The sequence below is a fragment of the Panulirus ornatus genome, chromosome 38, assembly GCF_036320965.1.
Source record: "Panulirus ornatus isolate Po-2019 chromosome 38, ASM3632096v1, whole genome shotgun sequence".
Classification (NCBI taxonomy): domain Eukaryota; kingdom Metazoa; phylum Arthropoda; class Malacostraca; order Decapoda; family Palinuridae; genus Panulirus; species Panulirus ornatus.
Genome location: NC_092261.1, coordinates 3,211,696 through 3,355,874, shown reverse-complemented (window position 1 = coordinate 3,355,874; position 144,179 = coordinate 3,211,696). Strand labels below are relative to the sequence as shown.

General features: G+C 45.3%; 1 protein-coding gene across 5 annotated transcripts; it reads left to right on the top strand.

The window, feature by feature from the left end:
* Nucleotides 1–35,406: 35,406 nt before the first annotated feature.
* LOC139760800 (patched domain-containing protein 3-like) lies at nucleotides 35,407–133,216 on the top strand. Of its 5 annotated transcripts, none has more exons than XM_071684413.1 (11): nucleotides 67,104–67,135; nucleotides 74,284–74,693; nucleotides 99,017–99,778; nucleotides 100,414–100,745; nucleotides 124,325–124,525; nucleotides 124,895–125,026; nucleotides 127,374–127,520; nucleotides 127,670–127,836; nucleotides 128,116–128,328; nucleotides 129,913–130,125; nucleotides 130,233–133,216. In XM_071684413.1, the coding sequence occupies exons 2-11, from the start codon at nucleotides 74,518–74,520 to the stop codon at nucleotides 131,289–131,291; spliced, it is 3,402 nt and encodes a 1,133-aa protein (XP_071540514.1). In that variant the 5' UTR covers nucleotides 67,104–67,135; nucleotides 74,284–74,517; the 3' UTR covers nucleotides 131,292–133,216. The 5 variants fall into 5 exon arrangements, with proteins under 5 accessions (XP_071540517.1, XP_071540514.1, XP_071540513.1 ...); XM_071684412.1 differs by having other exon boundaries at nucleotides 74,250–74,693; XM_071684416.1 differs by lacking the exons at nucleotides 67,104–67,135; nucleotides 74,284–74,693 and adding an exon at nucleotides 35,407–35,907.
* Nucleotides 133,217–144,179: the final 10,963 nt, after the last annotated feature.

Below are 144,179 nucleotides of genomic sequence, written 5' to 3'. Positions count from 1 at the left end.
GTCATGCGTTGCAGGGTTAGGTTATACGTACGATCCACAACGTGTAAATGACCTCCTCCCGTGTTGATGCAACTTGAGGTTGTTGTGCAAGAGGAGTGGAAATGAATGATCAAAGTAATTGATGTCATCAGTGGGTAATCTCGTACTCAGGGAAAAACAGAATGGCAACACCTCACAAATTATAGTCCACGAAAGAAACCAGAAATGACGACATAATCCCCATATTGTGCAAGGTTGGAGTCGGACTTCCTTTGCGGGAACCCTAAACCTTTTTTTTTTTTTTAAAGGGGGGGGCATGGTTCCCCTGTGCCCCCTTAATTAATCCGCCTAATTTTGTTGCACCTTAAAACCATGGCCTCCTTACGGACGCTCTGTCTAGCTCCATTGGGCCAGCTGAGCCAACCCGGAACATTACAGGCTAGCTGCCATGATGATTATCATTTTCATCCGATGTTTTTCTGCCTTTTGCTAAAATAATTTGATTCCTTTGTATGGTAACAGGGTTTGTAAATATTCTCTTATTCTTGTCATCATTGGTCATTTCTGTGACACCGTTTGCCTAAAAGACAGCAGCAGAATTATAGTTGAATACAATATCTGGGTCTGATGCAACGACTTTTTATATTCTTGCTTCAGCTTCGCCCGCGTGACGAAAATTTTATGTTTTTGTCCGTCCACAAAAGTGCGCGAATTAGTTCGACGGAACTGTTCGCAAAAAAAAAAGGTAAAGAATTAGAATATAAAAAAGTAATATCATCAGATTAAGAAAAAAAATATATAGTAATGACCACTTGATCCGGGTTGAACGCGTTTCGGTATTTTCTTTCGAGGGGGAAAAAATTTCTTTGGGTCATCGTGACCTGCAGATGGAGCTTAAGATAGGCTTTACAAGCCTTGTCTAAATCCACCACTCGAGACGTAGGTGGGAGCTTGGGATTTTATTATTATTATTATTATTATTATTATTATTATTATTATTATTATTATTATTATTATGCATTTAGCGGGGGTGTCGATCTGTTCTTGATACTGATTAACGGAGAACCTCATCCATGGTGGGTCCTCGTCAACCACACACAAGCTGGTCATGTCAACAGCACTGGACTATGACTGGCGTCGCGTCGGTCAGGTAATGATGTAAACTCTTGCGGTGGTTCGTGTCCCTGGGCCTTCATCTCGTCACTTCCATCATTATTCGCAGAGCTTTTCAAGGTGACCTGGGAAGCTAAGGGTTGACGCGTAGTCCTTCTTGAAATGGCCACTTGATGTGATCTACGTATATTGGTGATATCAAGTGCACCGCGCTTGTCATTGAGGAGTCAAAGATGTGAAAAATTTAGCCAATGAGAGGTGAAGTGGGCGCTGAAAAGTTAGGCGCGCCAACTCCTGTAGAAGTGGCGAGCGGGCGTAGCACCCTCCTGCAGAAGTAGTGACCGAGCTATCCTCGTTAAGGTGTTGTATGCTTTGCCCTTGTCAGATTAAACGCATAAATCTAATATCTCTTTAGTCACAAAGGGTGTACGAGGTCATGTCACTCGATGTGAAAGGTTGTGGTCTGAGAACAGAATAAGACTTTCACCTCACCTTCCAAGCAAGAAAACATTGAAAGATAAGTATACAGGTGCGGGCGACGCCTGTAACGGTCAGATTGCTGTCACGCCTGCTGAGGACCCTACGGCATAAGTAATAGATTGTTTCCTGTATGATTGATAGATGGAGACACAGTGTTGAGGAGGTCTCGTTAAGATAACTTGACTTCATGTACGTTTGGTGAGAAGAAACACATCGATGATAGACAAGACTGTTAAGTCCTGCTGACCAACGATAGAAACGGGGTCAGTGGATTTTTGTTTTCATTTTTCCTTAGGGCATATATATATATATATATATATATATATATATATATATATATATATATATATATATATATATATAGGAAAGGATCACAGTTTAGCGCTTGATCAAGTATATTCCTATGCGTCCACGGGGAAATAACTGAGAAAGAAGTAACTAAAGCTTTCGTAAGCCATTAGCAAAAACTTTTAAGAAGATATGTACACAAGGCAACTTGAGATCGGTAGGCTGGCTCTTCGTTAACTGTCTTTTCTCTCTAATCTGGAGAGTCAAGATGAATACGGGGGAAGTAGAGGCATTGACTCCCTGGTGAGGTATGTCAAGTGACCTGACCCTTTGGCCTACCGCGTTGCCGCGCGTGCTTGGGTGGACTTTTAGTGACTTGTTCGTCAAAATTCTCCACCAGTAAAGTGGATCAAGAATTCATGTACATCTTTATCCACCTTCCTTCTTCTTGTCCTCCTCTCCCCCTTTACATCTCAGTCCAACATTCTCTTCCTCCTCAGTTTCTTAGTGTCATCTTTCCATCCATGTATTCGTATTTCTAGTCATCTGTCTTTTCCCTTACCAGGGCCGTAGATGCTGTGGGAACGTGTATGGTCGTAAAATCATTTTGAACTCTTGAAGAAAGTGATCAGGTCTTTTATTGATTGTTGGTTATTACGAGACCGCCTTAATGACCTTGAAAGTCCGTAGACCTAAGACCCAAATAACCAACCAACCATCACTGCTTGTATTAAAGTCATGCACCGACGTCTGGCGACCTGACCGAAATACGATGATGCAGCAACTGTACGATGAACATGAATTAAACAACTCTCACTGTGGACACGTTTGAAAATTCTCACAATGAAAACGTCAAATGATCATAAATACAGTCTACACGTACGGAAAAATTACGAAATTCCTGTAGCATCATTCATTAGTGGGCTGGCGGTGACATAATTGGTTGGTTCGTATGTGTGTGTGGATGATGACGGTCCAGCAGCTGGCGGTTACTGCCCGAGGTACGATAATGATCATGCGCGTGCCGTTGTGTTAGGAATGTTATTGTAACACTGAGATAGGCCTATTACGTCTACCCTGGTAAAGACATTGGCAGTGATTTTTCGCTTTCGGTTCTTTCATTCTTTCTCCCCTTCAAACTACTGATAACAGATGCGGTTCATGTTTCATTCCTGGAATAATATTACTTTCGTCCATATTTACTCTCTCTCTCTCTCTCTCTCTCTCTCTCTCTCTCTCTCTCTCTCTCTCTCTCTCTCTCTCTCTCTCTCTCTCTCTCTGGGTACTGGCATTCAGGCCACAAACTCGCAGTCTTTCCATCTGACAAATAACATTTGACGGTATGTAACTCGCACGACTCGTTCTTTGTAACTGTATTTTTTTTTTTCCCTCTGGTGAGCGCGCTGAGCGTTAGCCCTGCCCTTTGGCAGATTCTCGTTGTAGGCACTGATCATTTTATACTCTTATATATATATATATATATATATATATATATATATATATATATATATATATATATATATATATATATAAATGGAATACAGGGTCTGGCATATGTTTTGGTTAGTATGTTATATTTTATATTGTTATGTTCGTTAAAAGTTCCAGACAGGCGCTAATTACACCGTACCCAAAGCTTCCTCTCGTCTCCCTAATTACCCTTGACCTCCTCCACTAGGCGAAAGGCCAGCAAAGCCTCATGTATGGTGAGTGCGAGGTCGGACCCCCGTGCTCTCGGTGTACTGAGCTCAACGCTGCTGCAGGAGACCGACCCGGGCATTTCCCTCCCGCTACTCACCTCCGTTCTTCTGTCATTCCTTAAGTCGTTACATTTGCGAGCACTTCCAGGAGGAAGCCATTAACATTATGAAATAACAGGTTTGGTTATAGTTCACTGGATTGGTATGTAGTGAAAGTATGTGTGTGTGTGTGTGTGTGTGTGTTTGTGTGTGTGTGTGTGTGTGTGTGTGTGTGGGCTTGTGTATAGCCTCACAGGCGTACATGAATGTGAGTGTGGGAGTGGTTAGACTCACAAGCCCGCGTGAAAGTGTTGCTGTGGTCGTGGGTAGCCTCACAAGCGCACGTGAAAGTGATTGAGTGTGTGTGTGTGTGTGTGTGTGTGTGTGTAGCCCCACAAGCCCACGCGAAGGTGAGTATGGGGACTGAGCCACCTCTGTCACCCACATGAGTGTGAATGTGTTCCATGGGCCACTTACTACAGTGTTACCTCACGAAGTACCAAGAACTGAAAATGGCACCAGCGAAATAGGTCGATGGTGGTGTCGGCGAAGTAGCCGTTGTCTGCTTGCTCTGCCGCCACAGGTAAACCTGTTCACGAGGTAGATTTGCCACACGCCCTCACTTGCTTTGTGGCAGCGTCGTCATGGCTGAGATGAAGGTAGAGGACATAGGGGGGAAAAAAAGGTCAGATTTAGATATCTATCCCCAACCTAACACGTAACCTAACTTTATATTGTGTCTTTGAATATCATATTACTTCATTTTCGCTTAATGAAGACGTCTCGATTCTCGTACATGAAGATACGTAAACAGTTCTCGTGCGATGTTTAGAATGGTGTAGCCACGTAGTTGTGTTGGCTGTACCTTTCTTGGCTGTACCGTTGCCCCCGTGTCCTTATATGCTGCCCAGCTCCACGTAAATGTAGTCTGTGCACAGCACATCATACATATCTACTTGAAATACAGGGTAATTTGGACCTCATTATTTGAGCATAATGATTGTTCAAACCCAAAGTAATTTGCAGCGGATCATATCTGACATCATGCCGCAGAGGCGCGCTTGATCCAGCGCTGGGGCTCTCTGTTGGTTGTGGTGGCTGCTCCTCCTCCTCCTCCTCCTCCTCTTCCATGGCTCTTCATCACAGGTCTGGTTCCTCAGGGCGTCCGTTGGGCATCCTTTTGGCCAGCCATCTGACCTCCATCGTTACAAGATAGGGCATCATTATGACCCGTTATTGCGAAAGCAAATAATTCGCGTGCGAGCCATGAATGCTGCGTGTTAGGTCATGTGTTGTAAGCGGTGTTTCGCTCAGTACAGTAGCGCCATCACATCACATACTTTTCATTCGTGGAGTGAGAGGACTTTGACCTGGCCACATGTATTGTGTCAAGCTTAGTATAGCAGGTTAGGGCGTGACCTCATGTACTGCACCCGCAGGCCAATTAGATAGTAGTGTGTGTGTGTGTGTGTGTGTGTGTGTGTGTGTGTGTGTGTGCCGGGAGCGGGGAAGCCTAGCATTATTTACCACTGTCAGTATTTGCCCGGAGCAGCTGACTTGCTGGGCATCTGTCCACCGCCTGGTTGGGGATCTACGTCGACAGTAGCGTAAGATACAACCTATGTAGTTGACGTATTGACAGCGAGTAACATCAGGTCTGAGTCCAGGTTTAAAAGTCTTTTGTCCTTCACTAATGATCCTGCATTACGTAGCAGGGGCAATCTTTCTTTTCACGGCGATTCATGCCTTACGTCATCGACTTTAAAAGTCCCTGATCTGATAAATTAGCGGTTACTGTGTCTTGCTTTTAAACTCGGTCAGTAGCATGACCACCCTCTGGTCTGCAGTCATGCCGCGTCCCTCCGCCTCCTGCTGTTGCAATACTAACGTGCCGTAGACACTGGTTTCCTTGTTTGTGTAGTCATGCGAGACGCTGGGTCGCCGGCCGCAATCAGTGGCTAGTGTGTCCCACACAAGGGTAACATCGTACACCAACTTCATGAAGAATAAGATAAAAACTTCAGTAAGAAAAAGAAAGATTCTTTTCCAGAATTATTATCGGTCATGTATAAGTTATCAGTGGAAGATGACATGATCGCGCCGTAACCCACACATCTCGTTGTGGTTTATTCGTCAATTCTCCAGGACTGAGATGTCCCTGAAACGTATAACGTTAGCGATAACACAGGCGTGCCACGAACTGACTCCTGTGCATTGTGGAGCAATTGTAAAACCTGCGGGTCGGCTAAGTTTTCATTGCCACACGTCTAGCTTCAAGAATAAGAAATATCCAGAACACATTTTGATGGACGCGCTCTAACTTAAACACAGATAACCAGCCTGTAATTTAGTCTGGATGATAACGTCGAGAAGCAGAGTCTCGAACTGCTCTTCAGAGGGGTTGCGCTTTAGAATATAAACTGCTTGAGAAGATCACGACGTGACGGTCCACATGCCCTGCACTTCACGTTGTGATCCATGGCGGCCTGGTACCAGTTCGGGGAGCCTAGCTTCGTAATGGTTACCGGCTGTGCCGTGTGGTTCAAACCTTCACCAACATGGTAAGCGTAAGCCCATTGTTGCCACCTCCACGGCAAGCCGCTGTACAAGGCACTGGCTGCATAAGCCCAGCAAGATGTTGTCAGCAAGGCAAGATCAGCTGGCTACTGCCACCACACCTCGGCAGCCTAACCCACTTCGTAACACGTTGTTGAGGGCATTGCACTGCCCAGCATCACAAGCTAGCTAGCCGCCCCCCGCTAGCAAAGGGGGGGGGGGGGGACCTAGTATCACAAGCTAGTTACTACGAGCATAGGGGGGGGGGGAAGGGGGGGTATGAACCTAGTCATTACTCTTCACTAGCTAGCCGTCTCCATCACAGGAAACCTAACCGTTACTTAGGCCGTATACCGTAAAAATCGCCCAACGTAACGGTTCAGTTCAGCCAAGTGCTCGTTAGATGGCTGACCATTGACGGTGTCTTGCGATAGGCTTCTCTGTCTTTTGACCAGTTCCAACTCTGTGGACGGAAGGGAATCATAGACCGGTGACTGGTTTTTTTTTTTTTTTCTTCCACGGATTAATTATAGCATTCGTTCTATTCTTACGTATTTCCTCAAACCCTGCAATCTATCTTTGGTTGCTAGGTAAGTCTGTCATCATTCGAAGAACTAATAATACTTTTCAACATTTTTCATAACGGACCTGATTTTCATGTTATTATTCACACACACACACACACACACACACACACACACACACACACACGCACGCACACACACACACACACGCACACACACACCCTGTAGTTCTGCACTCACTGCACGGTGGCAGCCAACACACACGTTGATAGACCCGTTGGCACTGGTGCCAACGAGGTCAGCTTGGGTATACATCCCGGACTCCATCGCCTCTTGACCTTACCTGGTGGCAGTCACAGGTCACGGTGACCCAGGACGACCTGCTGATAGCGGATGGCATCACTGCCGTTGGCCATTGACATCAGCAACTGATTAACAGTTTATGTGAAAACGATCTGGGGGAACTTCCTGGTGAGGGGTGTCCTGCGATGCCAGCACAAGATGGTGTTTGAATGGACAGAGGCGAAGTTTTGAGACTTCTGTGCTGACATGGGCTCAGCGATGGTGATGCTACTAAGAGAATTGTTAAAAAAAAATAATACTGTAGAGACAGCATTGCGCCATCTAGGTCACTTTAAATGGTTGGCCACTAATCCAATCAAAGAGACGCGGAAGGAAACGTATTAGAAGTGTCCTCCGGTAACGAGGAAAGAAAACGTCTTGCTGACGTGAAGGTGGTGACACGACCTCACGCGTAGTTTGCGCGACTTTTACCGTTGTTGACATGACCATCCGACTCGTGATGACGTGACTGCCATCGCCGGTATGACGGCTCTTTGGTTATTGAGATCCACAGACACAACTGACAGGATCTCTGGCATCGCCAGCACTTCACAATTATTGTCATAATCTTCACCACTTCCTGAAGACGTTTGTCTGTATAACACTGAAGGCAGCTGGTCCTCCTCACGCTGTGACTGCCTTCAGGTAACACACACAGCATGTAGACCATCTCCTGGACGGGTGGGTTCTCGAGTGTGTATGATCGGGTGTGTGTGTGTGTGTGTGTGTGTGTGTCGTGTGATCATCGCGCGCGCGCTCCTGTAGTACATGAATTTCTTGAGGACTGACGAACGTCCAGAGATAATGGAGCTGTTGGTTGCCCCAATATCTTGGCAGCCTGCCAGTGAGCGTCCTACTTGAGGGGAGGGGGGGGGGGGGAGGTCATCGCCCCTGTTGGCAACAGTGCAGAGTGTTATGTCAGATGTTAACCTCTTTAATGTTGCATCAACTGCTTGCGCTAAGGCAACGCCATCTTGTCAGAGTGAAGATGTAAAGTGTTTCATTCATAGCCATTGTTGTACGATGTGGGTATGACATTCAAGTTTTAGACCGTAATAAGACATGTTCTCCGTTACGTAATGGTACAATTAGTTGATATTTTTTGCTTTATGTGTAGTTGGGATGAACAGCCGGTGCTTGCTGAATGCTCCTGATGTCCGATGATATAACGTATACAAAATTCATGTATATAGGAACAAGAACTTCTCGGTTTTCTCCACCAGTATAACAGTGCGCAAGTTATTAGTCGTTCAAAAAATACAATGTGCATCTCTTGATATGTCTCGGGAAACCCCAGTCAAGTGTTAACTCCGCCAAGTCTCACTTTCATCTCGGCGTTCGTAGAAATCGAAAGTAAAATCCTGTTTTCTTCGCAACTCACGATTTTATTGGTAGACGGAGCCATTTGCACACAGGTTCCCGCCCATGTGGACAAGTTGATTGGTGAGCATAATTTAGCCTCGGTCAGGTTACTTGCTCCTAGGTTGGGTGGTAGTCGTACTAGTTCTTCTAAGGAGTGTATGTGGTCCTGGGGTTGTCTTCGACTCCTGAAGGTGTTGAGAGATTCTTCGGTTGGTGGATGTAGGCACCTTGCCGTTGACGGCCTTAATGATCCTGGTCCTTGATGTTCCCAAGTCCAAACAACCAACCAACCATGTGAGTGCATGGGGGAGACGGGAGGTAGGGTGATAAAGATAAGAACACATGTTAAGGAGACTCCTACACTTGCGATAGGGTGTTAAAAGATAAGGGCACCTGCTAAGGAAAATCCTAACAAAATGCTTTAACGTTCCAGCGTGAACAAGGCAGGCATGACGAGACTGGGTGTGAGGGTTGGGTAACACGCAGTGTCGGGAAGGGAGTGTGACCTGATGTGTGTGTGTGTGGTGACTGACTAACCCGGTGTGGCAGACGCCCATAAGTTCATCTGGGTGTGGACCCTCTCACTGGATGCTGGTATTGTGAGAGCCACTGATAATATAACACACCTCAGCCCTAACTGCCTACCACCTTCTCCTCCATCAACCTCCCCGCCGCACAGACCAACCTAACCTCCCTACTGGGGTTGAGGTTGTATGGTTGATTGACTGGTTGCCTGCGCTGTAGGCCTATCGACCGCCAGAGTCATAAAAGCCGGGCAAAATCAAGTTGCCTACATCCACCAAAGCGAAAAATCTCGAGACTGAAACCTTCTTAAGGTGCTCAAGATCATTCTTAAGCTATACACGCCCCCAGTGCGTGTGAGGCAACCATCCTTTACCCACATAACCTGTACTCAACCCCGTCTGGTTGCGGGGTCACTTGAAGCAAACGATGTCAGCGGGCGCCTCTCTCTCTCTCTCTCTCTCTCTCTCTCTCTCTCTCTCTCTCTCTCTCTCTCTCTCTCTCTCTCTCTCTCTCTCTCTCTCTCTCAGCCCCGACTGTGTACGCAAAATTATCTTTTTAGCTAAGGTCAGGTGACCCACGTGACTCGGAACAGGACCCAAGTTGGAGCAGCTTTCTTAGAGTGACTCGAAGAAACGATAGTTGACCTAACTTAACAAGAAACGAAAAGCTCCATCTGAGTCCGCTGGAAACGTTCCATCTTATCTCTCCTCATTTACCACCAGCGAATTGTGGATGGCAGCAGCAGTCGGAAATAAGACCTGGTTGTTAGTGAGAAGCTTCAAAATTGTGAGGAGGGAGAAACTATTTGAGATCTTTGAAGCAAATAGGCTACTGCAAATAGACATGTGTGGAAACACATTTTATCACAGGGAAATATGTAATGATAAACATGTATATGGAGAAAGTAATGAGATGAATAAACTACATGATACCAATTGCAAGACTTAGGTTATGCTGTATCTAGGTCCAGCTTGTAAAGTTTGTGGCCAGAGATTTGGACAAAACTAGACCTCTATGTCTTAGACTGAAAAAAAAAAGGGGGTTTATCAGGGATCGATTAAACAGACCCTGTCAGAATTGTCACAACATTTCATTGTTGATAACAGGATACTTGAGATTCTAGGACTGCATCCTTGTTGCATATGCGTAAATCACAAATAATCTTCAGTTGTTAGACAGTAAGAGATTTCTGAGTGTAATGAGGCAGATACGAATGTAATGTTGGTTGTCTTGGTTCTGTAACTTCCGAGTTCCCTCAAGCCTTCGTACCCTGGCCAGTCCTACCTCCTCACAGCCCATGGAATCGTAGGTTACCTCCCTCCCTTGTTTGCCAACAGATTCAGGTCATCGTCCCTTACCAGGAACCATGGCACGCTGCTCCCCCCGCTGGACCCTCGGCTCTTCTTGTCTTCTGTTTGTAATCGCAACACGCCCTGTGGTCTCCAAGGCCCCTCCATTCTGTACCAAGTTTGAGAAGCGAGTCTTTTATTTACAGCAGTTTGTTTCATATTTCATACTCGCGGTGTGTGGGTTCCCGTCCTCATGAGGCAAGAGAGCATATGCCCCATTACCAGAAGTCATGTACGTGGCGGTGGCAGCGGGTTGGCTGGACACCAACACCTTTCACTTTAGCTCCCTCTAGTTACAACAGCCGTAGGTGAAATGAGGTCAATGTCACCTGGCAGCACACCTGGTCTCCTCTTCCCTCTAACCTCCAGTCTCGTGCATGCAGAGTTCTCTCTTCCCAGCAGAGATGTTTTGCTCCCCCTCCCGTCACTCCCGGCGCCTCGGTACCTCCCGTCACTCCCGGCGCCTCGGTACCTCCATACGGTGAAACATCGCACGAATTCTTTATCCTTGGTAAAGTCTCGTCGTAAAATCCCTTCCATCCTGTGTGGGTGTGTCGTGTGTCCCTCACCAGGCGTGGCGCGTCCTCACCGCTGGGGTCCTGACGCACATAGTGCGTCTGTTCATCTTGGTACAGACGACTCTTCCATTCCAGGCCAGGCATTGAAGAGTTAATTATTGAAGGAAAAAGGTGATGTGAAACCTCTGCGATTGGGTGGAAAAGTGCGTTCTGAAACAGGGACTGATCATAGCTCCAAGGGGACATCACAATTCACGAGGGGGAAAAAAGGATGGTGGTATGAGGATAAGAACCAGCGTGGAGGACAGGTGAATGGAGCGTGCTGGGAAGACCTCGACACTGGCCCGGTAGCATAGTTTGATTATACAGAAAGTAAGGCCAGCAGCTCTTGACACGGGGCGCTTGCGAGGGTCCTTCAGGCCATTACGTCAGCACTGTGGCTCCATAGCTTCCTCCGATACTGATTGCTGCCACAGGGTTAAAAAAGATACTTGCCATTGGATAACTGTTACCACTGGGTAGAGCAAGTAACTGTTACCGCTGGGTAGAACAAATAACTTATTCCACTGGAGAGAACAGTGTTGCTACTGGGGAGAGAAACATGTTACCAGCACTGGTCATCTGTAAACGTACTACATGTAACTGGTTGCTGTGTACTGTACAACCTCTTCAAAAGTCATCGTATCATTGGCATTAAGACGAAAAATTCTCTCTCTCTCTCTCTCTCTCTCTCTCTCTCTCTCTCTCTCTCTCTCTCTCTCTCTGTATGTTTACACGACCCACTCCTGTCCGCATGTGGCAAGCGAGCTATCTCCCTGTAATGACCTGTCTGTATTGGACGAGGAGGGAGTTTTGAAACTACACTCGTGGGGGGGGGCCCCACCCTCCCTCGGACATTCTCTGCAGTACAATTTTTTTTTACCTTTTTATATCCTGTGTTGTGATCACAGTTGCCTTCAGTGTATTGCAAACATGCTATCTTGTCTACCTCAGTACCAGGAGTCCTGTGGGTTAGTCACAAGCGCAGGCTAGTGTACGACCCCGGGAGCATTAATAAGAAAACAGATGTCGTTTACATGCGCCTCGCAACCATATCCCAGACCCGGTGACCCTGGAATAATGGTACCGCCGTGTGCGTTTTTATCGTGCGCCTGGTCGCCGAGACTGCTGGACGCTGCCGTCCCTCGGGGGTGTGTGGAAAACTCTCGTACTGTATGTACTCTACGGATTCGAGAATCATAGTTTAACTTGGAGATGTCAGGTGGACATTTGTTTGACACACACACACACACACACACACACACACACCAATCATGAAAATCAGTGAAGTTTTTACCGAAATGGGGCAATATGGTTTTTTTTTATTCCCTTATTATCTCACCCTGATAACACATGATAGACCAATTTCTCTGTTTTTTTTTGTGAGCGCTAAGGTTACCTTTGTTTAATGGCCAAATCTTGTCATAGGTACTCTCTCTCTCTCTCTCTCTCTCTCTCTCTCTCTCTCTCTCTCTCTCTCTCTCTCTCTCTCTCTCTCTCTCTCTGCTCGAGGGCTGGTCACAGGAACTAAGCGAGTGTGGGGAATGAGGAACTTCATGTTGCTGAATATCTTGCACCAGCGCAGGTTTGAGCACCTGTCTGAGTGACGGACGGGGAAAGATCTACCGTCAATAATGCTACACGTGTGGACGAGAGAGATCAGCTATTCACGATATATTGAAGAGTTAAGTTTTGTCAGGTCGTTAAACAATATAAGATCGTTGCATCTGTTGTCCAGAGATGTTTAAATAAGTGTGATGGAAATACTAACATGTTAAGATAAATGTTGTTAACGTTCTAACATTGGGTTGGTGTTGAGGGCCGCGTATTGTGACGTCCCGTTTTCTGTCATGATGCCGTTGTGCTCTCGGGAGTACAGATGGCTGTTATCTGCTGTTGTCGCCACAGACGGTGTGGCCCTGCACCAGAGCCTGTCTCCTGACCCGTGAGAATCAAGTCAGAGGCCAGCTAAGATATGGCACGTGCTAATGATGGGACACATAATAAGGGCGTCACATGCATGAAGGAAAGATCGGAGCTTCCCACACCTTCCCTCGTGTGTGTGTGTGTGTGTGTGTGTGTGGTCAGAATTCCTGTATTTGAGGGAAGTGTGAGTGGGTGTGTTCCTCTTCGTGTGGCAGACATTTTGGTTGGTCGGCTGGTTAAGCGAGCTCGTTCTAGGCCTACCAGATGTCAGGGGTCATTTAAAGGCCATCGACATCAAGTCATAACCTAACCCTATGAAGGATCCTGAACACATGCTGAAGATGTTGTAAGATGATTGTAATGCGTTGCACACGCTCTCTCTCTCTCTCTCTCTCTCTCTCTCTCTCTCTCTCTCTCTCTCTCTCTCTCTCTCTCTCTTGCTAAACAAGAGGTGTCTGTGTGAGTCCAACACCGATGTGTTTGGCTGACTCTGAGACGAGGCTTCGCGCGCGTGTGCCTCACTAGGAGGCTGAGGGCCGGTGACCCCCTCGTAGCCGACCGCCCAGCCCGGCCCGGCCCGGCCCAGCTAGTAGGCAGGTCCTATTCTGCTCATATCCCCCGCACGCTCCCCGTCACCTGGAGAGGGTCCTTGACCCGATGTAGATCACTGTCCTCGAGACAGTTTAATGGAGCGGTACAGACTACCGACGGCGATGCGCAGGACGAAGGAGGAGGCGTGTGTGTGTCCCTCCCCCCTGCTCCAGAAGGTCCGCAGAAGTGAGCGGGGGTCTGTCGCTCCCCACTCCACCCGCTCAAGACCATCGTCACTGAGTACATGTCTACCGTTGGATCATACGCTGAGTCTATTCCCCACATCTTTCGCTCGTCTCTTACACTAACATTAGTCTTGAAAAAAAAAAAAAAAAAAGCGTCCTTTTGGTTTCGCAAGACGAGCGCCTCTCTCTCTCTCTCTCTCTCTCTCTCTCTCTCTCTCTCTCTCTCTCTCTCTCTCTCTCTCTCTCTCTCTCTCGGCCAACCAGTTTGTGAGCTAGCGTCCGCGGCCTGACCCGCCATTGTAGGGCTTCCTTACCCAGGGTCAGTCAACCCCTTCGTCGTGTCGGATGGCATCCTCCTCACGCTAAGGAAACTGTTGTTCACGCTGGGTTGGGGAGGCTTGCGGGACGTGCTTCAGCTGTAGTTCGGGAGGGCCTGGGCCTTAGCAACAGCACCTTCCACCCCTTTTCCTGTTGTTGTATCAGATTTCCTGCGCTCTCGTCTGCCATGGATAGGGATTTTGATTGTATCATGTTGCTGTCCTCTCTCTCTCTCTCTCTCTCTCTCTCTCTCTCTCTCTCTCTCTCTCTCTCTCTCTCTCTCTCTCTCTCTCTCTCTGTTTCCCAAGATTTTTATACCAGTTCTTTCACAACTCATAGATTTTCATTTTTATGCAAGAGTTTTTCGATTAAATTTATCTGTTCTATATATATATATATATATATATATATATATATATATATATATATATATATATATAGTTGTAATTCTATTTACTTCCATCCTCGTGATATATGGGACGCCATAGACTATGATGTAATTCTTCCTCCTCTGCTCGGTGTATATCACAACTTACATCACCACTGAAGAATCGACATTTGATAGGGAATGGTAAATATGTTCTACATATATACAGTATCACTGAGGATGGTCTGTTACAAAAACATTTTCGTCTTTTAGATTTTTCTTTTCATTATCGATAGATTTCCAGATTTTATTTATTTTTTTATCAGAAGTTTGCCTTTTTCACACTCAATGTGGCATCATTGATTGCCCTTACGTCATTCTGCTTGTTGTCCTCTGCTCACAACCACCTCACCCGCCATCTTTGTTGTAATAGTTACAAGTTTTAGCACAATCTTCACCTCGTTGGTTTGTGTCCACCGTCGCAAAGTACCTACACTCCCTGTATTGCTCCTGTCTCATTGATCTTTCCCTTTCCTTTTCTTTTAGCGTTTTTTTTTTTTTTCTCCAGTGCTAAAACATCATCTTAACTCCTTAACAGTGTACTCGTGTGTTCACGTGTGATCAGCTGTTGACGTCAGGGTAGCAAGCGGTTCCATTGAGGCGAATTGAGATCGAGTTAACAGAATTGATTTTTAGTTTCCTAGACCTTTTGGTAAGCGAGGCTTGACCGGCTGACTGTGCGGGCCTCGCCCTACCGTGCAGGAGTGGTTGAGGAGCTGCCGACCAGACTTGATGACGACCCGAGATAGGTTTTCCCAAACCACACCCGTTGTGGGTCAGGACAGACAGACAGACCACCACCTCCCCCTACCACAGGAGAGGGGCCGTGCCCCCGGCCCCAGCCACGCGGCCACACCTGCCCCTTTCCCCGCTAGTCCTGCCCTGCTCTCGTGTTGTCTGCGGTTTGCGGCAGTGGTCGACATCTGGCCTCTCGCTCGTCGTACCGCTTGAACCCGTCCCTCCGGCCTGCCCGACGCTGGTGATGATGATGACCTGCTCCACGGGGCGTCACACTGGTGCTGGCTTCATAGTGATGACCTGTGGGCGTAGGCGAGCGAGGAAGAGGAGGGAGGGTTAGGGGGAGGTTAGGAAAAGCCCACCACCCTGGGCTGAGACACCCAGAGGGCGGGCGGGAAGAGTTCACGAGAGAGCTTCCACACGCCTTCCTCTCGTCTTCCAGCTAAATCTAGAAACCTTGTATTATGGAAAACTGTTTTTATTATTACGTCATCACAACATCAACACAGACATACAAATTGGTGATTACACACAGACTTGCGGAGGTGGACGGTGCGAGAGTCAGTTGAGCTGAGATGAAGGGAGGAACAGGTGGAGCTGTGACGAGGCAGGGGTGAGGATTAAGCCTGGAGAAGGCAGGTGTTTGGCATGGGAGGGGTTGGGTATTCTGAGACGGATGGGATAATGTGTGCTGGGGGCAGGGAAGGCTTAGATGTGCTGGTGCAGCTCTGTTGGAAGGCCACCAGATAACAAAGGACCTGGTGTTCTGTGACGAGGGTATGTGCTGGAGGTTAGTGATGACATTTCACTGTGGTTAATTATCTCTTAAGTCGTACGTTTAAATATTGTTTTGTCCATCTTTAAACAGACGTATTGATAATACAGTATATCAGTGATAGTACTTTCCCGGGCATTTGATATTCACAAATCAATATTTTTTTATCATTGATGTTGGTGGAAATTATGGGTCCCTGGGCTGATCCTTATGGTCCCCCACTTGCCACGTGAAGCCAGCCGGACGCTGCCCCATTTAATACCTCTTGTTGTTTCCTGTCTGGGCCATTCCTCCAGCCTTTGCCGTTGTCCTCCATTATACTAAACAGTTTATATAGGTGGCACTTTGTTGTGAGGTTCGTGACAGTCTAGATACATAACGCCTGAGGATATGTTTGAAGTCCCAGGTATTGACATGTATTATTTCGAAACCCATGTTTAGTATTACTTGGTTATCAGATTACTATCTTTTAAAATCATCTCAGTAGTGGAAGGATGGGACGGGAGACAAGAGTAGATCGGAAATAGGGAGTATGGGGAAGGAAAGGTTAGCAGGGATGAGGAAGTTACTAGTAAGGATGGGAAAACACACAGTGGGAGAGGAAGCGATTGGAGGGAAAAGAAGAGGAGAGGAGAGGGTGTGGGAGAAGGACGGTGAGGTGAGGAAGGGAGAGAAAGTAGGGAGGGTAGCTGGACGGAAGGGGGGGGGAGGGGAGAAGTGATAGGGAGAAGAGGAAGGGTTGGAGGGGAGAGGTTGGGTAGGGGGGAGGGCGAGAGTTTGGTAGAAGGTGGGAGGGAGGGAGGGAGGGAGGGGGGGGGGCAAGTGGCCGTCTGGTAATACCAAGTGGAGGTGAAAACCTGGCCAAGGTGACCCTCCCTACCCAGCCACCTCCCGTTCCTTGGATCCACTTCCTTTCCTCTCCTCTCCCGTACGACACTCCTGTCCTAGTACCCGTATCCTAGCACTCCTGTCCCAGTAATCCTGTCCTAGCACTCCTGTCCCCCCACTACCCCTGTTCCTAGCACTCCTGTCCCCCAGGACCCCTGTCCTAGCACTCCTGTCACAGTACCTCTGTCCAAGCACTACTGTCCCAGTAACCTTGTTCCAGTACCCTAGTCATGACATCCCTCTCCTTGAACCCTTGTCCAAGTATCCCTTCTCTCCTCCCTCCCAACTTCCCTTTCCCATTACTCCCGTCCAAGCACTCTTGACCCCTCCCTGTCCCAGTTATCCTCGTCCCAGCACACATGCCTCTCCAGTCTCCCAGCACACATGCCCCTCCAGTCTCCCAGCACACATGCCCCTCCAGTCTCCCAGCACACATGCCCCTCCAGTCTCCCAGCACACATGCCCCTCCAGTCTCCCAGCACACATGCCCCTCCAGTCTCCCAGCACACATGCCCCTCCAGTCTCCCAGCACACATGCCCCTCCAGTCTCCCAGCACACATGCCCCTCCAGTCTCCCAGCACACATGCCCCTCCAGTCTCCCAGCACACATGCCCCTCCAGTCTCCCAGCACACATGCCCCTCCAGTCTCCCAGCACACATGCCCCTCCATCTCCCAGCACACATGCCCCTCCAGTCTCCCAGCACACATGCCCCTCCAGTCTCCCAGCACACATGCCCCTCCAGTCTCCCAGCACACATGCCCCTCCAGTCTCCCAGCACACATGCCCCTCCAGTCTCCCAGCACACATGCCCCTCCAGTCTCCCAGCACAAACTGAGGGCAAAAGCTTCACAAACATTAGTCACAAGATATTGAAATAAGGAAAAGAAAAAACACCAAAAATTTTGTGAGACCAAGACTTCAGATACATATCAGTCCGGCTACACAAGTACTTTGATGATATTGATGATTATCATTGAATAATCCTGTTTAAGAATCATCTTGTGTTAACCACGTTTCTTTGGCTGCTCTCCTCTGTACGAGGTGTAGCGGCCAGAGTCCTACATTTTCGGCATGTCCCACGGCTGAGACGTGCTTTCCCGATCATCCTTTCCTGCAAGATTGTGTTCGGCTGTTCTCCTGCTGGGTCATCGATGTGCCGGAGGGAGTGGTGGACAGGGAGGAGCCGCCTGCTTGGTTATACTGTCTACATCTACAGTGGTGGGTGAGGCGGAGGCTTATGCTTTACTCCCGTCTCCACATATAGTGGTGGGTAGGCAGGACCCTAATGCTTTGCTCTGCCGTCTTCGGTTGTATGATGATTAGTGGGAGGGAGCCTATCTACTTTGCTGTCATGTCTCCATCTGTACATTACAGTTCGCCATCAGACAACCTCATCATGGACCATCAGGTCTTCGGTTGTCTGCACCTTGCCTTACCGTACATAGGTAACTGTACGTACGTACGATACCCTCCAGGTGCAGTCTGTATCATGCCATGTTCAGAACACAGCGGTGTGGAACCTTAGTCTCTGTTTCATGAATTCTGCGTCACCTCTCCCTCCCAAGAGTCGTGACCAAGGTATCACCCACCCCGTCTTTTATCTTGAGAGCCACCGGACCAGTGAGGAACACAACTGGTGCCTCAGCTTAGGTCACCCTCGGGTCCAAGTATGTGTTCTGAGGACCAGGCGATGCCCTGCTGGTCGTTCCCACGTATAGGGGGTGAGGGAGGTCTACGGACCGGTTCACGCGAGCGTGGCAGCGGCGGCTACGAGAGTGAGAGTGATGTGGGGGAGGGGGGGGGGGTGTCGGGGAGAGGGAAAGGCAGGTGAGAGGGACTGATGCGGGGGATGGGGAGGAAGGGGGGCAGGTACAGGCGGGTCAGGAAGGGGAGGATTTGGGGTGTGGGGAGGGGTATGGTGTTGTGGGGTTATGCTGGACCTGCTCCTCCCGCTCGGCCTGTCCCGCGACACACACACACACCTGGTGGAGCCCCGCCTTATCCCTGGGCGCTTGACGTATTACATCAGTCAGCAGAGTGTGGGACGGATGGTAGCGTCATTCGACTTATGTCCTCTCCAACAGAGGTGACGTTATCCCGGGTCACTCACAGTTGACCGGGAGGAGAATCAGCCATCATCTTGACCCACTGTATAGTGTGGGGAGGAGGGCGGTCTGTCATGCTGCCACGCCTATGGTCGGGTGTCGGAATCGTGCCACTCCCCGGGTCGTGCCAGTGTTGCAGCAGCTAATCTCGCCAGGCATAGCCAGGGCAGCTAGCAGCCTATGAGGTCGGTAGACACCTCTGCTGGCATTGACACACCTGATAATTACTGTTCCCCTGATGGACATCGGTGGAATGATGGGCTTACGTTACGCTGATCATGCATCACGTGGGCCAGGGTTCGAAGCGTGGACGGGGCTCTTGCTCAACCAACCCATAGGGCGTTATCTGGCGTAAGCTTATATGTAAACTAATTCACGTATTTGAAGAGCCTGTACGTACCCACGTACTCGTTGGCTGAAGCTTCAATATCGCATGAGTGAGATTTGAACGTTCGTTCGCGGGGTCGCGTCCGCGGGATGGCAAAGCGTCATTGGTGTGGTGGGTCTGGACAGGGGTGCAGAAGGAGGACGCCGCTGCTTACCGTGCCAGTATCTCAGAGAGACGTAACTCCAGCCAGCTCGTGCTGGCAGACCATTGGGAGAGTTCCGGAGGACCTTGAATACACCATTGCCTAGGAGTACGTTGAGGTCAAGAGCCGCGACGTGAGGCGTGTTGAGATGAGTGACATGTGTTGAGGTAAAGTGTTGAGGTGGGGTGAGTTAAGATGAAGGGGTGTTAAGGTGATGACGTGAGGAGTGTTGAGATGAGGCAGGTAGGGCACACGTCTGGTCATTTCACCACGGGCGGTGGCAGGTCCTAGTGGGTCTTAGACCTCCCATGGGGCATACCTTGATCAACCCTCAGTCCTTCCCCCTAGTAATCCCTTCCGTCAAGACCAGTTACCGTCAGTGATATCCTCCTCTTCAAGACCAGTCGTCACCAGTTTTACCCACAACAAAACTGCCTCTGAAACAGAATCCAGACTCATAAGTTTCCCTAATACATAACCAGCTGGCCGACTGTAACAGATTACTTCAACAACCATAGCAGAGGTTGTATTCTTAATTGTGGCGACTGGAATCACTACTACACTATAGAAAGTATCATCCCACAACTTCTCTCTGGACTGACTCTTTTTTTTCTTTAATTCGCTGGAGAAAGTTCCACGTCTCTGAACTTTGGTTCACACTGCACAAAATATGCATTTCACCAAAGCTCGAGGAGTCAGTGTTGAGCAGCAGGGATTGTTGGCGTTACATAGGACGGCACACCTCGACTGTAGACTTGATCATTGCTACAGATAAACCAAGAGGACGATTATGAACAGATCTGTAAGGAAGTACTAGTTAGTACACGCAGTACATTACCTCGATAAGGTGTGATCATGTATTTACATATATGTCTCAAACACGTACCGAAGAGCTTCCACTATGTTATAGCCTGTGTATGTACATATCTTTATCTACTTTACGACGCGGGAGTACTCCACTCGTGGGGCCACATCTCTTGAACTTTCTCTACGTTTATAGTTTTTTTACACTTTTGTTTGCTGTCTGCATTCACAACTTCGTCACTTACTTTATTCCATTCATCCGCTTCTCTCACAGTATATAAAAGTACTTCTTTACATCTTTTCTAATGCGTTTCTTGCTTAATTTCATGCTATCGCCTCTGGTCGTTCCGTCTTTGCATCTTTGGAAGAACTCTTCACTGCTGACAACAGCAAACTGGTTTAGAAACTTGAATGTCGTGATCAAATACAAAGGAATTCAGACAGCAACAGCCCACTGGGTCCCTTCGATGATGTTTTTGATGGAGGAAGAGACACGAAACTCACATCAGAGTCACCCCTTACTCCTCCCTCTTCCACGGTGGACACATTTCTAGCGTCTAACCTCCGACATGTAACTCGGCTCTGTAATCATCTCGTTGCTCAGTATTTGGGAGGGAGTTTCATACTCGTTGGGTCTCGTCACTTGAGTTTCTTCTGCCATTAGTTAGCGTGCAGGAGTTTGCAGAACAGGTCAGTACGAACTTTTTCCCGCCACGCTTTCCTATAGAATTCCTTTGGCAGCATGTTTTCTCCATACTACGTGACGTGTCTATTTTTTTTCAGACGGTAATTGAGCCGGAGTGAGAGATAAGTGGGGAGGTAACTTTTGCTTTTTCTATCATGTCTCTACCATTTTTCAGGTAATGATAGCAGTTAATCCCGTCATGAACCACCAGGCCTCCAGGTATCTATCCTTCCCATATATATATATATATATATATATATATATATATATATATATATATATATATATATATATATATATATATATATATATACCCCAAGGAGCACGAACACCTTCATAGTTGCCTTCATTAACATTATAATTACGTTACCTTCTAATAGTATAGAATTATCATTCACTCTCTCTCTCTCTCTCTCTCTCTCTCTCTCTCTCTCTCTCTCTCTCTCTCTCTCTCTCTCTCTCTCTCTGATTCCCCACGTCTGGTTGAGCTTATGGGCAGTAACGTGAGTGGCGCTCCTCCTCCTCCTCCTCCTCCCTCCCGTCATGGAGGTAAAGACCTGGGACACCGTGGCGGTGGTCAGACAGGTCCTCCCTCGCAGGACCCGTCGCGCGGGTCCTCCATTCAACTGACGCGTAAGAACTGGTCTTCCGTAACCCCAGACTTGCCAGGGATATTTTCGTACTGCCCTCGAGTGGTGGGAGGAAAACTCCCTCATTAGCTACCACTCTCAGGTGCTACTTACTATATCCTGCTTTAGCAGCAAAGTCTTACTTTAGGAAGTTGAGGAAATATGGTTCAGTGTGGGCCCCTTGCTTTACTTGTCTCTCTCTTGTCTATATGAATGAGAAATCCACGTTTCTGTTATTCCTCTCCTCCAGGAGATAGCCTCCTCGTCAGAGACCGCGTCGGGTCGTCTGTTATCTGGTCTTCCCGTGTACTTGTCCACCGCCAGATAACCTCGCCGCAGACCATCAGGTCTTGTTTTTTTTTGTCCTCCCGGGGTGTAGCACCTAGCTACACGGAAGACACACGTTCATTTCCTTTCATTTGATTGTATTTTCACCGTTGCCAAGGTGTGTGGCGAGGCCTCCCTTGACCCCCGAGGTCCCGCCTCTCACACTCTCTCCATCTTGCTATGATCAAGTTGGGCCAGACCTCTCTGTCTTTACCCACTGCCTCCCTCCTAACACCGCACCGCCTTCACCTCCACGTACGTGGAACGAACGTCTGCTTCACGTGGAGTGTCTTTCCACGTAGCCTCACCTTGGACTCGTACGGACAACATCCCTCCGAAAGTTCGTTGTTTGCTCTTGTCATGTTTGGATGTTTCGACCAGTGGCGTGGAACCCCCCGCGTCAGGGACTGGCTTATCGGAGTTTACGACACTCGCTTCCTCAGCGTTATGACTGCGAACTTAGGTACTCGGCCACAGAACTAAGCCCACTCTCAGCTCTGGAGCGAATGCTTGAGGGGACGTGGAATATTGCTTAATTCATCTGGTCTCCTAAGACTTGGCGCGACGTTCGTCCAGAAGTTATTTTTCTCTGGTGTTTCTTCTCCTGCCAGCCGCCCAAAACCCAGGTCAGTGGACACTCCTTCACTCCTTAGATTGTCACGTCTACAGATGAACTCTGTCTTCTGTCACTCGCCTCATCTCCAGCCCTTCAGCTGTCCGTCACTCCAGAGGGACTTAAGAAGAAGGTACTCCAGAGCCTATGTAGTCTCTCGGGAGAGGCGACTGTCATACGAAATAACTCACCAGAGCGACAGAGAACTTGGCCGGTGCCAACCCAGGCCACACCCTCACAGCCGTAGTTATCCTGGTGACAGTGTAGACGGGTGGTAGACGGACGCCGACGCCGTCAGTGGGAAAATAAACTCGTCTGTTCCACTCGGGAGAGAGTTAGAAAATCGGAGTTCATTCACACAGGCAGTACTGACTCCGTGGTACTCCGGCCCACTCTCCTCCGTCTACCACGATCCTGGCCCGGCCAACTGGCCCCCGCCACCATCCTGGACCGGCACCTGGCCCTCACCACCATCCTGGTCCGGCCAACTGGTCCTCACCACCATCCTAGTGCGGCCAACTGGCCCTCACCACCATCCTAGTCCGGCCAACTGGCCCTCACCACCATCCTGGTCGAGCCAACTGGCCCTCACCACCATCCTGGTCTGGCCAACTGGCCCTCACCACCATTCTGGTCTGACCAGCTGGCCCCCCGCCACCACCCTGGCCCGGCCAGCTGGCCCTCGCCACCACTCTGGGCCGGCTAGCTAGGCCACGCCACCGTCACCACAACTGCTAAAGGTAAAGGAGGGACCGTAACAGTGTAATGATCCATCACAAGTTCAACATTGACCTGGACGGCTGGAAGGTCGGTTCCTTCTCACATATTTACATCAGCTCGACGACCCTCAGGCCTTACGTCACCCCACTCCACAATGTACACTTTAGTACAGAGTGGTAGAGAACGCTGTACACAGCACATAAACGTGGTGCATATGACCAAGCGGTAAAGCAGACGTTGGAGTGTACTGCTAAGCGTTAGAATTCACGCTTATGTGTACTATGCACACTTGAACTAGATTGCTGACATAGATACTTGTGCTATTCAGGACACTTACGTGTACTACAGTGTACTAATGTACATAGTGCTGTGTGGTGCAGAGTCGTTACATAATAATTACCACAGTATCAAGCTAATGCTACTACCAGTACTAAAGTAGAGGGGAAGTTATCAAACACTGATAGTGTCTAACCAGCAAGTTATGGTACACACACACACACACACACACACACACACACACACACACACACACACACACACACGTCTCCTCTCTCTCCGTCATGGGTGAGTCAGACAGTAGCGGCCTGGGACCCGGATTCACCTGACTCGTCACAGAAGGCAGTGTATCCACGAGACGTATGGGAGGGAGGCAGCTGCTCTAAGGTCCTTTGGTCCTCTCCCTCCCTATGGAGGGAGCGTCGGCCTGTGTCTGAGCCAGTGTGTCTCCCTGGTTGCTTGAGACTGGCTGAACCTGAGGGAGACTGAGGTTACGGCCAGGAGGGGGTGTCACCTGCTGACGTCCTCTGCTCCAGCAGTTGGGAATACCTTAACTGAGGTCTTCTTCGACGGTGGGAATCACCAAGAGAAGGATCTCGCCCTTTCCAACAGTGGGGGATGCCTGGGGAGGTCCTCCAACGGTGGAGAACATCTGGGAGTTCCTCCACAGGTGGGGAAACGCCTGGGGGGGGGGGGGGTGTCTTTCTCCTCCAACAGTAGGGAGCACTTAAGACACACCCTCTCCAACGGCGAGGAACGCCTAGGGAGGTCCTCCGTCGGTGGAAAGTGGCGAGAACTGGAGGAAAGAAATTGTTGCCTAGAGTCGGTGTCTGTTGCATACCGGATCTCCAGAGGCGTCCCCGAGCCCGGCGGAGAGGACTTCCCACGAGAAGTGGAGGTAAAACTGTGATGTAGACACAGCCTCGGGGAGGAGGGGGGGATACGAGGATCAGGAGGAGGTCGTGGGAACGTCACAGAGCGACAGATGTTGGAGACGAATGGCTCGCGTCGGGTCAGACCGTCTGAACGAGATAGCCAGCCAAGGTCAAGACTGGCCACAGGTGGTTAGTAATGTCAAGGATGGGGAGGAGGGGACGACTGGTGGGTTAAGAAATGAGGAGAAAGGTGGTGAATCATAGACGAGGAGGATGTAGCGAGTGAGGCGCAGACTGGGGAGGCTGGGGAGAAAGTGAAAGTGTCGTGAAGACTCGAACAGAGAAAGTGGAAGGTGCCTGACGCTTCGTACAAGGAGTGAGGCAACACCAGGAAAGAAGAAGCAGAGAATGCATAATACACCTACAGATATCTGACCAAAGATCTGCCTCAGCCTGATGCCAAAGGTAGCTGTGTTATCTCTTCTCACACTAAGAATGAAATGTGTCTGCACACCGGTGAAGATTGTGGTAACTCATGAACGTCTACGTTCACCCTCTGGCTGTTCACGCCCTTGAGGGGAAATGACATCGTTTCTATAATCCAGAGTATATATATATATATATATATATATATATATATATATATATATATATATATATATATATATATATATATATATATATATATATATCTTTTCCCAAACATGAAAAACATTCATATAGTAAACTAATATTTGTTCTGAACAATTTGGTGAGCATTCCATTATCTGTGTACTTAAAAGTGATTCTAATATTTGCCAGCAGACAGGTTGATGTCCTTTGACATACCCCTAAAGTGAGGATCTGGCGACAGCGTAGGAGCAGTGTCCACCTCACTCCTACAATCCTGCAACTTATTCCTGAGAGATGATATTCACAGCGAGACCTTCCATCACTGTGTCCTGTCCTCATGACGTTAACTTGAGGTGAATTTCGTCAACCGTGTGCCCACCAGACAAACATTTAGACTTTGTCTCGTTCCCTTGGTACGTTGAAGCAATCCTCCTCAGTCTTTACTTCCCTCGTGACCCAGTGATCATCCTCAAACACATGTAGGTATACCTTCACTCCTTATGGCGAGTAGACGAAGAGGAACAGTGGTCCCATGATCGAGTCGTGTGGTTAGAGTTCGGGTTAAACATTCAACCAAGGAAATAAATCCCTTCTCCACGCTGGGAGAAACGAGTTTGTGATTGCTCACTTTTTTTTTTTTTTTTGCTTCTTCAGACTAATGAGATGATGAAGATGCAGTTACAACGATTGCTCTTTATCAGCGTGACCAAATATCTCGTTGTTGTGAGCGAACTGGTGGAAGAATATATTCGTTAGCATTGTGCATCTGTTCAGGATCAGCTTTCTTACAGGCTCTTCCTTAAGCCACGCTACGTCCTGTCATTTTCCTACTGATCCACGAGTGCCAATTATCCGATGGAGGACACTAAATACTGTATTTCACCCATCATATATTTTTTATGAAGTTTGAAATATGATGGTCTCTCTTCACAGTATTTAAAAAGAAAAAACAAAGAATCCGTGAAACATTGAACTATTTATATTACGGTGGAGTCAGACCTTCATCACGTGTGATTTCCTCAGCATGCAAATATCATTGCCAACTGGGCATTAGCTAAATGTTTTGCTTACAGTTCCAAGCCAAGCTGACGCCGCTGATCTTGCTTGCCAAACGCGCTACCCTAGCGGTCGGTAGCTGACGGCATTTTAAAAACCAGATTAAACGCAGCCTAACGTAGGCAAACATGATGAAGAATTAATAACGTATGTAATGCCTTGATTAACTTAACGTAGAGGCCGACATTGTGCGTGTTCTCATGAAGACGTCACCGGGACGAAGGTCGTGTGGGCCTTAGGCCTATCAACTGTCATGGTTTCATTATAGGCCGTCAGTATCATAATAGCCACCAACTGAAGAAAATATTTTTCATCGCCTTTTTTTTCGGGTGTCTAGGATGGTTCTAAGACCAACATACTCTCACTGTACCTGTGGCCCTTGCGTATGTATCAGTGAGAATTGAACCTACGATTTATAAGCGACTTGCCGGAACTCTCGGGCAGGAAGTGGCAAGATCATTTGTTTCCGCTTCTGTATTTCCTCTGCAATCAGTGGTGGTGTTGCCGGCAACAGCCAGGTAACGTTTCACCCAGCTCCTCGGTCAGTGGTCGCCAGTAGTGCACGAATGACAGTACCATTGGACGGTGGAGGACCACGGTAGGCATGTCTGTGGAGGAGGAGTCAGCCAGCAGTCGCCTCGATTGGTCGCTGGTTGTGTTCGTTACTAGTCGTGTCAGGGTGTGCGAATTCCAGTGGGAACTGCGCTAGTCTCTCTCTCTCTCTCTCTCTCTCTCTCTCTCTCTCTCTCTCTCTCTCTCTCTCTCTCTCCTCAACCTGCAAGCCTTTTAAATAGGTTACGTGTAGGCGAGCCTCGGGTAAAGTGAGGTAATCGTGAATTAAGCTTTCAACGATAAATGTCAGCGTTGATCGACTGTCTGTGGCATGAAGATCAGCAACGCGTTAATGTCAAGCAGCAGCAGCAGCAGCCAGCTCTTGTCTGTTAAAAGAATATTGCGACATGAGAAGGCGTTGATATGCCACATCCTGTCTTGCCAGACCAGTCACATTCTAGCTCGATTGTATGAGCCAGTCGGCAGACTTCGCTTGAATAAGCTGGCAGATGATGGTGTGACAGTGGCATTCTTATGCTTCAATAGGCCTCATCCTGTACCTCAATTACAAAACCATTAAATCAGTGTCGTGCGGTGCACGTCGGTATAGATATCGTACGCCCAACGGCTCAGCTGTTATGGTGGGCGCATTGCTCCCGGCTCAAAGAGCAGGTTGAAACTGTCACTCAGTGTTTTGTCATGTGAGGTAAGTGAGTGGTGAGAAAGTAAAAGTATTACAATGTACAGCCGGCAATAGCGGCTGGGAAAATGGAAAGAAGCCAAAATTCTTCGAAATGACTCAGTCCAGTTGTAAAGATTTCAAAAAAGAAAACGAGGTAAGTATGCAGGGGAGCTTATTTGTACAAAGTCGGCAATAAAAAAAAGGTACATTTTATGCCCTATATGTTTTGAAAATGCTTTGACGATTGGAAAACATGTACATCCCCATGCAATACAGTGGCTCATTAGCGTTCATGCTACTCCTGAAGTAAGAACGTACAATATGTTCTTATAATGCCCGTTTAACAATAGTTCTAGTGTCATAGAATGTAGATCCCTCCCTCCTTAAATAGTTTCAGTGGAAAATTGCCTATCTGAAATTTCAGTTTGACCCGCCAGGCTTTATCCTAGCGGCGGTTAGCTTAACACAGGCTTTAGCCTAGCAGTGTTTAGCTTCGGTAGGTTTGTGTTTACAGCGCCAGTCTTCCCTCTTTTCCTCATTTATAAAAGTGTTTACTGAACACCACCCGAACTTAGAACTGTGTGTCACTTTGAGAAATATTCTCCGTCATTTGCTGGTGCTGGATGTTATTGGGTTAGTTTCGTAGTGATGTGTGTGATCACTAGTGGAAAGAATACAGTTGAATCTGGCCAATGTGTAAGGAAGACAATACGGGAGTGGGCGTTAAGCGGACTCTCCCGAGGAAGCTTGGGGTAGGTGCGTTGCCTGAAGACACTGGGAGAAGACTTCGGATTTTTATGTGTTCCTTGCGTGTCTCGGACGATGGTTACCTCAGCATTTCCAAATCGCGATGATTCTGGCATGGTAGCATGATATTTTACGTTTTCTCCTCCCTCGTCGAAATTCGATGATTTCACACAGGAGTATTCTAGATCCCGGCGGACTTTTACTAAGCTTTGTTGTAATTAAGTTCACGTTATAGTTTTACAAGAGTAAGACGGAGTAACTGTAAAGCCTCCATTTAAAATTCTGAGATAGCATCATTCTGTTCGTTGTGGACGACAAACCACATTATGTCTTTTGTAGTATTTATCACACTAAACGCATTCAAAACTGCTCGATATTGCTTCAAGATTTAATTGCATCGGTCACTGTCGGTTTTTCGTAGTGTATCAAAGAACCAGTGTATCTACACATAGTCCTGAACAGACAGGTATTAGGTCTAGGTCATCTTGCGTACAAGGTCTCCGGAGTAACTGGTGCAGGATGAGGTAAGTGTGTGTGGAAGGAGTTTGAGATCATGTGGATTTTGGATAAGTTTTTCGCGCTTTAGCCTTGCACCAAAACGCTGACGACAGCAGTCTTGTCCTTAGAATTAGGAATGATGATACGTCAGAGTACACAAGATGCTCAAGAATTTATTAATCATTTGCATGAGCTTGTATAGGACTGTTGCTGAGGGTTCAATGCCTTACTGGCTGGCAGAGGAGGATCAAGCCAGAATCTCAACACATCAGATGTCTGTCATTTACTCCCCTTGTGGAATCGGAGCTATTCAGACTCAAGGCGTCTTATTATTATTAACTCTGATGAACAACACCGAAAAAAATTATATATATATATATATCTTAGAACTAGGGAAGCATACCCATACATGCACTTCTGGTTAGGCCAGGATTAATGAAGTTTTGGATTGATTAGGATCAATGAAGTTAGGGAATGATGATGCTTCGGAATGCCAGAGTTATCCCTTAAGTGTGTGATGGGCAGAGAGAGTAGTTCATAGGCTGTATGACACTCCCTCCTCATCTGGAGGAAAGGTCTGTGACCCGCCGTTATACAGTGACCCATTTAAGAAAGACTTGTTCTTTTAAATGTGATATTTTTATAATGATGATGATGTCAAATCTCGAGGAACCACTTTCATATAAACCTGGACTGAAGCTGTTTGCCAATACGTGGTCGCTAACCTAGAAGCCTTTATAGATGAGACTTTTATGATAGGCTAAGAACACGGTGTGGTCTTGGTGAACTACTGCTCAGACAATATGACTTGCGCGCGGGGCTGCGAGCTCTCACCTGGCTGACCAAACCACACACAAGTTGCAGTTTCACCCGCCAGGCCCTGAAGGCAGGCAGACTTGCGAGCTAGAATCTGGATTTCATTTTTCCAGAAACATTATAATATGAGGCGCAGAGTACACAGCGACGGGTGCCTCAACAATTCCCTACTTAAATCCTACTTTGCAGATGTGGAAGAAGTGGTAAATCCTGTATCCACTTCTTGAGGCAAATCTTGTTCTGCGTTTTCTGTGGTTGGTGTAAGAAAGGAGCGATCATATGTAAGAAAATCCCATATATATATATATATATATATATATATATATATATATATATATATATATATATATATATATATATATATATATATATATATGAGAGGGAGAGAGATAAAGAAAGATGGTAGTGGACACGTACAAGTGACACCTCCGACAAAGCTGCATCATCGTCAACAAACACATAAAGCACAGTGACGCTGTGGGCCTTCCCGCCCCCAACGGATCCCACCTTAACTCCCTTCTGCGTGGAGCGCAGCCTCAGGAGTCGCAGCAGCCTCTCACATATCTGGGAGTTCCATAGAACTGTGGTTCCCAAAATCAGTCTTGAATCAGGGAACCCAGCGAGATATGAAAGGGTCTTCTTGTCTCTGTGCCATCTCCATTTGCATCATGACTGCGCACAATACCCCAAGGTATTGATCCAGCTGTGGAGATGCCAGAATGTTTTGAAGGAAAAATTACTCGTGAACAGATGAACACTTACATCAGACACAACCAATCCTGAAGGTTTTGACAGTTGGAATAAACCAAATCTAAGAAAAACGCCATTGTTGTCGTTCTTAATTGCATATTTTCTTAAGATCGAAGGACCAAGGAGGTTAGGTATTAAAGAATTAATCTGTTTTGTACACCTGTTGTGGCTGTTGGTTAGCTGTAGTCATTGCCGCCATAATGTGAAGTTTTGTGCAGAGTTAGTGATATGCAGGTAGTGGGTCGCCAACAACCTTGAGGTTAACAGGAAAGACAAACATTGGAACTGCACCCAGGCTGATGACGGAAGACAGTGACAAGCGGATAAGAACAATTTCCAGCGCTCATTATGATGACCACGTCAGTTGTGATGTACACTTAATAGTTGTTGTAATATAGGATGCCTCCTTCACTATACCAGCTGTGAATTATATTCTAGCCCTTGAAACAATCAAGTCAGTAATATTTAATCGATTTATCAGAAGTAAATGATACTAGTCAATCCTATTCCATAGCAGCCAGTGACTTTATATAATACTTGACTGCCCATGATGGTAAGATTCCGTTATCTATCAGAGGGTCCATAGATTCATAGCAGATTAAGCCATGGGGTTCCCTCGTTCAACACAGTATCCGTGATATATGGTGTATTAAGGCATTGTGGTCTCCATACGTAGTACTGTATCTACATCTACTTCGGACGGACTGCAGAGCTCACGGACTCCTACCTGGCCTGATCGACCATACAGGAAAGGAAACCATCAAGTCTCCACTTCCTCCGCACTCTGACTTGAATATTCGTGGATGGACGTAGATGCCATCGGTGCCAGAACCGGTGGGTGGCGTGATAAGAATTCTTGTATACGTTAAGAGATGGCAACATTGATATCCTAGCCTTCAGCAGCATTCTGTTTTACACAGTATGATGAAAGATGAATATGTGTATCCTTTTTTTCTTATATTAATCCGCACTAACTCTGGAAGTAACACCATCAGGGATTAACTGGAAGGTACATGATAAAGAAGAATTGAGAGAAACAGGTAGTTAGGTGTATATGTGTTGAGAAAATGAGGTAATTAGGCGTGTATGTGTTGAGAAAACGAGGTAGTTAGGTGTATCTGTGTTGAAAAAATGAGGTAGTTAGGTGTGTTTGTGTTGAACAAATGAGGTAGTTAGGTGTGTATGTGTTGAGAAAGCGAGGTAGTTAAATGTTTATGTAGTAAACGTAATTCTTGGTTTGCTTGTCTACGGCATTCATGGGGTGTGATGGACGGGTCAGTCGTTGTGAGGATGGCTTGCACGCCAGCCGCCTCCTGGCCAGCCAGCCAGCCAGCCAGCCCAGTCATGGCTGCCTCATTTAATATTCCTGGGCGACCTTACGTACCTCCGGGCCTCGATGGCCAGCCCATACTCTCTCTCTCTCTCTCTCTCTCTCTCTCTCTCTCTCTCTCTCTCTCTCTCTCTCTCTCTTGTCTATGCGTCAAATGCGGTGGTGAGAGGTTGGTTGTGTCTTACTACCCCATACCCAACTGACCCCACCTGATGTGGCTGTTGACGGCGTATCAAGCTACATGCATTCCTGACAGTTACCATATCAAGCGACGATTCAATCAGGAATAGATTTTCGTCAGTTCTTGTGATGCTCTGGTGAGGGCGTGTCGAAACTTGAGCAACGATTTACAAGTTTATATTTGCTTCTCTTTGTTTCTCTGTTTCCGAGATATACAGTTTGCATGTGTAAGGTTAGCCACTTTAAAGTATAATTTCTTCCTCTTCCCGATTTATTTCCTTCCGTTGTTGCAAAGCAAGGATAGCTATTTCCGGACCATCATTCATTGATGTTTAAACAATTCAGTTCCCTTGACATTTCTTCGTTGTTCAGGACTCTTCCACATCTTCGTTACTGTTCCCTTTCTCATGGCATATCTTTACAGCCAGTCCTTCTTCAGCACGTTACCCTTCAGCTCTGTTATTCCTGAGAGTCTTGTAGCCTAGGTCTCCCTGCTTGGCGTACTGCTGTGGAAGCCAAACCTTCTCAGCCCAGTTAGCGAGGGCCGGGTCCGCATGGGATCGAATCATGGTCATAGCAGTCAGCTCACACCCAACCCAGCTGTTCATCCTCCCTCTGGGATCAGTCAGTGAATGGATACCTCAGGGGTTTATCCTGGGATATGTGTAAGAGTAAAGACATGGTACGTAGGTACAAGGGTAAGAGACGGGGCGCTATGAGTGTAAAACCCTTTCCCGTAACACAGAGATAGTAATTGTTAACAGTAATCACATCGCTTCTACCTTTCTACTGGTCACTCTCATCATCTCTCTCTCTCTCTCTCTCTCTGTATATATATATATATATATATATATATATATATATATATATATATATATATATATATATATATATATATATACATATATATAGAATAGTTAGGAAAAGGAAAAAGTTATAGATATTGAATATCTCGCGGGAGGTGTTGCCAAACCCACCACGTGAATCCTCGACCATTAATTCCCGTTCTCTTGTTGCCGTGTAGGTTATACCATCATGACGGAGGCCTTTCATGGTTGGTAACAACGTTCCCCCCTCATGGCCACCGTGGCCATGCTCTGTGCTAAGATATCTTTCATTTGCAGTGAATGTACGAATGAAGATGAAGTTTTTTTTTTTTTGGTGTGTGTGTGTGTGTGTGTGTGTGTGTGTGTGTGTGTGTTTTTCTCTTATTGATGTTAGTGTTCCACTACAAGATACACGAAACTACGGGTGTCCAGTGGCAACCATTAGCTATATGGGACCGTGCCAACGTCTAGACCCCCACACACTCGGCGCGTCTGCACCAACGCATCCCTCTTACTTCCCCCCTCCTCCTCCTCCGCCCCCTTCCAGTGGTACTTAAACTATTGTGAAATGATTCTCTCACGCGGCCTTGTGGTGTGGGTCTGCCATGTGAGGAATGTGTGGTGATCGAGTGATTGAAGGACTTTGTTGTGACAACAGTTTGATGATGAAGGAGGAGTGACTGCGTAAGTAATCGTGAGATGTGTTCCTGCCAAGCTCTGTCGTGGCTTGAAAGCCAGCGAGGCCTTGGGTTTGATACTGATATCTTTGAGAATATGTATCACAGAACGTTAGGTGAGGCAGGGACAACCATGCATTACAGTACTGCCCTATTTAATTTACTTGTTTCTCTGGAGAGTAAGTCTTGTGTTGCTTGGATCATACGTGCTTCATGTTAACGAAGTTGTGTACGTTTGTAATGTAAACTTTCACGTTTCATATGTGGTTTGCCGTAGCGACGAAGTTTATATAGTAAGGGTTCACAGTAGCGCGGTTTAGCAGTCGTTTGTATATTAGGCAGCGGAACATCTCTACCCAAGCTAGTGAGATGGTATCTAACCGGCCTTCTTGGAGTCGAGAGAGGTGCTAATGCACTTATCGTCTTACCACATTTGCATAATGCAAATACACCTACGTGCGCACACACACGCACGCACGCAGTCAACACTTTAATTTCTACATTCTTGTGGTGACATTGATGTTCTCATGTTTCGTAGAGGCTTGAGACAGACCCATGAACAAAAAGGAATAAGACCTTTTGTAAATCCATGCTTCTCCATATTGCAAGAACAATCCAGAATACTGTGTGTGTGTGTGTGTGTGTGTGTGTGCATTTTTCAGCTCAAACGTTTTATTTCAAAATTCATAATTAGTTTATTCAAACACTTCTATAATTAGAATAATCATGGAAAATATATCATAATGCTCTAAATTAACAATAGATATCCAGTAAATACAATGCAAATGGTCAGATAATATTTTCAAAATATCTTCATCTGAAAGCTTAATAAAAGGTCATAAAGGCGACGGCTGCAGATCGCGACGTTTGTCTGTGATGCATTTTCTAGTTAAGAATTTAATTTACAGGTTTTTTTTTACTTTTTTGTGAAAGTTTTTCTGTTTTTATTGCCTTTTTACTTTTTGTGAAAGTTTTTCTGTTTTTATTGCCCTGCGATTTAGTGATGATTATTTAATATATATATATATATATATATATATATATATATATATATATATATATATATATATATATATATATATATGTGTGTGTGTGTGTGTGTGTGTGTGTGTGTGTGTGTGTGTGTTGCCAACACTCCAACGTGAAACAAATGTATTTTCGTATGATTTTTTTCCTTTATTACTGGTTGGTGTTTTTCCTTCCATGTTTTGTCTTTATCGTTGTGGATGTTACTCTTTTTTTACACGTTATGTTCTTTGTTGTGTGAACTGCGGTTGTCGAGGCTCCTCTACCCTGCCTGCTGGAGTTCGCATATGATGACCCAAATTTCGTGTAATTAAGAATCTTCGCAAAACTACCAAGTGATTTTGTCCTTTTTTTTTCCAAGCCAAAATTCAGATCAGGTGACGGGAGTGAAGATAGCTTTTATCTGTGCAGCATTTTTTTTTTTTTTTTTTTGATCATAAAGATTATATAGAACTTTTGTGGGAAAGAATTTTTCATATTTGCACTTTGCGCATCGCTGTTGTCAGGTCCGGGTTTGAAATGATCAGCAGACTCTAATGTGAGATATAAGACGAAGTCTCAAGTGAGGTATTTGATGGTTGGATGTGTCTGCTAAATAGTAATAATTGGAATGGACTTGAAGGTGCAAGAATCCCAAATTGGTCCCGTCTCTATTTAGATAGACTTGGCGGTGATGTAGCGACGTAATAGGAACTTGGTAAACACACACACACACACACACACACACACACACACACACACAATAAAAAATGAATAAAAAAAATGTATATATATATATATATATATATATATATATATATATATATATATATATATATATATATAATTAGATTGCGCAAAGATCACTTCCTAAGAAAGAGTCCTGATGTTATCCACGACCTCTTTCGTGTAGTCTTAGGCTGCGCTGCTTCCAGATTCAGGGGAAGTGTGGACTCCCTTTGGGTGCAAAGTTCTCTGACAAACCTGTTGTCTCAGTGATACAGCCTCGCCAATGTATATCATGATGATAATAATAATAATAATAATAATAATAATAATAATAATAATAATAATAATGATAATAATACTAATAATGATAATGGTAATAATGATAATAATAATAATACTTATCTTTGTTATGGTGAAGCGTTGGTTCTTCATTATACATTTGCCTCTATAATCTTTTGTGTCTCGCCTCGTGTTGTTTATCCGAGCATATATCTTCTGGATAGCATTATTTCCTTCAGTAGTTAACGTCTTTCGTCTCTAAAAATAGGAAATAAATGTTCCAGACTCACCACCAGATGGGTACTGGGTACCTTTCAGGGCCATATATAAATGCATTTCCCGGGCGGCGGCATCAGGTCTGCTCCCCTGGGTTAGTCACGACCACCAGCGCCTCCCGCGGACGTTCGTCCCAAGTACCTTGACTTTATTCAGCCTTCGAGTGACTACCTTCACCGCGCTCACTGGCCAGCAGTCAGTGCCGAGCCTGAAGCAAGGGAGCTCGCACGTTTCGCGTCTCACGCTCCGCTCTCTCACTAGCGAGTACACAGACCTCGGTCGCTCGCTCGCTCGCAGCCACCAGCGTGTGTGCCTCTTACCGTTAGTCTGCACACTTGGGCCAGCCGTAGTGTGTGTGTACCAGTGTTGGCCTTTCATCTACACCCACCTGTTTGCTCCCTCTGGATCTTGTAGTGTGATTATAAGAGAAGGAATTGTATCAGTGCCGAGGTAAAGGCTGTGTTTGGTATGTGTTGAGGAAAAGATACGATTCAGCATGATGGAGATTTCAACGTTGTAGTGAGTGGTGTGCAGTGATTCAAGTTTCACCAGAGTTTGACCAGTACAAACGATAGCATTTTTTGTGGGATTACTGCCTCGTACTCGCTGAGGATTAACCCAGCAAGTGGACCTACAAGTAGCCATCTAACCTGCATCTAAAGGTAAGTGGTATTACAAATGATTTAGTTAACTTCCCTGTTGACAACAGCTTCCTTAGCGGCTGCCTGATTTCTAATTTCTGTGGTGATGGCTGCCTCGGCTCGGGTGGCCAAGTTCGTCTCTCACTCAGCTGCCTCGCTTTCTTACATTCTCCTTATATTACTCTTATTTCTAACGGTTTTCCTTCACGAGGGAGCCGCCGTTGCAGTACTATCTTATTGGATATGACCTGCTACTGAGAAACATTAGAAGCGCCACATATCTATACATCGCTGAATGATGGAATTTGGCAGAGTGGTGAAAGTGCATAACAGCTGGATAAAAATGTGAAAAAAGGAACAAGCTGTCAACAAAATATCATCAGCCTTACCTTCACTGATGAAGGACTGGATTTGGTTATATATGTTTTCATCTGTGAGGCGACCATCTGGTGTGGGTCAGCTGATCTGTCAACACACACACACACACACACACACACACACACACACACACACACACACACACACACATCCAGGCTGGTGGGTTGCTGGATTGATATGCTTAGCAAAGTCACTGAAGTGAATCTGATAAGCTTGGAAGTTTAGCTGAGGCTGGTGAATTGCCGGCTTGTTAAGCTGAAGCTGGTGAGCTTAGGCGTTTAGTCAGTGCTGTTTGCTGCCGGGTCGTTCAGCTGAAGTTTATGAGCTGAGGCTGGTAAGCTGGTGTGTATAGTTTTGACTAGTGAGGTGTCATTTAGCTTAGGTTGATGAGTTGATTTCTATGTGGATAATGAGCTTGAACGTTTAAAACAGGCTGGTAAGCTGAGTCGTTTAGCTGAGGCTAATGAGCTGGGTCGATTAGCTGAGGCTGGTGACCTGCCACGTTTTGCTATGAGGGATTACCTTTGTGATTTAGCTGAGAATGGGTCATATACCCGGGGATGATGAGCTGTCTTAGCTCAGCTGACGATGGTGATCTTTCTGGGTTGCCTCGCTGAGGCAGTAAGCTTCAAGTGTCATTAAGCTTTGTTAAGGGTTAATTGACAGTCGATTGGCATGCTTTGTTTACGTTTGTTTTACATCATTCTACTTCGTTAGGTATTTGTTCAATGCGAGAGTGACATGATTTGGCTCGCTACAAGTTGGTTAGTCATCTAGAAATGTCTGTTTGTCCATAATTTGTTCAGTTTCAGTCCGCGAATCTGATTTGCTAGGACAGTTTCTTCTTCAGATGTTGATACCATTTCCCTAAGTCTGTTACACATACACACACATCCCGGTGGACAGTCGTTAGCGTGCTGGTGTTTTTAACAACCGTCAAGTAATGAACTTTTCCAGCGGTTGTTTCTGCAAGTTAACGCCTCGCATAGCAGTACATGGAAGTCATTATGATCCATGTTGAAAGTCATTACGAAATGAGCGTCATTTTCATAAAAGAGGGAAGGATATCACATACTGCACCCTGAAACGTTTTCGATATGCCACTATGCAAGGGTATGATTGTAGTGATATATCTGAAGCAGTGATTGTAACCAATATGTCCATGTTGCAAGTAACGCGAATAAAGTAACAGTATCGTTCCGCTTGTATTCATGTTACTGTCAGGGGAGCCTAAGAAAAAGTTTTTATTCTAAGCGGAACTTTTGTATTCAAAGTTAAAACGCAGAGCGTTACAAAAGCAAATACTCAGAGCATTGTAGCAAACTGTCAGGAGAGCTTCATAGGAAGTTAGATATTGTAGCAATAGGCACATCGCTCAGGGGAGCATTGTATGCTCGTCCTCTCAGCTGAGCATTGTAGCCATAGGTATTATAACTAGCTTGATAAAGTATTATGGAAAGAGCAAAGTGTTTTTGGATGAGCATTATAGCAGTAGGTCTTACTCTCAGGAAAACAATATAAGAAAATGTAATATTCATAAATGAGCATTATTATAATTAGTTTTAATTCTCGAGAGAAGGTTAAGTGAATGTATTCTACTGAGCATTGTATTTATAGTTACATTTAGCAGAGGAGCGTGTATAAGAAGGTAATGATTGTAGCAGAGGTTATAACCAAAGATAGTTATAAATGGTAGATTCTCTAACCTAAACATTATAATGCACAGGAAGACATTGTAATAAGCGGACTCTCGTACCTGAGCATTATATGTATTCCACAACAGAGCATAATTATAACAGGAAGATGCTCTCACCTTAAGTTTTATAACCATGATAGCTTCGCTCAGAGGAGCGTAGCGGAAGGAAGTTTCTGGAGAAGAAGCGTTATATGCCGTAATTATGAGCCTCATGTAAGTAGCAGACTTGAGTGGTCGTTACGATGGTAATGGACTCGTTACACAGGCAGAACCCAGTACACACCTTCGGTCGGCTGGACTTATCCGGCCAGATCATCTCGCCCCAAGATACCCGGGTACCACATAACTCGCGTGGACACACACACACACACACACACACACACACACACACACACACACACACACACACACACATATATATATATATATATATATATATATATATATGTGTGTGTGTGTGTGTGTATGTATAACGTATTACACTGTCATTGTCATCATTTGGGATTGGTTTGCTGACAAGGATGTATGGTGTCCAGGTGATGTCAAAGACAAGCCTTGGAACGCCCTAGTGATGGCAGAGAGACAAATACTTGCGATGTGCAGGTGATGTCAAGAATAAGAACAACATCGAGCGGATGATGTTAAGGACAAGGATGTGCGATGTTTTCCCTGCATCTTCATGGTTTTTCTTGTAGGTTTAGCCTGCCGTCTGTCATACACTTGTGCCACTGTCTCTCATACAGTGAATGAAGGAAGACCTGTTGATCCTTCCAACCTGACGTGAGAGAGTAAGACGGGGCCAACGCGTACCTCTCACCGCAGGAAAACCTATGAGTCACGAAGAACGAGCCGTGTGAGTTACGTGTTGTGAGGTGTTGTGTGTGGAATGGAGAGATTGTGTGTTTGTGTGACACCGTCAGCAGCCCATGTTTGGGCGAGACGGAAAGAAAAGATGACAACCTTTGGGGCGAAGGAGTGACACTTGGAGAGCCACTGAAATCCTGGCTCACTGCGCAGCCGTCACTTTACCCTGCCGGTAGATGCCCAGGCGGGTAGTGCCGGTAGTGTAGCTCCCTGGTCAGCGGCTGCCTACCTACGACTACCTACCAGAGAGAGAGAGAGAGAGAGAGAGAGAGAGAGAGAGAGAGAGAGAGAGAGAGAGAGAGAGAGAGAGAGACTTGGGGGGTTTCAACATCAAGTGTGTAAACTTAGGCATGTGTGGAGAAAGTCATTTGTAAGGTGTTAGAGACGAGGTCAGCTCTTGTGTATTGCTGGTGTATCGGGCAGTGTATAGAAGCTGCTGCTTACCCACAGTTTACTTACATTACCTTTGACGGTTTACCTTCAGTACATTTGATAGTGTAGAGGCGGTTTACCTTTAGTACCACGGATAGACTTAGTGTACAGGAAGTCTATTTTGGTCTCAGAGTGTACGGGAAGTTTGCCTGCCGGAAATCTGATTGTGTAGTTTACCTTGATAGCCCATAGTGTAGGTGCAGTTTACCTCCAGTACTTCTCAGATAGGGCCAGTTTACCTTGGGTACCTTTGGTAGACCTAGTGTTGAGGTAGTTTACCTTCGTTACCTCTAACAGACAGTGTAAACTTATATTGATCTAGAGGGGCCGCTTACCTTTAGTTCATCTGATTGACTGAGGCAGTTTTCCTTCATTACCTGTGGTAATATTTCATTACAGGATATCAAAAAAAAAAATCTTATAATAGGATATTTAGAAATTTGTTAGATCCAGGATGACAGTTTAGCTTACAAAGATTTTCTTGTTTCAGCTTCAGTTTCCTCTCCGTCCTTGGAATGGTTGCTGCCGCGGATTGTCGTACCCACGTACCGTACCGTCGTGCTCAAGGGTCGTACCGTCGTGCTCAAGGGTCGTAACGTCGTGCTCAAGGGTCGTAACGTCGTGCTCAAGGGTCGCACCGTCGTGCTCAAGGGTCGCACCGTACTGTTTAGGGCCGTCTGGCCTATCGAGATTGTCCCATGAAGCGACAAACGTGATGGGAGGAACTGATTCCGTTGGGTTGATCGTGAGGGTTGCTTGCTTCACGTGGGCATGAGATAGAGAGAGAGAGAGAGAGAGAGAGAGAGAGAGAGAGAGAGAGAGAGAGAGAGAGAGAGAGAGAGAGAGGTGATGTTAGAGACACTGGCTCAGGCCCGGTGGGGTCGCTCCTCTTCAAAAGCTCCCCCCACCTCACCTCATCTTCTATATCGTTTATCTATAGTGCTTGGTGTGCAGGTTGTGGTGTGCGGGGTCCATGGCGTGCGTGCTGTGCCTGCCTTGGATGGCTGGCCTCTCTATGCCGCTCAGCAAATAGAAAACGATATGGGGTGTGCCTCATACCTCTCCAGAACCTGAGGTGGACCTGTAGCTGAGATGAGCGTTCGTCGAGCAGGATGGTAGCTGAGGTGAGCGTTCGTCGAGCAGGATGGTAGCTGAGGTGATCGTTCGTTGAGCAGGATGGTAGCTGAGATGAGCACTCGTTGAGGAGGGCGTTTAATGTTGTATCCTGACCTTTTGGTCTGACCTATATAGGCAGAGCCTGGAAGATAAGCTAAGTTTGGTGGGCTTGATGTACATATTTGTTGTAGTCAGACCTGGCGAGGCTTGAGTTAGGATAACCAAAGCCAGTTTAGTCTTACTTAACACCTTCGCTGATTATGTGAGCTCGAGTTAAAGTGCTGATAGGATACTTATAAACATAGACCTCACATATTGTGATACACACAGGTCTTAACGAGCGATGTGTGTGAAGGTAGATGGGGCATGAACTGGTTTATACATCCTGGGATGGAAGACTGTTCAGCATACTCTTAATGTTTTATGCTGTATCCCTGAAGTGGTAGAGTCTGTATGTCTGTGGTGGAGAGGAGTCGTAATGCTGTTGCTTGTGACCACGGAGGTGTGTTGTCTGTATACTGTGCCTGAGGTTATTGCGTCTGTTGTCTTTAGGGTTCTCCGTTTTCTGAGGTAATATCAGTCTTCGTGTCAGTTGTGTATGAGGTGTCTGTGTATGGTGTCTGCTGTGTATAATCCAGGAGGTGTCTGTGTATGATGCTGGGGTGTCTATGTGTGGTGTCTGCTGTGTATGATGCTGGAGGTGTCTATGTGTGGTGTCTGCTGTGTATGATGCTGGAGGTGTCTGTGTGTGGTGTCCGCTGTGTATGATGCTGGAGGTGTCTGTGTGTGGTGTCTGCTGTGGATGATGCTGGGGGTGTCTCTGTGTGGTGTCTGCTGTGTATGATGCTGGAGGTGTCTGTGTGTGGTGTCTGCTGTGGATGATGCTGGAGGTGTCTGTGTGTGGTGTCTGCTGTGTATGATGCTGGAGGTGTTTGTGTGTGGTGTCTGCTGTGTATGATGCTGGGGGTGTCTCTGTGTGGTGTCTGCTGTGTATGATGCTGGGGGTGTATGTGTGTGGTGTGTGCTTGATGCTGGGGGTGTATGTGTGTGGTGTCTGCTGTGTATGATGCTGGGGGTGTCTCTGTGTGGTGTCTGCTGTGTATGATGCTGGGGGTGTCTCTGTGTGGTGTCTGCTGTGTATGATGCTGGGGGTGTATGTGTGTGGTGTCTGCTGTGTATGATGCTGGGGGTGTCTGTGCATCGGATCTTTATGTATTTTCTGTTGCGCTGGACATATATCTGTTCCACTAAAAGAGTCTGGATCTTTCGTCTGCCTTTTGCCACGGTGTGTGTGTGTGTGTGTGTGTGTGTGTGTGTGTGTGTGTGTGTGTGTGTGTGTGTGTGTGTGCGTGTGTGTGTGGCAGTAGCTTCAATAGACAATGATGGTTGTGAGTAACGAAGGAGCAGTACTTCGTTAATTAATTAGATTATTATGAGATTTACGTCACTCAAGTCCTTCGAAATCCTTGTACTTTTACTTTTTACTCAAGTACGTTTTCGGAGAAAGTATACATTTGCTTCGTTCTTTTTTTTTTTTCATCATTCTTGACGTCTCTGTGGTTGCTGGTGACGGGAACCTGTTTGTCTCAGTGCTATGTTGACGCAATGTGTCTTATTTTGGAGACTGGCACTTTTAACTTTTTCTTCTCGGGTGCTTTTTGGACAAGAGGCTTTTTATTTCGACTGTTCGTTGCTTCCAGGGGAGCCAATTTTAAGCCCATTTTGTCTAGGGTAACGCTGCCTCTGTGCATCTGCCAGTTTTGGAGTATTTCCCCAACATGGGCGGTACACCAATGCTCCGAGGCTCTGTAGTTTATAGAGACTGTGTCTGTTGTCTGTGGTATTAGAAGTATATGAGTAGAAATGTATATGACTAGTAGAAATATATATGACTATATATGGTGTTAGAAGTATATGTAAGTAGATATGGCGCGGGAAGTGTGTTTCCCCACTTATGTGGTATGCGATAGTTTTGTACATTCCCCTCATGTGATGCAGGAGGTCTGTTTCATGTGTCTTTGGTGTGACATACGTATCATGTGGTCGATGCCAGACGTGGGCCCTGTATCTGGTACCTCAACCACGCAGAGTCACTACCAGGAAGGCATGGCGTATGGGCGAGGGGAGACTTTTGTTGGCCAGTGGCCGACTGCGTCGTCTTGCGGCATCAGGGTGTTCTGAAATGGTGTTATGGAAATGGAGAGAATGAGTGTGTCAAAAGTGGATCCTACTGTGGAAGCCTGGGAAGCCACACACACTGATACAAAGATTCTCTTTTTGTTAGTCTTTCTTCCCTCATCCTCTCCACATCCACGAACCACTTCAGCACACCCTGGGAGCAGTGGTTGGGGGTGGACATCCACGTTAGGTGGATGGGAGGAGATGGTTGGAGGATGAAAGAAAAGGGATAGATGGAGAGAGATAAAATAGACGGGATGCGATGGTTTTGGTGAGAGGGACTGTGTCTGGGGGACACATCTGCAACTATATACACAGATTAGCTTTCACATTCACAAGGTCTCGCGCGGTTAGGAAGTGCCCTTATACAAGTGTATATTTATACCTTTATCTCTCTTTCTGTTTTTCTAAATGCAAGTTGCATGTCGTAGTTCAGTATATCTCGTATAAGAAATGGTAATAAAATCCTTGGTAGAAGTTGGCAGATCCTACACTGTCTGTTCATTGAGCAGAGACATGGTCTACCGTAACTTTAAGACTAACATTTCCGTATTTACATTAGTCAGTCACTAAACTTCGTTTTCTTTGGCACAACAACAACTTCTCTTGACAACTGGAGTGTAGGACAAACTATATTATATCATCTGAATTGCGACTTTCGTACTAAATGCGAGTCACATTCATTTTTTAATTATATCTTTACGAAAAAATGTTCCTGGTATCGTTTAAAGGAGAAAATAATGTTCGAATGAGTTTAATCCAAGACTAAAAATGATGAAGTTTTCCTGTCATTTCCCATGATGTAAGAACATACCTGCTCGCCCAAATCTCATGCCAGTGAATGCTTGACATTATGACTTTTATGAAGAACTCGACGTTTTTCTAGTTAGTGTACCCAGCGTAAACAAGGTTAGGTTAAGGTACGTACACCCGTTAAAGTTTTCCCAGGTTAGACTAAGGTACATATATGCTTGTCAGAGGTAGCGCTTATGTTGGAAAAAATTTAGAGTTGAATTAAAACATCGAGAAAATTTCAGAGATATTGATTCATCTTTGAAGACATTTTCAGAGAAACAGACTTTTTTTTTAAGGAAGTCCTCTATTTTCTAGCAAATAAAACAATAAACATGTTAACATAGTTATGTTTGATATATTCTAGTCCCTCGAAAGGAGAAATGGATGTATATCTATGTTTATTTAAGTTAATTACATTTGTGACTGAAGGAACCACTTTCCCACTGGTCTGACATTAAGTTGATAATAATAAAGAAATTTTCCTTACCTTCAAAAAGCTCACTGATTTCTTTCATGCAGCTAGACATCCTTGGTTATTGCTATCAGCGGCTTTATATCAAATATTATAAATTGTGATCCAAAACTGGTCGCCGGTCACATGATTAAACTATTTTTCCTCAACAGCTTTATTCAATTTTATGAGAATATGACTGACATTAGCAATTGAATTTAAACCCAAATAACATAAAAGCTGCAGGTTTTCTAAAGACAATGTGTTCTTACCTCCCACTCTTGCTGTGAACTTTTCATTATTGTTTTAGCGGTTTCACAATTCGTCCCTCACCCCACCCCCACCAGACCAATCATAGGTACGCGTTTGACCTATTGAGAAGGATTTTTTTCTTCCAATTGACAACGCCATTTTCCCTCTCCCTCGTCTGGCCTAATCATGCTTTGCTATTAAGTTTGTGATCGCACAGTTCTCCTTCGTATATGTAATGTTTTAGAAATATTTATGATATTGTTCAACTGGTTGGTTCAGCTACAGTATTTGTAGCTATCTAGGATCTCGCTCAGAAAGGAGTCCAACATTTTCCTTGATCGTGCTTAGAGTGCAGCCACGAAGCTGTGTATATATATATATAATACTTCCCACGTATTCCCTGCGTGTCGTAGAAGGCGACTAAAAGGGGAGGGAGCGGGTGGCTGGAAATCCTCCCCTCTCGTTTTTTTTTTTTTTTTTAATTTTCCAAAAGAAGGAACAGAGAAGGGGGCCAGGTGAGGATATTCCCTCTAAGGCCCAGTCCTCTGTTCTTAACGCTACCTCGCTAACGCGGGAAATGGCGAATAGTATAAAAATATATATATATATATATATATATATATATATATATATATATATATATATATATATCCCTGGGGATAGGGGAGAAAGAATACTTCCCACGTATTCCCTGCGTGTCGTAGAAGGCGACTAAAAGGGGAGGGAGCGGGGGGCTGGAAATCCTCCCCTCTCGTTTTTTTTTTATTTTCCAAAAGAAGGAACAGAGAACGAGGCCAGGTGAGGACATTCCCTCAGAGGCCCAGTCCTCTGTTCTTAACGCTACCTTGCTAACGCGGGAAATGGCGAATAGTATGAAAGAAATATATATATATATATATATATATATATATATATATATATATATATATATATATATATATATATATATAAATATATATATATATATATATATATATATATATATATATATATATATATATATATATATATATATATATATATATATATATACACACACACACACACACACACACACACACCTAGCAGTAGCGCTCCCGCCTGTTGCACATGGGACCTTGTGTAAGGATTCAGTTTCATTGAACATTTATTTATACATAGAATATCAGGAACTGGCTCGGTGTGGGAGAGGTTTTTTTTAAGCCTGGGGTGAGGCCTCGTCCTAAGACACGCCGGAGACACGGAAGGCCGTTACGTCTCGCGACGCCTTACGAATCCCATTTCGAATTTCAGGAAAAAAAATAGTTTGGGGAATTATATTTCATTTTAAGCGTACTCGTATAATATATACTGATCAGGACGATAATGGCAGAGCTAAACAATACGCCATGTCTTATCCTCGTGCGATGATATTACCTTGTGTTCGTCAGCATCTCCCGTTATGAAAGGGAGCTAAATAAAGACATCATCGCGGTCGTGAATGTCACAACATCGGACTCCGTCTTAAATGCGAAGGTCTTCCTCTGTAAGACACTGTCGTCAACCCAGCATCTATGCAACAGTTGACAGTATTGTTATTATGATTAAATAAACAACGGATTATATTTGGGGCACTTCATTATTTATTAGGAAAGATTATTCACTCAGTTTTCTTGTACTGTTTCTTAGGGGTGCTTGGATGAAGTGAAGTTCAAATTCATAACACGTAGGCAGTTTATGTGGTAATGAAGATTATTTAATGATTTATTTTGGCAAGGTGATGACTTTATTTTATTAATACGTAGCTATTGGCGTGACATGAATCTAAACAAGTGCCTCATGTTTCGAATGAAATTGAGTACACTCAAGGAATACAAGTAACAGATAATTGAGTGTTGATGTCAGTTAGTGGCAAACACCTTCACATGAACAAATTAGCCTGCAAGAAGCAGCCGCTGCGTTGGACTATAACAGTGTCACACGCCTAACCCAGGTGTTTACCTGAAAATGTTTGTGTTTATTTACTAGGTCGCTCTTGCCTAAGAATGGCGATAATACCAGGCGTCCCCAGCCTCCCGCCTGTAGTCGGGAAAGGCCAGCCTCGCCCGCCCCGTCCGTCACTTTAGAATTCCACTCTGTAGCTGCCTGCCCGCGAGACGCAGTATTTCTTGTCTGCAACCCAATATATGTCATGATGGGATGATAACGTATTTCATACAGCGGAAGATATCCCAGTGAGTGTTGCATCTGGTCGCCATGATATAACTACCAAATTCTCGTAATCTAAGCTGATTTAACCTAGGATACAGAGTACATGTTAAGTGTATAGAGGAAATTTTTTCCTAGAATGGCTAATTGGTGAATGTTCGTCGTGTTTAGTGGATAGATCTAACTCTGCGTTCACAATCTTGGGCCGTAGAAAAGAAAATGTATAAATAAAATGTTATTTGCAGTTTTGTATCAGTGATCCGGAACATCGGGGTGTGTCTTGAGGCTGGCGACGTTTCCCGGCTCTCTCGAGGTTAGGCTTCTACAAGTGAAGGTTTTATTTTATTATTATTAGCAGAGTGAGACATGAACGTTACTTGCAGGTCCGAGTCTCGATTCAAAGGTTTTGATATATATTTATATCTACCATGTGTGTAGGCGTGGACATACACTACCATCTTTGGCAAAAGCTGATGAAAAAAAGTATTTTTACGATTTCACAACTCATTATCATAAGCAACATAAGGATATGTGTCATCGTCTGCATAAATCAGATAATTCTTTTAACCAAAGCGTTCTCTTTATTAAAGGCGTCTCAGTTATCCTTTACTTGTAGGACGGTTAACGTTAGTGATTTCTTGTCATTATGAATATATATATATATATATATATATATATATATATATATATATATATATATATATATATATATATATTGATTGATTGATTGATTATTATTATACTTAATCGCTGTTTATATATATATATATATATATATATATATATATATATATATATATATATATATATATATATATATATATATATATATTCCTATGAGTCCATGGGGAAAATGAAACACGATAAGTTCCTTTATCGTGTTTCATTTTCCCCGTGGACTCATAGGAATATCTTGATCGCGCAAAATTGTGATCCTTTCCAATATATATATATATATATATATATATATCCCTGGGGATAGGGGATTAAGAATACATCCCACGTATTCCCTGCGTGTCGTAGAAGGCGACTAAAAGGGGAGGGAGCGGGGGGCTGGAAATCCTCCCCTCTCTCTTTTTTTTTTTTTTTTAATTTTCCAAAAGAAGGAACAGAGGGGGCCAGGTGAGGATATTCCAAAAAAGGCCCAGTCCTCTGTTCTTAACGCTACCTCGCTATCGCGGGAAATGGCGAATAGTATGAAAAAAAAAAAAAAAAAAAAAAAAAAAATATATATATATATATATATATATATATATATATATATATATATATATATATATATATAAACGCCCATACCCGCACATATACATACGTATACATATCAACATACACACATATACATACACAAACATATGCATATTTACACATGTACATGTACATGCTTGTCTTCGTCCATTCTGGCGCTACTCCTTTAAATCTGTGGATTAGTTACAGTGTGACTGCCAGAGTGAGTGGCGTTGTCTCCACTTGTCTGTGTTAATCCTTGATTTTCATTATTTTTTTGTTTCATTCGTCGTCTTGTACGAAATCACTGACGTGGCGGGCGAAGGTGTGGATGATGTACTGTTAGCGTGAAGCGAACGTGATAGATGACAAATTTTGGTGCATAAGTTAATGAAGCTGAAAGAGTTCGAGTCCAGCAACCATGATAATTGGAGTGATTAGCATATGTGGGGGTTGGAGGCTGTCTTGGTACATCATACTTGTTTAGGTTACAGATGATGTAATGACCTCGAATGAGTTTATGGAGATTATAATATTAGTTTTTTTTCCTCCTCCTCCTCCTCCTCTTTCTTCTTCTTCTTCTTCTTCTTCTTCTTCTTCTTCTTCTTCTTCTTCTTCTTCTTCTTCCTCTTCTTCTTCTTCTTCTTCTTCTTCTTCTTCTTCTTCTTCTTCTTCTTCTTCTTCCTTATCATGTTAAGCAATCGTACAGAGAAGAAATAATCGTATTGCCTCTGTATGGATGAGTCTGTGATTGTATTTACGACTTCAGCTTTTTCCAGTTCCCAATGATCATATGTTGAGAAGTACGTTCCAACATCAGTGTCATCGAGTTTGGTGCACATAGACCGAAAGCTTTGCTCACAGTAATTATGAAGCTTGATAGGAAGTACATTTTCTTAGAAAAAAAAGGAATTTCGTAATCGAATGATATCTGTTCATGCTAGATAGCATTACGACGTACTCAAAACGCTGAGGAACCGCATTGTTCACGAAGCTTTCCACAACGTGTTGTTGAAATCCGTGCAGTTCTTGAGCTATATGAAAAAAAATAACCCACATTTTCTGTGGTTTGCTGTACTGCACAACTGCCTCTCAAATAAATTTCCACAGATTTAACATAGTTTTCCGGCAGTTTAACTTGTCACAGAGGTAATCATAGGATAGACTAATGAGATGCCTTACTACTCTGATGTTGGGCTGTGGCTGTCCACTCCCACTGACTCCCACACTTCACTGAGACAGCTCGACTCCCCAGGCGTGAAGCTTGGGAGTATACACGCATGAGTGATGAGTCTATCACTTGCAACACAGACACATGGCCACTGCTGGAAAGTTTTCACTTCTTCCAAAATTTTGACCGAGTTTTCATCAGTGGAACCATCTTCACAACAGCTTGCCAGCATTTCAGAAACCTTTGTTGCATTTTACCTTCAGAAGAGCTCGTATTATGACGATGAAACTTCGGATTATAATATGAATTCCAGTACCGTTGCATGTGGACTGAGGTAGTCTGCTCCCTCAGTATAAGTGGCTGTGTTAAGATGACGTGAGGTGTGAGCATGAGTCTTGCGCTATGGACTCTGAGCTTTCTGGGGTGAAGTTGACTTGCAGATGGTGAAGTTAGAACGCGATTGGTGATACGTATGTATGCCGTGGTGTTAGGGTTGTGAGTTGTGATCGAAGACGGGTTGTAAGTGAAGAATAATGAGGGGTCGAGCGTGGTGACATGGTAGGTATGAGTCCTGACACTAAGTGATGGAAGCTGTGACCAGTGAAGGGGAGTTATGGTTGTTGACGTCAAGCCGTGCGTACCAGGGTCCTAAATGTGAGATATTGATGGCAAGCGATGGAGTTACGTCACTGAGTGGAATGTATGGCGTCCGGCCACTACGCCGCCCTGCAAGGCTGATATACGAATATAGAATTCCCACACACCGCTCATTTTCCTATTTCAACTCTTTTTTTTAATATATTTTTCATACATATTCACTATTTCCCTCTTTAGCGAGGTAGCGTAAAGAACAGAGGACCGAGCCTTATAGGAAATACCCTCACTTGGCTCCCTTTTCTGTTCCTTCTTTTGGAAAATTAAAAATGGAAGGGGAGGATATATATATATATATATATATATATATATATATATATATATATATATATATATATATATATATATATATATATATATATATATATATATCTCCACTAAAGTTGACCATATACTGTATTTGATTAACATTTTACCAGTGATGAATAAGCATAGTAGATTAATTAATTTTATAATTGATATATGTTATGTTGTTATACTTTTTTTGTTCCCAAACTATTAAGAAAAGTTAAGAAATAAAGATGTGTTGTGAAATTATGATATAAACATTTGTAGCGTATCAAAGTGATTCATGTTCATCTTTCTTTTATATCGCTATATTCATTTTCTGCTTTTCTTTTACGTCACGATTTTTCCAGTTATAATTGCCTGATTTTATGAACTGTGAATCATAGTAGTATTAGAATAATTAAAGATACTATATAAATTATTGAAAACATTAAAATCATTTAAAAGAGTGAAGTCTGGAGCTATTAAACCAAAGTACATGTTTACCGAGTTTGAAATTTATAGTCTCAAAGACTGAAGGAATAGCACTGTGTTGTTCAGTGTTGGATAGAACTAAAATGTTACGAAGAAGCAAAGAACAAACATAGTCTCGTTCCTTCTCTCGGTGGATGATTTAATAATATTACGTCTTCCTACCTTCTCGGCCCACTCCTCCTTCCCCAAATCTAACTCCCACGTTCCCACTCCACCCTCCCCCCCCCCCCCCCCCCAACCCTTCCCCCACACCCCGCCATCCTACTGACCACCTCCCCCCACTCTAACCCCCTCCCGTGGCTGCTGTTGGCCAGTGTGAGTGAGCACAAAAACTGGTGCGCAGGGTAGAAAGTGGCCGAGCCTCCTGGTTAATTTGGCTTGGACTTAACCTGTGTCTTGCAAGACCATTGTGTGTGTGTGTGTGTGTGTGTGTGTTTTCATGAATGTGTGTATATGGTTACTTCCACTTGTGACTGTGTGTGTATCAAGGTTCCATGTATTTAGTACATACGCATTTTCAGCATCTTTGTGTGTTTTTGCACGTATGTATGTATATTCAAGTGTTTGTGTGTGTGTGTGTGTGCGAGTGTGTTTAGCATGGAAAAATGCCACAACACTTATGATAGGTCTAAATATTCATCCCCCCCACCCCACCCTTTTTTTCTTTTTTTTAGCTGAGACGGCACGGGCAGCTGAGACCCTACTCAAGGCCATATATATATATATATATATATATATATATATACCCTAGCCTAAGTCAGGTGACCATTTTATCGACCAACTCCTAGGGGTGCATGAACAGCTGGGTTGACTGTGGATCGACTGCCGCAACCAGGATTCGAACCTACGTGCTCGACCCGGGGCGGCACGTGAATGCGTCGCTCTCAGGAACGCTAACCGCTACACCACGGGAATCCATCTGTAATGACTGATCCTTTAGTACCTATTCTGCGATGGATGTAAAGGTGACCTTCCCTAACACATGCAGTAACCTTTTAACCTTAAGTGGAGCTCTCATTGGACCAGAGTTGGCCCACACTATGGTATTGTAGGGAAGTGCCACATCCCGCCCCGCCCTGACACTTGCCGTGTAATTAATCGTTTGAGCTTCACGAGAAGGGTAGTTTGTACACTCCTGGGGCCCCATCTCTTGAACATCTCTACTCTCGTACAACTTGCCAAACTTCTGTATGCTGTCCGCATTCACAGATTCAAATTGTTCCATTCTTCCGCCACTCTCGTAGAATATAAAGGTCCTAGCCTGGCTCCTGAACACGAGGGCCACCCCACGTGTCACACACACACACACACACACACACACACACACACACACACACACACACCTGAAACCCTCAAGTACAATATTTTTTCCTGATTGAGTACGAAGGCTTATCTCTTTAGGTTCCATGTTTGAATAGCCTACCTAACCCCTGCCATTTTCGTAATCAAACCTACTAAAAAGAAGAAAAAAAAAAAAAAAGAAAACGCTTGAATTCTTATGTTACAATATTAAAGGTTTGAATGTTTCACCTTGACGTTAGTGAGGGCTGGATGTACAGGACCGAGGCGTCAGTGGGTTACCCAACGCTGGTTTCTGGAGCTGTCTTCCACCCCGCGCTGGCTCGGCCCGCGAACTAGTGGGCTTTCCTGCTGAGGGCCTACGTGCTGTTAGCTCCCTCCATTCATGATGTACTGTACTATATGATGGCTGCGGTGTCTCCTGAAGGGAGTTGCAGTCCTGGCCTCGGGCACCACGTCATGTGAGGTTGTAGGGCGGAGTCCTGCCATCAGGCGTCTGTGTGAGGCTGTCCGTATTTGTCTCTGTGCTGCGAGTGATCCTCATACACACGACTTCTTTCTGGTCACCTTTGGTTCGTGCGCGCGTGCACACACACACACACATACACACACACACACACACACACACGCACACATACACGCACACACACACACACACACACACACACACACACACACACACACGTTCTCAGAAAGCGAGAGTGGCATGCTCAACATGAGCCAGGAGTGAAAGTGAACTTGCTTCAGAAAAGGAGGTAAGTATCTGCGAGAGATTGTCGTGCCGGACTCTGGATGGTGTGACAATGTCCAGACTGAAAATATTAAGAGATAACGAGTTCTTGATTATTATTATTATTATGATCACATGGTAGAGATGATTCAGAGATTGATGGTGGATAGATTCAGCGGGAGTAGAAGGTGAGCGAGAGGGAGCCAGTGTGACACGATGATAAGTGGGTCAGGTCGTGGAGCTGAGGTGAGTCTGTGGGCCACGTTCGCTGGGAAGTATCCTCCCTGACGACCCGTCACTCGCTTCACGCTTAAGGCTGTTCCTTCGGTGCGGCTGCGAGGTAGCCAGGGTTCGATACCACCGCTATCTCTGTATTCTTATCCACGATGAGGGTACAGGGAAGTGTGCGAGGGGCCCAGCAACCACGGCTTTCAAACAAAAACCTTCGTGAAATGTTTTAGAGCTGTTCTAGCTGTCGGAGGACGGCCCGCATGACTGTGTGAGGGTTGACGATGAGATGAACTACGAGAGAGAGAGAGAGAGAGAGAGAGAGAGAGAGAGAGAGAGAGAGAGAGAGAGAGAGATGGGGGGTCAGAACCAAGTCGTGAGCAGGGAGGCCGTCGGAGAGACGAGGGAGGGGTCAGAGGTAGGTAGGTGGCCACAGGCTAGGGGGAACAGTACCACAAGTCGTGACGACTGTCGCAACACTGAACTTAGTCACTCACTCGCTTGCCTACTTCTTGTCATTATTGTGACACGTCCGTAGGTGCTGAGGTGGGGGGAGGGGGGGGGATGTGGAATGAATACGAGCGATGGTCGCTGGCGATGTTGTGAGTGAGCTCGGCTGCCTCTCCCTGGCCTCTACATGTTCTCGTGCCCTGCAGGAAGGAGGAGAGCTTGTACTAGGAAATTCTTGGATGATCAGTCGTCCTTGATGAAGTCCTGCCCACTGCCGGGGTATCCCAGGGGGTTTTCCATGCACACGGATGTGTTCATACGTGGAGAGAGTCACAGGAAATACCTGCTGGAGGAAAAGTGAGAGGACTGGCAAGGTCCTGATGTCTGTGGGCCGCTTGCACCCTACCCTCCATCGCCCTTGGTCGACTTTGGCAGATGACCGCACCTCCCTCAGGGAACCAACAATTGGATGCTGCGTCATTCTCGAGGGAGATCCTCGTCGCATTTACTGAGAAAGACATGTAGGTCCGCTCTCCTGGCTCCAGCCTACGGCTCTGCTATGGCTTGCCTGATCCGACACCCGCAACCTTCACCTGACCGATGTCGAATGAACAGAAAACATGTCCTCGTTTATGTATAGACAAGAAACCAGACACCACCATTGTTCTAGACCGATGTCCGGGTTGATCTCTGACCCGCATCTTTGAAAGCTTCCTCAAACCTCTCCATCATCCTTCCCAGCAGAACAGGATCGAGTCACTTAGTTTTGGAAATGACACAAGGCGCTCGAAACGGTTTCCTACGTTTGTATATACATTTCTTTTCATATCCTGGTCTCTCACTTCAGTTTACGAGTTCGGATATTCTTCCAGGCAAAACACGGGTAAATGCACCGACGTAAATCTTGACTTCAAGCCTCATTTGGTGCCGTGTGTCAGCGCGCTCACCCCGTCGTCAACCCACTCTTTAATGAACCTTTTTATTCAGTTACGGTGGGTGGGCCAGGTGGGTGGAGGTTAGACATGCGCGTGGACAATGGGCAGGTGGGTTCCGTAGATACAGGATGGGCGGGGTGGGTCTTGGGCCTGAGCCTGGTACTTACACTTGTCAACAGGAAGGGTGTTGGGTCGAGCCCCAGCTGAATTACACACACACACACACACACACACACACACACACACACACACACACACACACACACACACACACACACACACACACACATCCTAGGCAAGCTGATGACGCGGGTCAGCATCACCAGTGAGGCCTCGTCGTTGAGACAATAGTGTTAGAGATACAGTGTGCCAGAGGGCTTGACATCGCGGTCCTCCCCCCCCCCCCCCCAGACATCATCGTGTTGGCCTTGAGACATCGCTGGACGCACTGTGGAACTGACGTCGCCGTGGACACTAGTAAAGTGTAAACTGTTAACTGATTCATAAGATGGTGGGGAAGGGTTGAACCATGTCACCCGCCAGGATGGGGAAGAGCTTGCTAGCATGGTGGTTGCAAGACCTCGTGTGTATGTGAGAGAGAGAGAGAGAGAGAGAGAGAGAGAGAGAGAGAGAGAGAGAGAGAGAGAGAGAGAGAGAGATGGAAGAGATGTTTCCCATAGAAATCACGGGGTTGCCGACTGTTGCCTTATCATTCCTACTGTGTAATACGGCGTCCTGTTGTGTGTGTGTGTGTGTGTGTGTGTGTGTGTGTGTAGAGGGGGCGGGGGGGAAGGTGTGAAGTGAAATGCGACAGGTTTTGTGAGATGTGTTGCTGGTCGTAACGTGATGAGGTCATGACACGTACCTGGCGTGTTGACGAAGCTAGACACCAGTGGTGGGGGTCATTCCCACCAGGTTGAATGTAAAGGAAAAGCTTCGTGTGAATGTAACTTACTCAGTGAGTTCGTTATGAGTCTCGCGACCCATCGGGAACAAACTCACTTTTGTAAGTAGGCTCCGCCCCTGTTGAATAATGTCTCTCAACACTTTCGGAAGTGTGGTCACTGGTTTTATAAGTTCACTGACAGTGGCGTAAGTGCGCGAGTACTTGAAATGCTCTGTTGCTCCCCACAGCTTGTGAATATATAACCGCAAGAATTACCTTACATAAACGTGCGCGATTACATGCGAGGGCAAAACATTACGCTCTGTAATGCTAGCCCAGCCTGAGCCCCACGCTAGTCATGATTAGCCTGGTGGTCGAGCCGCCCCACTTACGTAAACTTCAGTTCCACTACCGGTGCACCGTGGGGTTTGGTTCGGCGACTGGCAGAACCGCTTACTCACACACTTCGGTCTCTCCAGGCAGTCATCATGTTTGGTCTGGTGAGGGGTGTCGGGTCGGGTGGAGATACGGAACACATGATCCTCGGTGTTCTTTGTATGAGTCCGTCAGGATCTCTTCAGTAGCCTTGGGCTGACGTGGAGTGAGGTGCACTCCTCCAGAAGTGTACAAAGTTACTCCTGTGATACGAATGTATGCTCACCATCTTGACGATCTTTTAAGAAAATATTGACCTGACATATTTTGTTGCCAAGGGCATCATCCATCCCATTCAAGTTAACTTCCTGTCCTTGTCGATACAATATTATTAGTTCATATGAATGTAACATATTCGTTGTAGGATACTGGCCGCGTCACTTCCTCATATTTTTCCAAAGCAGACTTCGGGAAATAGGAAGCTGAAGGTGAACCCCTTACAGAGAGGCGATAAAAATGATGATAAAAAAAAAACAGAGGAGGCAGCAAGTGACCCTGAACAATGCCACATCGACTGCGGGACACCGGAGGTGGAGGTGTCGCTAGACGTGGCCGTGTTGGCCGGACACTCACCCGTCATGGCTGTGAGGAGATGCGAGGTAGCTTGGCGGTGGCCGTGGTGGGCCATGACTCGGTCTGTATACTGGGGTCGAGAGGAAGAGAAGTGGCCACGCCTAGTATGATGACTACACGTAGTATGGTGGCCACACCTAGCATGGTGGCCACATGGTTGGCAAGCCCCCCAGGCCACACTCTGAGGGGCACCCACTTCTGACGTTACCTTGGCTCAGGTGGTGTCAGGAAATACTTTCTCCTTTCGTGTGAGCTTACACACTTACAAATATATATATAAGAAAATGTATATATACGTGTGTGTGTGTGTATGTGTGTGTGTGTGTGTGTGTGTGTGTGTGTGTGTACATTTGATGAGATGGCGTGGGAAATACTGGAGATTTTAGCCTAAATGTCAAGACATTCCGACGCGCAACTTGAATTTGCTGGCCGGCAGAGATGGTTGGCGACGCTGTGGAAGAAGGATAGTCATGACTCGCACAGGAAAAAGGAATAAAGTGCTCCTCGTCAGCCAGGTTGCTCAACTTGTAGCTGGAGGAGAATTACTGCAGAAAATAGTCGGGTTGACCAGACTCTCGCCAGGAAGGCATTTTTCGCGTTTGTGTGTGTGTGTGTAAGCCTGGCTGAGGTTGGCACTGAGGAGAGTCACCACATCCACCTCAGAGCGTAATGACAAGTGTTGAGGAGTGTCACATCCTCGTTCCCCACCACCTCCTCCTCCTCCTCCTCCTCCTCCTGACGCCAGAGATAACGTGCCGGTCGTCCCCTCCGTCACCACGGTGAGGTGAGGGTGACTCCATCAGTCATTACCTCACCTCCTCTCGTCCTCCCACACTCGACCACATTTCCTCAACCTCCCGTTGCGCACAGTGTTATCGGGCCGCTGGTGACGCCGTAACGGATGAGGTCAGCAATTTTCCTCACCTTGTCACTGCGACGGGAACCTTGACCCGCGTGACGGTGATGTCAGTTTGAGGTCAAAGGGTCAGGGTCATTAGTTCTGACATAAGTTTACAACACAAGCAGTGACCACGCTTCCGGGTACACCTTGACATTGGATGTACCTCGGTATATATATATATATATATATATATATATATATATATATATATATATATATATATATATATATAGAGAGAGAGAGAGAGAGAGAGAGAGAGAGAGAGAGAGAAGAGAGAGAGAGAGAGAGCGTCCTATTTAAGTCACTTCGTTGTGTATCATCTGGTATATTACTTTCCTATATCTCTTCTGATGATGTGATTATTACACGAAAGTGCACTTGGGAACTTATCGTGTTTCATTTCCCCGTGGACTTGTCGTAATATATATATATATATATATATATATATATATATATATATATATATATATATATATATATATATATATATATATATATGTATATATGTATATATATATATATGTATATATATATATATATATATATATATATATATATATATATATATATATATATATATATATATATATATATATATATACAGTTTTAAAAGAAAATGGCTTTTGATATTTCTCGGAGGGTAATAGATTTGCTTGGAAACCTCATCATCAGGAGTATTTATCATGTTGAATACGAATCTCGGGTTGAGATATTGTTTGGGGTTTAATTAAGACCAGTAATTGATGATCACATTTTCAGAAGATTGTGTCATTACTCGGTTTGTATTTATCGGGTGTCTGTTTGCCGAGGGAAGCACGATAAGACATTTTTCCAAGATTATTATGTTGTGTTGCAGTTCTGAGGAGTATAGAGGTTAGGTCGAGGAGTGGGAAGGTTGTGGCAACGACGCGGAGGAAAGTATTACCACATCCATCCGTGGATGTTGCCCTCCACTCCTTATATTCTTTTATGTGTGGCACAGGCGTGAGTCTCACGGCGGAAATTTTCGGTGTGTGGTAGTGTGCAGGTATTGTTCTCATGACCCGTATGACGAGGATGTGCCCCTCGTGTGTGGACGAGATACTGGCATGGATGACCTCACTCCAGGCGTTGGCCGTGTCGACGGTGTGTACAAGGCTGGCACTCTTGATCCCCCAGAGCCAGGCGGTGTCACTGCTACCTCCTCGACCTGACTGACCTTCCAGCACCAGACTGGTTTACTGGCCTGACCCAGAATGGTCGAGGATACCTCACTATCTTTCTCCCTCCCTCAGCCAACCCTTGCCTCAAGCGTGACCATGCACTGTTCCTAACACTTTGTGAGGGTGCCAGGGTGCGTGTACCACGTAGTACAGTGGTGGTGGTGGTGGTGGTGGCGCACAGTTCGAGATCAATAGGGATCACAGTGTGAGTGGGGAAGGAGGAGCTGTGGTGCCACCCGGAGACACGTGATGAACAAACTAGTTTTTGCGACGAGCTCTGTGGTGTGTTGGGGCAAAAGTTCCCTCCAGTTTCATCCCGAGGGGATTAAGACTCCCTCCCCTGGATTTTGGAGGCGTTTGAGGCACCTTAATGTTAACCGTAACTGCTTATCTCTGTGGTGGAGCACAGTAGAGCCATCACGCAGGTGCCTGGTACGCCAGCCAACTCTGGCAGAGGTGATGCGCCCAAGGTGTTCCTGCGGCCCAGACCAGACGCCCAGGCTCTCTACATCACCCGAGGTGTCGACCTGCCGGAATGGGAAATTAGGGTCAGAGGTCTATTACAGTCGTGTGTGTGTGCGTGTGTGTGTGTGTGTGTTGCAAGCTTTATGTAGGCACATCCCAAGCATCGTGCCCAGGTACCTGCCAGCCAAGCGCCTCACCGTCAGCAGGGGCGTGAGGCCGCAGCCCCGGGTGGCCGCCCGGACCGGTGAGGCCAAGCGTTAGGGAACGAGCGTGTAACAGTTCTCATTAGCCTGTGTAACGGTGACCAAGCGGCGATCACCAAGCAGTGTAGCGGTGACCAAGCGGCGTAACGGTGACCGCCAAGCAGTGTAGTGGTGATACCCTCTACGCTATCAGGTTTCCAGCCGTAATCTCGTCCTTCATCTTCGCTCCAAGCGAGGCGGTGTTTGTACGTCGCTGTAGTTCATAACCAGCTGTTGCTCGCGTGAATCTTGATTCTCCCAGCTTGATACCATCTGGCTCAACATGTCTCTACCATCTATGAATTTGCTTTTACGTATACGTATTTCGTTCCCATTTCTTCCAACTATGTATATCTCTTTGACTGTTTTTTTTTTTTTTTCTAAAGTCTTCCGCCATGAACCATTGTTCTCCCAGCATTAATGCTATGAAGTCCTCTATTCAGGGTTTGATTCTCCTCAAGATGATCCCGATGGAGTCGAGTCCTCTTCTTTTCCAGTCCTCGGCGATCTGAAAGAGACAAGTTGCCGATGGGCACGACCACCCCTCCAACACACTCGACCTCTTTTTTACCTTTTCTTTATTACCGTAAGAACTCTTCCACTGTTCATACACTCTTGCTATGCCCTTAGGCTCCTTCGACCACAATCTTATCTTCGTCACTCCCAGTTGAGGACGCCCACCCTCGAAACGCCGGGAGAGGTCAGTGGCCATCTCCATCAAGCTTCATTACAGACTTTCCATGGTACAAAGCACTGCTTCGCTGACGCCCTTCGCTCTTACGCCGATGATTCCTCTCTAAACATCTCGTACTCGCTTCCCGTCCCCACCACACTCTGGTACTTGATTTCTCTCTATATCTCTTCTCTTAATCCGGACCTGTGCTGCGTTTTTGATGTTGCTGCCCCTCTCTTTGTTCTACAGGTATTATTTCGGCCACATTTCTCCTGAGCTGACTGCGTGCGTCTCTACCACAAAGACCAGGACGAGTGTGGCATGATTATGGCTGCCGCTTCCCATAGTTTCTGTGTGGAGACCGGCCACAAGAGGATTGACCGTCATGAAACCTTTCCTCGAACAGCAAAGTTGTGGAATTTACCTCCATCTTTCGCCTCTCCCTATTCCTCAAACCTTTCTTAAAGAGTCGGGTTTACAAGGAATTCCGATCAATGTCCTCATTCTTTTTCTCGTGTTCTTTTCACCCGGGATGGCCGTAATCCGGTCGTGGTTTGCCCATTCCGCGTCGGTCACGATATAAAGAAGCGTAGTTGTGGTTACTGAGCACTGTTGTACGTGGTTGTGACCATCAGGCAGTGTAACGGTCATAAGGTTTGTGTATCATGTGTTCAGGGCTCCGCTGTGTGTCTGATTGTGGTGTGTGTTTCGTGCGTGGTGTCAAAACACCCATTACTGTCCTGGATTGGGTTCAGGAGTAGGGTGAGTGATGAGGTAAATGCATCTTGATAAGTGTTAGCATTACCGTCGTTTTGATGAACTGCCTTGACCTCGTCTCCTAAGACAGGGATAGTAAAGAATATATTGATATACCTCATCGACTTGTGTGCACTCACTCTCATAATGAGCATCTTTCAGATTATCGTACATAAACACAATCTGTGTTCCGTGCCTTCCTTTCTGACCAGCATGTCCCTAATTAGTCTCTCACACCTGGCGCAGCTGGACCCTACGTTCTTTTTTTTTTTAATGCCTATTACATCCTGTATCATCATATCTCTTTCCTCTGTTGTTCCGTATTGTGTACGTACGAGACACAGTAGTCCATCATTTGTTGAGAATTTCTCGCCATAGGAATGTTCACGACTTGCTCGGCATCCAGAAGCTGGACTGCAACAACTAGTACTACTACAACTGTTACCATATTCCCCTTCTCTTCCAACACCACCTCTCTGCCACCACTACCATCATCGTTACCACCATCTCCAGGGCTACGAATGTGATTAATGTCTACCATGGTCCACGAAGCATGAGGGAGACTATGTACAGAGGCCACGCCAGAACCACACTCCAGCTTTCCTCGTAAGACCAAGTCTATTGTTCTCGGCTGGGATGCTGGAGGCCCTTGCCTGCTGCTGCCCTCACGTCTGGAACGAAGAACAGGTGTCCACAGGTGTTGTGGTTGGCCGCTAGGGCGTCCTGAAGCAGCTGTAACGTCTCAGGTTGTGCATAATGGGAAGGTACCCGACCTGTCACACATGTCTCCCAGAAGGCCTTCGTATCCCCCCCACACGTCTCGTGTTCACAGGGCCCACAGTGTGTGCGTTTGTGTATCGGTGAGATGGGTGGCACAGGGGAGGTGTAAGGTGGAGGAGGGAGGCGGATTACCTCACCAGCACCGGCTGGAGGTGTGGTAGACGGTATGTGTTAATGGTGGTCTTTGTCTCCCTCCTCCTGGGCCTCCGTCGCTAGCCACAGCCCATGGCCGCTCTTGGGGCAGATGATTCATATATATTGAGTATGCTGGTGAGAACGCCTCCGTCACGCCATCACGACGACGCACCGTCGTTTTACTGGCCTGCCACTACCTGCCTCGAGATAAAACTGAGAGTGACCAGTGCCTTGGTTGTGAGTGACCCAGACTCTACAGCCAGGTAGTCAGTCATTACTTACTCTCTCCGAGCAGATAACCTCGTCATAGACCATTAAGCCTTCTCTTGTCTGGTGGTTTTTCCCCGTGTGCTGTCCTCCAGCAGATAACCACGTCACAGACTGTCAGGTCTTCTGTTATCTGTCCTTTCCTTGTACTGTCCCAGACAGATGGCCTTTCCATAGATTGTCATAGGTCCCATGTAACCTTCGGCCACACTTTATCTTCTACATCAAGTGGGGGTTCGTCCTCTGGTCAGGTGGAAAGGAAGCAGGACTGGCCTTCAACCTGGTATCTACAGTACGACCTCTGTGTAGTTGATGAATACGGCGATGTTTCAAGTGTACTCTGGGGGTCTGAGCCCGCGAAAACCGACTGCCTTCAGAGTGTAACTCCTGAAGATACTCGAGATATGGTTCAATTCAGGTGTATGTGTTCGTGTATGTGGGACTGGATGCATGTGTAGGGGGTTGTCGCGCGGTCTTCCCTCTTCTCCTCTTCTCCCACAACCGGTGGTCTGTGTTTCATCAGTAGACATCAGCAATTAACTTAAAAACCATTTGGTAGAGTCGAGCGGTCTGTGCAACACGGCGGCCACGCCAGTGTTGCACCTTACAGCCGAGTCTTACGTTGTGCAATGACCAGCTCGCTTGCAACACCCGTTCGCAGACCTACTTCATTCACTTCTGTGTTCGTAGACTTCACGTCGCCGTGTCTCTGGCTGGTTCAGGGAGCTTTACAGTCTCTCACGGTACAGCTGTTCCTCTCTGTGTGGTTATAAAAGGGTATAGATGGAGCTGTGTCCGAGGATGGACCCCTGCTGGGATACGACAGTACTAACTGTCTGTCTACCATGCGAGAGTAGGCTGGCAACACGGGCCTTCCTCCCACCACTTTCCCAGGCAGTCTCCTCACCATCACTCCTTCCACCACAGCCTAGATCTTCACCATCAGTGCCTCTAACAGATTTTTTTTGGTCCCCATCATCAAACAAACAGACCTTTCCTTATGTACTCTGACCGCTTCATATGCCCTGGTTCAGCCCAAGGACGGCACGTCGGCCCCTGTATACCACATCGCTCAAGTTTGGTTTCTCAAAGCATCGTCACCCCATCTCCGATGTTATCCATGGTGTCCCCCCATAGTTCCCTTCCCATATGTATATATATATATATATATATATATATATATATATATATATATATATATATATATATATATATATATATATATGTGTGGATGGATAGATAGATAGATAGATTGAGAGATAGATATCGTCTTCATCCCTAGATATGAAAGCATATAGGCCACTGAGAGAGCATTTCGCAAGACTACATCTGCTTAAGTGTGTGGTCAACGCGCGCTACGGCAGTAGGCAGACTGCGCCGCGTCTTACGCACGTGCGCAATACTGTCTTGCCGGAGCAACCATCGAAATTCGTGTAATTACACTTAATTAGGCGTTGAACTGACCGCGAGAGCTTTTACCTGTTCATCTTTCTAAACAAGAACTGTTGAACATCTGGGCCGTTCTGACACGCGCAGTGTTGTCGTCATCTTCTTATACTCATTATTGAAATTATATATATATATATATATATATATATATATATATATATATATATATACATATATATATATATATATATGTATATATATATATATATATGTGTGTGTGTGTGTGTGTGTGTGTATGTGTGTGTGTGTGTGTGTGTTAATGATGACCTTTCTATAGATTACAGGAGAGTTTTCAGCACTTGTGAAGTCCCGTCTCTTAATTTTTGCTCCCTCAAGAAGACCTTTAAATGTTTGGAAGCTGCTGGTGTTGACAGTAGTCTCCTTGCTTAGACCATTATTGCTTCTAATCCTGGCCTCTGGTAACTCTGTTGCTGCACCTCGTGAAGATCTCTTTACAGTCAGCGTCATCCAGTCGATTTAGGAACTTAAACGCTGTTACCAGGTCGCCCCTTCTCTCTTCTCTCACCCATGGTGGACGGCTGTGTCGCCCCGAGTCTCTCACTGTGGCTCAGCTGTCTTAATTCAGGTTGAAGGTTTTGGTCGCTCTTCTCTGGACTGTTTCAAGTCTCAACTTTGTGCTTCAGTAGATTCAGTGACTCGAGCTTAGAGAGAGAGACGTACCCCATCTTCGGTCTAATACATGTTGTTAATAGCTCACCAAACATTTCCTTACCCAGGTGCTCGACTTCATGTTTGATGTATGCCAAACGAAGTTTACGTCTTTCACAGTTATCTGATATGTAGGTCTGGGTAATATTACATACAGTGTTGACCCCTTGATCTCTCTCACACCTCCGTCTGTCCTGTAGATTGCTTCCTACTGCTTGGTATCCACAGTGAGGCCTTCCTTCGCTGAATCCTGTCCTTCCAGTTAGACTGAGTCTCCTCACCCATTTATCAGACCGGCTTTGGAGTTTGTCCAGGTCCCCCTTGTATGCTTTTCCGTTTCAGTCGTTCTCATTCCCCTGTTCCTCTCATGACCTCGGCATCATCAGCATTGTAGCTGATGATGGCGTAACTCTTTAACTACCCCCCGTCGCTGGTTCCTGGTAACTTGGCCATCTGGACGTACCTGCGGTACTCCACAGTCGCAGACATCCAGTGGTACCCCAGTCACAACCTGTCGACGGTGTACCACACTCACACAGACAGCCATCCTGGTTTACCAGTCGCGTGAAGACATTGGATTGTGGTCATCTTCACGAAGCACCGAAGCTATGTCACTGGGACGCTCCAGGACCGGTCATGGTTTATCGTGCCCTCCAGACCTTCACAGCAAGAAGAGAGAGATCGATTTAGGAAGTAATAACTCAAGTGACAAAAAAAAAAAAAAAGGAATGGTACTTCACACAGCGTAATCCAGTGGCCGTCATTCGTGAACGGCCAAGTTTGGCGGCACTGCGTTTTCTTCTTTCTATGGTCATTCGTCCGAGCAACGTTAAACAGTGAGTGGAGAGATCCGCAGGTGATGAATAGAAGAAAGTCCTCTCCGCTCATGGCTTATTCATTGTTCCCTCCTTACCTGGAGTGTGTCTGGCTGCCGCTGTGCGCAAACCTGCGTGCTTTTGTTTACCACCGCTCGCTCGCCTGACACCCTCGGGTGTATCTGAACAATACAACTTTATCACACCTGACAACAACATCGAGGAGCCATTCTCGAACACACACCCTCACACTCACTCCATTTTTAACCCGTCGCTTGACCTCCTTACTTACCCACGTATACCCAAAGTATTCATTAGTCTGTGTTGTCATTCCTTCAGAACCTTCGGATGTATTGAGTGTCTCAGACGAGGAAGGAAGGGTCTTATAGTTTAAAGTCTTTCATTCTTGTATCTCTTATTATTATTCTCCTCTTCGTCACCCACCGTTCCATAGGGCTGAGGGTGTCTGTATCTTTTTTATGAATTGAAATCGGGGGAAGAGCAAAGGAGAGTACCTAGTATTATTAAAAGAAAACGGGTTAAGGGGAGGGTTTGAGTCCTTGTTGTTGGGGGGGGGGGGGTGACAGAAAATGAGTATCTTGTAAACAGAAAACGGAGGAGGGCTCATCATTGGTGTCGGGCGTAGAAAAACAACCAATATGCACAATTTTCTGTTTACCGTATTTCGCTGTCAGTTGTTTCCTGGTGTGTATTTCACTGCGTAACTTTTTTTTTTGTTATTTATTTTCGCTGGAAATTGTATGATAAATCCTGCCAACAGTCGTGGAGTTGTAGTATCGCATGGCGACCCCTGGTAACTCACAGGCCAGGGACATTTTTATTCTTTTTTTTTTTCATATAACCTAAGAATCTACGATACCAAGGCCACAGTGACTACAAGCGTCCACTTAGACAGGACGAGACACACCACTTCATCTTTTTCCTATGTCTATCCTCCTCGAATTAAATAGATGATTTACTACATACTCTCATCGTAAGGTAAAGTCGGACGTGGCTGAGACATTTCTATATGATCTGAGACTTATTGTTCTTCGTTCAGTATCGATTCAACACCGGGTCCCATTTTTTCGTAGGGGCTATATTTAGCTTCAAGGATGCCCCTCCAACCAGTAGCAGGGAAGTGATGGACTCTTGGAGGGAGCAGGTTCTCGACGAGAATGGATTCCTGTTCGTCCGTTGTGTTACAACCTTGCCGGAGGTAACGGAATTTTTAATGTAACCAAATGCAGGCTGAGTCCGGTAGCACCTACTGCCTCTGATTTTATGTGTGTGTGTGTGTGTGTGTGTGTGTGTGTGTGTGTGTGTGTGTTATCGGGAGTGTGTAGTCCCGTCTCTTTACCTTATGTATATATTTACCGTCTTTACTCTTGTATGTACGCACACACAAACGCGCACACACACACACACACACACACACACACACACACACACACACACACACACACAAACCCGTTTAAACCAGGAACACATTTATCAACCAGTCCCGAAGGAGAGATGAACAGTTGGGTTGGGTGTGGGCTGACTGCCGTGCCCAGGTTTCGAATGCATGCAGTTCCTTCCCTGGTTGGTTCTTTGCCGCCCCATGGTCAGCAACGCTAATCAATACACCGCGAAGGCCCATGCGTGTGTTTGTGTTGTGGGGAGCTTGAATATATATATATATATATATATATATATATATATATATATATATATATATATATATATATATATATATATATATTGTGAATTTGTGTATCTTTGTAAGGCCTGACAAACATCACAATAGCGGTACAGATACCAACATGGGAATGGGAGGGGGTGTTAACTTTATGATCACCCCCACTCATCTCCCCCCACCCTCAGGCAGCATGTGAAAACTATGGTTGGTACTTGAGGGAGAGGAGGTGCAGCATGCAAGCGCGAGCAGTGTTGGACACGTCACAGCGCGTATCCTTTGCACTGACGTCAGCATGTACTTAATGAGCCGCCTAGCGACTTGCTAGAGCCATCTTTAGTGGACTTCGTTGCTTATCCTAGCCATATATAGTTTGTTTTACGATCGCCCGACATGTATGTTGTATATCTATAAAGATTGCAGTAAATGGGAGCCTATTCGTATATTTTTGAGGTACGATGCTTGTGCGAAAACGCATATCAGGAGTCATGTATTTGCTTGCTCTTCCTATAATGATCCTTGGCATATGTCGATCATGCCCAACCCAGCTTAAAAGTCAGTCAATCGGGTTTGGTCAGCAGCGACCCCTGCGTGACCGTACGTTACCTGGAACGTTGCATTGCTCTAAATATATATGTAACCGTGAGGTCAGTGGACAGGATTAGTGCGTCGTGATCGAGCGTTGGCCCGGATATCCGGTCATAGCACTCGTTAAACATAGCAGAAAGGAGAACAGAGAGTTTGTGCTTCTTCCTTCGCGCATACAACATACTTGAAGGAAACACTGCAGAAGGAATGCCCTTCTCGTGCGTCGACTGGCCTAGTTTTCGTCAGACGTGAACTACGATTTTTAAGTAAATAAACTTATCGGTTCCGAAGTCTTACGTTCGTGTTTGCAAGTAATGAAAATGCTGAAGAGTTGTCTCAAGATTCGTACGGAAAATGCGAACACTTGATGTTCAGCACAAAATTTGTAGTGTAGCGGAGTGTGAAGCGCTAGGCAGGGATGAGAAGTTATCGTACCGAGAACACTTGTGTCTGTACTGAGTGGTATCGCTCGTGTGTGAGGTTTCCAAAGAGAAGATATTGGTTATACATATATGTGAACTGTATTTAGACACCTGAGTTTGTGTTGAATTAAGACGATACTTTCTTTCACTAGAAGGTAATTCATGGGAAAGTAACCGGAGCCTCTATGAAGTTCGATGTTTGTTGACAACGCAAAAAAAGAGTGCATAATATGCCTCGCCAGCAACTCTGTATAGATTTCACCTGTTGCATGACATGCCATTGCATATTGTGTATTTACAAACTAGGCAATGCTTAGAAAAGTCGAACACTTGTACTATTTTACTATGAATTAGTTGATTAACATGTTAGTTAGCAGACCTTTCACAATTTTGAAGAACATCAGCCCGAATTCCTCGCGCCGTTGTTGCGCTTTGGTAAGAAACCTAGCTGGCATGCCGTGGGGGTCCTGTAAATCGGCTCCCGCCTGAGTTTTTGAGTTAGTCGAGGTCCAGCAGTGCAACAGTGAACCATGTAAGTGGCTTGAGCTGTGGTGCCGGCGTGTTAGTGTGATCATGTGACTCTTGCCATGGGTGACTCCACTTACAGAGAAAGATCTAATCTCGGCGCTTAGTTGACTTTTACGTCATTTAGCTCTTATAGTGCAAGAACAGTCTTGCTTATTGGCAAGAAATTAATATATATATATATATATATATATATATATATATATATATATATATATATATATATATATATATATATATATATTGCATATTCTGAGACGTGATGTAATACACAGAAGCAAGATAGGTTTACGTTATGGAATATAATGCCGTTACTAGATCGAGGTTGAGGTTGTGTGGATGACAGCTATGCCTGTGTCTGGCCAACGTGGTGACGAAATTTAGAGAAGAAAAGAGTTCGGTGCGTGGGGTCCTCTATGTACCCTCGCGGTTAATTGTCATTTATCATTCATGAGGGAGAACAGCAGAGACTTTGCCCCAAAATGAAAGTCGAGCAGTTTTACGAAGTGAATGTAAAGCCACTGGATTATAAGTGCGTAGGTTAGGTTCTTTCTGTTGGCTGTGTGCCAAATGACATAAAAGTTCATGGTAAACGGCTTCAGATACCTTCTCTGGACTCTTGATAAGTATGTGCCATGTATTTCAGCCCTACAGATAGAGTGTTCAGAGGCGAGATATCAACTGTTGGTTGGAGTATATGGCATGTTGATTGTGACACTGTTCGATGCTTACCCTTAACATGTACTTAAGCGTCTCAGACGCACTTTAGAGAAGAGCCTTTAGTATTTGTGTTAAGTCTGTGGTGGGACTCGACCCACTAGCGATGTGGGTGAACATGTGGCTTAAACAGCCGTGTTCGTCCACCACTGCAGATGCCACCAGTCAGGTTCACGTGTTGCTGGTGGAGACACGCCTTGCCTCCTCCGTCGCGCGGTTGATCAACACACAGCTACAGTACCCACACCACACCACATACACCAGCACCCACACCACACCACATACACCAGCACCCACACCACGCCACATACACCAGCACACACACCACACCACATACACCAGCACCCACACCACACCACATACACCAGCACCCACACCACACCACATACACCAGCACCCACACCACACCACATACACCAGCACCCACACCGCACCACATACACCAGCACCCACACCACACCATATACAACTGTTGATTGATTCAAGAAGTCATGTACCTATTACAAACGTGACGAAAATGAAATGGTACACTGAATATTCAGTCATTATGATTCTTGTCCACTTGTGAATATTTCACTGTTTATGTAATTTTCACTCTGCATCGATAAGAAAATTGAAAATTTTGATTAGCAGGTTGTTAACTTTTTACATATATTACTTATTCATTTGCATTACTTAATGCTAATCGTTTCGCTTGTCATCCGACCAGACTTGGATGGACGACTTTCCTAGATGATCTATGACACTTCTGCCGAACAAATCTTACTGTGTTAACTTTATGTTCACACATACACCTTCGCTTTTCACTTCCCTCGTGACCCTGGCATCATCCACGAACCTATTCAGGCAGGAGTCCAGCCCCTCTGGCAAGATCAAGCGAGGCGCCACTGGTGACCTTAACTCATTTTCGTGAAGGTGCCTTTGACATGTTTCCTTTGTTGCCTTCACAAAGATAATATTCAGTCGATCCACGTACTATCCCCCCTCACTCCAGCCTGATTCGGTTTCGTTACCAACCTGTGTAGTTAAGTTGCAGACGTTTCATTGCCGTCCAGATGTACACGTGTATACAAGCTCACTCACTCATAGAAATCTCAGAGTTTCGTTACACATAATGTCCTCTACCTGAAAGCTTTATATATAGTCATTTATGTGCTTCATGATGATCTTTTCCAACAGTTTATAGTGCATGTTCCATCAGGGAGACCCGTCCGTAGTTTAGCACATTCCCCATTTTCCGTTCTTACCGACAGCTATAAAAATGTTTGCCCTTTAACATTCCCTTGGCATTCTACCTTTCCCCAGCGCGTCTTGAACAACACTTCAGGTTTGTTTTGTTTTTTTCGAGTGTATCGGACATATCTTAAGCACATATGGAGAAATTTCAGTAAAGAAAAGGGAACCTTTTATTAGTCAAGACCCCTCATTATTTTGTTGTTCATGTCATTTCTAGATATTTCAGTACTTTGCAAGACCTCCAGTTAACTCTAAACTAATGAGGATGGGACGCAGCGAGAGAAGGCTTCCATATGCTTATTATCTTGCAGGATATACGCTTCAGGATTAAGTATGTGAGAGGGACTTAGGCGTAGACATAGTCCATAATCTGAGACTGGGAGAATAGTAAAGGAAACAAACTGTTTGTTGTGAAATTTAAGATTCAAAGTACGTGGGCAAAGAAGTAGTCTTCAAAGTCTCGTCCTTTATTAGGCCAGAACTGGGGCATGATTCTCAAGTTTGGTGAGAGCGTTTTGAAACACTAGGAACAGTAGAGAAGGTCCAGAGATCAACAAGGTGGTACTAGAATTAGGAAGACTGAGTTACGGGGAAAGGTTGAATACCTTATTTATTTTACAATGAAAGAGAGAATAGTAAGGCGTGAGATGATCAAACCAGAGACCAGTTCTTCGGAAGATGCAAGGGATAGATCAGCCAGAGGCCATAATATGAAAATAAGCGACAAACGTGTTAGAAAAAAACCTACGGTAGACTGTCACTTGTCTTTTGGGTGATGTCTTTGTACAATTTGTTGGTGAGGACTTTGTCCCGGTGTAGCAGGCAGGGTTGGTGCGTTGGGTCAGAAGATCCTCGCATATACTTGTGCGTGGCGACTGCTCTTGGGTAATTCGCCATCGTGGGTAGTCCACCTTCGGAGCCGTTAGTCAGGTGCTGCACATTCTTTCCTACCTGGCTTGCTGTGATCTTCCACCTCCCGATCTCGCGGCTAACGCCATGGGGTCGGTCCTCATGCCAAAGCTGTACACACACAGGAGCTAGGGAGACGCCATCCTAATAAATTCTTCTGGCCGTAGGTAGGACGACTTCGGCGGTGTAGGTGGGTGGGTGGTGTTCCTGGTCCTGCCCATCTGGAGCCTCGACTGTGGCTCGGTTTGCACAGCAGCTGCTGTAACAGAGACTGAAGATCTTCACGGGTCATGATCACCACTGGTGTTGCCTCCTCCCCTGCTCTCTGCTGCTGCGGTGTGTTTGGTGTGAGATGTGGCTTCCAACTCCCAGCACAACTGTGGGTTGTAGCGTTCTGGGACACGGAGGAGTCTATCCGGTCGTCCCAGGTCTCTGTGCTTGCGTGCTTCCCGATAAGTCAGCTGCTGGCGCTGATTATGATACTTAGCGGACATGACGTGACAACAGGAACGAGCACTTAAGGGTTTGGTGTTGGGTCAGCTAAGCTTAGGAGTTGAGTGTGAACGTGCGGGGGAAGGTTCTGAACATGTGAGCAGCTTGCACGTCAGCTCTGGGTACAAACTTTCACCACGTTTCTTGCACCACAGCGGCTACAGACCTCTCAAGATCCAGGCTTCCTGTTCGTTCAGTTTTAGTGAATTATATAGAACAGTCTGTTGACGTAGAGTTTCTCTTCGCGTCCATCCCGTACTCCATAGTTTTCCTTGGGGCGCCTGAGGCTTCCAGATGGGTCGAGGGGGAGTGGGCATCGACGCTAGCCAGACCAACAGCTTAGAGTGAGCTCCTGAGCTGGAAGTGCGTGTTGAGGTACCTCAAACATCTGTGTCATTTCATGTAGTTCGGATGGTGAACGTTACTCGAGAACATCTGACAGCGTCATTACACGCGACTTTGTTAAGGTGTAGGATTAACTGGATGTGCTGAAGAAGCAGTGAACATAAAAGTCATTCTGGCCACACACACACACACCACACCACATCACACCACACCACACCACACCACATCACATCTGCAGATACGCGTGAACACTATAGACAGTTTTCAACTTACTGGGAAACACGTGCCAGTCGTTCCCAAAGGATTGCGTCCCTTGCCTTTGCGATGCTGCTGGGCGCACCACACGAGGCGGGTTTCTTTGTGTCGCGCCACCAGGGGAGATGTCTTGATAACCAGTTCTCTGACAAATCCCTGAGTTGTGAACGTGTGTCATTGACAAAAAAGGGGGCAAAAATGATGACGACCAAAATAACTGACGAGCAAAAATAGTGACGAAAAAAAAAAATATTGGGAGGAAAAAGAAATACGTTCACATCAATACAAACAGGGAGTAGGTAAAGCCTTGACGAGCAAAGTTGATTATGAATAATGATGATGAATTCAGTAAGAAGAACCTGTTAGTATACTTTAGTAACGCAGACATTGGCAAGTGAAGCAGTGACGAGTCGATTTTCTGGCGGGAAAAAGGAATTGACGAGCAGAGCTAATGAACAGATAAGTTATGTGACGATTTTTTTTTATCACGAAAAATGAACGACAGCGTAACAAAGACAACGGAAGTGACACTGATAAGCATTAGCACTGCGAACAAGAACAGTGTTTAGCATTATCTGTGACGAGCAAAAACATTGACAAGCAATAGCAATGATAAGCAAAGACTTTGTTAAGCAATACCAGTGACGAACAAGGACTGATACGCAGTAGAACTTAATAACAAAAGACAGCGATAAGTAATAACAGCAACCAACAAGGAGTGTGATAGATAATGACCGACGAACAAGTACAATGATAAACAATAGCAATAACGAATAAGGAGTTATAACAAATAACAGTGACAGACAGGAACAGTGATAAGCAATGACAGTGACGATTAAGGACTGATAAAGCAATATCAGTGACGATCAAGGATCGTGATAAGACATTAATGGACAATAGCAGTGATTAGCAAAGACACTGATAACAGTGACGATAGCAGGGAGTAATAGGCAATAGCAGTGACAAGCAGATATTAAGTAATAGTAGTGACGAATAGACAGTGATAAGCAACAACAGTGACAAGCAAAGACATTGGTGAGCAAGAACATTGACGAACGATGTGGTTAGCTGTAACTGAAAAACAAAGACAGTGATAAGCAAAAACTGACAAACACAGTGAACACCGAAGGTAGTGCTAAGCTAAGGATGATAACACATGTGTAACAGTGAAAAGCAAAGGGTTGAATTGATACTGAACTTCAAACACACCCCATGATGCAGTGACCAGCAGCACACAGCTTGTACAATTACCTGCACAGCACTGATCATGATGCAGTGACCAGCAGCACACAGCTTGTACAACTAACTGCACAGCACTGATCATGATGCAGTGACCGGTAGCCTTGACTTGTGGTCGTGCACTAACCTTCGTCTTTGGACTGCCAGGTTCTAGCATGATTAAGACACCACCATAGCCTTGCGGCATGTGTCAATATGCCATGGATTTAGAAATTCCAAAACTTAGAAATATTTTCATAAATCATTTTCGTAACTAGAAAGTCATGCATACATGACTTGCTAATATTATATATATATATATATATATATATATATATATATATATATATATATATATATATATATATATATATATATATATATATATGCTATTCGCCATTTCCCGCGTTAGTGAGGTAGCTTTAAGAACAGAGGACTGGGCCTTTGGGGGAATATCCTCACTTGGTCCGCTTCTCTGTTCCTTCTTTTGGAAAATTAAAAACGAAAGGGGAGGATTTCCAGCCCCCGCTCCCTCCCTTTTAGTCGCCTTCTACGACACGCAGGTAACATATGGGAAGTATTCTTCTCCCCTATCCCCAGGGATTATATATATTTATATATATATATATATATATATATATATATATATATTTTTGTGTCGTTTTGGGTAGCCTTGTTACTGTATTCATATTTTGAGAAGTGGTTTAAGGATGAAGGAGGGGGAAAGATTTCATTTCAGTATCCCTTCTTTACAGACACGCTCTATAGTTTACCTATCACTTTCCATGAGGGTTTTTCCAGGCTTGTCAGAGGTTAATGAACAGTATTGCTTGATGTACAGTCATTTTGTCAAGTTTGGTGACCTTGACAACTCGCTGTTTGAGGGTGTCGGGTCGGTGGTGGAGAGAGTATCGTACTGAGCCGGGCAGCGCAGTATAGGGGTATGCACGGTTTGACGATGCAAGAGCGTTGTTCGTGGGTCCGGTCTGAAACTACAGTCACTGCATATAATTGATAGGAAATAATTCAAAGAATCGCTCTGTCAGAGGTGGACAGACGTTTACAGTACAGGAGGGGACGAATATTACCGTATGTCCGCAAAACATCCAAAGAAGAAATCTTTGTTGTGTAAAATAAGTGGATTTCCTTTTTCGAACTCTATGTTCCCCTTCTCTTGAGCATGATGTACAACGTTGTTTCTGACTTCATTAGATTTCACGATCTTGTTTAGTTTCGGTTTGACATTGACGTTTAGGAGTCAAGCTTCACAACACGTCTTAACGTATGATGTATCCTGTGAATGCTTGCCGATCGGCAGATGCCTTGAATTCTGATGACGCTTACCAAGGTCAGTCCTTGTCTCCTCTGATTGATAATGATTAGAACTGGAAACTAAGTGCGCTGCATATACTTAGAAATAGGCAGGGGCATGAGAAGTAATTCTTCGGGAATGATATTTCCCCACGTGAATTCATTTGTAAGTATCAGAGACTTAAGGGAGTAGGAACGGCCGTACGAACGCAGCAAAGGGATATCGGCGACGCCGCTGACAAGACTGGTGCACCACAGAGGGTGGTCATCCGTGACACATTTAATTGAAAATGTTATTATTAAATGTTTTTTTTTTTCCACCAGTAACGATGCCCTTGAATTTCTCATTGGGGGTGGGGGGGGGGGGGGAATTCATGAAAACGCGGTCTCATCAGACCCGACCATCGTCGCTCTCCCCGTGTAGATGTATATAGACACTGGGGATTGCATAAAAAGGTTAATAGCCAGTAACGGAAGTTCTAGTACTAGTCGTGTGTTCTTGATGCTCGTCAACGTATCGCTGCGTCAGCCAGGCTTCCCACACACCTCGCCTGAACGCTAGAACCTCAACTCTAGCAACCTGTGATATCAACAGATGCATATTTGTAGGTTATTTGATGAAATTCTTTTCCATAAAGTTCGAATGAAATTGAAATGTCACTGTGTCTAAAGGGTTTGCGGTAATAAACTGTGAATAACTTGTCGAGAGCAAAAGAAAACACATACAAGCTTAAATAATCGAGAAGAATGTGTGGTCTTGTTGAGGGGAACAAGACCTGTGAAGACTGACGTGACCTGTTTGTGTAGCTGTGCAAGGCGCCTCTGTAAGTACCTGGGCCGCTCATAGTACGCATCATTGACCTACGACCGCGTCAGGTCAACGCTGTAAGATAACAAACAGACATCATGGAGAACGGCAGAGCCGCCCAGAAGAACGGGACTTCCCTTCAGACCGGTGCGGTGGCATCGACGGGCACCATGAGGAATGGAACAAGCACTCACGCTGGGGAGGTCATGCCCGACACAGTCGTCAAGGAGGAGCCGCGCCACCGTTTCAGTAGCCACCCGGGAGGACGCTACTGGTAAGTTACTCCAACCCTTTCACACAATGCCGTGCAACGCGACTCTCTCTCTCTCTCTCTCTCTCTCTCTCTCTCTCTCTCTCTCTCTCTCTCTCTCTCTCTCTCTCTCTCTCTCTCTCTCTCTCTCTCTCTCTCCTTCACCGCACCTCTCGCTGCCACACACTCAACTAAAGCGTATCGTGAGGGGCACACACTTAAGTGCTACGGCCATCCGTCACTCTCTCTATTACCTCCTACCACCTGTCTCACTGCTACTCCCTCAAACACCTACCATGCCATCCGTGCTTCCAGTAGCACCTCTTACTCCCTCAGACACCTACCACCATGCCTTCCGTGCTCCCAGTAGCACCTCTCGTCTGTGTCTTCATGTGTACCGACTCTGCTAGTATAATATTGCAGTTATTTACACTTCTCATTGTTTGGGCATTCGGCCATATATATACACCGCCCCGCCTCCACGGCCTGCGACGCTGCCACTGCCACAGAAAACCCTCCCACTTTTGTACATGTCCCGGGTAGAACCTATGCGGTGCTGGAAGTGCCGGACATGGCGCAAACTTTTTGAAGCCTGCCTAATAAGAAGGGCGGAAGCGTCGGCCAGCCCTCAGTGAGTACCCACCTAAGTAGGTAAATGACATATTTTTCTGTGGGACTTTCACTTGAGGAGCTAAACCACAGGCTGTGATTTAGGTTAAATTGGTTAGTGTGACCGCTTCCACCTCACGTTCCCGTCTTTTCAAAGAATCTTCCAACTTCCGCCTTTTTATTTTTATTTTTTTTTTTTGGCAACATGTTAAAGGGCTTGTTATTTTGCTTTCACATTATCTGTGGCATAATATTATTAACTTACAGACTTTGTAGATCGTCAGAATTCCTTTGGACGTAACGTCATTTTTCCTAGCTGTAGCGTCTCCCACTATTAGAGGGAAACTACCGCGGCGTTTTTGGGAGTGGAAAAGAAGTTTTTGTGGAAATGTATATGATTATAACCTTCTTCAGTAGAGTCAACTGATCTACAAGCGGATTAGAGGAGTACATACTTTCAACTCTCTCTTATGTAGCCAGTGTCGTCTGGTATCAAATTGACATGGAAGATGTGATAAAACGAAATTTTAAGCTTTTGTAAATACAGTATGGTAATATTAACGAAATAGTATGGTGTTACGCCGATATCTTTCAAGTTTAGAGCCATTAACTCGTTGGGACTGTCCATCAGATATATATAGATATATCAGATATATATATATATATATATATATATATATATATATATATATATATATATATATATATATATGTGTGTGTGTGTGTGTGTGTGTGTGTGTGTTTATGTATGTATGTTTATTGTGTGAGTTATGTATCAAAGCGGAAGAGAACCAGAAACGTGAAATCAATTTCCAGGAGAACGTTCAACCCAAAACCAGTCCGTTAGTGTGCGAGCCACCGTAGCGACCTGACCCGCTTGGATCTCCCGGCGCTTCTGATTTTGTGGGACTGGGTGTCATCATTGTGAATCATGCTGCAGGTGGATGTGTGCATGAGTCTCACACGTACATCTTCACATTCACAGTGCTAACCTTTGAGGAAACTTAGCCACAAAGCTCTGGTGCTGGCTGCCAGACGAACGATGTCGTCCATGGCAAAACTGTGTTATTTAGGAAAAGATGTTTACGATTATTATTCTCTCTCTCTCTCTCTCTCTCTCTCTCTCTCTCTCTCTCTCTCTCTCTCTCTCTCTCTCTCTCTCTCTCTCTCTCTCTCTCTGTATTTGTAGGTATCTATCTCAGGAGACTTGTTTTACCGCTTGAAATTATTAGAAAATGTGAAGATTTCATTTAACTGTTTCTTCTTGCACCTGATTTAACACATTGGTTCACAAAAGAATTATAGAGGAATTTATCCTATACAGAAACTGAAAGTTCCATATGAAATTATGCTTAGGTTTTTTGAGTTTTATGTTTGTGTCGTCACATACTGTTGGTCTAACTCTAAACTGTATTTGGAGTATATTACACCGCGCGGGAAAAAGACCGTTGTAACGGTTTACGAATGTCGGTGAGTTAGCGTGTGGGTCGGTCAGAGCACGTGCAGTCGCCGCATGCGCGTATTCAACATCCACACGTGCATGCGTACACATGCGTACATGTTTTAAGCTAGTATTTTTTTTTTCGTCTGCTTGATCATTTTCTAATAATTTCAAGCGGTAAAACAAGTCTCCGGAGATACAGATAACTAGTACAACGCTTATTTTCAAATGTTTTCCTACCAACGCATTCAGATAATGAGTCTGTCCTTGCCCCTGTGATTTCTTGATATATATATATATATATATATATATATATATATATATATATATATATATATATATATATATGAAGGGTTATTATGCATGTGTTGATGGAGGACATGTATGGTGTGGCTCCGCGGGAGGTTGAGTTAGTAGCTGTGGATCAGGAAGTGTCATAATGTCTTGCTGTTGTTGCTCGATTCAGCAGGTCTCTGCCTGACATGGGCTGTTGTTCTCTCTGTTCTTTGTTAACATTTTTCCAAACGTTTGCTGTCGGTGATGATGGTTCCAGGAACTTTTATCCTCACGAATCGCTGGGCGTGACCACGGCTGATAAGCACCTTGTGGTACACCACGAACAAACGCTTTACAATAAAGGCTGTCACTGTTTTGCTTCGCGTACCAGGCCTTATCTGCGTGATTCTTTGGTCTCATCATCAATGCTTGCAGTATTACAAAATGTCTTTATGGTGGTAAAGTTGGTAGTCTGAATGTCCGAAATGATGGAGGCTCTTTTCAAGGGGGAAGGTCCGCTTGGGGTGTGACCCAAATTATTCATGATGGCTCCTCGATTTGGAGATAATGTGGGATGTGTTAGTATTAGATCCCAAGCCTCCGGGAGTAACATGGGAGAATATCATTGGAGCCTTGACTGTATGCAATACGAGAGGTGTGGCCATCAGTGTTGAGTTATAACATATGTTGCACAGTGCTTCCTTAAGCATTTTAATCAGTGGTAAGTGTAGCCAGGACTGTGTCTGCCAGCAGTGATGCAGATTCAGGGGTTTGTGTTTTTTTTTTTTTTTTTTTGCGGGTCTGATTTAGGATGTGGCGTGTGCGTAGCTTGTCCCCTGGCCTTGACCACCTCCTTAGGGACTCGTGATGGTCTACTAGAACGAGCTGGCCTAGATGGTTGGTGTTGATGGGCACCACGGCCTAGCCTCACCCATCTCCTTACCTTGTTTTTTCTTTCCTTCTTAGCTCCGGTAAACCTTGATGGATGGTGGTGGTGGGCTCTGGCTGGCCTTGTTGCATGGTATTGCACAACCATTTAATGGTGATCCCTCCCCCCCCAAGGCGCTCAGTCATGACACTTGCTGACCTTTTTGATATTCTCAATCGTAGTATGAATAATGAAAACCTGAACCCAGTCTTCTGGCAGTAAGGACCGTCAGACTTTGTTTTTCCCTCGTTCATTCTTTCTAATTAGTTATTCCTCAACAAATAAAATCAAGTGTCAATCCCTTCTGAAACACAGGAGGTCGGTAGTTCACTGTTCTTATCTTTGTTGTTGTAGTTAAATTCCGATGCAGAATATGCCACCAACAGAATTACCTTCTTAACAGAGTGGTAATTTGAAGCCCCATTTCCTATTCCCTCCCCCCCCTTCCCCCATCGCGTGTTGAGATAATTCTAATACCACATACATTCCCACTCTATATACGGCTGTAAAGAACACGCTCAAGAAGGCTTTGAGCTTATTACTGAACACCAACAGGTCGGAGGGACTACTAGTACAGTGGTCGGGAAATAGGAATCATCGGGGGTGACTTGAAGACTCGCATTTCCCCAGATTTTTTTTTTTTTTTTTTGGGGGGGGGCTTAATTGGGTTAGGTTAGGTTAGGTTAGGTCAGGTTGCATACGTAACCTAACCGCCCAGAAGAATTATGTTGGTGGGGACTGGAACTCTTCCGGGGAATCAGTATAAGACCCTCTCCACCAGTAAAGCCGATCATGTAGTCACGACCGGAATGACGGTATATGTAAATAGATTAAGCTGAGATGTGAAACAGTACCTGATGAAGGAGTGACACAAGAATGTGGTGATATTTATATACAGCCAAACAATAGTTTTACTTTTTTTTTTTATCATGAGCTGAGAAATAGAGTCTCATACTGATTATGTATTCAGGAGCAGTTTGCGTGAGGCCAGAGACCTTGGAGCGGCTGGTTCACGGAATGAATCCCCTCCCTCTCCGAGTATGAGTCAGGGTTCCCCCCCCCCCTCCTCCTCCTCGCCTCCTCCTCCTCCACCTCCCCAACCGCCAATGCTCGGGGCGCCCCAACTTCCCTGTCCCTGCAATCCCCAATTATTCGGGATTGATACCTACAACAGACCCCAAGGGTTAAGAGAACTTGAAAACCTCACTCAGCTGGCCTTATACAATCATGTTCCCTCAGTTAACTGGCAGGGCCTTAGATTATACCCATTTTTTTCTTTTTAAGGGGAAGATACGCAAAAAACGGAGGGGCATACGGCTACAACAGAGATACGTTGTTACGAGTAAAAAAATCCATTTTATAAGGCATTTCAGCACAGTAAGTTACGTAAACAAAGAGCAAGGGAAGATCGTTAGGGTTTGGAAAGCATGCCTCCCTACCAGCCTCCCTTCTGGTTATATTGATGCTCAGGAGTCCTAGATTTTTTTTTTCTTCATAAAACACATCCCTCCTATGTTGAGCGAGGCATGTTGCACGGCAGCAATATGTTTATAATAAACATTCTTCCCTCTTCTGTGGAGGTCGCTGAGCAAGAAGTGGGAGTTCGTTTTAAAATGCATAGCAACCACGGCCTCTGAATGCCGTTGAATTTTTCTCCGTCGTCTTCGGAAATGTGGACTGTTTGTGTACACAGTTTATTTTAGAGCGTATTTCCAAATAGCGTACGATAGGGCTCGCAAGCGATAATGAGTCTTACGATTTAGTTCTTAAGACATTTTACTCTCAAGTGGCTTCGCACATGTAGGCGTCACTAAGTATTTGCTCTTATCGCTGATTGATTGATCTTTACCAACAGTTAGCAACAGTATTTGTTTTTTATCATATCCCTGTTTAAAATGCGTTTGTGTTCCCTTAACAACACAACAACACAACCACAGTGACATGGGACGCCACGTGTGGCGTAGCTGACTGCAGGTCTAGCTAAGCTCCACCCTCACTCCTTCGAATGCATCTCTCGTTGTAAATTACCCTCCTACCTGACTTGAATGGCATATATTGCTTTATTGTGTCAGCTGATCATATCTGTGGAGCCATGTAAGTAGTTATTTTTAAAGTGTATCGAAGTACGTCGTTTCCATATGTCTCAGAGAATTTTTCAGCCTCCGTGCAAAGTTAGACCAAAATTGTATTTACATCTATCGGTGGGTCATAACCTTTACTTGATTTAAGTCCTAATTTGTATTCTGGGCTTTCCATGTGAGGAAATCTGGGGAAAAGATGCTCCAGCGTCTTCATAGACCATGTTTATGTACCTGCGTCATGCCTCTGATATAAATATATGACTTCGAGGAAGTCTTAATATTCTTTCTGAGGAAATTTTTTTTTTGAGACCCTGGGACCTTTGCGATTTATGAATGTTGAGTTCTCTGGCATTGGTATGGCAGCAGCGAGGCAGCCCGTAGTCATCGTGGACAGTTGTGTAGCCTCGAAGCTTCTCCGGCCTGCCTTTGTGCGTTACGGACAGTTCCAGCGCGGGGAAAATGGCGACCGCTTGGTGGGGTGGGGCATTGCCGACCAGCTGATGGACGCCTCACCGCAAGGTGCTGTATGGCTTAAGTTCCGGATAGCCGAGGGTTGTCACATATGACAACTTCGACGCCTAGAAAGTGTAATTAAAAAAGAGAGAGTGGACACGGAGGTGGTCGAGTGACAGCCGAGCTGCAGCTGAAGGGAAAGTAGTCACGAATATTTAGCTAGATCATAATATGATGGTGGGAGGGTCTTGACCAGGGGTAATGTGCTATGATTACACATGAACAAGAAGAACATCGTCTCAGGGGATTCTAAGGCTAATATAAAGAATAAAAGAGTTCTGAAGGAGTGGTTTGATGACCTAGCCACGGCCACGTCAGGCGTGAGGTTACTAACTATATTAATACATGGAGAAATTTCGCCTCAGGTAAATCCATTTTAAACCTGGTGTTCTATGGTACGTGAGAGCACAAAAAAGTGAAACATGGAAAGCAGACACTAAGTCGAGGGGAATATTGAATCAGTGGTTGCCAGCAAGTGATTATCATATATATATATATATATATATATATATATATATATATATATATATATATATATATATATATATATATTTATATATTTTGCTTTGTCGCTGTCTCCCGCGTTAGCGAGGTAGCGCAAGGAAACAGACGAAAGAATGGCCCAACCCACCCACATATACATCCATAAACATACACGTCCACACACGCAAATATACATACCTATACATCTCAACGTATACATATATATATTCACAAACATATACATATATACACATGCACATAATTTAATACTGTCTGCCCTTGTTCATTCCCATCACCACCCCGCCACACATGAAATAACAACCCCATCCCCCCGCATGTACGCGAGGTAGCGCAAGGAAAAGACAACAAAGGCCACATTCGTTCACACTCAGCCTCTAGCTGTCGTGTATAATGCATTGAAACCACAGCTCCCTTTCCACATCCAGACCGTCTCAGCTAACAAAATAATTTGGGTATGAAGTTCTTACATGCAAGATCGGTAGGGCTTCAGTTGCCATGTTTCCTCGGACGCTTGAAAACCCCAAGGACGCGTAATTTCTCTGGTAAGTAAGTGCTTCGGAAGTCAGTGACCGAGGCGCTGAAGAAACTGAATTGCTGGGGTCTCACCATGGTTTTTCAGCGGAGCGTCCTCCATGCTAGGTGGTGAAGTTTTTCTCTGCGTCATCCGGTTAGTCCTGACACCATGTCTGCCGTTGCACTAGGTTTCCTGACGCCGCTGTCAGCCGGTGCGCTAGGTTTCCTGACGCCGCTGTCAGCCGGTGCGCTAGGTTTCCTGACGCCACTGTCATCTGCTGCACCTGTGAGCAGCTGCCACCTAGAAGATGTGTTTTACCGCCATAAAACCACGGGTTGCATGTTGCATGCATCAGTGCCGCCTATTTTAGAATGTGTCGTAGAGGTGGTAAGCACTGCTTCATGTTAGGGTCTGCTAACTAGAGGAAAATCAAGGGCTTTATATGCAGTGAGCGTGAATGACGCCAGAGAATTATCTTGAACAACTAATGGCCTTCAAGTTTTTTTTTCTTTTCTATTGGTGGTTATAGAATAACGTGACGGCCTTAATGATCGTGGAAGTCGACACACTAGATTTATCAGATATAGACAACGAAACTAAAAGGGAAAATAACATGTGAATTGGTCCTCATGTAGGAGAGCTACTTGGAATGGATCATGCAAGCCTCAGGTGAGCCTAGGACGACTCGGAATGGGTTGTTCCAACCTCTTGTGAAAGATCGAGACACGGAACAGGTGACTCATACCCGAGGCGTGCTAGGAGGGACGCGGAATGGGGTGGGAGGAGAACCTAAACCCTGGGAAAAGCTGTGGGTTTTCTGGTGATCAGTGCGAGGGGCAGGGGAGATCAGACGCTGGTTGGAGCTGAAAGCCTCCGATAGCCACGGGATGTGATGCATGTTAGTTCATGTGTAACGTTGCCAGGTGTGAGGCCGATGACTGCATTGCCCCTGCTGGGTATGAAACAACGGCCGGTGTGACGGTGCTGAGAGCAGAACATGATTTGTGTTACGTATTTAGGCATGACACTTCAGGTGTACGACACTGGAGGGTGTCTAGCCATGACAGGCACCTTTCTACGTCACTGGAAACGTTTTAATGGACTCCCTAACTTCCTTTCGTGGGCTGCGACGACGGTGTTTTTTCTCAACCGTGTTGCTTCACAGCTGGCTGCATGGGGAGCCAGAGCGCACGGCACACCACACCTGCAGTAAGGGCACAGCCTAGCTCAACCAGGAGGACTGCTTCTCTGCTCTCACGTGATCTACATACAGATGACTTGTTTGTTTGTTTGTGTGTGTGTGTGTGTGTGTTTTCTGAAGACAGGTTGAGCGAGCCAGGTGCAGCAACCTCCTACGCTACCCTTACGCGCCGGGTTATACATCTTCCTGTGGAAGTACTGACTCGCTCTACCTGAGCATGCCTGGCGCACATCCGGCCGCTCTGGAAGCTTATATGACCGGATTGACGTCACCCGCTGAAGCTTACGTAGCCAGGCCAGCCACTACTCTCGTAAGCTGAGACTCCATGTGTCCCTGCCACCAACGCTTGTCGCATGCAAGAAGTGGCTGCCACTTCCCATAGTTTATGTGTGACCGCAGCCACACGAGGATTGGCTGTTGTAATACCTCCTCCTTCTTTCCTCGAGTAGCGAGGGAGTTTGAAGTCTCCTCCCATCATCCTTCTTCCATCTTCTCGTCCTTATGTAAGCTGCTGCGCCCTTGACGACTCGACTCGTGAGTTTTGTTACAGGCGATCATTGTCTTCATCCCGCGTCTGCTGACTCGCCTCCCGCCGGCGTCGCTCCTCACGATGATATACTTCTTTTTCCAACCAGCAGAATGTGCGTCCAGTACATGGTAACGGATCATCATTTTTTCCCCCTTCCTCGGGTGTGATTACACTGGCGTCGCATGATCGATCCTAGATGGTCCAAAGAGACGCGCCTGAGTGTGGGATATCTACCTGGTGACTCGGAGTTACTCTGGGCTCGTCGTAACTTAATTTCATGTCGATAATATGACGAAAGTTTTTGCTTCCTGAATGAAGGGCAAAGTTCATTTTTCAACTACTTCATTTTCATTTCATTTTCGGGTCAGCGACCATTTTAGCTCCATGGCGGTCAAGTGTGTGCTCAGAATTTATCAGTTCTAAGCTGTGAAGATACGTCCTTCATTATGCTAACGTGATTTCTTTTTCTTTCTCGCGGTTACGTTAACACAAGTGTTGAGATGACGGTCAGTACGAGCGGCGTTTTGACTTCAGAAGCAGAGCAAAATATGTGTGTGTGTGTGTGTGTGTGTGTGTGTGTGTGTGCAAATGATGTTTGTGCATGAAAGGAAGAATCACACGTTGGATCCTGCCTTTATATATATATATATATATATATATATATATATATATATATATATATATATATATATATATGTATGTATGTATGTATGTACATTCTCACGTCCTCATCCCGGCGTGATTGGCTGGATGGGACCTAAGGTCCGGCCCTCATACTGTCCAGCGGCCCAGCCCTGCATCTCTGATGACACAACCAGGATGGATGGGCGACCTTACCCAGCCATGACCTCGTGGCTGACCCCGGGTCACTTGACAGTGGGACGTGAGAATGATTAGTGGTCGATATCGACATGTACGCTAGCTAACTTGGCTACCTGGCCTGAGGTGTGTGAGGTCACAGGTACACGTGGGACCGGTCGAGGAATTTCTTGGGAACTCCCAGGGCACCACGCAGGCTCGTGTATATATATATATATATATATATATATATATATATATATATATATATATATATATATATATATGTGTGTGTGTGTGTGTGTGTGTGTGTGTGTGTGACGAAACTGAAATACACAAGAAGAAATGATATGCAGAAGAACACAACGATCTGGCCATCTAGGGCCTTACCATCTTGCTACAACTGTGTCCACCGCTGCCTCGTCACTGCTGTAGCATCTGTGAAGGTTGGCACGTCTACCTCGTCATCCTGGTAATACTGATCGTTGCTGGAGCGTTTGTTTGTCTCGTCGGCTGTGCCGGAGGGAGTGGTGTGGTGGGAAGGTGCCTCCTGCTTTATTATCCTGTCTCTGCCACTAGTGAGATTATGACCTCAGTTACACAGCTCCTCTCCTCCATCAAAGAACATGGTCTTGGACTAACAGGTCTCCCGTTATCTGTCCTCGTCATGTACTGTTCTCGATGAAGTATTTTCGCCTTAGATCGTTAGGTCTTCTGTTATTTGTCACTTTAGTGTACTGCTTTCAAGGAAATAACCTCGCTATGCACTGTTAGTTCTTCTGTTATCTGAGGATTTGACTTGAATTCTTTGATCAGTAATCTCGTATATCTTTCTGGCTTCAGAGGCCTGACACCTGTGCCTGCACGAGCCCTCAGGGTGGTGAACCTTGCCCTCCGTCATGACAGGTGACCATATGTTGCTCACTGTGCATCTCTCAGAGCACCACGATTGAATACCACTAGAAAACGCACTTCCTGCAGTTGTAAGTGCGATGAAAGTGAGTCTCATTCGATTACCGGTTGCAGTAGGATCTCTTGGGAAGCAGATGTACAGGCGCTTAGAGGGAGGGAGGAAGGCAGGCGTGGAGGTCAAGAGGGACGCGTCCCCCTCATTATTCGAGCCGGGTCTCTATAATTGTGGACAGATCTCGTTTTCTGTGTGGTAGATTTGCTGTTGCCTGACGGAAGCCTGCGTGACGATGGGCTTATGAGTCTTTCACCGCCTGGGAGGTTCGACGTCACCACCAGACTGGTGTGATGTCACTTGCATCACTCACTGCTGGGGGTGCAGTGATGTGTAGCAGCCTGAGACGTTATCAATGGTCGGGACGTCATCGTTGGCTGACTGTGATGTACCTTGTGACACCAATACCAGGGCGCAGTGATGTCTACACCTGACGACGCCTGACATTGCCAGGAAGTCGTGACGTCGACGGTGTCAAACATTCACTCCCGTTCCTGTAGATAACTCGACAACTCACTCGACGGTCCTCGGGGAGGAGGAGGAGGAGGAGAAGTATGGGTAGGTGGGTGTGTCAAGAGGTGGTGGCAGCGGACGTAACGAGGTCATCTACGTTGCCCAGGTCACCGTCCTTGCCTCCCGCATTGCGAGGCCGTCCTACCCCCTTACACCACGCGAGGGTTTCTCTCCACATTCCTTACCGTGACGATACTGTGTGAGCCAGGCGGGTACGGGTAGTGGTGTATAGAGGCATTCCTACAGCCCTCCCGACTCCCACCAACACCACAGTCTTTGTGATGAGCTGTTCATTGTAACACGACTGACGTCTGCAGGAAGTGGCAAGGCAATAGTTATCGTTCTTCTGTCTGTATGTTTCCACCTCCATCAATAGTTCCATTGCCGAGTGATACTTTTGATTGTCTTCAGACCTGAGTCCCGCATTCGAAAAGCGTATTGCATGGGTTCTTTTTTTTTTCCATCTTTTGTTGGCTACGCTCTTGCGCAGTGTCCTCACCATACCTCATGGTTGATTGGTTCTCATAAACGACAAAAGAACGGGTGGAATTTAATATCAGTAGGTCAGAGTGTGAGGGAACTGTACCTCGAAGTGGAGAGCTTGCTTGCCAGTGAAGGCCATCATCCGCGGAGAGAAGCAGCATTATGAAAACCTGTTCTAGTTAGGACATTAGTAAAGATGAAGTAAGGCCTTATACACCGTAATTATAACACATGATGTAAGCTGACGACTGTTAGGTTGAGCTCGGGGGCACTTTTCTTACATATGAAATAATTATGTATACAGAACAGTGGTCAAGTCGTTAGGTCACCTGAGGTATTATTATGTGGTTTACCATCCATACGTCTTCTTTGCCGATAGCGGTTGAAGTTGCCATGTTTGAAGGAACACGGATAAGTGTCTCTTTCCGGGATGAAGAGGAATTGTTGCCACCCAGCGCATCCGTCCGGCCTCCTGCTCTGTCTTCTCATTCGTCCGTCATTTGTTCAATCGTTTTGTTCCTGGTGCCTTGCATAGTGAGTCAACACATGAACCCAAGCAGGCAAAACACATATCCTCCGATGCGAGTCTTCACAAGGATATTAAAGATAGTCTCTTAAAAGTTATGAAGACGTATGGCAAAGTTAGATCACTGCACACCAACGTCAGGTAAAGAGGCATATCACAGCGCATCCAGCGACAGCTAGTTGCGAAAACAAACCCTTGAACCAGTACCCCCAACCGTCTTCTCCCCCAATCTAGCCACTCCTGCCGGAGCTTTGGGGGAGGGCATGTGTCCTAGCGCCCCTCCGTAAGAGATAGATGATACCAGATAGGCTTTGGTAATTCCGTTCAGACTTCGTCAGGAGCAGCCCTTGGTAAAGATTTGTCTGGGGTCTTGCCGGTACCCAGCCAACTGCGTCATATCTCCGGGGAACTTACCTGGTGGGGGAAGGGAGAGAGGGGAGCCGCTGCGATGGGGGAGAGGTTGTCGATACGAGCTGGTCCGCTGTCTGTTCGGACCAACCCGCTCATCATGACGGCTAGGCTGCCAGTGGTTTCTTAGAAGTAACTTCATACTATTACTGATCGTCGAGCATGAGGTAATTTCCTAGCGTGTTATTAGATGACGTCCGCTTCAGTAGCGAAGACTAATTGATTATACAAAGACGTGGAGGAGGTCGTAAATATTTAAGGATATTGTAATTTAGGCATCGATCGAGCTAGCAGCCACTTAGCAAGCGACGTTCCCCTGTTGCGTCATGTTTTGGCCTCACACTTGTCGCATGTCTAGAATAGATAGACGATTATATATATATATATATATATATATATATATATATATATATATATATATATATATATATATATATATATATATGGTCTTTGTGTGTGTTAAGTACACGGTCAGCTATGTACATCCGACGATACACACGTAAGGATACGGACGTGTAAGTTTCACCATTTATATTATTATAGTTACTCCATTTCTGTTATTATAGTAGGCGCCACTAAAGATGATATGATAACAAAGTGCAAGTCACCTAAGAATGGAGAACCAGAGTAATGAAATAAGACGAGAAAGGTCAGTTGCCAGGAGGAATATTCAACTGGACTTGTTCTTGAGCTCGCCTGATACTCGGGTTGGCTGGCAGCTGGTCACAGCGGAAAATGGAAATTAGCGATAAAAAAAAAGGTAATGTTGTGGGGACATTCTTGCCTTGATCGCGGTAACCATGCCTCAAGGATAAAGCGTCTTGTGCAACGTTGCTACAGCTTTTATTGGGTGACAGGCAGATATGTTTTTTTTATATAAGGACGGAGGGTAGTTATCTGGAAGGCTCGTTCGTGAGCTGTTTCGCACTTATTTTTTTCTGTGTTGCGTGATGGAGCGAAATCATGGAGATTAAAGTGTTTTGACTGTGAACATGTTGAAACGATTTGAAAGAAACGTCCGGTGTGTGTGTGTGTGTGTGTGTGTGTGTGTGTGTATATATAGATACTTTTGTATACTGTAGGAGGAAGGGAGTTCTACTCTCGAAGGGTTCCTAATCCTATCATTTTTTTTTAATGTTATGCAACTTAATATTAAACTTGTGTATGCAGGGCTGTTTCATCTCTCATATTATTCCTTTGCTCCGCTCCTTATACTATAGAATATATTTCCTTTACATATTTGATAAGTTCTGTGCTAGATTTCATGGTATAGCTCCAGACTCATATTTTTGCATTTTTCAAAGACCTGTTTGATAACTTCATTAGAGTTGTGTAGGAATGTTAAGTTTGTGATTCGATTACTCCTTAAGGGGGTCTTCTCTGTTTCCTGGCGAACAGATTTGTGGGTTCAAACCTCACACTTGAACTCATCTGTCTTAATTTTGGTTGCCATCTGTCTTAATTTTGGTTGCCATTCTTTAACATTCGTTAAGCCTTATATAGGATTTGAAACATTCCGCTGAATATTTCCTTACCCATACTTCCTGTGTTCCCCTCCACCAAGGTAATTTTCCGTCTATCGAAGGAGTCTCCCCCGAATTCCTGCCTGGTGATCCAGTGTTTTTAACCAGCCTCGTTGGAGGTAGTGTGTGAAATACTCTCTCGCAGTCCAGGTACTCACAGTCCACCAAGCCTTGTTCTCAAAATGGAGCTCAGTCTCTTAGAAGTGTAAGAGGTTTGTTACACGTGACCTCTTTTCCCTAAATTATATGTTTTCTCACGGTCTGATGTGTTCTTTTCAACTAACTATCCACTTTTTTTTGTCATTTTTCCCCGATTATTTGTGCGTATGTCTGTGTCCTTGTTTGTGGTGTGGGCTTGGACATGGCAGGTTCCCCTGCAGTACACCGGTACTCCAGGTCTTTCGTCAGAGCCGCATCAGATGGTGTTGGGTCTGCAGTACGTGTCCAGTCCAGTCCATCCTGGGAGCCGGGGTGTGAGAGCAGCTATAGTCCACGTGTCGGTCCATCCGGGGTGAGATGACCTGACTAGTGGGAGGAGCGTCGTGCTTAGGGTTGGGGGGCAGAGTAGCGGGAGACGACCTAACCCTGGAGTCTTGAAAACATGGTCTGGGCGAGGGTACGCTCAGGTCAAGTCACCATTGTCAAGCCGTGTCCTGCCCACACATCACAGCGCCTCACCCACCCACACTTCCTCGGCTTGTCTTCCACCTCATCCACTGGTCAAGCACCATTTCTCTCCATCTCGTAGCTCATTTACCCCCACCGCCACACCACTGGGGCCACACCTAGTGTATCAGCTCAGTGTTTTCCCCTTGCCCATCTCCTTCCTGGGTTTTGGACGCTGCTTCAGTATCTTAGCTTTCTGGGAGCTCTCGAAATGATCCGAATGATTGCGTGGTAGTGAAGACTTTTTGTACGTACTGAATCCCAGCCGTAAGGCGAGGAGGCTCTGTATGGGAAATACTGGACATGTATCGAATTTTTACACTGACTTTGTAATGTGTATCAGTCTCAGGACCAGAGACCCGAGGATATGCAAGCGACTGCAGGCTCCTTGCGCCTTTGTATCCAGTGCTTGTTATGCTGGTGATGTGTCGGATGTGTACATCAGTGAAGATCTCGTCTTGACCGGTCGTCCCTAAGTACCAGGTGGAGCGCAACCCGGCCCCGACATCCTGGATGAACTACATCATGAGAGACTCGATCTCCCTTGTCTTGCGTTTGATGTATCGTTATGTATTATCGCTGTCTTATGTATAATCGTCGTCCGTTACTCACAGCACAGTCTCATTCACGGTGCTCTGTCTACTCCTCCTGTGCCGGCACCACATTCGTCAGTTTCTCATTGTTCCTACTTATTCCCCAGCCCCCGCCCTTCCATCTCCTCCATTTTCGTTTATCACTCTTCTATCTCCTTCCACACTTGGCATGCAGCCTCCCATTCCTCCCGTCTTCTTTTCTCTACCTTTCATGTGATTGCCTACTCTGCAGCGTCGTCCCTCCCTTCTTCCTCCTCCTGTCTCTAGGGCGAGGTGTCCCACTGCAGAGGAAGGTATCTGGACAGTGTCCAGGATCTCGTCAGTCACGGGTCATGGGAAGGCTCGGGTAAGAGGAGCGAATTCCATTCCATGGTGTCCATGGCATGTTTTTTTTCCTGCTGCTGCTGCAGATTCCCTCGCTGCGTGGCTGCTGTTCCTGCTTCTGCTGCAGGTTTTCTCCTGTGTTGCTGCTGAGGCTGCGGAGCTCGTTATCCACCTGATGTTTCATGGCTTTGGAGGCTGCTGCTGCTGCCACACCCGTGCAGCAATGGCAGCGGGTGAAGGAGGGATCAGGTAGGATCCCAAGCACGACTCTTCCCCTCCTCCTCCCCCACCGATAACAAATGCTACCCACTGTGTTGGGGTTTCCCAGGACGCGGCTTAACTGGCGATAATGCCGGACCTCCTTGTTTTACCCGAGGCTCATCTTGGTCTTCCCCCACCCTCCCATGACACCTGTCCTCACCCCCCAGCCCCTCCCCCTCCGCCATTCTCCTGTTACCTCACCATAAAATAGCCATAGGGCTGCAGGGAGACGGGGTTTTGTCTTTAGTCACGACAATTGGTCTCATAGGTCCGGTGTGTGTGTGTGTGTGTGTGTGTGTGTGTGTGTGTGTGTGTGTGTGTGTGTGTGTGTGTGTGTGTTTGTGTGTGTGTGTGTGTGTGTAGATGGGAGGACGCATGACGCTGCGCCCAGCCTGTAACTTTGCCCGTTGCAAATAGTTTATTTATATTATACCTTGTCATTGTTGTTCAGCTTTTGTAAACATCTCGATTAGTATGTCAAACCTGAATAGTTCATTTATTATTGCCTGATCTATGCAAATATTTATCTCACTACGTCACCACAGTGCACTTCAGTACCCGAACCACCTGTGCATCCGTGTCCTCTTTAGCGTCACCACCTTCGCTGTGGATACGAATACACACACACTATACTCGCCTCGCTCTTTCCTTGTGCAAATCAAATTATCGCCATTTTCTCCCCTAAGTTCCCCTATTAACCCAGCCACTTCAGTGTGGCTGCCGCTTAGGAATGTCTCGAGACTTAGTGCCCTCTCTCTGCATCCCTTTTAGCTCCTCGTACCTCTGGCGTCATCACTCGCGGCGCCATGAGATAGATTCGATTTTTGCCGGTAACCCCGGGAGATTTATCGTGCACCCCATGCTCATCCTGTGAGCGGTAGCGCAAAAGGATCTAAGACAGGGCAGTAAACCCGGGCGAGGAGGAGGAGGAGCAGCAGCTTCATGCCACGCCTCCCACTGGACGCATTTAACACTTGTAAATAAGCATCGCGATTTGTCATTGACTTCGTCGGGAGGCGTCCTAACCTAACTTAACCTAGCCCTTACAATGGATGAGCTAAGCTGAGTCAGCCTATCCAGGGAATTGTTAGGTTAGGTTAGTAGGCCTCCTTTAGTAACTAGTATAGAAACAATCTGCCCACCGAGCAAAGTCGCATGGTGTTGGGAGTAGCATCTTGATTAGATGAATGACAACCGGTCGTGGATCGTCCTGGGAAGCGGGTAGACACAGGGTAAAGGATGCTGGGTTCACTACCCTTCCATCCATCCCCACAGCTGGTCTGCCCGTCCATCCCCACAGCTGGTCTGCCCGTCCATTCCCACAGCTGGTCTGCCACCGTCTCTGGCTCTCCACCCGCTCCCCCCTCACTCTTGCCCAGCGTAATTATTCTACCTCACCCTCATGATCCCTCTTACCACGATTCCTTGCTCCCAACGCGAAGTAGACTCTCACTCCTTATGGTTTCTCCCAGAATCGTCTTACTCATGTAATGGCTGGTCTCACGGGCAGCAGCAGCAGCAGTGGTGGGTGGCCTCATTCCCCCGTGTTCACATTATTATTATTATTATTTTTTTTATACTTTGTCGCTGTCTCCCGCGTTTGCGAGGTAGCGCAAGGAAACAGACGAAAGAAATGGCCCAACCCCCCCCCATACATATTATTATTATTATTATTATTATTATTATTATTATTATTATTATTATTATTATTATTATAACTTAGGACCCCGTATATGGGGTTTCTGCACTTTTAAGGCTACCCTTCCCGCAGGAGCAGGGAAACGAGGGACTCCCGTGGAAGATCCTGGTCGAGACTATACATACTTCCCGTCAGTTGACAATGACAACCTCACCAGAATGGCTTCTCGCTCACTTCTTTAACTTGTATGCGATATTCACTCCACAACTGCTGGAGATTTCCTGTATACGTACGTTTAGAAAGAACCTCCTTCATGGCTACCAGCTCAGCTATGTGTTGGTTGCCAGGGTAAGGCAGTGAATGTCAGGTGCCGGCTTGAGCTAGGCTGCACCGTCGCCTTCGCAACCGTTCGTGTTACCCGGGACCGACCGGCGGTCGATAGAGGGGAAGGAGATACTAAATTATTATAGCAGTGTGTATAGAAATCTTTCGGCCATAAATATCCTTGAAATACAGATACCCTGCTTAATCTACTACGATTCTCGGCATTTACATATTAGGTTCAGTGAAGAACTTAGCATCTTGTACGGCACGCCTAGCCCACCGCACTCTTCCACACCTAACAAAGCGAGGTGACATGAGGTTTTAAGTAGTTTGATCCAGGTGTTTGTAAGTAGCAATGATGACCTAAACATACCCGAATAGCAATTAGATGTAAACGAATAGAAGAAAAATAATTTCTTCACGTGTAATGTGTTTGTTGCGGTCCTCCACTTTCAGCGATATCTCGTCTTACGATCTTATAGTTGTCCAGGCTGGCTGGTGAGTGCATTGTCTGGAGTCCGAGGAAGACATTATGTGTTTATCTAATGATCAGGAAGAGGAAAGTCAAGGCCGTGGTTGTGATGTATCATACGGTTGGCAGTAGTAACATCGCACAGTACATGTACGATATGGGCGCTGTGCTGGCAACACACACACACACTTCCCATACACATAATTATTTATTGACGGTTGGTTGGTCTGGCAGGGCACTCGTCTCCCGATATTGTTTTCAAAATTATACGTCTACTGAAGGGATGATGAACCGATTGCCTATGGTTAATGGGAACACGAGCACAAACCCAAAGTCTCCCCTCCAGAGGCCTATATATTTCAACTAAAGGCCTGGCAGGAACTGCACTGCCAGTCGTATAATTATTCCATGTGACGGGAAGGTTGACCTGGTACCATAAACCATTTATATATAACGCACAAAAATTGTGGGTTAGGAAAATGTTGTATTTCAGTGAGGTAATGCAGCGTGCGGTTTACCTGCATGAGGCTTGTAGAGGAAATACGTCGCGGGAAAATATGTTGATCAATCAGGTCGACCCTCAGCACCGGCAGAGGCGGCACGGCAGATGATCTTAACTTCCTAGATAAAGACACAGCAGTTTGGAGGAGTCGGCGTGTGATGGTGGAGGCTTGGTAGTGTGTGGTTATTTGGTTGTAGTGGTAATTGGTATGGCACAACGGTTGTGGTTATGTTGTGGGTGATGAACACGTCCTCTAGGAGTAGTGGCCCGCAGTGGCCACAGGACAACCTTGGTGCTAGATTCGTCAGATCCCTTCCTGGCACAGGCCTTTGTTTTAGGGCCGTCTTTAAGTCCTCCCACGACAAGATCTGCTGGTCAGAGGGCAAGGTTGAGCGCCTTCAAACAATCCTGTTTCTTCAGCTGGTTCACTAAAATCAGGAAGAGCTCTTGTCACCACGAATACTGGCCATTTAACGGCATTTCAAGGGCAGTTCTCTGGAGGATTTCATTGAAGCGTGAATTCCTGGTCGCTAGTAGTTTTGTCACTACCTACCTGATGCAGGTGATGAGTCAGGAGCAGTGGACGTCAGGAGGAGCCTTCTCGTTACTTTTAGCTACATTGAAATTTTGCTCCGAGATCCGAGGAACGCTTCCTTCGCTCTCTGACAGAACGACTGATTCAGATTCATACTGATAATAAAGTGCAGGTGTGGGAGGTACACCTGCAGAGGTGTCGGTATGGTCCTCAGGTACACCTACAGTGTAGTTCCTCTGTACACCTGTAGATTATTTTTATGCTGACAGCACAAATGTCCTCTGGGAACACCTACAGATGTGTAGATGGTGCTGGGACACCTGCAGGTGTGTAGGTGGTGGTGGTGCTGTGACTAGTGCTGTCTTCTGGTTACACCACAGCAGATGTTTAGCCGTAGAATCGCGGGTGTAGACGGACGTCAGTGTGTGTGTGTGTGTGTGTGTGCGGAGGAGCCGTCGTCTGAACGGGTGGTGAGGACCTGGACACCGGAGGCGAGGTAATGACTTATCGCAGGGGTAGAGGACGATCCGGGTGTGGTAACTTTGTGACACGAGGCGTCTCTCCTACCCTCCGCCGCGGGCGGCCTAGGTAGGGGCGGTCGACCCTTCACTCTTTCCTACCTGAGGCTGATCTCCGAACACAATTAGCAGGCGCGTGGCGCTTCTCTGTTGGACGTTTGTTTAACTGTAGGTGACCTGTGGGGGATGGATACGTGGCCTGCACATGGCTCATCTGTTCAGTCTTGGTGTTTTACCTCTTAAGTCACGGGGTTTACATATGTAGTCGTCAGGGGAGGTTCTTCTGTTCTGCTGAGTGTGACGAGGGCTTCGTTCACCTTTGTAGAAAGATTAGCTTGTTCAGTTGGGGGATTATTGTATGCCTAGGGATTTGCTTCTCTTGTTTAGGGATATACATGGTTTGTGTATAGATATACCTGTTCAGTTAAGAGGTATCTCTGTTCCTTTGATGGGTATGTCCGGTTTTTTTTTAAGGGACCTATCCGTTTATAGGTATATCTTCTGTTAAGGGAGATACTTGCTTTATTTTGGGGTCTGTCTTGTTTTATTAAGGGTCGTATCTGTTCTGTATCATCTGTTAATGTACTTGTTCTGTCAAAGGTATACTAGTTCTGTTAACAGGTTTATCTGTTCTCGTGAAGGTCCTGCCTCTTCCCTTGTTGGGTTCCCTGCTTACCATATGATTTACCATCACTAAGCAATATGCCACGCAACACACGGCGCCCACCACACAACACATCCCACACGACGCATCACACCAACAGCACGCACGATTCTCGTTGTTTCCTCTCCTCTCGCTGTGCGCCACGGGGGGGTCGGTGACGATGCGAAACCCGAATGAGATTCCTCTGGTCCAGTAGCTAGAGAGACGAGGGTATCATTACGGTAATTATGTCACTCGAATTGATCCCATTGTTGGGATATTGCATGTAGATTGATGCCGCCGTTTCGTCGGGTGATCTGATGGTGTGAGGTTGATGCCGACAAGAATCTCTCGTGCAGGAAACAAAACGACCATCGCCAGGACTTTAATTTGGTGTCTGTGATAAACTTCCAGATATGGCTGAGGCGTTCACGTCTGATTATCATTTTTCAGTTCCATTTCTTAAAGTTAGTTCTTGATATATAGCGTAGTGATGTGTTGTGTAAATGCGGGTGGGTGGTTTGATTATTCTATCAGGTAGTTATGGCCTCCGAGCGTCGTGATTGGTGGAGGGGGGGAGCGGCAGGATTCCCGTATGTTAGTGCATCGGTCTGCCGTTGGTGGCGTGTTGGTGGGAGTGTTGTAGATACCGACCTCGACTCTGTATTCACGAAGAAATTCAGGCTTTTTTTTAAATATATATATCAGCAGCCACGTCAGCAGGATATAAACGTGATTGAGATGGTGGATTGTAGCCAGTGTTGTCAAGTGTTACGGAAGTCTTAGAGAAGTGCGAAGGATAACCTTATACTTAATCATTGGTAAGCCTGCAGTAACTTTGTTTACAAACCATGTCACGAATTCGTGGCCTATTAGGGAGTGCCTATCCTGTGTTCACCCACGCAGTAAATTATTCCGGGTTGAGCCAGACAGATTTTACCACCTTTTGATATTTTATTTACGGCATTAAGTATTCATAGACTGTAGAAGGCCTATTTGTACTTGAAGTTTTCTTGATTCCAAAATTTCCCAGGCAGTAAATGGTACAGTCCTTAATACAGTTTGTTGTTGTAGGATGTGGGGAACAAAATTAACCTAACTGAAGACGATGAGATTAAGAATTCCAGTAAACTTTCACCCACGGATTAAATTTTAAATGCCGCCTAGCTGAAGGTGAAAATGTACACAATTATTGCGCCAAGTTTTTCTTGGATTCGACGAACTAAACCCAACAGCGTACAAATGCTTGATCCTTTGCCTTATAGGCGGAGTTTTGTTAGGACAGCTAGAATATTTCAAGTAAGAGTCACGACGTTGGCCGGGGTCGCCAGACATATCACAAACACACGACCGAGGCCTCGGCAACATGAAGCTGTCTGAAGTGAATGTAAGCGACGAAAAAAAGTTGCGATGTCGTTTCCTGTTTGTTCGGCTTTTGTTGAAAAAAAAAAAAGAATGGGCAGTCGTTTCAAGTTTTGTGTTCTTCATGTCTTGTTGTTGGTTAAAGCAACGTGGGTTTTCTGAAAATGCCTGTTTGTCTGGGTGGGTACGGACGGCAGCGCTCACCAGGACAGAATAGTTTTAGTGCTACATGTCTCCTCAGAGAGAAGGTTGGTAAACATTTATCAATTAATCCTTATGCCTAGAGGAATATTTTTCCGGTACAGATGAGTTATCCTAGAAATGGAGAGTTTGTGAGAGGAGAGCGAGTTTTACATCTAGTAACTGTATTACTCCCTCCCCAGTTCTTCGCTTGTTTACGTGAAGCTTACAAAGTTGAGTATAACGAATTTCATACGGATGTGACAAGAAACCCGAACTTTGGATGATTCAAACACTCCATATTTTTGTACGTAAGTAAAATGCTGATGGACAAAACAGCAATCATGGCCGATGAATTAGCTGTGAATATTTATATATATATAAAAGGTCTCACATTTTTACATTCTTGGTGTAATTCAGTAATCTTTCGTCATGTCAATTTGTGATAAACGGCAGAAAGTGTTGACGTCACCATACTACATGACCGATTTCAGTTGTAAATGTCACGATTTAAAAAGCTTTTCGCTCAACGGTCTCGAGTTTTCTTGATTACTGTTGCAGCAGCCTCGGTCTGATTAAATGAGGAAGCTGCGCTGCTGACGTGATGGTTGTGTGGGTTCATGGAAGCTTGGAAGCCGATCGTAAACCGAGCGTATTAACATAGATTGCAGTGTTTTAGCAGAGGGCGATCGACATCGTGTGTGACAAAGACGATCCTTGCGGGTTGCGCAAGTCCCCGAACCTGATTATCGCTGTATATTCAGCCGTCTAGTGAAGAATGATCGTTGGAAATTTAATCATTTTATGTAAGTTGTGACGGGGGAATATTCAAGGCTACGTTGTTTACAAAGATTAGTATAACAGTCTTCAAGGTAAGACGGCTCTCTGTCCTGGGATAATCCTCTCGCTATTTTCGGCCATGAAACCTACCGATATGAGGTTGCAAGGTCTTGTGTGCGTCAGGTAGAAAAAAAGATGCTATACAGTATGTATGTTTTGATGGCTCAGAACAGCCATTTAATCCGTTACAAGCACCTACGCTATGACATGATATTTTTATTGTATGTTTGTTGATAAAATAGGTTTTAGGTTTATCGACTACCAGTGTTGTTTAGGCGGTCAGCGACATTTTATATCCGTCAATGACAAATTATGAATTCGAAAATCATTACATGCTCTATCCTGCGTGTATGGATAGATTTGAAGGTAATGAAAATAGGGTGGAAGAGTTTAAAAGAATTACAAAGGTGAGCCTACCACCCAGCAGAGACGATGTTAGCCCATGATGGATTGTTTGTTTACATAGCTGAGAATCGGGTGCTTGGGGTGGCGTGGGTTGCCATTCCTAACCAGCCAGTAAACTTCGTAATATATTTTTTTCACATGCGGATTTCACCTGATTTTTTTTTCCATCGATCGTGGCATGAATAGCGAGCGGTGGGTGACAAGTCTTGTTTCTCAAGATATGTGTCGCTCTAGAGAAACACTAATGTTGGTATGTTTGGTAAAATTTCACCAGATTATTTTGATTGGACAGTGATAATTTGCATTCTGGTGAATCTAGGATTTTTGTGACCGTGTAATGAACAAGAAATATTGTGACAGAAGCCTTCTTAGCAGCCCAATTATAATCAAGAACTTCTGTATGCGTAATATAGGGAGGAGCGACGGTATAATCCTCCTAGTCCTGGAAATTGTGGGTGGCGGTTGGCTCGGTTGCCACCCGACCCCCACTAAGGGCACACACAGCGTCACCCGTGGCAGGCGTGACGAGTGGGGAAATAAATCTGAGGCAGTAATGGTGATGCGGTGGAGTGGACTTTGGTTTACCCCATTGTACTAGTGTGGCCAGGACACGCTGACTAACCTTCGTCTGTAGTTTCCATGACTCATCAACATTCAGGGTAGGGGCCGATCAACGTAACGTTTAGTTATCCTATGGAATGTTCTCATAAGTTTAAGTGGAGTTCTGCTAGTGTGTGATGAGCGGAGGAAATACGTATTTGGCCGGGAAGTGGTTGAACAAACTGGGCTGCTGAGACAGATACGGGGTTACCCTTGACTTTCCTTCCCAGACAAAGGTTCGTGCCCTCTCCAGACATGACTCGTAAACTATTCCTTTCTTCCCGCAAGTCACCTGATTATATTTAATGTGGAGAGGTGCTATAGACACTTTAAGCGGGTCGTCGTACCAGGTAAGATGTGTTTGTGTGTGTGTGTGTGTGGTGGCAGCGTTGATTCAGCTGCTGCCTTCGGTAGTCGCGCCTGGACTGGTAGAAGTGAATATTTGGGCATTTAGTGCAGCAGGAAGCCTAGTACGCTACAGTGAAGCTAGGGACACACCATGCCCGAAAAAGCCCGAGGATTTTCTTGCTATTAAGCCGAGGTTGGACATTGGTTAGATTATAGATTGTGCGGGTAACTAATATGTATTTAATGGTTTCTTTTGGTTGTCCTTTCTCCTTTTTTTTTTTAATAAACAGTACAGTAATTGTGCATTTTTTCTTGTCTTTGCAGGAACGAGAGAAAAGCCCCGGCGCCCCAGTACAGGTGCGGCTGCTGCCTGGGTGCAGAGTGCCTTCAGCGCAGGCCCAGACTCCGCGCCATCATGGGCTGCTTTCTGCAGAAATTCGACAACTTCCTCAACAGGACGTTTTTCCGGCTAGGTCGAATGATCGCCCATAACCCTGGCTACTTTATTTTGGTACCAATCTTTGTGACGGCCATTTTGGCCACGGGGTTCCAGAACATTAGATACGAAGATGACCCTGAGTATCTTTTCTCGCCGACCACGGGCGACGCGAGGAGCGAACGCGCCATCATAGAAGAAAATTTCTTCCTCAACTTCAGCTCCGACTTCCACCCTTCCCGAGTGACGCGGACGGGGAGGTTCGCCAGGTTGTTAATCATGGCTAAAGACGAAGGGACGCTTTTGCGCTCTGAGGTCTGGGATGACGTGGTGGCAGTCGACGACCTGGTGCATGCCGTGGGCGTTCAGCTCGACGACAAATACGCGCGCTACGAAGACATTTGCGCCGTATGGAATGAACAATGTTACGAGAACAGCCTCCTGGACCTGCAGGAGATCATGCCAGAGGTGGAGGCTGGTAACTACTCCATCTCGTACCCTCTGATGATCAACCCCAACACCTTCGACACGTACGTGTTCCCCCACTTCTTCGGCGGCGTCACTATCGACAACGAAAGCTACGTCGGCAGCGTCAAGGCGCTCTCCCTCTTCTACTGGCTCAGGACCAACAACAAGAAGGAGGATGCGGAGTAAGTACCACGCTTTAGCTGGGTTGACCATGGCTAGTGGGGTAGGAGGACTACTCTGATACTGCTCATAGGGATAGGATGTACTTCAGTTAGGGTCAGCAAGGGTCAGCTACGGCTCGACGGAGTTAGGACTGTGATCAGCCGGGGGTTAGAAAACCGGTCAGTACCAACAGGGATTGAGGGGCTAGCCAGACTAACAGTGTGTATAGAACAGTACATAGTTGACTGGGGAATGCTGACCAGCAGTGAAGCTTCATCTATGTAATATTGTGTTTTTGTTGTAGTTGTTGGGCAGATCATGCTGATAGATGTCTGTGTACATAGCTTCAGACCCTCAGATCACCATATTTTCAAAATCAGGTTTCGATCTTGAGGAAAATGAAATTCATTATAGAGTATGACGTTCTTAGATATTAAGTTATACTGCTCCAATTATAGATTTTCATTTGCACTGTATAGTTCGCCCGTTTGAAAAGTTATATCAAGATGAATTGTCTTTATAGACACATATAGCCATTTGTATAGCATAGTAGTTGTATAAAAGTTATACATAGCAGGATAGCTCTAGGTAGGATAATCTCGGCCATGTACGGTGCCTGTGTTTGATGATTGTGTTCTCCGCAACCCACCCGCAGTGCTGCGGCTTGGGAGGAATCCCTGCTGCTGGCCATGAAGGACCGAGACTTCGGCAGCATCACAGTGGCCAGGTTCGTGTCTCGCACTCTCGAGACCGAGCTGGAGAACAACACGAACTCCGTCGTGCCTTACTTTGGCGTGACCATCGCCGTCATGGTACTATTCAGCATGGGTTCCGTCATGATGGGGGACTGGGTGAGGACCAAGCCCTGGCTAGGACTGATGGGTGTCGTGTCAGCCGCCCTCGCCTGCGTCGCCGCCTTCGGCTTCCTCATCTACCTCGGTGTGGAGTTCATCGGGATCAATATGGCGGCGCCCTTCCTCATGTTAGGTGAGTGCTTGACCCTAACCTACTTTACACACAGGTTCTTTGTCGTTCTTGGAGACAGCATTTGGGCATGAGAGCAGTGGACTGAATGACCCCCGCTTCTAATGGGGTCAGTAGCACTAAAACTCAATTTCTCCCCCATATATCTTGTCAAGTGCTATCCGTTTTCCGGTTCTTTAGCTTCAGAATACCGCAATTTAACCTTATGAACATATCAGGCACAACCATCCTCACTCTCCCGTGGAAACCTCACGTCATCAGACGTCTGCTTCCCGAATGGTGGGGTGCGTTGTGCTGGTGCCGTAATTATTTCCCTTTATGAGGAGCTGGTTCATCTCTTGTTCTCTATCTTCCTAGTATGGAGCGCCGCTCACATATCTGGGGTAGAGTTCTTCGTCCATCTCAATTAGCGAAAGTGGAATCGAAAGCCTTCCGTCTCTTCTCATTAATTCTCCTGGCATCACCTCTCTCCGGCCATCCCTTTCTTACACGCCCGGGCGTTGCTGCCCAGTTCGTGTTCTGCAGATTTTATTGTGGCTTTTACTCTTAAGACATTAGGTCTGAGGCTGGATCTGAGGCACGCGTTTGGCTGCTGCTTCCCGCAGTTTCTGCTTTGAAGGCCGACCACACGAGGATTGACCCTTATGTTACCTTCTCTTCTCTCTTAAGCGGCTATGTTCCGTAATTTACATCTTATAACCTCTCTACCCAAAAATCATCTGTGTAAACACCTGCTGAACTCTAACTTCAGCAGATGTTTAGGTTGGAGGACTGATTATCAACAGACCAGAGTTGGAGAACTCGTGCTTGTGTTCTTGCGTCACAGCGTCCGCAGTGGTACTTAGGAAAGTTGGTCATATGGTTTAGTGAGGAGTATAGACCGCTGGTGTGACCTCGAGTGACGTCAAGACTGTACCACAGTATCGATGGGTGGTTGGTTGAAGGCAGGCGAGAGTGCCTGTAGTTGGATAGAGGGATTAACTGTTAAGACACACGTTCATTCCTTGATTTGAGGCGATTGTGTGTGGTGTGGTCTAGTGGCTGGGGGCCAGGGCCGGCTGGTGATCTCAGCTCCTAACTTGTCACGTTCCTGTCCGCCTCGGGTTCTGATGAGAACTTTGTGTCCCGGCAGGGCTCCTTGCGACAGAGGTTGGAGTGGCTCGCTCATATGCTGAAGACAAAAGGTGTCTTATTTTCGAAATTCTTGACCTGACGTTCAAGAAGGACACGAGACTCGTAAGCAGTGGCGGGCGACTCGTATTAGGTGAAAGTAATGTTGAGTAATTCGATAACGGTGGTAAGAGGTGAAACGAAAGTCAGCGAGAACTTGTCCAGGGGTTCGACTCCAGTCAGTTTTCTTTGTTTTGACTTGCTGGTGTCACAGACGTGAGTGGATGTCATAATGAAACACCAGGGATAAAGATGCAGACGGAACGGCCAATACGTCAACAAAAAGGGAGATGTAATGTCTTTAGATGTATATAGTAACTTTGAGAGATTAGTAAGTAAGGATCCCGGTGACGGCCTGGAGCCTGGTGGGTAGTAGGGAATCGCTCCTCATCCTCCTCCTTGCAAAGAGCCATTCGTCATTTCCGAGATAGTCGCCCGTCTCGCCCAGGCCTCTTGGTGCCAAGGCTACCCACCGACGCATGTTAGTCAGGATAGACGTCCTGGTATGACCCCCAACAGTTAAGTCGGCCCTTAGCAGCGGTGAAGTAAGGGCAGCAGTCCCCCTCAGGCCCAACACAAAGCTTGCCCAGGTCTCATATTCCTCCGGACGATTAATGATTACAAATATATTGCCTCCTTCACTTGACCAACCTTTCGCCTTGCCTAGAAACTGATTATCCCGTATTGCATAATTTGTTTCATGTATTCCGAGCTGGTGGAAAATCAGTCGTGTCTGTTGTACTCGTTTCCGTGGGTTACGAAGGCACTGTTAGCGTTAAGGCGTTAGTGTGGTTTCAGCTGGGGAAGATTACATGCTATTTGGTGTTAAGGGTTACGTCTGTGATTGTTACATATGAACGGGAAATGACATCCTTTTGTTTGATTTTGCTACAGGGTTTATCTGAGGCGTTTGAAGATGTGTACTTTGCCACATGATGTGGACTGGAGTATGTAGTTACGATGTAGGCTCAGACTGCTGCATGCGTGCGTTATTATTGCGTTCATGCATGAATGCAAACACAATGATACGTGAAGGTCACAAGCTCAGGTATTGCTTACACGTATGCGTATCGTGCTCATGTTTACATGTAGCTTACATGCATACTTAGTGTGTCCATGTTTATGTGAATCTCGCCTGTATACATATAGCGAGCATTCGTACGTATTCTACGTTATCACATCTAGAGCTAGTGTGCATACAAATATATGCATGGAGATTGCATACATGCCTTTGTTACATATGCGTCTAAACCAGTTTTTGTGTATGGCTCCCACAGTCGAACTCTCCCAGCCAGCAAGGAAAGCTCTGGACTAGGCACACATGGCCCGCTCACTGCAGCAGGAGGTCCTGTCTGGTGGCCACATTCATCGCGAGTCGTACTATCGAGGTGAATGAGGATCAATTAGTAGTTCTGGGGAGGTTAGTGAGGATCAACGAGTCGTACTGGGGAGGTTAGTGAGGATCAACACTGGCGGCGTCTGCTGTCATGGGGTCGTATCGTCCAGTTGGATACAGTGTCGTCTTGTTGTCGCGGGGTCCCCTTGTGAACGGAGTGCGAGTCGTGTTTTCGTCTGGCTTTGCTTCTGTGTTTTCCTTGCTAGCTGGTTTGCGCGCGAACCCCAACCACAGCCGGCTGCAGTAACTGGTCCTGTGGCACACAAGTGGCAGACGTCGATGGACACCACCGCTTCAGTGCTAGTACACGAGGACAGACGTTTAAGAATGTGGCCTCAGTCAATGTGTAAGATGGAGGGCATACGTGTTGTAGAGTATGGGTCGAGGGAGCGGGAGATGCAGGGAAATGCCCTGCAACAGTCTCCCTGGACCTGGTGGTTGTAGGTGCCAGGGAGATGATGACCTCCCTTGACCTAGCGGGTTTAGGTATCAGGGACGACTCTGGCCACTTGACATACTGAATCAGCCTAAATTTCCCGTCCTCACAAGTCATTGTATTTTGTAATGGGTGTGGAGGAAGCTGTTAAGGTCAGTTGACGTTCATGGCCTGGTAATGATGGAGGCAAATGCGATGGCTCATGGAGCTACGGGGAGTGGGAGGGTAAGGGAGGATGTGAGGAGGAGGAAGGAATAGGAAGGGAGGGAGGTTGCATAGTAAGGGAAGAGGGGAGTAATGTATGAGAGGAGGAGGAGAGAGAGAGAGAGAGAGAGAGAGAGAGAGAGAGAGAGAGAGGAGACAGGACTGATCAGTGGAAGTAACCCCATCTGTATCACTGTCACCCAGATGGATAACACAGAGTGACCGCGTTCGTCCCCTTCCGTCATCCACCATTGTGAATTGATTGTTGTGCCTGAAGGTGATAATTTCACGGACGGCTAAAGTTATGGCGAGGAAAGGTTCCATTAAGAAAGTTTTGACGTTGAGAGACCTGCTGTACCAGTGTTAATAAATGAGATGTATCGTTTGGTCTCTGTCTTGCCTGATACACCTTTTGTAAGTCTCGGAACCAGTTTATGAGGGAAGAGCGTTTGTAGAGCTGAGTCACAGGAGGAGAGGGCAGTATCGGTAAGATGGATGATCACCAGGACCCCTGGTGAAACTGGCATTACCTTGTGCCTTTCGTGACTGTTTTGATGTTCTCGGTTCATCAGGAACACCTGGCCAGACGAAGGCTGGGTGTTGACGCACGTGGCCGCACTGGGTCCTCCTCCTACCCCCGTCGTGTGGCGGATCGTCGCTCCACGACTTGTCATTTTGTCGGGGCGAAACTGGTTTCTAGCACGGTGGCAACATGTCCGTGTGTAGCGAAGGAGTTCCGTCCTTCCTTCCTCCCCAGCTGGTGTGTGGGGAGATGGCCTCGCGACTTATGATAGTGGGTATGTTGAAGGTTGTGGTCGTCTCGGTTGACGGAGTGAGGTGGTTCTCGTTACGGATCTGGGACTTGAGGGGCGTGAGCCATGCATGGCCGGGCCTCCACTATGGGTGGGGGTTCTTTGGAAGGACACCTCACCCACCCACCCACCCGCCTCAGCCTCCGTCAGCACTCGAGGTCATGGCCTACGGTCCACGAAATTGAGCTCAATCCACTCGACACTTTCTCCGACTCCTGTTATTATTTTTTCCTCCTGCAAGGAATGTTCTCCATTGTGGTGTAGGATGAAGAGGCTAATAAGAACTGTGCATGACAGCGTCGTAAGTGTTGCCGATGCAGGAATTTGGGAGAGTGGGTGATGACCTACTCCTGGGTTATCGTCGATAGAGGGTCGTCTCCTTCACCGCTCTCGTGTACCCCAACTGGAATGTCCAGAATGAACCAGTTGGAAGGTGTGTGTGACTGACGTCTCCTGCCCCGATCACAGGTTTATCACAGGTTAATACTTGTTGTAAAACGGGTGTTGGGTGTGGTCTGTTGAGCCCGTCTCCGTGACCTCCCTGGCCCACGGAGCTGATGCCGTGGTGGGGAGCAGGTCTGGAAGGAGTACCGGGAGCTGCTACAGTGCCTTCCATACCTCCGGGGGTCACTGGCCGGGAAACCTACATAGCCCGGGAGGTGTTGGTGGCGGTGGTGGTCCTCAGCAAAGTGTGGGGGTGTGAGCTGCGGCGCCTCCCTGGCTCCTCAGTCTGCGCTGCCTCGTCGTCACCAACGGCAGGCGGCTCTCCCTCCATACCCCAACGATGACTACTCGCTACATGGTCACCCGTCGCAGACCGAAGCCGCTGATGCCATCACACCACGTTTCATCACCTCTTAAAAGTTGGGGTTTTGAGTGTGCGGTCACTAGTGCGCGGGTGATACGACCTGCGGAGGAAAGGATGACCGATGTTCCACCGCGGGGAATCTGTTTAGAACCCCAGAGATGTTCACGACGAGGAGGAGGAGGAATACTTTGGTGGAGACAAGGCTGAGTCAGTAGCTGGGTAACTGACGTGAGGCGGGACCGACCTTGGTACCACCTGGTGGTGGTGCTGCAGCAGATGCAGCTGTGGCGTCTTCCGGAGCTGTCGTGTATATGTGTTTGTGTGAGAGAGAGAGGAGGTTTTATGGCCTAGTTCGCTGACTGGACGAACAGTGAGAAAGAAGGGAAGTTTTGAGACGAGGAGGGCTGGTGGGTTTCTGGGAATCTCCACTGGCCTAGAAAAATCGTCATCAGTTGTGGTGGTGGAGGTGGTGGTGGTGGGTGGGCAGCGTGTACCGTTAGGAGTCCTCAAGGCTGGGGGAGGGTCCGCGTAATCAGGTCAGGGCCGACTCGCTGACCTACATGATGTGGGCAACGTCGAACTGGTGATACCTGTCGTCTCGGGCCATATGGAACAGCGTCACAGGTGGGTCAGCCCGGTGGATGAGAAGGGAGGGGGGGGGGTTAGCCTGATGGGCGGGGAGAGGAGAGGTGAGTCATCCCGGTGGGAGGGGAGTGGAGAGGTGGGTCAGCCCGGTGGGCGGGGAGTGGAGAGGTGGGTCAGCCCGGTGGGCGGGGAGTGGAGAGGTGGGTCATCCCGGTGGGCTGCCTCCACCACTGAGGTCACAGCTCCACTCCATATTATGAAGAAAGTTTTTTTTTTTTTTTCCATGCCAGCGTGCTGCCCATGGCGCCCTGGCCTCGGGCGACAGCAGCAGGTAATGTAGGCCTCCGACCAGTGAAAGGGTTGAGGTAGAGAGGTTTCCAGGTCGAAGGTCAAGAGGTTTCCGTGGACGCGCCGAGCCACCGGCAGTGAAAGTATGGCGCGGGCCTGGCTGACGAGCGGCTTCCTCATTACTGAAAAAGAATGTATCTTGTTTGAAAGAAATCTGATGGTTTACTTAAGGCAACACACGCCACAGTATATATATATATATATATATATATATATATATATATATATATATATATATATATATATATATTAATTTTTTCATGCATATTTGCCATTTCCCTCGTTAGCTAGGTAGCGTCAACAATATATATATATATATATATATATATATATATATATATATATATATATATATATATATATATGTATGTATGTATATATACATACATACGATTATGTGTACTCACGAAACTCCAGGGGATGAAATTTTATAGAAGTTCTCTGTTCATACTATTTTTGAACTGACGAGGTGATGATGCTTATTTCTATACAGTCTTGAGTGTGAGAGGCAATGTGTTCTGGTAATGCAGTTGACCTATCCACATTGTGTAACCTCCTGTTACTGAGTGTAGGAAGTAGACGTTTGAAACAACTTCTTTTGATTCTCACTTGAGGCGTCGTTTCGACTCTCTCTCTCTCTCTCTCTCTCTCTCTCTCTCTCTCTCTCTCTCTCTCTCTCTCTCTCTCTCTCTCTCTCTCTCAGGTGAAAGAATGGGGATCATTATGGCTCATCAGACACCTCCTGTGGCCCGACCAAGAGCCCCGCCCCACTTCCTACTACTATGCTGACATCATTTCCAGATGTCACCTCCTTTCGGGTGGCGTCTCGCGAGGTGTTCTCTAAGTGCGGGCCTGCTGCGGTCATGACGTGGTGGTCAGAGTTTGGTGGGAGGTGATCCTCGTCCCGCGCACTGGGAGGCAGGAGGGGGCGTGGTTGGGGTTTTGCCGCGTTTTGTATGCGAATTTTTAGGTCTTCGTTGGGTCTGTTGTGGTCGTGGTTTGGCTTTGGGTGTAGGTGGGTATTGTTGAAAGTCGTGTTTAGGGTCATGACAAGACTGGGGTTGGGTGCGGGGTCGTAAAGACATCGAGGATCGCAAAGGCACATCGGTGGTCGTATACTGAGGGGTTGCGACTCGGTCGTACGGATAAGATAGATTCTGAGGGGCTTGAGGCGGCGGAGTAATTGACTGTCTGTCGGCGATGTGATCGTGAGGGAGGTAAGGGTACTGGAAAGAGTCGCACCTGGTTCAGGGGAGGCGAAAGTTGGAGGCGCCCCCAGGGTGGGGGAGGTTGGTGGAAAGGGGTAGCGGGACTTTTGGAGTACAGAGGGTTGGTCAAGGTGGCTGCGGGGCGGGGCGGGGCGGTGGGTACGTCACACCTCCAGCATGACGCCATCAGAGTGATACACGGAGGTTGGCCCTCCTCCAGCCAGAGCCCACGTCAGGTAATGGCACTGAAGGTAGCAGTCGGACTCCCAAGGCTGCAGAACTGACGGTAGAAGGAAAGGAAGGGAGGGGGGGGGGGGTCTATTTGCGTCGGGGGGGGGGGGAGTAAAGAGGAGGGGGAGTGGCGCGCGTAGGAAGGGAAGGGGAGGTCCGCGAATAGGAATCTGTCTCCCCGTTGGTGGCTAGAGGCGGATGAAGGCATGAGGCAGAGGCGGCTGGCTGAGCATCGGGGTTACCATACCAGGAGTTGCCCTCGTGAAACACGCCTCAGCCTGGTCCTAGCGAACGTATGGACGGAAGAAATGGCTGGGGGATCGGGTGGAGGGCTGCGGGCTGACGGTAGGAGTTGCTTAGCAAGAGAGTCACCGCTTGTTGCACCGCGTGCCTGCGGGAGTGTAGTAACCACCATATCGGGCAATCCAATGTAGGCACAGGCAGTGGGTTAAGCGGGCATTAGGTTACGGTGGTGGCTGGACCACTCACTCGCTCCTTCCCGACCTCGAAATCCTCTCTGTAGGAGGTGGCGGGAACTGCTGGTGTCGGGAGTAAGGTGGTGCTGGCACTCCCTCAGGAGGGGAACGTGGAGCGTCACATGAACCAGTCACTCTCGTCTCTGTGTTTGACTTGGGACTTAGAATGTTGGGCCGAAAAGTTAGGCTTTTCAGATGCTGGCGTGTAGAAGTTCCTCACGTTCCCCGGATCTCTCGTTGGCGGGGACCTCTTCTCCCTCCCACTCGTCCCCATTAAGCCCTCCTGGCTCGTGGGTGGTGTCATGGGGGGGGGATTTCCCGAGCAGGGGTGCCACAGTTTACTTGTAAACCCAGGGATAGGGTCGATATGAGTGATTCTGAGGAATGGGCCTCGTGTTCATATTGTTTACCTTTACCCAACAGCAGCGTGTGTGTTTACACTGCCACGGGTTTCTGAATGTAATGTAATATGTTTAAATTGTGAGTGTGGCGGGTCGGCCGTCCCCTGCTAAGCACAGCCTCTCTCTCTCTCCCCGGGCAAAAGCATGGCCTGTAAACTGGGGAATAAAGGCGACAACAGAAATTGAAAGTCCACAGCTGCAAGCTGATATAAACTAACAGTCTCTCCTGGCTTACTGGTGGCCTGTGAATTTTAGTATCGATGTGCCGAGGTTTTACACTGTGGTAATTGAAAACAAGATGAATACTGTGGAGCTGTTGAAGGCATATTAGGGGGAAAACTTTGATACAAACAAGCAATACATAAAAGGGGAACACAAGTTTTGGCTTCATATTCAGGATAATAGACTTTGTCTTGTCTGTCTGTCTGTCTCTTTTTAGTTAACTACTACCATGTCCCCGACTTGATTATTGGTTTTCGCTTTGTTTTCGTTGGTTAAATGAGACAGAAATGGAGAGGGTTCAGCGGCGAGCAGCCAGGATGATTCCCGAACTGAGAAACCAGCGCTTTGAGAGCCGACAACACGAGTAAAAGTTATTATAGAGATCATTTGGTGATTAGGTTTGCTGTTCAGATATACTGAAAGGCTCCGACAGTCTTGATCAAAGCAAATATTAAAGTCTACATTTGTCCGATTTTACTCGTGGAAATATGGACACAAACTCGAGGGCCAACGCTGTGCTTCGAGTGTGGCGATTTACCAAAGAGGGGAGTTGAAAGCAACTCCTAACATACGTTTAACAACAGACTGGACATACACTTCGCTTCAAGACCATGAATGGCGTTATTTGCGTCTCTTTAGTCACTTTGGAAATTCACAGGCATTTCTCCATGTCATGCATTAGCATGTCTGCTTTTACCGCACATCTCGTATGTTGTTTTTGATCTTTGGCAAACAGCCACAAAAGGACCCGATGGTCTGTTGGTGTTTGCTTCCCAATAAAGTCTTTCGTATCCACTCGTCCGGCTGCAAGTGGCTACATGCGCCTTCCACGTACCCCCGGCAGCTGCCTGGGTCGGCAACGTTTAGGAAGTAATGGAGTACAGGGTGACTTCGGCCTCGAACTAACGTGCTCGTGTCTTGTGTCGTTTGAAGGGGGAGGGAGGGGGTGTTGTCTCAAGGAACAGCTGATCTTTTCCTGTCGTCCCTTCTCCCTCCCGAGCCCCTGCCGTTCTTCGTGCCTTCCCTCTTTCTCAGCCCAGCTTTACCATGAACGCTTGCGTCTTTTGAAACGTAGAAGGCAGCGATGGGCACCTATTCACTCCTCACACACTGTTGATGGCTGCTACTGCCGCCACACACTGTGTTCAAATCTTCATGCAACAGTGAACATCTGAGGCTCCAGGACAACTGTTTCGCTCCCATTCGACACTCGCCGGGTCGCCCTTGAGGCATTGTTTGTACCCTGTATGCTGGAAGAGATCCCAGCGTTGATGATAGCGACCGAGGAAGAGGAATGTTGCACCGCTACCGTAAGGGTGTTGATAAAGGACCTTCAGCCACGGTGTCAGATCATAATTTATGATCGCACATATTATTGAGCAGAGAATCTGAAACTTCACTAATGCGCTTCAAGTGTATATATATATATATATATATATATATATATATATATATATATATATATATATATATAGACATATCATCATCGATCGGCTTGTAAAACACCATTTCCTTGTAGATATGTAAATACAACATTTTAAACCCCCTTTTTTTTGAGATTTCTTGAGTCTGCCGGTACATTTTTGTATAGAACTTTATTTCGAACGTCGAGTTCCGTCATAGAATTTGTAACAGAATTGGTTTTGTATGCCTTTCGTTCCGTCTGTTGTTTTGTACGTTTCTGTATCTGGTGAATATACGGCGGTGACCAGAGCAGCGCGGGCACTGGTGGTCTTAACGGACTAGGGTGTTGTGAAGAGCTGTGTCCTTCGTGCGAACTATCTCCATTGCCAGCGATGAACCGTGTCATTGTGTTTGCTGTATCGTGTTTAGGCAGGCAGGCACTGCCGTGCGTAGTCATGGTTTAACCTGTCACCACCTCCTTCCTCCTCCCGTGGTTGCTTTACGTCTTGTATTTCTGGCGGTGACGTAGGTGATAACAGAAGGTTAGTGACTGAACGGCCAGGGGGCCAGGAGGTGGGTCGTAGGCCCGATAGGCGGGTGATGGGCGCCGAGGAAGTGGGTGGGGCTAGTGGGTAGGCCAGCAGGAAGTGGGTAGGGTGTCCATGTGTCGTCACTCACCCCCCGCCCCCCCTCTCTCCGGTAACAAACAACCCGCGGTGGAGGTCAGGATGTGGTCGCGCGGCCGCTGACCTGACCTCGATATGACCTCCCGCCGTGTCTCGGGTGGCCTGATGAGCGGACTGCCGTAGCGACCATACATCCCCCTACCCCGTCCGCACCTGTCCTGCGGGTGCGAGGGTTAGGTTAGGCCAGGAAGAATCGCAAGGCCGACAGAGGCGGCCGTCATCAACATAGCAGACAGGTCGCTTCCTGTGTTACAGCTGCTCTGTTGCGTAACTTCACAAACAAATGTTTACAGTCGATCACGTAAATAGCGACGTCAAAGCCTTTTGGGGGAAAAAATGCTTCGAGAAAAGACTTCATTAATGCCGTTACTCTAGTGGGACCCGTTTGACCTTTGACAGCTGGTGAGCTGTCGCATGCACTCCACAACAAGTGGATATTATGCGTAGTGGAAATGTATTAACGTTTACCCGGCCTAGCGTTTTTTTCCCCCGAACGCGTTGAAGAAAACGGCCTGTTGAAAGGTGTGACAGAGAGTAACTGAGTTCGGTAATTTTTTTATATGCTGTGTACGTTTGTTTTTGATATTATTACGACATTAAACACGTCAGTCAACATACAACTTTCGTATATTTGTTTTTTCTGTTGTCGCTTGTTGAAGCTAATTATTTACCTCGGGAAGTTCGGAGAACTTGAAGACAGTGTCCAGTTCCTGCTATCGTAAAGTGGACATCACCTGTGGTTCCAGTGGGGTGACGTCACGCAGCTCCTTTCTGTGACATCACGCGTGCGTGCTCCCCTGTGACGTCACGCGGCTTCCGCTGACGTCAGTGGTCTAGGTACGAGAGTCATCCAGGTTCGTGAGGGCGGTGTGGTCGTCTCAAGTTTGGTAGGTCGTTTTGGGAGGTGGGAAAGGAGGGTATGGGAGGGGGGTCGTCTCGAATGGGGGTGTGGAGAGGGGGGGGGGTCATAACAGGGGGATGGTGACGTAATGATGCATAATTAGGACAGCTTGGGGTCGTCAGCGATGCCTCTCAAGTCTTGATGGTGTTGACTTTCACCTGCGTCTCCAGTGACGTAACGAACGACCACCCCCCTTCCCCCCCAGTATCCCCGACGTCCAATGAGGATCTGGCCACAGGCGCCCCGTGCATGCACGCAAGCGCCTAGGCCGGAAGGCAAAACACACACACACACACACACACACACACACACACACACGCAAGAACCCCGCACCCTCATATCCGCTTCTGTGCCAAAGGGACATAAGCAAAGAAAACTGGAACGTGTAAAATATCAGCCAGTAGTTAACCCGCAAGTCTTGAATCGCTGGGAATGATTGGTTAACCAGAAGTGGTTTATAACTTGCTTGTTACCTGTTTGTTGTTCTTCGTTCCACGTGCCCCAGGGTTGGAAGCCTTACTGGTGAGGACCTACCTTCGTTACTCTGTTATGTAGCTTTTTGAATTCCTCGATGGCGGGGTGGCATGGACTTGGTGTCCTGGTTCGTCCCGCAGCTCCACAGCTCTCTTGTTGTCTATGGGATTCCTCTCGTCCTCCACGTACACTCCCAGACCTCCAGCCTCAAACTCCTTTTGCCCAACTTCCAGTGTGTGATTACTGCTTGTGTGTCACGGGGGGAGAGTTTTACACTCGTATTACCGTCTCTTAACCTTGTATATATGTATCATGTATATGTGTGCATGTGTGTGTGTGTGTGTGTGTGTGTGTGTGTGTGTGTGTTTATATACAAACGCTTAGCCTAGCCTAAACCAGATACCGATTTATCGACCAGCCCCGAGGGGAGGATGAACGGCTGGGATTGGTTACGGGCCGACTGCCGCGCCCAGGATTCGAACTCGTGAGTCAGCGGGTCCGTGCTGACTCATGATTAGTAACGCTAAGCAGTTGCACCACGGAGGTCAGAGAGAGAGAGAGAGAGAGAGAGAGAGAGAGAGAGAGAGAGAGAGAGAGAGAGAACCTTGGATATGGTTCGTCCGTGACAGAGGAAACAAAATACCTTGAAGGGTCGACAGGGGTGGCAGGCGCGAGGCCTCTGGTGTGTAACATGAATTGTAAGTTCTGCCCCGCATGGTGTACTGCCGGGCGCTCAGCTGTCCCCCGTGGAATTGTATAGTGCGTCGTTCAGTTACATTTTTAACCCACGACGGATATCCGTACCACAAGGTCTTGTTGTGTAACGGAAATGTTCGTTAGTTTCTATCATTTTCTGTTCGTGTGTAATGTATTCGTTGACGATTCAATAGGTACTAGGGTTTACATTCTTTATAGCTGGACGAGGCTGGAAACCTTCTTCCTCTTGTATCTATACTATTTAAAAGTGGGAACAGTAGGAAGAGGGGGATAACGAGTCAGTTGAGGATATTCCCTGAGTCGTCTGTTCCCGGCGCTTCCTCGTTAAGGTGGGAAAAAAAGGCGAATAGGTTACATCCCCAGCCCTTGAGTGGAGGTAGGGTTGTGTGAGCGTGCGTGTGGCCGCGTCTACGCAGTCGTGTGTGTGTTGGGACCTTGGTGGGTTCGGGGTTGGCCGGGCCAGTCTGCTGGGGGAACACCGCCACCCCAGGCAACATTAATGCTAGAGGGGCAGGCGGTGGCGCTGCTATTGCCGTCAAGGACGTAACTCGACTGCCAAACAGTGTGAAACACGACCTTTTAGTACTCGTGATCTAATTATGGTTCGGGAATACCAGTTTAGATGACTCGAAACATTCTTTAGGGACAGAATAAGGGTGGCTTGCGTACCGGGAGGGGACTCGGATCCTTGGCTGTGAAGGGGGTGTGGGGGTGAGGCGCAGGTGTGTTGTCACCGTAGCCTGGTGATGGGAGGTTGGACCACGGAAGGCATTTAGTGGCCAGTAATGGCGTGCCCACACTCAGTCAGGGTCTAGCTAGCACTGATGGTGTCCAGCAGGTGTGGCCCGCACTGGGTCAAGGACCGACCGGTACTGATCTGTTTTAAGCAGATGTGACCAGTTTCCCCCTCCCACCCTCGCCATGATGTCTTCCCTTACCTCTTCCTCTTCCCTTTCACAGATCATCCTCTTATGTCCCTCTTCCACCTGTTCCCTTTCATATCCATTCTTCCAAAAAAAAAGCCATAGACTTTTCCTGTAGACGGCAGTAACAAGCATGGCATCAGTAATGGCATAAGTAATAAGGACATTTTTACTTTATTGCCCTTCAGTGTCAGGAATACATTAATGGTGTCCTACTTGCTGTCCCAGTTCGGCAGCGCTACCTGCACTCTCCGGCCCTGGAGGAGCTGAGATCTGGTCTCCCTACATGTACTAGTGAAGGTGATACAGAGATGTGTAGCTTTTCCACAGCAGGTGTTGATAGGTGATTTGATCTGTTTCGATGTTATTTTGGGTTGGTTGGTGGTGGTGAGTGTAGGTCGGTGGTCGTGATGGGTGTGGTAGGTCGGTGGTCGTCCTAAGTTAAGATGCGGTCGATGGTGAGCAGGGCAACGTCCTCACCTCCTCACCGTCACTTTACGTTACCTCATGGAATCAGGTCCAGCCTATAACTCGAGAGTATTCCACCCAACCTTCCTCCAGTTTCCTCCCCGCCCACCTCCTCCTCCTCCTGCCTGTAACACAAATAGTCTTCACATATAAGGCCAGCCAGACAGGTGGTCAGGGAGGCCCCATACCAAGCCAGACGAGGCCCTGATAGGCATAGCCTTGTCCAGCCAGTGGTAGACTCCCGCCTCCCACTCCTTACCACAGGAGTTATGGCGTGCTGGGAGCGCATCTCGCTTTTTCAAGTTAAATGCTTTCTTTAGAGCAAGTCATATACTGCTCGGTACATGGAACTCTCTCGTCTGTAGCACTCAGTTGCTGGAGACACTTGGAGATCAGATTCATGAAGAGTCGTTCTCTCTCTGTGCTAGAGCTGATATATGGTCCTGGAAGTACAGGGAGTATGTTTACGTTAGAGTCGTGCGAGCCCACACATCTCTCCTTCCCTCTCAGTGCCAGTCAAGCCAAGCCAGCGGGTCAACAGCGGCTTCCAGAGAAAGTGTTGTTGCTCAAGAAGGTTGTGAGACACAGGCGAAGGTCGATGACTAATTTTGTAAGCTTTATTACTCCCAACTTGCTGTTGGCCTGGCTGGCGGCTGTTGTGTCCATTCCTCGGCTCCCTTATCTCCTTCATCGTCTACGTCTGGCCAGGCCTTGTCTCTACGACCTCCAGGATTTTAATGGTCTTGATCTTGTGTGTCCCAAGGGCTGAGAGGGGAATCATGTTGGAGGGTAGCAGACAACGCCATCAAGATTTGATAAAATGACTGAGTAATCCTAGGAGGCCACTAGGCCTGTTCCCTCTGTGCAGTAGGTCCTCCTTGAGGACTGGCCTCTTTTTATGGCAGGGTCCTCCTCGAGGAACTGACCCCTCTGTATGGCAGGGTCCTCCTCGAGGACTGTCGACCTTTTGTCCAACAGGATCTTCGTTCTGTACCGAACATCCCAGACCCAGAGCTACATAAACCTTATAATTCCCCACTCCGTTCCATCCCGACAACCAACAACTCTTTTAGGAAATTGAATATATTTTATCGCCCGTCTATTCTGCTGATGGAGTTCAGGGGTATTCCCTGCATTAACCCATGACGTCACCAGGAACTCGTACGGCTCGTTACCCATTCACCTGATGTGGTCGTATAGTGACCTGTAGTGAAAACGAAAGTTCTGGCTGAAGCTGCAGCAGAGCCAGAGGGCCATAAACTAGCTCTGTGAATTTTAGTTCTGACATGTAATTCTAAATGTCAAGGGAGTTTATCAATATTATTTTCTCTCCCTCCTCGTATTCCTGTGTCTAGCACATTTTTTTTTTTACATATACCTTTTTATGGCTTTGGTATATGTAGTCTTAACGTCTTCGATCGCGACACACGATGTTGTCGGCCTCCTCCCGAAGGGGCTAACAGCAGCAGCAGCAGCTGGGACGCCTCGTCCCTCCGCCTCCCACCAGCTTCCCTGCAACTTTCTCCAGAGGTTCTTCGTCAAGGCTACTGTCGGTCAAGGCTCGTCGTGGCGTGGCCCGCCACGCGGACCTACGCGCCTGTGACTCCGTGTTCCGACACACTGTGTTGTGTCCCGCCCGGTCAGCACTCACCACCTTCACCAGACAATAGGTGTATATGTATATCCTTCCGTGCTCGACGTAGGAAATCGTCTCAGCCGCTGTGAAAGTTACGTGGCTTAATGGGCCGCTGGGGCACGAGACCATACACTCGTAAAATACCTTTTGGAAACCCTTTTTGTCTCGGCGGACGCTGGTGCCGTTTAGGATTATGGCTTTATATTTTTATTAAGAGCGAAACGTACGGAACGTGTTCACAGAGAGGCAGGTCGTAACGCACTCTGCTTCATGACTGACGTGTTGCGTTATGAAGTCGTGAATGGAGTGGGTAAGAGGCCTACCAGCAGGAGGGAAAAGATGCCTTGTAATGTGGCGTTCGGACGGCGTCTTCAGTGGACTGACGTGGACGAATGAATGAATGGGTCTTAGAGAGAGGGTAGCTAAGATGTGGGATGGGCGAGAGGCCGCTGAGGAATTATTTGAAATAACCCTAAACCCCGTAGTGTGGCCTGGAGGGTAAGTGGTAAAGGTAGGAGGGAGGTCATCTCTCCACGGAGGGTAGTAGGAAGGGAAGGAGGGAGGTCATCACTCTACGGAGGGTAAGTAGGAAGGGAAGTAGTGTGGGTTGACCTTGACACAGACTATGTTTCAACATGCTGTGCCCCAGGCCTTGACACAAGCTAGAATGCACGTCCGGCTGTGGTGTAGGGTCGAGGCTGGCTTACAGGACCTACAGGAGGCTTACCCTGCGTGGTCCCTACTGTGGGTGGCGGGATGTTCTACAGGTAATGCTTTGTAATGTCCCGATTAACGTCCAGGGCGCCGCCTGGTGGCATCTTGTAAGTGTTCAGAGTCTTTCATGTTCTTCACGTATATATATACATAGTTTATCTCTGTTATGTACTTGGCATATTTCACCGTTATCCTTATCTCATACAAGATGCGTGAGTTGCTCGTGTCTTCCCCCTGCATAACTGTGATGTTATGATCCCACGGCCGAAGGAAGGCTGTTGGTACTTGGCGTCTTGCATTTGTGGACGACAGATGATACCTTGGGCATTATATTTCCAGGACGCCCATTGATGATTATAACATTTAAGATGTTCTCGTTTGGTTCAGAGTTCTATAAGTGTTATGCATAAGTTGACGATGAATGTTGCTAGACCAGCGTGGTGATGTGTGTGTCTGGTCATTGCTCCTGGACCAGTAAGGTATGAGCTCACTTGCCCCACATAACTAGACCAAACCACCCAGCCGCTCGACGTGTTTCCCTGCCGCGTCCGGTTTCCGCCGGACCTGCCCACGACGACCGCCAGGTCTCCTCAGTTCTTGGAAGTCAAAAAGAAAAAAAAGGAATTTTCAAGACATTTGTTCATCCATTAAGGGTAGAGTAGGCCATTTGTGGGTCAGTAAAGCAGTTTTTATTTTCGACCGTTTCTTTCTTCCTCTCGCTACGTTGACCTGGGAGAAGGATCCTAGTGGCACCAGTACCACCTGATGAGTGTGGGGAGGTGCCACAGGGAGTGTCGGAGTCGTGACACTCTTCCCCCACACCCCCCACAGCAGACTGTCACCGTTCTGTCATGTACGTGTGGTCGCCGGCGGTCAACAGGTGTTTGGAGGAGGAGTGAGGCAGGTGAAGGTGTGGCTGTGTAGGTGCCACAATACCTGGCACTCACCTCAGGGAGGGCAGATAGCGCCCACCAGGAACAACAGGCGCCTGGCAAGTTCATATTTCCGCTGGTAACCAGTACGAGTTCCCGACACTCGTACTGATGATCGATCGTGTGTAGGCGTGGGCCCTCTGCAGTTAGAGGTCACCCCTCGTAATCTGTCTGGCCTAAGATTAGTTTATCTCTCACAAGAAAGAGTCCTTCGCAGCTACACCTGTGTTTGATGATAATGCTCATAATGATGATGATAACGATTTATGATAATAATTGATAGTAGTAAACGTAATTATTATTCTGATGATGATAATAAGAGAAAGAGGAGAAAATAAGAACTAATGGGTTAATCAACTGTAAAAGCAGAATACACACAATATAAACAGTGGTACTAAAAAACGGAAGGGCGGGGCAGTTTGACAGTCTACAAAAACAGAGCGGTTGTGGCTGCCTTGTAGAGATTAACAGACGGTCTGGATGTGGTTAGGAGTGGCGGTCATCTGCTTACATAATCCAGTGTTCCACACGTCAGTCATCCATGAGACGAAATATATAACAGCCGGAGTCATGAGTGGGAACTGGTAAAGGTTTTTGAGTTCTGAAACGCTTGCCTTAACAGAGGAGTAAGAGGATCATCACAGGAGCACTGGCAAGGTGGCGGTCGTCAGCGTGGCTTCAGGAGACGACGTAAAAGATCATTTCAGCAACTGAGGAGGAAAAACCGCCTTCCTCATTACGCATGGCAGTCGCGCCTTAGCCTTGCGTCGCAAGAACTCGCTGCTGTAAACACATCCCTAACATCGGAGGTCACCAGTAGTGAACAAAAGACTTCGATTTTGGAAACGGTATTTCTGGCGTGGGGTTTTCGTTGACTTTAAAGTTATTACTTGTTATATACATGGGAGAACAGACGTCGGCAGGGATGACCCTGAGGGTGTGTTAGCAGGTACGAGTCCTTGAATTTGTTCTACGAGGTCCAGAAATGATCTCGACTCCTTTATGTTAACCAGAGAGCCACTGGCCAGGAAGACCGTGGGACACGCTGAACACAGTGCGAGGAATCCTGACTCAGGCTTCCCTGTACCTGCCTCCGGTGAGGCTCGCTACTTGGTCAACAGTAAAGGAACCTTGAGACTTGTTGACGCAGGAGCTGCCAGGCCACGCAGCGCTCACCTAACGCCGTCGCCAGCACTCTTGCAGACAAGATACCCTGCCGCCCTATCTGCCAACGTTGACCTGAGTCATGCGCTGCTGTTTCGACTTGGGCCAGAGAGAAAACTTAGCTGGTAGTTTAGCTTCGTGTACCCAGATTATAGCTTAATGACAACCGCGGGTCTTTTATGGTGATCAGATCTTTGTCCTTCGGTATGGCTAATGGTCGTGGAGGAGTAGGTTTCCACGTTCTCTGTGGAAGTAAAGCTAGGGGAAGCATCACTTAAACCGTTAATCACATACCTGGATGCCAAATTCATTCATTATGATCAGAGTCCGACACAGGACTTTGTTCACCTCTCGCCCTCCAAATCCTGTAGTGTAGGAGTGTCTGTGGTCGTAACACCTGTAATACTCCTGAGCTCTGGCTAACATAATCACAACTGTATCCCCACTCGGTAAAGTGAAGTCTCCACGTTTACGGCAGTTCCTGGTTTTCAACATCCTGATCATGCGCTGCAGTTGGCCCTTACCATGGTCTTGCGGCAAAAAAAGTGCCATTTCCCCTTTAGTTAGCCCACCCTAGCTGCCACTATAACTGCAGTAGCATCAGTACGTAAGCAAACCATTGTATAACGTAAGACGTACCGATCCGTGGTTGATAACTGCCCTCTGCTGGAACAGCGTTTTCTAGAGGCATCCTAGTGTTGTGTTTGTTATCTAGACTAGTGTCCTTCAGGCAGGACGCACACACTCCTCCACACGTATATCTTGCAGGTGAAACTAGAGAGGTCGCAGGTTTTTGCCCAGATCGCCTAACTAGCGGTCCTTGGGCTGGGCCACCAGTGGACCTATCTTGGCAAGGGCCCCGATGCTGTCAAATAAAGGGGTGGATGGCGGCAAGTCTGGCTGGCTGGCTGCTTAGAGTTAGCACAGCGTCTTGTGAGACCATAGTACAGCCGTAGGGTTTAGAGATCATCTTCGGGAAGTTGTAGGGTTGTTAAGTCAGAGACCAGACTGAAGGCAGCTCATGCGCCTCCCACCCTGACAATTCAAGCGGCGATTAACTTAATGGGTGATTCATTTCCTAAAAACCAGGAAGAAAACACACACACACACACACACACACACACACACACACACACACACACACACACACATATATATATATATATATATATATATATATATATATATATATATATATATATATATATATATATATATCAAACGTTATTTTCCCGACGAGTTTGTTTTTCACTTTTCTTTTTTCTCCAGGCTAAGAATCCGTTCCAATCAGCACCTCCCTTAACGGTACCGTCTCGTCTGCAAAATGTCACGCAACTTTCAGTTATGGCGATTGCCTTTTATTTCCGTGCGTAGTGACCCATCTGCGTTTGGCCGTTGTTGAACCAGACCGGTAATATGGAGAAATAGAAATGAAGTATAATCGCACGTGAAGGTATGTTGATACTTCAGTAGCGTGACTCCTTATTATGGCAGTCCTCCCGTCATTATCGTTCGTCGGCGAAGGGAAGACTGGAGTGGTGTGGTGGACGGTGAGGCAATCGACTTTGTACAGCATTTGTCGCGAGGGAGAGTCGACGTTTGGTAATGAAGTGTAAATTGGGTTCAGAAATGAAGAGAATGCAACTTACTGTTTTGTGTACAGATGGTTGGATCTCTTTTGATATTTGTTTCCATCATTTGTGGAGCATCTGTTAAGTGTTGCTTAACAGGTTCTCTGACAGGCCTCTCTGCCGAAGACCAGTACAGGCGAGGTTCTACATTCATTTTTTTCCTTAAAGCTATTTGTTCGTGGGGTGTATTTTTTTGTTGTTTTTTTTAATGGATTTTATGTATTTGTAGTCCAAAATGTTGCGGATATATATTTCTTGGAGGTCTCTAAGGTGAGATGACGGTTGGCAGCCTTGCTGTGTTGATGATCTTAGTTGAATATTGGTCCAAATGTCTAGTGTCTCTCGCTCAAGAGCAAATTAGGTGTTCTTGATGGGTTCACTTGCTCCAATTGTTTGAGGAACTTCACGAATCGATAATGATGAAGGTGTGTCCCTGGACCTCAGACGGACGGAAATGTATACGTGGGATCTTCAGTATAACGTCACTGATTAAAAGTGGCCGGAGATCACAAGCCTTGCTACCGACATATCGCCAGTTCCGCGTAAGGTTGCTTAGCATTGTATTAACATCTTGCCACATTATCGCTTTTTGCTCGTCTATGACGAACACGTGGAGTATCTTCCTTTATATGCGTTAAAACTAGACAGTCAGTGAGGAAGGTCATTTTGTGTATGTGTGTGTGTGTTATTTGTATTTGTGATTGCTGTACGTGACTCGAGAAGAGTTTTGAATCACTCTTCTTGCCTCGTCACAACCTTGGGTATGTGTACCACATCTTCGCACCGAAGTATATACACTCATACACACAGGCAACCCTGGTACCCATCGACCAGCCTCGGAAGGAGAATAAACAGCAAGGTTATGGCTGTGGGCCAACTGCCGCGTCCTGCGTGTCCGTATACAGGCGATTATTACGGCCAGTAAGTTATAGCACAGTAGAATAGGGCAGCATTTTGACAAAAACAACGCGCAAGAGAGAGAGAGAGAGAGAGAGAGAGAGAGAGAGAGAGAGAGAGAGAGAGAGAGAGAGAGAGAGAGAGAGACCTATTTATCTCGATGAGGATTTTCTCCCATGCACTTAACGTCGAGGCTATGGTAACTCAAGTGATTTGATATAAATGTAAAATCAAAATTTCAAAGATGTTCCAGTACGACGGAAGGTGACGGTCGTGTGACAGATGTAGCTTAGTACGTGAACAGGTTGACCTCCGTGGGTAAGCAGAACAAACAAAAATGGCTGTCGGGGTACGAGGGCCCTTGCCAGTCCTGTGGCGATTTAAGAGAGAAAAAAAGGGGGATGGGAAGTAGCCATTTGACTTAGGGTGGAGATGCAAAGATTGGACTGGAGACGGGTTATGCTACTAGATAGATGCAGCAGCAGAGGCAGTATAGCTAGCTACCTCCAGCACCACTGAGTAAAAGTGAAAGTGTTGGACGTACTCCAGCATCGCGTCTCCGCCTCGGGTTACACCAACAGCACGCCACTATCAGCACTACACTCGGGACTGTTATAGTAATTGGTCGTAGAGCATGATTGATGATTGAGCGAAGTAGAGGGTGTAGCCTGGGAAGTAGGGAAGTGGCCTTTCAGTCTTCATTCCCAGGGAAGTGGCCTTTCAGTCTTCACGCGTCACACTTTATCGCCAACCAATTTTTTCACGGCTCCAACGATTCGTCTGTAATTGAACTTTCAAACATCTTGCATGTCCGTGGCTGACAGTTACGTTTGGTAACTGGGACTTTCACGTGCTTGACGACTAAGACAGCGAGGTGGGTATCTTGCCCTTATTAGGTTATGCCGGAGGTAGTAGGTTGTAGTCTATCGCGAGCATTTACCATTAGAAGCGTGTTGTGTATTCATGCAGTTATGTAATTTGTTTCTAGATAAGAAGTGACAAAGTGCAGAGATATAGATACAGGAATGAAAGCTAAAAGAAGTAGACAGAGAAGGTAGGGATGCAGGTGCCATGGAAATGATTGCGTTGAAAGTCAAGAGTTACATCCTTTCTGTTGCACGAGAACGTATTTAATAGGAGCAAAAATTAGTCGATTATATTCTTATATAAGCTGTTTGCTACTGTTAGAACCAATCAGATTTCATCATTAGTATATAAAGAAGCTCTATACAGGAAAGTATGAATACCACGTATCAAAAAAAGAAATGTAGGGCTTAACATAAAATGTCATTCTGTATCCATGGCAACCGCAACCCTCACTTAATTTGTGTACTTTTTGGTTGGGCGTCCATATTTCTGTCTACATTTTTATATCTGGGTATTGGTTATGTGAAAAACTCATGCTTTTCTCCATAGTTTAAGATCTATATACATTAATATAGATATATTATTTGTACTCTGTGTAATAAAGGGTACGATGGTTTCTATGTATCCATTGTGATTATTGGCAGTTCACTTTTCTGGAGCCCAGTGGGATACTGTTAGCCAAACATACCTTATTAAGAATTATTCAGGAATAGATACGGAAAATGTAAAAGCATCTAGAATGTTTTGCAGTAAATGCTGGTAGTAGAAGAGTAATTGAATGTGACTTTGCGAGTAAATGGTGTTGGTGTTAAAGAAAAGACTATAAAAAAAAATTCTGAAGCACGATACTGAACTGTGTCGTATGGTCGATCTAATAGAAGACTGCTTCCCTGTAACTTCCCTCTACGAGGAGGCTGCTTAATTAAAAGGACATGACGCAATTTCCAGTATGAGAGAACACACTAGGAAGTCAGATTCCATCCATTCTTCACAAGAGACGTTGAAACGTCCTATAATAATAAAGACAACATTCACATGCTTTTCTTCTGAACACTGCGAGCGCCTGAGTCTCCATCTCGGACCAAGAGTTCTCGGTTATTTCAAGAGCCGTTTCTTGAACGCATATCCTGTGAGAATACCCAGTAATATAAGAGGACTGAGATCATCGGAACCGTATAGCATATGCGGTATTCTCATTGACGAAAGAAGGCACATCGTCACGCGACGGTGGGAAACTTTCATCCCTGGCGAGAGAGTTGTTGGCTGCTGCAGAGGGTCACTTGTGTCTTAGGCCCACAAGAGTCACGCTTTGGATGTCAAAAAATACAGGAGGTAAAGGGCCTGTGTTGAAGCATGTTGTCAAACATACCAGAGTAATAAAATTGTTGACGACGAGGTCTGAAAAAAGTGAACATTCCATTATCGCTTGTTTGAAGAGTGGTTACAGCTTTTTGTCGTGGTTATACGTATCATAGCTAGCTACCCTTGGCCATATATGCATTTCTGTCTTGGAGAATCCGGCTAGTACTTTTACGGCTTAAAATGTTCATGTTACAGTGTTTGTTTTCAGCATTGGTAAGACCTCATCAGTTTGAATGTTGGGAAGTTCATTGAAGTAATATGTATTATATACTGTTTTACATGTTTCAGTTTATATTTATTTATTCTTAAGGCCTTGAATGCTACAATGATATGCACAGTATGTGAAAGCTTTATGAGCAGTACCTAATATTGGTTCTCTCCCCTGGGTAAAGTAACCTGTGCTAGGCTATAAAGGTCTGAGGTAGTTATTTATATGATTAAAAACCTCGTATCACAGAATCAGCTGGAGTTTACAGAAAAAAAAATAACCTAATGTCTTTGTTGGTCAGGCATTGGTATTGATGACACGTTTGTGATGTTGGCTGCATGGCGGCGAACTAAGCTGCAGGATGATGTTCCGGACAGGATGGCCCAGACCTTTGCTGAGGCTGCTGTCAGTATTACCATAACTTCCCTCACTGACATGATCTCCTTCTTCATTGGTGCCAGCACCCCATTCCCCTGCGTCCAGATTTTCTGCCTCTACACAGGTCAGTTCTGCCTCAGTGTTTAAGTCACTTCAATACTAATGTTTATCCCTTTACCGTTGAAGGTGAGAAAGTTTAGGTACTGTAATGAAGTAATGCATCCTTAATTTTCTAAAAATCATTCAGCTTCAGCAGGTTCATTTTCAGAGTATTGTTTAGCTAGAGTTGCGATCGTAAGACTCTGGTGTCCGTTCAGACTTTCAAGAACAGACTCTTTCATCTAGTGTTCTTCAGTGTAGTTATAAAAGTAACATAAATAGAGATGAACGTTAAACTAGGTAGCAAGAGAAATATACAAATTACAGTTTAGCATTTCATGTTCTAAGCCCGTTATGTGGAAACTGTATTTTGATGAGTGTGATGCTGCTGCAGGCACGGCAGTGCTGGTGACATATGTGTGGCACATCACCTTCTTCGGTGGCTGCCTGGCCATTTCTGGCTACATGGAGAAGGGTCAGCGTCACGGCATCACCTGCCGCAAGGTCAAGCCCAAATCGGAAGCAGGTAAGTACCCTAGATCATGTTATTCCCTCCCACTTTGTATTATGTAACCCAGCTACATTTTGATCTGGAGCCTTTTCCTTTTTTGCCTGGTGTGAATATGGTCACTCCCTGACCCAACAACCATATCTTTATCTTGTTACAGTAGCAAGCATTTAGTTATAAAATTCCAATCCATGTGAGAATATTGTCACTTTATAATTATTCTTGAGATGCCTAATTTGGGGGTTTAATGTGAATGTACCTGTTAGTGGGCCTGTGGTAGCAAGGATGGTTTATCTTAATTGACAACAATCAGAAGAGGGATTGGCTTGCACAGTATTCTGAGGAGCTACCCGGAGCTAGTATTAATTTGCTGAAAACAGCCTTTAATATGAGCTAAAGAAAAATCCCATGTGAAAAATAATTTTATTTCATGAATTGATAGAGTCATGCAAAAGTAGAGGAAAATACCTGTACACAAAAAGTAACATGACTTCCCTCTTGTTGGCCAAGTGTAGCTCTCGGTTAGTGAGAGGAGGGGAATATGGCTACTTTTGTGACAATTCATGATACGATAGGATAACATGGAGGTCTTCTTTATTTCTCTGAAATTGTGAATAACTACTATTATTTCTTACATAAGAGTGGGTGATGAATAGCACGACATTACTAAAAGCAGGAGGGGATGTGGAACTGTGAGTGGCACACCACTCATTTCCTTCACAAGCACAGCATTAGTTAATAGCCTAGGTCATATATGCTTGGAAACATTCTGGCTCTTTACTGTCATATTACCATAGCCCTCCAAAACTCTAAAATTTCACAGACAGAAGGTGAGATGCAGTTTTTTCATATCTCCCACACTAGAGACAAAAGCCGAACATGAGTGTAGTGGGGACATTGATGGAGAGGTCCTTTTGCTGGCCTTCCCCCTTACTCCCTCAGAATTCATGGTTACTTAACATGCTTATATTTCATGTGATTCATCACATTTTCCATTAACTTGAACATAAATGACACATTCCTGCTCGCTCTTTAGGGCTGTTGTACACGACCGGTGAGGTCCGTGGATGTGCCTCCAAGTTGGTGGTGATAGTTGGACTCGGGGAGCAGAATTTTTCCCCCTCTTGCCTGGATATTTTGCTTGAGGTGGGAAAAGTTACAGATGTCCACAGAGGTTGGTTATGATCCTGTTAAAGGACATCCTCAGATGTCTTTTAGCATTTGAGGACCAAACAGAGGCAGGAAACTTAAAACGTCATATGACGTTGGTCATCACATAAGGGTGAAGTGGCTGCTCATATCAGTCTGTGTTGGTTGGAAGAAATGGTTCTGACAAGATCCTTAATGTGTTAATTGCTTCTGTTGCCATAAGCTGTCCATATTTAAGCACTCTATAAAATAAACCTAAAACTTCAACAAGAATTTGAGGCACATTTATACCTATTATTTAAAAGTTAGATGTAAGGGTAAAATGGAGTGCGAAAGTAGTGCTGAAGGTAGAGATGGTTGCAAGATCAATTAGAAACACTCTTCAGCTGGAGCAGGCATGTGATCTTCCACCACACTCACACATATAAACTTAACACCTGTATCATCTCGTCTTTGCTGGAGCTACACGATTGTTTTTGATTAACTTAGTTTTGCTAGCCAATGAGGACAAGTGCCGAGAGCATTTATACACTTATCATATTCCATATGACATTTTATTTAATATTTTAATACACCTTTCATATTCCATATGACATTTTATTTAATATTTTAAAATCTAAAGCCTGTTGACCATACCAACAAGTAAAATTCAATACACAAATTATTAATGAAAATCATATCTAAATGCATAAAGTTGTGTGTTGGATCAAGTAGGGATGGAGAGGGTGGCTTCTGTTCTCTCAAAAACTTTTGGCCAACAGTAATAACAAATAAGCTTAGGAGTAGAAGAGAACCTACCTGACCATATACCAACCAAACTCATGCCAAGGGACCTCATAAGTAAGACATGGAAAATGTAGTGTATTAGATTTGAGATACTTGAAGTTGACAGCCCCTGAGGTGGTGAACCCTCCCCAAGAGACTTGAGTAGGGGAGTGTCATTATTGTCCAGACTCTTCTAGCCCCCACTACACAAACACCTACCAAGAGTTTAATCTAGTTAGAACTAGCCAACCTCATGTTTTCTTTCCTCATTTTTGCCATGGCACCCCATGCCATTCACCTTCATTCCTTCACCAACATCATGTCACCATTCATCTCTTCCCAACCATCATTTTCATTCCACCTCACTCTGCCTACCCTTTCATTCCAACTGGTTCATCTTGCATAATGCCATCACAGTTTCTCTAATGACCTGATAACATTTTGCCCACAGTGGATGATGGCCGCTGTTATCAACTATTTTGCACGGGTGGCATCAGTGAGTCTGATCCCTTGAACCCCAAGGACAACAGGCACCATGCATTTATGGTCTTCTTCAGGGACTATGTAGCCCGCTTCCTCAACATCCCTGCCATTAAAGGTGACCTTTATCTGCCTCCTTGAGTTAGTCTTGGTATACTTTGATACAAAACATAATAGACAGTACTTGACTGCCATTATTTCATCAGAGATGGTACAACACATTGTGGTCTTTCTGTGAATTATTGACCTTACATTTTCTTCCTTCAGCATTGGTGGTAATGGTGTTTCTGATGTATCTGCTGGTTGCCTGCTGGGGCTGTACAATGGTGAAGGAGGGATTGGAGCGACGAAGGCTCTCTCGTGATGATTCTTATTCTGTTGAGTTCTACAATCGTGAGGACAAGTACTTCAGGGATTTTCCGTATAGAGTGCAGGTTAGCAAAGCCCCCATATGACAATTTAGGGTATTCTTTTTATTATATTTACTTTTTAGAAAAAGTTGATGTTCTCCCTCTCTCGAGGTGTAAATGCATACATCTGAATTTGACTAAAAAGTTGGTAATGGCTGTTTAATTTATCTAACTAAAACTATTTCTTAAAATGTTCGTAGTTATTAATTGTATTTTAATCAAACGAGCAAGAAAAAGTATTATGATGTATTTTCTAAATAGTGTAACACTGATAAAATATTTAATGCAGTTCTTTCTTTTTAGGTTGCTATAACAGGTGATGTAACCTATAGTGATCCTGAGACACAGGATGAGCTAATGGCTTTGCACCAAAAGTTTGAGAACACTTCATACACTGCAGGGCCCCTCTTTACAGAGTCTTGGTTGAGGGCCTGGCTCGGTTTTATTCGAAGAAACAAAGAGTTCTTGGACCTTAATGTTACAACTGAAGAAGATTTCTGTCGTAATCTTAAAGAAGTAAGTGATATCCTTTTTCTTGGTCCTCATGCATAATGCACTGAGAAACTGTGATGCTCTTGTGTACCAGAGGGTACATTCTTTCTAACGTCTCATTTAGACCTTGAAAATAGCCCATTGGCTCTCTTGATTTTCCATGGTAAGCATTAAAAAAAATATCACCGTTACCATCATGACTAATGGCACTCAGGACAGTTTGCTGTTAAAGCCTCACAGCACTTAAGAGATGAAAAATGTCCCACACTTTTATGAGGGATAATTCATTACGAATACGAGGAAAGGTAAAAATCCATCGAAAACTAATTTTGAGGCTGTATGTTGCTGTAGATGATTATGTTTGGTTACAGCTGTAAAAGGTCAATTTGACTATTTCACTGTGGCACTCCTAAAATCCACTGTAAATTGTATGTGGGATATTCTCAGATAATCAGAACAAAATAACTGTTATTACAGATAAATTCTGAAGAAAATGACAAAACTGTACCCAGTGGAGCACTTTATATGTGCTTACATGCCATTTAGCTTATTCTCGGTAATAAGGTAGCAATGATACATTAGTTGCAGATCATGATTTAATTTTCAGTGTTTCAACAGTTGTCTTCCTCAAGAGAATAGCAGCTTGTATCTCATAACCACTTTGTTACCTGTCTGTTAGAATGAACAACATTGATTTCACCACTATCATACAATTTTGATTTCTGTATGCTGTCCACCACTATTATACTGTAAAAGTAATTTTTCATGTTTTAAGGTCTTTTGTTTAATTTCATGTGTCCTCTCATTGTTCAATCCGTAAATATTTTGAGGAATTGTTCACTGTCTACAGTGTGTTAATATGTTTGGAGAAAAAGGTAGTGATCGCTAACCTTTCTCTAATAAGGTGGGCAGATTTGTTTCTCACCATTCCCTGTAATTCATTTCTTTTCATTCTAATACCATCTTTGTTGCTTTCCTCTGGATCTTCTCTATTTGCTTTTTGTGCTTCTTCATGTGTGTGGGGACCAAATTTAAGCATATTTTTATTTTGGCTTTGTATGATTCAGCTAGCTGAATATTTCTTTATCCATGAGCTAGACTTCCATTTTATTATTTGCCTGCACACAGCTAGTCACCTTAACTATTTTCCTAAAGCAGAACTCTGGTGATTTGTCTGAGACGATGTCAACTCCCAAGTCATTCTCACATATTACTGCTGCTAATTTCCTGATGAATGATTATCATCACATCATACCCTTCTTTCGCTGTATCCATAATTTTTACATTTACTTGTGTTCAACTTCTTCAGTCATGTACCAAACCAATTTTGGTCCTCTTGTAAGTTAATGCAATTTCCAAGCTTATCATGTCCTTTGTATGTGTGTTTAAATGGGAGGGAAGCTAATGTAGACAAGCAAGAAGTCACTGCAGTTTTTGAAAGACAGCATATGATCCACCTAATTGTCATAAGATTGGGCACATTTGAATTATTGAAAATAGAGATGGAATAGGAACTGCTTGCACATACACACACATATACACATTTGTGTTTTCAAAAAAAGTTGCAAAAAGATATTCTACTAATGTTATTATGTCCTCTCTTACCAGATCTACTTATCAGGCCCAGCTAACCCCTATGCTCAGGATGTGACCTTTAATGATGACTACACACGCATTATAGCATCCAGATTCATCATCCAAACATACAAGATTCGTGATGCCAATGGTGACAAAGACATGATGGAGCAGCTACGCAAAGTGGCATCTGAATCAAAATTCAATGTTACGGTGTTCAATCCCTTCTTCATTTTCTTTGATCAGGTAAGTGCTGCTGCAGTAGCTAATGTTTTCTATTAATATAATTGAATTAGTGAAACTGATAATTTTTGTAACTACACTACAAAGGCATTTTCCTTTTTCTTTTTCAGTATGTGCTGGTGAGAACAACAAGCATACAAGCAATCATTCTAGCTGCTGTTGTAATGATGATTATGTCACTGATATTCATACCTAATCCTCTGTGCTCTCTTTGGGTTGCTTTTTCCATCATCTCGATTGAAATAGGAGTTGTAGGTTACATGACCCTATGGGGAGTTAATCTAGACTCCATTTCCATGATTAACCTCATTATGTGCATTGGTTTTAGTGTTGATTTCTCAGCTCATATTTCATATGCATACCTGGCTGCTAAAGTGGACACTCCAGAGGAGCGTGTGCAGGAGTGTTTATATGCCCTTGGTCTTCCTATATTACAGGGTGGCCTCTCAACTATTTTAGGTATCACAGCTCTGATTTTAGCTCCTTCATATATATTTATAACTTTCTTCAAAACTGTGTTTCTAGTCATATTCTTTGGTGCTATGCATGGAATCTTCCTTTTGCCAGTCCTCCTTTCTCTCCTGGGTCCAGGATCTTGTCGTAAAAAGAAGCCAAAGGAAGTCTTACCACCATCTAAGGCAGCTGGCCATCCATTTTTTGTGCATGGTCAAGAAATGAATCACTCAGGCCATATTGATCCCAACAACTTAAGAATTCCTCGGCCTCATGGTGTACTAGCAATGCACAATGGAGCAGTAGTTTCCCCAGTGGGACCTGTAGCACTAAGTCATTCTGGACCATTCCTTGCACCAGGTGCTGCTGCTACACTAGCATCTAATAAGGAAGATGGCAATAGTCTAGAAAAAGATTTGGGCCTCGGCACTTCAGGTGAAGAGTCCAGTGAATCGAGCTTAAGTAAGGGAGTTACAACTCGCCGTGGTGGTCCAGACATCGTAACTGGGACAGGAGGACGGCCTGGACTCCCCATTATGGAGGTGTACAGTAATAATGGCTATGTGAGTGATGATTTAGAGGCTGAAGAACGAAGAGCAAAAGAACGTTGTCTTGATCGATATGGTGAATGGGAGGATCTACGTCGAAGTTACCCATCTTCCCGTCCATCTTCTGAATACCATGCGTCAGCATGGTTCCCTTATGCGGGCACCTAACCAGGAACATTCCGTAATTTAAATTCTCGAGAAAGAAGTGAACATAGAAGTGGATCATCATTAGGAAGATAAGAGTTGTATACCTCTTCAGAACCAAGGGGACGACATCGTGACCGCCATTAACGATGTCATGCCCAGGTGACCATGTGCCATGGCCTAGTGTACAGTGTACATAGTTTAATGAAAATGGACAAGCCCAGCACAACTAGAGACTGGGCAAAGCCACCCCTTTTCTCCTCCCAGGGTACTTTATTGTCCCGCGGACATGTGCCATTCCGCTCCAGTTGCAACTGCCAGTATTCTCTGATCCTTCATCATTTCCTTTATCATTCATTGTTTGTTATCCAAAGGGAATATAACATTTATTGCATAATTTTCAATATTAATAGTCTGATATATAAAGTTGAAGTAGGAAACACTTTTTCTTATTTTTTTATCAAATTGTAACCACATATTCCTCATGTCATAACCAACATATTACATGATACACAGCAGTTTACATAAATATTTTAAAGTTTTTTATCTTCAGTTTTTTAATCTTATTAAACAGGTTGACTAAAATTCTGTAGGAGGAGAACAAACTTTTACTTTAGGAATGAAATGTAGGGATGATGGGTTGAATTTTAGCTTTAGTTGTGCAATTATTTTAAGGAAACTGAATTGGAATGCTAATAGCCTGAAAAATAAACTTTACAAAATGGAATGGCTAATTTTTTTTTTTTTTTATATTGATATCATCAGTCATTTAAGTAACATAACTTGTCTGATTGCTTTTTAACTTGAGAATCCTTTTTAGATATGTTTCTTGAATATATATTTTCCTTCATAATATTTTAAAATAGAGGAGGAGGGGGTAGTGGCTGGCCAAAAGTGGCCAAATTTTATAATGAAGTAAACTGTATCAGTTATCACTTTTATGGTGATTACATTTTTGCACTGTAAAAATACCAATTGAGAAACTTTTCTATTGCTTTTAATATTTTATCGCTGTAAAAATACCAATTGAGAAACTTTTCTATTTTTAATATTTTTAGCAACTGAAGCAGTTGTAATTCATGAACTATTATATAATACTCTTTTATTGATGTTTTAGTTTTAAGTTAGCCTACAAATAACAAACCCAAGACACTTTTAGTATGAATGTAAATACAGTAGTATGAAATTTATTGTCCTTGTACAACTACACTGCACAGTCTTGAATAAGTGTTTCCCTTGTACATCCATATCTCAGCTGGCTAAGAGATGTTAGTTTTGGTGCTCAGGCATATAAATCATTGATACTGTTGGACACAAAGTACAAAGTGCTGATCTGATAAGAAATTTAGACATAAACTCTTAATACCTTAAATTTCTGTATAATAGAGCATATTAAGACAACTAATTGCTGTAATATTTTATGACTGGCAGGATTTCTGCTCTAAATGTATTGTCCAACATGTACTCTACTGTGCATGTTAAGTAATGTTACCACATGAGTGGTCATGTAACTCAAGTCGAAAAAGTGACTCCTCTGTGTATGTCACATGGAATCATTTTGGGTAGAACATATAAAGTACTTTCTTGTTTTAAGAGTTTGTTTGCCTGTAAGCATTTAAAATGGGAAACAATTCTTAAAATATGAGATTGCTACAAGTGTAACCTCACCAAATTCAGTATTAAGCTCTTCTATACAAATTTCATAACTCACTAATAAAATGAATTATTTGAAAGATTTTTTTAAATGCCAAGATTTCCTGTTCAGACCATTAATTCTACTATTGAGAAAGCCCCCATGTACATAATTCAAAGGAAGCTTCAATAGCTTCCATTCATTTAGCATAACTGCATGACCAAAACTGTAATGGTACCAGAAGTATTGTTAGAAATAGTTAAATCCTTAATAACTCTGCATCACTGGTAGACATACACAGAATCACTTACTGACATTCATTGTTTTTCTTACCTTGTTTGTGTATGCTGAAACCACATTTTCCTTATCCTTGAAAAGCATTATCCATTACTACCACCACTAGTCATGATTGTTGTATGAACTTCACAGAGACCAATAAGAAGATGGAAAGGATGGGGTAAGGTGGGCTCTCCCTACCCTTAGTTCCTTCATTTCTGACACATCAATCCTCCTAATCAGTCTTTCTTCACTTCTGCAAATATCCAAACCCGTCACTTAGACTACCACACCTTTCTCTCCAATACATAATCAACCTAACACCATATACCCTACAGAATTTCATTTTCATCATGTCCACCCTCTTCCTTTCTTTTGTGACGAGTTCAAAGACTAGCATCTGTACAACACTGTTGGAATTACTATTCACCTTTCCTCCACCAGACAACTAACCTCTCCTTCAGTACACTTTACACCAAAGAACTTGCACCCCCCTCTCCAACTCTGACTAATTTTTGCCATTGTGGTTCCATACACTTACCGATACTTCAAGCTTTCCACTTCCTTTAGGCTCTCCTCATTCAAAGCTAAACTTTTACCCTGTCTCATCCCCCTGATGAACCAAATTACTTTATTCTCGTTCACATTTTCTCTGGTTTCTCCTTTCACACACTCTTAAACTCTCAAGCTCATGGAGCTTTTCACTGGTGTCTACCACCTGAACTGTGTTATCTACAAACAACAACTGATACGTCTCAAATGTCTTCAAACAAACTTTAGACCCTTTTGGTTGCAAATCTATTGCAAACCATACATTGTCTGTCAGCAGTCCTATTACTGAACAGCATACCCTTAATTTATATACGTGTTTTGTACATATCTTCCCACACTTCCATTAATGTAGCACAGGCATAATCTTTCAACATGTTTCAGCTCCAAAACATCATCCTACCATCTAGAGTTGAAGATCCAACAGCTGCTCTCAGAATGTATATATATCTGTATCTCAGAGGCCCGTTCTCTCTAAGAACTCCCATCAAGGGGGTTGGCCTTGGCAAACAAGTCTCCATTTATTCCTGTCCTTGCATGCCTCCCTCACACACACCATTCTATGCATTCTTCCAACATCTGTCTCCCTTCAATACTCTATCACTCTACTTCCCCATGTCACAAAAGGTTTTCCTCTCACACCAACCTCTCGTACTATCATTCACTCTACTTGTAAACTCCCCATCTCGCATTCTTTCCACAAGCCCAAACCACCTCAAGGTGTTGAGTTTCACGTTCTCTACCACTCCACACTTCATTCCCAATGCATTGCCTGCCATACCAAATATCTCGTACACTCTCACATTTCTTTTGTTAATTCACACAGCTCATTTCCAGAGCCTTTATTCTTGACTGTGACCCGTTTTATGTCCATACTTCAGCTGCATATGTCAGGGTCGAGAGGACTGTACTATCCCTTAATCCTTCCTTTATTTCTATATTAACCCCTTTACCATTTATTCAAATAAGGGACCCAGTGACCCTTGTATCTTATGCTACTCCCTTATCTTTCCTTCCATATCACCAAATTTATCCAAAACACCTTCCAAATAATTAAACTGCCACCTCTTCCAATCTTTCTCCTTCCCGTATCTATAGCAGTTCAGTACATTTTCTTCTCTCGCTATAGGGCTTTGCAAAATCTGTATTTTCACTCCATTTCCTTTCAAACACCATTACTTTTATTCACATTTACCTTCAATTGCCCACACTTACACACATCATAAAACACAATTTCTGCAATTCCTCTAAACTCTTTGAAAACAAAGAGAGTCATTCACAAACAGGCTTGTCATGTACCTTGCCACCATACTCTATCTCTGTACCCTTTCCCTAGTTTTGCTTTCGTCTCTCATCACTTCATCCATCAATATGTTAAAAACCATGGTGCCATTACACAGCCATGCCTCACACCCATATGTATACAGAAACTTTTGCTTAACTCTTCATCCACTCTTACATATTGTATTTGCTCCTCTATAGAAGGCTTTCACACCAACCAACAGCCATCTTCCTACCCCATATATTTTTCACACATCCCATAAACAAAACAAAAGCTCTTGAAAAATTTAAAAGATAGCATATTATATGCTATCATACTTGTTATACATATAGGCAATACCTGTTTACACAAAAAGCAATCAAAAGAATAGGGGCTACCTCCTCAACCCATTCTGTGTAAGATATGGCTCTCATAAGTTAGCCATTCCATGCAGGACATAGCTTTAGTAATTTGATATGTGGCACATTTAAGAGCATGGCAGTGTGATTGCTATGGTAACCAAAAGTTGGTAACAGATGTCTGTTTATACTGGTTTATTTTACCAAAATTCAATTTCTATTTCCCACATCTGTAATAAGGACTGGGTTGTGGGAACCCATGGCTCCACAGAATGGGTTAAGTGTACATAAGGAATGGGGGGGGGAAAAAAGGCAGCCAGAATAAGAAGAAACATATAAATTAGGTATAATTCAAAAGAAAAAAAATCTGAAGGGTGAAGCGAACTTAAGATGGGAAAGAGTCCATCACTGCCACTAAAGTATGACAAAAGCTAACAATGAAAGACAATGGCTTTTTACTTCTCACATTGTACACTCAAACGTTCTTTACAAAAAGCTTTTTTCTTATACCTATGACAAGAGAAAGAAAATCATGTATTGGGTATAAATTTATATATTTGGGAAGGCTGATCAGCTGCCTTCCATACTATAAAGAAAATGCAGTTATGCTTGGTAACTTGTGTGGCATACACAAATAGTGTACATAATTTTATGTAGCTAGGTACAAAACACTCAAACACCAACAATTAACAGGGAAAATTTTGAAATGTGAAACATATTATGTACAAGGACTCGACTGGTAACAACTGTGTTTCTTGATTAATCTCCTAGTAACAAAACATAATATATATATATATATATATATATATATATATATATATATATATATATATATATATATATATATATATATATATATCCATCCCTAAGCAAGATTCAACATAAATAATATAAAATATATCAAAATTACAATGCTGGGTAATATCAATACTTTATAAGACCCTGCAGCATAAAAGAAGTTCTGAATTCTTGGGAGAGTTGTTTCTGAAATCACAGGAAAAGCCAAGGATATTACTATCTTAAAGACCCTCTCTCCAGGTTTGTTTGGCTGCCAAATAATATTTAGATGTAGTACTTCAACTATACAATATAATGGCCTCCACCATTGGTCATTAACTATCATCACAGTCTGTACATAAAATGTCTAACATTGATAACCCCTACCTTTTGATGGTACCAAGCACCATTCAATCCTTGGTGCCTATACAGCCTTTAAATAATCTTTGTCCAGGGAAAGGAACCTTAGGAGAAGGTGTTATAGTTGGTGTATCCTCAGTCTGCTATTGTCTAAGCTCAGAGTCAAATCTCTTCAGGACACTAAGTCTATATTCTGAGCCTGGTACTGAACTGAGGATATGCTAGCCCCCTTGATCAAACAGAAAAGAAATAAGCCCTGAGTCCCTCAATGGAGGAGGCCAATTAAATGCAGGGACCTCTCGATTTACACGTTACCTTCTTGAAAATGGTCATACATATCAAAAACATAAATCAAATAATGTAATAAGTAATGGGATGGGTGTTATCATTAACAGTACCAAGTGTTAAACCAATGAAAAACTACAGTATATGCATACCACGAAATATGAAATACTGTACTATATATACTGTACAAGGAGTTTTATTAATAGACAAAATAAACTTAATTCCAACACTTACGTTTACTGCTGTTCCTGAATTGCTTGCTGGTACTGATAGAGACAAAGCTGAGATGAAGAATGACTGGGTAAGGGGGTGATCTGGGTCTGATGTCATAGTTAGGTGGTAGCGGTCATGGGAGTTCAGCTATTACATCACTAGATGTTGATGGCTGGCCTTCCTTACAAGTACCCTTTTTCTTCAAAAGTAATCATGTTGTCTATATTAGACTTCACTGTCTTCTCATGGCGAATTTCTTAATAACACCTGATGTCAGCTAAGACTTTTGAACTCCATTCTCTGCTTGGGTCATCCTCATCAAATATAGTGAGAGCAAGGCCAATGTAGTGAAATGCTTCAGCTAAACTCTTGCTAGTGAGAGAACACACTTGCTCAACCTTCCCTTCTCCTGGTATTCCTTCACCAACAGATGAGCTTCATTCACGAGCTCCTCATACTATTCTAGCAACTACTCCACATACACCCTCCTCAAAGCTGACTTTTTTTTCACCATTTCCCCAATGTGTACACATGTGCCTGATACTTTGATGTTGACATAAAAAACCTGGTATACATGTGTAAACACTCAGTTCATACAAATATCGTTGATTTCCATCCAGGTCTCACAGGTGATCATGATGGTATCCCTGATAGTAAAAGACTTCCAGAATTCCTTCACAGTCACATGATGGCATCCCTGATGGTGAAGGACTTCCAGAATTCCTTCACAGTTATCTGTAGCCTTCATATACTTTGTAAATGTTCTATCTATCTATATCTCTGATGTCTGTTACCTTCAGGAACTCCCTCAATGGGGTGGCCATGGCAACAAAGTCTCCATAACTAGTGAACTCCAGTGCTGCTTCTTAGCCTTTAATGTCTCACTCTTAACAGGCCACACTAAGAGGGCCACTCTAGTGCAGCATTTGCAGAGGCTCCAACCTAATGTTCCTACTGACTATAACCTAATGTTCCAACCAACTGCTTCTATCTCCAACCATTTTGCAAAAAGGCTGGGCTAGCACTTAGTATTTACCACAGGAAATCTAGAGTTATGAAGAATGAGCTGTGTGAGTTAAGCGTTGTCAAGTGTTGTGTGTGACAGGGAGATAGATTTTGTATGTTTGTGGACGGAATGCCAACAGTCCACATGTAGGTGAGGCAGATAGAAAAGACAGCTATTGGGTGAGAGGAGAGCAACCTGACTACCAATGAAGTGCTGGTTCACTATGCAGCTATCACTAACCCTCCTAAAACCCAGGTGGGTAGTACCAGTAATATACCTCCCTGGTCATTGGCTCCTTACCAACTACTACCAACCAAATGTTTTTCATAGATAGTAGGCCTTGAAAAGAAATATCTCCCCCTGATCTGGCTGGATGAGATGTAATGTTGGGTAGAAGAAAAATACTTGGATGTTCCCACTAATGTCATGTAACTAAAGGTGGATGGCCAGGGCATTATCTAAAAGGAGAAACATATGCTGCTTCGCACAGTTCTCCTTCAGCTCTACATGGAGCTATGCAGCAAAATAACCAGAGAAAACTTAGCCTGTTTTCTATGCCTTTGGATTAGAATAACAAAAGTCACAAATATTGCTTCACATATCCCTTATGATCTAAGCCCTGGGATTTTCTGAATGGTAGACCAATAATGGTTGAAGCTTGCAGTCGCCTTCAACATTGCCCCTTACAAGCAGCATAAGGCAATCCTCGGCAGCTTTAAACTCTAGTTTTACTTGGCAACTTTAAATCCTAGTTTAGTCATCATGGGAAATGTTCATTCTCAAAGGCATTCTCCTTCAAAATAATCTGGTCTCAAATACATTAAAAATCTACTTAGGAGAATAACTGCCTTCCTTGGTAATTATCTTGAGGGTTCCCAGGAAATTTTTGTCTACAACGAGATCAGCAGAAGCAGCCTCACCAGTCATCTTGATGTAGTGGCATTTCTTAAAATTCGCAAATCAAGTAAGACTTGCTTAAAATGTCACTGTTGCTCCTTCTTCTGCTGCTAAGTCATCATATATACTCCGGGCCTTTGGTGTTTAATCCATGTGCTCAACATTCATTCTCTCCATAGTTGAACTCTGGGAAAACAAGGTTTTAGAAGCAATGATTAATGTTCCACTTCTGGCACTCTCCTTGATCCTCTCTGCATTATTACAAATAATCTGTAAACAAGATACACTAAGTCCATGGGCACTTAATATCAGCTATTCATTTACTACCTCATAACGTTTGAGAACATCCATTTTCACCCCGTTGTTGAAGGCTTTATGCTTCTTAGCACAACTGGTACAAGGAGAACTTAAAAGATGTTCTGTTGGCAAGAGGTAAGGAGCAACATACAGTACATTGCACCACAAAATACTGTAGCATTATGGGACTATAGACTGTATCCATGCCAAAAGTATGTGCACTTCTCACATGGTGCTGGCAATGCTACAACACAGTGCTTCCAGCCCAGCAATGATTGCATTATTACACATACGCACTGTGTAAATTAAAAAAAGTGTACATGGACCACATGCGTTGTTCTAAATTTGACATAAATCAAGTACACATTGATCAAGAGGTCCCCGTATTTTGGCTTTTACCAGAGACTAATTTACTGATATATTCCTTTAATAATAAAGAGGTCCTTCTGGTAACACAAGAGCTTCCAGTTATAAACTGATTTCCAGCAGCAACAATGTATACATACTGTCTAAAAGCTGGGATTACTCTGCATTTTTTTTACTGGTGCATAATATTATGATCTATATATGAATGTGTATTTGTAAGTGCGTTACAAGCTCAGAAATGCTTAAATATAGTAACTGGTATCTTCGAGATGTTAAAAGGCAGCTGAAGGATGACCCATCTCAGCCTCGTTCCACATGTTCATTCAAAAGCAATTCTGATTCACTGGGCATCTCTTCCTGCCTTGTGGTGCCTTAATCCGCACTGATTTTCGTCTTATAAAAATTAAGTCATACATCATAATTTCATGGCAGTGCTTCGATGTTTTCAGAAACAATTACTGCTGGAGTCTAATCATAGATGATTTTTTTGTTGGTTACTGTCTCAATCCTGCTGCCATGAAAGGTATAATGCAGAATTTTCTGAACACATATCAAAGGATGCACCCAATTTGCAAAGCTGTTGCTCAGCTAGTAGCTTAAAACTGGGGACAGTTGCCTTTTAAATTTATAAACTACATATGATGCAGACTTTCTATATAAAGACAAGTCAAAAAATAACACTAACAATGTTCATGAAATCTGCATAAACAAGTCTCACCTAATGATGTAGGGCATTTGGGTTGGGGTGGTAAGTGAAGTGAGAGTTGTGGATAGTAGTTTGGTGAAGAGAGGAGGTGGTCAAAGCCTTACATAAGATGAAATGTGGAAAGGCAGCTGAAGTGGATAGTGCTGAACTTAAAGTTCTTCAGAAAGTTGGGTGACTGTGTTGTGGATTCATTCGTTAGGATTTTCATGTATGTATGGACCATGGTGAAGTACCTGAGAATTGGTGGAAAGCATGTACTGTGCAACTGTATAAAGGCAAGGGAGATAAAGGAAAGTTCAAACTACTGAGGTACAAATTTGTTGAGTATACCTTGTAAGTTGTAGAGAAGAATAATAACTGAGAGGATAAAGGCATGTACAGAACATCAGATTATAAAGGAACATTGTGATTGCAGAAATGGTAGATGTGTGGATCAGGTGTTTGATTTAAAAAATGTGTGAAAGATACTTGGAGAAAAAGAGGGATTTGTATCTGGTAATTATGAATCTGGAGAAAGCATATTACAGGGTTGGTAGCGATGCCTTGTGGAAGGTATTAAGAGTATACAGTGGAGGAGGAAAGCTACTAAAAGCAGGAAAAAGTTTTTATCAAGGATGTAAGACATGTGTACGATCAGAAAGAGAGGAATGTGAATGGTTGGTCTTAGGCAGGAGTGAGTGATGTCACCATGGCAGTTTAATTTGTTTACAAATGGGTTGGTGAGGAAGGTAAATGCATGAGTCTTGGAGAAGGGGTGATTATGTAGCCTATTTGGGATGAGAGGGCCTGGGAAGAGAGTCAGTTGCTCTTTGCTGATGATATAGCACTGGTGGCTGATTCAAGTAGGAAACTACAGAAATTGGAGACTGAGTTTAGAAAAATGTATGAAAGGAGGAAGTTGCGAATAAATGTGAATAAAAGCAAAGTTATCAGGTTTAGCAGAGTTGGGGAACATGTCAGTTGGGGAGCGAGTCTGAATGGAGAAAAATTGGAGGAAGTGAAGTGTTTTAGATATGAGGGAGTTAGGACATGGCAGCAAATGGAACTATGGAAGGAGAAATTAATCACAGGGTGGGTGTTGGGGTAAAGGTTCTGGAAACACTGAAGAACTAGTGAAAAGAAAGATAATCATCTGGGAGAGCAAAAATGGGTATGTTTGAAGGTACAGTACTCCAAACAGCATTATATAGATGCAAGGCATGGGCTATAAATAAAGCTGTGAAAAGGTGGGCAGATGTGTTGGAAAAGAAATGTTTAAGGACAAAATGTGGTGTGAGGTTGTTTCATTACATAATGAGAGGGTAAGAGAGAGGTTTAATTATAAAGAAAGTGGGTGGAGGTGTGATTATAAAAAGAGGGTGGTTGAGAAAGATGAGGAGGGTGCTGAAATGGTTTGGGAATATGGAGAGAATGAGAGGAAACATTGATAAAGAGGATATATATATGTCAGAAGTGGAGGGGACAATGAGAATGGGAAGGCCTAACTGGATATGAAAGGAAGGAGTGAAACAGATTTTGAATGATTGGGGGCCTGAACATGCTCGAAGGTGAAAAGCGTGCACAGGATAGCATGCATTGGAACGATGTGGTATACAGGGGTCAATGTGCTGTCAATGGAATGAACCAGGGCATTTGAACTGGCCGGGGTAAACTATGGAAAAGTCTGTGGGGGTCTAGTAGTGAGTAGGGAGCTATGGCTTCGGGACAACGGGCATTCAGAATTGTGAATGAAAGTGATGAGCAGCATGTGGAATTGTGTGCCAAAAAAGAACTGGTGATATAGAATACCTGGTTTAAAAAGAGAGACACGTATACGTATGTGAGTAGGAAAGATGGGCAGAGGGCATCATTGGATTACATATTAATTGACAGGCATGTAATGTGAGTAGGAAAGATGGGCAGAGGGCATCATTGGATTACATAGTAATTGACAGGAATGTAAAAGACAGACTTCTGGATGTAAATATGCTGAGAGGTGGGATGTCTGATCACTATTCGTCAAGGTTTTCAAACAAGAGGAAATATTATCAATTAGAAGAGTGGTGAAACTAAATGAGCTAGGAAATGAGACGTGAAGAAATATCGAGAGATTGAGCATAGAATGGTAAAAGGTAAGAGTAAATGAAGCAAGGGGAGTGGGTGAGGAATGAAAGGTATCTAAGAAAGCAGTTCTGGCATGTGCAAGATATACATAACAACTACAGAATGGATGTGAGCAAATCCAGTCTATTTGTCTGTTCCTGGCACCACCTCATTAATGGCAATCATGAAAAAAAAATTATACATATATTTCTTTCATACATATTAGCCATTTCCCGTGTTAGCAAGGTAGCATTAAGAACAGACGACTGAGTCTTAGAGGGAATATCCCCACTTGCTCCCTTCTCTGTTCTTTTTTTTTTTTTTTTTGAAAAGTAAAAATGAGAGGGGAGGATTTTCAGCCCCTCCCTGCTCCCTCTCCTTTTAGTCACCTTCCATGACACACAGGGAATACATGGGAAGTATTCTTTCTCATCTATCCCCCAGGGATAACATATATATATATTTATTCATTATTTATATACATATTTTTTTTCTTTTAGACTATTTGCCATTTCCCGCGTTAGCGAGGTAGCGTTAAGAACAGAGGACTGGGCCTTTTTTGGAATATCCTCACCTGGCCCCCTCTGTTCCTTCTTTTGGGAAAAAAAAAAAAAAAAAACGGGAGGATTTCCAGCCCCCCGCTCCCTCCCCTTTTAGTCGCCTTCTACGACACGCAGGGAATACGTGGGAAGTATTCTTAATCCCCTATCCCCAGGGATATATATATATATATATATATATATATATATATATATATATATATATATATATATATATAAATATTGGAAAGGATCACAATTTTGCGCGTGATCAAGATATTCCTATGAGTCCACAGGGAAAATGAAACACGAAAAGTTCCCAAGTGCACTTTCGTGTAATAATCACATCATCAGGGGAGACACAAGAGAGGAATATAACAGTCAGTTGATATATATCGAAGAGACGAAGCTAGGACGCCATTTGGTAAATGTTTACCAAATGGCGTCCTAGCTTCGTCTCTTCGATGTATATCAACTGACTGTTATATTCCTCTCTCGTGTCTCCCCTGATGATGTGATTATTACACGAAAGTGCACTTGGGAACTTTTCGTGTTTCATTTTCCCCGTAGACTCATAGGAATATATATATATATATATATATATATATATATATATATATATATATATATATATATATATATATATATATATATATATATATTGTCTTTGTTGTCTTTTCCTAACACTACCTCGCACACATGAGGGGGAGGGGGATGTTATTCCATGTGTGGCGAGGTGGCGATGGGAATAAATAAAGGCAGATAGTATGAATTATGTACATGTGTATATATGTATATGTGTACATTGAGATGTATAGGTATGCATATTTGCATGTGTGGACGTGTATGTATTTACATGTGTATGGGGGTGGGTTGGGCCATTTCTTTCGTCTGTTTCCTTGTGCTACCTCGCAAACGCGGGAGACAGCGACAAAGCAAAATAAATAAATAAATATGATAAAAAAATGTTCAAGACAGAGCCCCTAGTATAAAACTCCTTCCCTGTACAGTACAAGTAGGTAATTACAAGATCCTTCCTGATTTTGGTGTCAACATTCCACTACAACATTGAGCATTTAATCCATGACTGCCCATTGCAAGCCCTCTAAACAAAGTGATCTTTGGGATCACCTGGGGAATGTTGTGGTCCGAGTGAGGAAAAAAAGAAGGCAAACAAGTCAGCTGTAATGCAGGGCGCCACTGAGGCTGCAAAAACAGCTCACCAGCAAACTCAAGAGCACTGTGACATCTCCAAATTACATTTAAAAAGTGCACAACAAGAACAATTTGGAGCACAATGAAGCAA

What these genes read in the sequence shown, in the direction of transcription:
- LOC139760800 (XM_071684413.1), top strand. Translation starts at nt 74,518, where the DNA reads ATGGAGAACGGCAGAGCCGCCCAGAAGAACGGGACTTCCCTTCAGACC. An exon ending in AACAAGAAGGAGGATGCGGA is followed by an intron (nt 99,779 to 100,413) that starts GTAAGTACCACG and finishes ACCCACCCGCAG; the next exon opens with TGCTGCGGCTTGGGAGGAAT. An exon ending in CAAGCCCAAATCGGAAGCAG is followed by an intron (nt 125,027 to 127,373) that starts GTAAGTACCCTA and finishes TTTTGCCCACAG; the next exon opens with TGGATGATGGCCGCTGTTAT.